Here is a 140,399-nt window from a genome sequence, read left to right as displayed (position 1 = left end):
CGATTGTAAAACTCGCTCAAGTTTCTCTTTCGCCTGCCGTGCTCAGATAGTGCCGTTCGATCAGACCACAGGAAACGAGATCGATGCCGAGCTCAACGACCGCGTGAGGTTCGTGGAGCTCGTCGGAAAGATGCTCAAAATAGATCCGGACAAGAGGATAACGGCCAGCCAAATTTTCCAAGATCCTTTTTTGACAATGAGCCACCTTCAATGGACGTTTGGTGACACCTCACAGTAGGTGTCTACTTTATTGACTATGATAATGTTGTGCAAAACAATAATCAGAGGTTGGGTTTCTTTCAGTTTTAAAAAATGCTTGAGCTTCATGGAGCCCCAAGACTCCAGCCCAGCTAATCCAGAACCCCCCTGTGCACCCACAGCGGTACCACCAAGCGGGGTCAACATTACAGACCCAGGCCTGTCAGACAGTGTGGATAAGGGTCTGAACCGGCCTGGTCCTGACAGCTGCGAACCTTGTCCTCGCAAGAAAAAACGAAAATGGCAACAGCAGGTAAATACTGTACTTAAATGTAGTTAGTATATATAGTTGGGAAAATTATTTTGGTAGTTATATTTCAATTTATGATAGAACATGTTTTTGATGACTTTTACTTAAAGTGATTGTTCACCCATGTATTTTCAGAGTAATCTGTTCCTTTTTAGAGTTATAGAAAAAAAAATGTATGTCTATTTTAATGTAAGGTAAGGTAAAACTTTGGTGCTCCTCTGTAACGTCCATCTTGTATTAAATCCTTGACATCAGGAATTGTTCAGGAAAAAATTAAATAAATCGTTATGTTTTAGGTTTGTTTGAGGCTACAAGTTTATCATTATTAAAACAAATTGCAAGTGTCAATGCGTATGTGCAAGATGTTCCCGGCTAGCCTAGCTGCTTCCATGAAAACAGGTTTAAAATATAAACTTATTTAAGTTTTAGGGGGAAAATTCCTCATGTCGAGGCTTTAATTCAAGATGGACATTACAGACGAGCACCACAGAGGTATGTTCTGAAGACTTTTTGAGTGAAGATGAAAACAATTGAGCATTACATTGAATCGACTTACATTTTTGCCTATAACTCTAAAACGGACGCTTTACTGTGAAAATAACCTCAACCGTTGGTCAACATGAGGGCTAGTAGAAAATGAGCGAAATCTAAATTTTGGGTGAACTACCAATTTAGTAATATACCCCTAAAAAAGAGTGACGATTGGTTAATGTTCCAAAATCAAACAAAATCATGTTGATTCGTCATGCTGTCTAAAACCTCTATACTTCGGCAAGAGGTCTCTCAGGAACTCCAAAGCAAAAATGCGAAATACCAAGAGCCTGGACCAGGTGAAATGTGGAACGATTCTGACGCTTGATTCAGAGCCTGCCTCCAAGCAACAACTGTGCTGCCAAGAATGACATGAAAGGTAGTCTGGCAGAAGATGTGTGTAAATGTGTTTACTGTACTAGGTTCACTGATCATCCTTCAATGAAAATACTTTCAGGATCATGGCTCAAGAAGAACTTTCATCCGGAGGCAACGTACCATTAAAAAGGGCAAAGATTGCAACAAATGTTCCGTTGATTGTTGAAGTAACGTTGAAAAAAGCATGTTGAGCAAGTGGTTTAGTCAACTTACTGGAATAACTAGTATAAAGCTGGAAGGGGTTATCAAAATATTCATTCTTCGCTGTAAATACTGTTTAATTGAATAATCGTTTTATGGTTAGTTACATTTTTTTTTTCATGGTGAAGATAAAGACTTTTTTGTTCAGCTGTTTTATCCATACCATTTGTATTGTCATGAAGTTGTAAGTCAAATGTCACATTTTCCTTCATGTCATATAATTTCATTGTACAAAAGATTTATTAGATTAGTGGGGAAGATATCTCTTCAATATGTCAGTCAGAAAACCAAGAAGCGCAAAGAGTCAAACTAACGAGAGTATATGCAAAAATCTTTAATACATAAAAACCACAACTGGGAAAATCCAAAAGGGGCTTCACAATATGACAATAACAATTCTTACTTGCTTTTACTTATTCTTACTAAATTGTTACTTTGCAAATATTAATATTGTTTTAATAATAATAATAATTATAAGTGATGAAAAATGCTTTAAGTTAGGTTAGGTAGAACTTTATTGATTGAAATTGTTTTTTTTCCAATTAGCCACAGCAATACAGCAATTATTCTTAAAAAATAAATAAAAATAAAATAAGAACAAGATCAAAAATAAATAAAGAGAAAGAAGATGATACAATCTGAGTCTAAAGATAAAGAACATAGATCAAAGAAAAATAACAAAGACAAAGGATACAAACATTAACATAGATCTTTAAAGTATCACGATGTGGAACGGAGAAACCCAGGCGCAGAGGTAAATTGCATAGAATTGGTTTTATTCCGTGGGGAAGGCAGAGGCGTAGTCCAACAGTCAAGTAATCGGCAACAAAAGGCAATAGCAAGGGTAAGGCAAACTCAGCGTCAAGGGGCAGAAACAGGTCGAATAACACGACAGGCAGGAATGAGTCTTGGTTGGGACAAAGGTAAGAGACAGGGTAGGAATACTTAGCGGCAGGATACAGGAACTAGAAAATGGTGAAGACAAGACAAGGACGTGACAGAGAGTGGAGGCTTAAGAACACAGGGGAGCAATCAGCAGCGGCTGGGAACAATCACTACTCGGACAAGGGGGGAGTAAGACTAGCACAGACACAGAAGGGAGCGGATTTCACAATAAAACCGGAAACACAAGGAGGAACATGTAGACTCATGACATAAAAATTGTGATTATAGTTCTAAAGCATTATGATTAATGATAAATGTTTATAACTTTGTATACAGTGCTAAATTGTCAAAACTAATTTACTCCCAAGTGTCCCCTTGTTTTGGTAAGTGAAATTTGATGAAAACGCTCCTGCAGACCTGCTCCAGCTTCAGCAGAATACACACTTCTGACAATTCTCACACACAATGTCTTCATTTTTTAATTATTTAAATAAATTCAACAGAAAACAACACTGACTTCGGTACAAAACTCTTACATTGATCATTTACTGTAAATATCCTATAATACTGCGTAATATTCACTGTAAAAGTGAATTTAAATAACTTTTACCAGTCATAATAAAGGGTGAATTTCAATGCAAATGTTTAACATCCATAAAGTGTCAAAAGCCATTTGTTCTCTGTTAATGTTCCTTTTTGTTTGTGTTTATTCAACAGCATTAGGAAAATAATTGTAATCATAATGAACTTCTTCACCTTCAGCTGCTCAGTGGCAGAGTTTGTGACACTTTACGAAATCCATCTGCTCAGTGCACGTCTTGTAACTTGAGGAGAATAGAGACATTTAAAATCAACATTAGAATGAACAGGATATACATTTATGGGATGTTTTACTATGAGGAGTGGTCGAAGCTGCACTCGAGGTGACTCATCGTTAGAAAGGGATCTTGAAGAATTTGGGCGGGGGTTATTCGATGCCCCGGGTCGATCTCAAGCATCTTCTCAATCAGCTCCACAAATCTCATCCTGTCCTTAAGTTCTGCCCACATTTCATCTCCTGATTGGTGACATCGGGGAACCTTCTTGTGCGGTAAAAATAAAGTGTTAAAAAGGGAGGGTGGATGGATAGTCTGATGGATGGATGATGGTCAAGTGACAGACGAGTGATGTTAAGTATAGTCTATGATTTTTCCTGAATAAATAGATGTAGATGTTTGTATGTATTACAAAATATCTCTCACCAGCAGAAGGTCGTAGAGATTGTTGATGACATGCTCTTCGATCCTGGCGATGGCAGGCAACTGCGCCGCAGAAAATGTTTGTTAGGGAAATTGTACCACAACGTATCTTACCGTCAAACAAAGTGTTAATTATAAAATCATTACACTTTGTTGGGTGTGTATGGACCTCATCCAGGAGCGCTGGTTTAGTATGTGTGATATCCGGTTCATCTAAGGACACAAGATATTGAATGAAAAGTTACAAATATTCATAAATTCAGAACAGTTGGAAAAAAATATATATATTGTCTCTATTTATAAAATCAGTCTTGCTAAGTTAAGCAAAAGCATATATTAATCAACAACAAGCATTTGTTAGTTTTCTTTGTTTCATTTTGTATTCCTCAACTGATTTCAATGTTTCTAATGGAGAACCATCACCAGCATCTTCTGCAACTTCCCCCGATGAATTGAATTATACAACAGCCTTGCACAATAAGACCAGGGAAGACTGAGTCTAGAGTCTAGTCTATTGCCAGACTAAGGCTGGGACTATAGAGAAAAAAAAGTGATAAAGATAGCAATAGCATCATATTGAAGTGGATTTCTGCTCTTTTGATTCATCTCTGTGGAACGTTAAGGTGAGTCAAAATTTGTGTTATTTGTATCATTAAAGGAACACCTACAAAATTAAGTTGCGTTATGTTTAAAAACCACTGTGATTCAAAGGCTGGGTGAGACAGAGAAGCCCACCCAAGACTGAGAAAATGGACCAACAAGACCATGACCATGAACAAGTGGTTTAGAGACCAGCCTTGAGTCCAAGACCTGCCTGGGAAACAGTATTATACATCATGGTCTATTCTACTCTTCTACTCACCATATCTTGTTCATCAGAAGCAGGAAACAGTTGCTGTCCTAAAAACATTTCCACTGCAATACATCCAAGGGACCAAATGTCGATGGTCTCATCGAATGCTGACCCCAGCAGGACCTCCGGAGCCCTGACCAGAAATAGTTGAATTAACATATGAGATCATATATTTGGCCGCTCATTGCTAAACCGATACCTGTACCACAGGGTCTGGATCTTTTTTCCCGCGTGCACCTCAGATACTGGAACAGCTGATCCAAAATCTATCACTTTGACTCTTGGTGGCTTATGGAGCTCATACACCATCATGACGTTCTCTGGTTTCAGGTCTGCATGGACAATCTTTTGACTCTGAAGAAACTGGAGCGCTGTGGCCAACTGTGGGAAAGTAAACGATCATTGGCATCCATCTCTCAGCTTTTTTTTTTCCATTTGTATGATTAGAAGTTAGACGTTTTTTTTTATAACCAAACCTGTTGCAGGATCGGCCGAATCTCCTGCAACTTCAGGGTTCCAGACCTACTCCGCTGAAGATATTCAAGAAGATTAATATCAAGCTTCTCAAACTCCAGACAATAACATCCCTCCCAGACAAAGGCCTCATTCCACTGAACAATGTTGTATTGGCCTGAGTTGCTCTGTTGCAAAGTCTTAAGGATCTTGACCTCTTTCTCTGCCCTTTCATTGTAGATGCTTTTCTTAGTTCGTTTTACCGCAACTCTTTTAAACGTGCCCAAGTTTAAACATTGAGTGACTTCTCCAAATGTTCCACTGCCGAGGACCTTCTCCACCAAGTAGGCTGTGGAGGCGGAGAAGATCATGCGCCCAAACTTTTTACGCGGGCTCATGCTACTTCAGGATGTCGAAATCCTTATAAGGATTAGGAAGTTTATAGAAAGATAAGGTGGGAACACAACCATTAAAAGCAACTGACAATCAGAAATTGACCCATGATGATTCAGGAATCATTCAGCCATTTTGCTTCAGTTCATTTTACAGATAATAGCAAAGGATATCTTTGTAAAAAAGTCTTAAATAAAAAAATATTGACTTTGATGCTTTTGATCTTGTCATATCAAACTAGAACCTTGACTTTAATTCATTTATTATTGTTTTCAATAACAATGTCACAAGGGGGCTGAACACCCTCTCAGAACCCTTCATAATTTGACTTCAATGGCTGTAATTCAGGGTGAACTCGTCTTAAAAGTATCCTCAAGGGGCAGAGAAGGTGCAGGTTTTGGATCCAACCAGCAAACACATGACATGTTGTTGAACCAATCAGGTGTCTGAAGACTGGAATCGGAGGTTTTAATCTTCAGTGTCCCCCACATGACAGGGCACTATTTAGGAAAGAATTTGGGAAGGTATTCACTTAATGAGCTAAATTTTATTATTATTTTTGAAAAACCTTACTTTTTAATTTTTGAAAAACCTTAGAATACAAGTTTAAATACAGAACAAATGTAACCTAAGAAAGCATTATCAATCAATCCACACAAAACTCCAACAACTTATAAAAAAATTAAAAAAAATTGAACTACTAGAAATAAATCTTGAAAATAACTATAAAAAGGAAAACACAGCTAAAGCGTCCACAATAAAGCAAAAAATGTTTTTCCTCATACATTTGCAGCTTTCAATGATCACTTTTAGCTCGAGTCTCCTTTAAAATGCTCCCTCGAAGTAAACTTTCTTCTCTACATTATATTAAATGAATGACATTTTAATCACATGACCTTGTTAATAATGTTCTGTTCTGTGGGTTGAACGTAGTGAAGATTGTAAACAAACACATCTGGGTTCAGTCTGACGGAATTCATCTTCATAATCATACGAACCATAAGAACACAGTTTTCCTGAGACTGTTAAAAATGTTTGTTTCAGTTAAAACCTCCGATGTCAGTTACATGAAAGCATAAATCATTCGATAAACATTGTTTTTTCCGTGTTTATTTGAGACAATAATCAACATATATATACGTTTGAACACTTACAATTAACTTCAAATACATTAAATAGAAAGTTAGCGCTGATGAATCGAAGGAAAGACATGCATTAAAAGAGTGATACAATGCTCCACATGCGGATGAAATGATGATGACTGTGGAGCATGGCGTGTATTACGAGTTCATAAAACTAGCTATAAACAGCAAATATCATACCAGTCTTCATTATTAAGTGCCATAATGTTGGAGATATTTTTACTGTTGAAATTTCTTCTTTTACTGTTTAATAAATGCAGCGTTTCTTTCAAGCAAGAATATTTAACACTTGAAATTTCAACATGTAAATATATAGTTCAACTTAGTTAGTTAGTGCAATGTGTGGCCATGAATGATGAGACGAGAACCAACACTTCTTAAAGCCTCATTTTATAGTTAACATAAATAATATCATACAAAAAAAGCTTTCATTCATAAGAAATTTCAAATTTACCATCAAGACGTCTTGTCAAGCCTAATGTCATTATGCTGCAGACAGGATTCACTCCTGAGTCTCAAGTTGTTTATTTGTTTATTTTCTCTTTTTTTCGTGTTTTTTTTTTACAATACTTGTTGTTTCATAGTTGTTGTTCTTCGACTACAGGGTGAAATTCCCTTTGATATGACTTTCTCGATGAAAGTGATGCTTGTTAAATAAACTCCTAAAGTCAAGTTGTAAACGTTGAAAATAGCAGGAAAGGACTTAAAGGAAAACAGAGACTGTAATTGCGTTTTTTAGTCTAACGCATGGTTTTCTTCATGCCCCGGCCCATCAGACAGGCGAACAGCGTCAGCACCATCTTCGGCTTCACCTCCACCAGATCGTCGGGCAGAGCATAAACACGAGCCCCGATCTTACGAGACAATGAGATGGCGTACCTGGAAACGAACATCAGGGTTAAAAGGATAGAAGTATATAACACACTTTTTGAAAGAGTCTGGTTTTTACTTTGCGTTGTTGAGCTTGTCTGCGTCCTTCAGTTTTCCTCTGTCCCCTCGGACCACCATGTCCCACCTCACAGTATTGGGAACGATGGCGTCAATCAGGTCGATCACCGGCAGGCTGGTGCTTATCAGTTTATCCTGCGGCAAACACATGGAACCATATGAGTTATTGGCTTTGTATCACACCTGCGAACGTTGTGCACACCTTAAAGGAGCTGATTTGTGTGTCTTTGTGCGCATGGCTGAGGGTTGTGTTCACCCATGCGAGGATGATTTGATCCCCAACCTTCTCACCATCACCGAGGTCTGACAGAACCATGATGGTGTACCTGAAGAACAAGTGAAAATGACCTGTTAAAGCGGCCAACAGGTGTGAGTTCTCCTCACGTACCTCCTCATTAGCTGCCAGAGGAGAGCCAGAGTGTGCAGGCGACTCCCCTCGTTCAGGTTCTCTCCTCCGACGCCCACCAGAGAGAAGTGAGCGACATCTCGACCCAGCTCCACGGCATAGTTGCAGTTCTCCAACTACAAAATGAACGATTATACTCCGTACCGTTTGAAGGTGTTGTGGGGTCCGTACCTTCTTCATGTTGCTGCCCAGGACAGGGTAAGGAGGGTTGTTCACTCTCTTCCAGTTGACAATGACCTTGACCTTCTCATAGAGCTGAAAAATCACCAAACCGTCACAAAGGTCCCTGTGAAAGGTCAACGAACACATTAATCCATCCAGCATTACTTCTCTCTACCAAGGAGGTTATGTCTTTATCCTTGACCTGCCTGTAAATCTGTCTGCTACCAATATAACTTTAAAAGTTCTGTATTAAATTAGAGCATTTTTAATAGGATCAAATAATTTAATCTTGTTGGTGTTCTATACCTTCATCTGGATTAAGGAAGGATGATGAAATGTATCGTTGTTGATACAACGTTGTTGTTAAAATACTGCCAATCTTACTTCACTCGTCTTTATGAGAGTTAAGTTCACAGTAAGGGAATGCGATGAATTTGTAGTACATTTATTTTCTTCTGGGAAATATTTTTTTGCTTTTTGTCTCTCAAAATGAACAGCGAAAATGTATTTGTAACTTCTAGTTTAGGGTATGGGATTACACAGTTATTTAAGCAGCAATACTTTACATTTGTGGACTATTTAGAGTTTTGTTCCATATTTTCTGTGATTGTTGGCCTAAATGTGAACATCCATGATTCTAGCGATTGGATTAACGATTATCTTCTATGGGACTTTGTCTGGAGTACTGAGACACTTTTTAAACCTACCAAAAGATTAACACTTAAACTGACACACAGAAAGCCTTTATTTTGTTTTGTAATCAAATGTACATTTTGTATTTTGAAATGACATTACAGTTTCTGACAACCAAGGTTTTCTAGAGCTCAGATATGGACAAGAGGCCCTCTAACTTCATTTATGCGATCCTTAAGAGGTCAGAGAAGAACGTGTAAAAAAAAAAGGTTTATGCCAGCTAACAATTTTATTTTGTAATTATTATTGTTTTAACTGAAGCTCTTTACTTCAGACTTTTGTAATTTTTGTGAATATTTCTTCCCCCTAAAAAAGTTGTAGTGAATATTTATCTATCTTTCTATTTAAAATAAATTGTTATGTTATGTTGTATTTGTCATCACTTGAATTTTGTTCCTTTGTTTGCACTCTATTCTTGTTTTTATGAAAGTAGCTGTACATTTTGTTGTCTGTTGTGAACAGGAAACTGAAGGAGATCTACAGAAGTATCCATCCATAAATCCATAAATCCATAAATCCATAAATCCATCCATCCATCAATCCATCCATCCATCCATCCATCCATCCATCCATCCATCCATCCATCCATCCATCCATCCATCCATCCATCCATCCATCCATCCATCCATCCATAAATCCATCCATCCATAAATCCATCCATCCATCCATCCATCCATCCATCCATCCATCCATCCATCCATCCATCCATCCATCCATCCATCCATCCATCCATCCATCCATCCATCCATCCATCCATCCATCCATCCATCCATCCATCCATCTGTCCGTCCATCCATCCATCCATCCATCCATCCATCCATCCATCCATACACTATCCATTATATTTTCATTCTTTCATTCTATAATGCCACCACAAAAACCTATGTTGTGGAAATAAAAGTTTCTGAATTCTGAATTAATTGGATCCATTTTTCTTATTTAATTGCTTTGTTTTTCACACATATTTTACCTCTTTGCTCCTCTCTTTTTTGGCTTGATGACCCCTCATAACAGTCACAATATATTATGTGGCCCCTCAGAATGTTGAATTGCTAAAGCTGATGACTTACCAGTAGAGGTGATTGACGTATGGATTGACACCCAGAGAGTTAATCCAGTTGCGAAATGTTTTCTCCTCCCTTGTTTCACCTGCAACAAGCACAGTTCTGAGTGTTGTCCGGGTGAGGTAAGTAAGTAAGTAAGTAATTGTTATTTATACAGCGCTTTTCCAGACCAGGTTCACAAAGCGCTTAAACAAACAAAACAATATTCAATTAAGTATATACTTTAAAGGGCAAGATAAAACTGATAACACAACAGGAGTCCCAGAAAATCAAGGAAAAGCCTGAACAAATAAAAACGTCTTAAGATGTTTCTTGAAGGAGTCAGTAGACTCCATCAAACACAGAGGGAGAGGAAGATCGTTCCAAAGCTTGGGAGCAACAGCCTGGAAGAATTTCTCTCCTCTAGTCCTGAACTGGTGCGAGGAACCATCAGTAGATTCTGATCCACAGACCTCAGAGCCCGAGCTGGGGTGTAAGGCTGGATCAGATCAGTGATGTAAGGAGGAGCCTGACCATGAATAGATCTGAGAGTAAGAACCAGAATTTTAAAGTTGATCCTGAAAGAAACTGGAAGCCAGTGAAGAGTTTTAAGGATCGGAGAAATGTGAGTTCTCCTACTAGAGCGGGTTAGAATTCTCAATGCAGAGTTTTGTATCAACTGTAGGCGAGACAGCTCCTTCTTGTTAAGACATGAAAACAAACTGTTGCAATAGTCCAGGCGAGAAGAAACAAACGCATGGATTACAAGCTCCAGATCATGTTGTGACAACATTTTCCTAAGTTTAAATTTATATTTTAAATTAGATTTTTATCAGTTTCTATGGGTCTGTTCTTCCCCACCTACCTTCGATGTGTGTTTCTACGTCGTATCCATTTTCGGATCTCTGCAGTCCCGGGTGCATGTTGAACAGGTTTGCAACGAACGCCATGTTGAGTTTGCTGTTTCCAGACGTCACATCCGTGGGCGACACAAACTGCCTGCAGTCCAGTCGGGCCGCTTGTCGCAGCATCATCTCGGCCCTCCGCTCCAGATTTGGATCCTTCATTTTTGCCAATTACAAGCGTGAGAATTCATCCCCAAAAAATTAAGTAATTATATAAAGAATTTACATTCAAGCCACTCATGTCGATTTTGACGGACATGCTGAAGTCATCGCCTTTGGGAGCGATCTGGTCCATCAGGTAGAAATACGCTTGCGAGTCCTGCGACAGACGGAGACAGTTAAGAGTCAATGTCCATGTCGATGAACCTTTTGGCTTCACTCTTCAGCTGACCTTGATGTCATCACTAAAGTTACGAATGGTGCTTGTCCCTGCATTTTGGAGGTGGAAGTTGACCCAGCGCAGCAGCAGCTCCTCTGGGCTGAGACTCATGAGATGGTCCAGACTTTCCCCTTCATTCAGAAGAGCTATCAGGACTGTACCAACAAACAAAAAAGTGAGTACATCTCAACACTACATCTCATTATTATTTGTTTGCGTGTGAGCTCACCTTCGTTCCTGCTGATCTCTATGTCAGCAAAGAGTCCGACTTTTATAATCTGCCAGAAGAGTCCCAAAACCAAATGCGGTTTTCCCGCCATCAAGTTGTGAACGTCAATGCTAACCACCGTGCAGCCGATGGCCGAGGCTGAATTAAGGGCAAGTACAAGATTTTCCTAAAACAAAATGAAAAGAAAATTAAAGAATTTGTGTGGAATCTTCAAAATATGTACGTTAAAAAAATGCATCTTTTAACAAAATCTGTTCTTAAAAGACGCCCACAACGAAAATTTCACTCATTTTCTACTTTCCTTTCTTTCTTTCTTAAAAACGTTAAAATACCTCCATACTGCCTTGTCTGTAATGTCCCTCTTGTAATCATATCCAGACAAGAGAAACTGTTTGGAAAAAGATTGAACAAATTATATTTTTAGCTTGTTTGTAGCAGAAGCTAAAAGGCTAACATGCTACACAGACAGGAAACACTTGGTTGTCATATGGACATGCATTTCTGCCTATAACTCTGAAAAGGAACGGGTTACTCTGAGTATAAAATGAGTGAAGTTTGAATTATGGGTGAACTACCACTTTAAGACACTTGATTAGATTAGACTTAGATAACATCCCATAATAAAAAGCAAACCTGTTGTCAGTCAATTCAGAAAAAGCAAGAGTTTTATTCGATTTTCCTCAGCTGACCAATAACAAGACATTACATTGCTGGAGTATCAACTTATTTATCTATAATAGTCTTGTCTGCTCGACATTTTTTAAAGATGCAGAAACTTTCTTAAGGTGACACCGAGCTACAGATCCTCGTCATAAATCTTTGACCTGTGTACTGACAAATGAATGAATGATGAACACAAGCGAAGCGTTAATAGATTAAACATTATAATAGTTAATGTTTCATCAAAGAAGACTTTGATGAGAGATAAACCCGTCCGTATCGTCCTAGGATCACGTTGTGTAATACACATTCATATTACATGTTACCATCTTAAATAAAAGGTGTTTTTTAAGATAACAATACAGGTTTGTGGTAGGTTTAAAAAGTTTAATAGGACTTGAGATATACAATGAGCTAATTCATTAATAGATATACACTTGCATTTTAATGGCAGACAGTATAACTTGAGGGATTCAAATATTAAAATAACTTTTCATTCCATCAAAACTTTTTTTTAGAATTTTACATTATGCATACAAAGTCCATTCGATGGCAGTTAAGATCACACGTGAAGACATGTCAAGATCATCTTTATTTTATTCAAGATACATTGTAACAAATCATCGATGCAACTACATTTGGCTCTTTAGTTTTAAAGGAAAAACATATTTAGAAAATATGTGTTCAACAGCAGTTGCAGCTGATACTGGCAACTAATACTGTAATGTAACCACACAAAACCGTCTCTAAATATAACTGTAAAACAACTCTTTTTTTCAAGGACTTAACTTAGAATTGACTTTGATTTATTTCCGTTAATGTGTGAGAAATTGTTTAATCATGAGGACTTGCAAATAGTTAGTGCCGTATCTTCAAGTTTATTTTTACGTACTTAAGATCACACGTATGCACATATGATTAGCATTTTTGACTCGCATTTAAATGCACTTAAAATATTTTATACAAGTTGAATACTTGGAATTTGATTTCTTACTTTAAATTTATGTTATAAATTGTTTTATGCGCTTGTCTCTGAGCCATGATTTTAAAGGTGTGTCTCAAACACTTGGTTACTCAAATGCAAACATAGTTATTGTTCAGGCTGAGCAGTAATGTTTGGATCCCTTTAAGCAAACTCTTCTACTCTTCAATTATTCTCTTAATTTTATCGAATATTGTGATCAAAGATTGTATATAAACAGTATGTGAGAAGAATAATAAATACGTTGTGTTCCAAAACCGTGGCATGTCATCCATAACGGAATGTCGCTACATTCCCACTGAATTTCACAATCTAAAATACACAAACTAACCGTCTTTTTGAAGGTGGTGAGATTCTTGGTGTTGATGACTCGCTCGTCGATCGTGTCAGGTTGGGACAAGTTGATCATTTTACTGGAAACAACAGAAGTGTTGACAGTTATTACATTTTTCTCCGTGGAATTTATTACCAAACAGGTTTTTATTTACTGATTTTCTATTCATTTTCCCAACATTTTTTATCTTTTTATTTGAATGAATACGTGTGAGTTGATTTGTATAACTCTTTTATTTTAATCTTTTTAATTTTTTAAAGTTTGGTGCCTTTGATTGTTTGTGTGAGTGTGTGGTTGAGCCTCGTGCTCCATTACATGTGTGAGTCTGTATGTTTGACTTCGTTCTCTAAGGTGTTTTTTAAGAGCTGAAATACGCCTGTATAAGTATCTATAAAATAAGATCAGGCAAGTGCTTGTAAAACTTTTACTACCAAGATAGATGCCTGTTCTGTCACCTGATTGTGTTTCGAAGGTTGTAAGAATGTCACGGTGAATACATGTAGGTGACAAACGAGCTTTTACAATAGAATACGTAAGTTAAAAAAGTGTGTGTTACCAGAGCAGGATGCCGTCTTTGACAGAAGTAAACAGGCTGTTATCTTCAGGGTTCATGGGCAGGAGATGATGACAGTCTGGATCTTTTGCCAGAGCCTTGTTAATCCAGTTGACAAATGCCACCTTTTCCTCATCTAAGGAAAGAGTAACTTTGTCTTAAACTTCCATGATTACATAAGATAACGGTGTAAAACCAGATCAAAGGATGATTGATGATCCTGAAGTGTCACACACCGGAGTAAGAGTGCTGGGTTCCCACACTGGAGATTTCAGAGAGTCCTCCAAAGGAACGAATTCCATCCCTCCGTGTTATGCTTTTTCGGAAAGTCTCGCTGTAGTTCTTGCTCTTCAGCTCTTGATAGATCTGAGCACAGTCAGGATCCGTCAGTTGACCTACAGTAAGGATTTTTTTAACTTCTAAGAACTCACCAAAACAAACTCCTCAAAGCTGATTTTCTCGTCTTTGTTGGTGTCTCCAGCGATGAAGGTCTCGATGATCTCTCGCACTTTATACCCCGGCAGGGAAAAACGTGCTTCTCTGAACAATTCCTGAAGCTCAAAGTCGCTCACAAAGCCGCTGTTGTCGATGTCTTGGACACAAAATACACAAAGCGAGTTCATTTTCAATAGGGGTTTGCATCATGGACCGTGGGAATGCAAACCAATATATACAACCACCACCTCTTCCATAAACTGTGTTTATGCTTTAATTAAGGACAATTCACAAACGTCGTAAAGTGTTGCAATCGCACAATTGAAAAACGGTTTGGTTATTTTTAAGGTTTGAAACATACATTTTTATAATTAGGAAAATGCTTAACAATATCTGTGTTTCATACCAAGTAAAGTCATTTCACCAGCAGTGACGTTCAACAGTAACTAAACAGAAAGAGTTAATAATAAATGTGGTGTATTTCTGTATATTTATACATAAAAATACATTAACTTTCTTTGATATTTTAACTTTGCTGTGGTAAAACTAGTCATGCCACTATTTGGGACAACCTTCTGAATCCTACTCTTATGATATAAAACATCAGTTAATGATTAATCGTCACTATAACATTTGTGATAAACACAATTGTCAGCACAAGTACTTGTTTAAGATAAGAAAAAGAAAAGGTATTATTTAGTTCCACAAATATATTAAGACTTCCAATAAAAGTTAAAGTGGATTTCGTCTGGAGAAATTAAATTCAAAGACAAAGATAATCAAAGTCAAACTTCCTACTACGAAAAGTTTGGTAAATATACATTTTGATCAGCGTGAGATTGTTCAAATATTTTGGCCACCATTGAGTTAACAACCCTGAAGTACACTAAAGCATATCACTGCTCCAAACTTTGAGAAAAAGGCTCCATTTAAGATGGTATAAGGGCCCTGAAAGATGGTCCCCTCTGTGCTAAAGTGTCTTTTGAGTAATTGTTCGTTGAATCTCGGTCTCTTCAATTATAGTTACTGTACAAAAAACAAATTATACAATTAAGCAACGGGAGTACAAAGTACACATACTCTCCACACAATCAATATAGTCTTACATAATATCATATTTTATGAGCGGCAGTAAAGAGTGGCGTAAAATTCCCATCAATGGCTCGGATATGGTCAGACACTAACCGATTTTGTCAAAAGCTTCTTTCAGGTCTTCCAGGTCGTCCCTGGAGATCTGCGTGATCCTGCTGTCCATGGTAGCTGTACGGTCCTGCGGTAGTTCAGGTGGAATAAGTCATGATAGCAAACATTGTCAAAGTGGTGTGGTGATGTCACAAAGCTTTGTTCGGATAAAGATTCTCAACACACTGAGCTTGAAGTGACAAAATCATTACCTTGTCTGGTGTCCTCACTGGGGTTACGCAGATCCTCTCTTGGCCGCTTCTTTTTCCAGCGCTGTCAGACAAGGATCAGGAGGAATACTGGAAAGGCTGGCTGCCCCTCCGAGGTGGAGTCACTTAATAGTTGGACTTTTGACCGTGTAAACCCTGAGACAGGCGTTGCAGGTTAACTTTTAACACCTCGGCTGTGTCAGCGCTTTGTTACATTATTGCCTGTAGTCGGCGAGTGTGATGTTTTAAGTCCATTAACACATCGTAAGACAAGAATAGACAACAACCCTTTCTGGGTTATCACAGATAAAAGTCAGGAAATAAATAAACACTATTTGTGGTAAAAAGGCACTATATAAATAGAGATTATTATTATTATTATTATTATTATTATTATTATTAATAAATTAAAGGCCCTAAAATGATATCTTTCAAACCAGGCCTTCCTAGTAGTGATGGTCTGATGAAGCTTCATGAAGCAGTGTCCTGTTGTTTCGAGGTCAGTAGGTGGCGCCATCAGTTTAAAAATGATGTTTTAGTAGAACAGTTGCACAAAACAAAGGAAAATAGTGCAGAGACCGCCATCTAGTGGACTCTGAAAATAATGACACTGCTTCATGAAGCTTCGTCAGACCATCACTACGAGTGCAAAAAATGTAGGTTGGTGTAGAATATAACAACACAAAAACATACAGTCATGATTTTAAGTGATCTTAGACTTTCAATTCAATTTAGACTTTGATGCAGATGTTATTAAGATATAAAATACAAAAAACGGATCTTCTGTAATCCTTTGAAACACATCGTGTGATCTACTTAGAAAAAACTATTTACAACTTAAAAAAGGTATTTTTTAGGGGGTAGTTTAAAATGAGTTGGATTAGGAAAACGGAAATATGTTTTTTGAATCCATTTCATATCTATTTTGCTCTTTTAAAAACTTGTTTCTTTATTTTAGTTAGTTATATTTAAAACATGAGGTAAATGTCAATGTTAACCAACAATAGATGCCTCAAAGACACACAATGGTCTGTAACCTGAGGCTTCACACTTAGTCTAAAACAATATATGTGAGGCACAGTATTATAAATATAAATAAATAAAACAGTTTCAGTTCTACTTAAATGCTAGAATCATTGAAAAGGGACAATTTCATTTACAACATCATCTGAAAAACTGATCCTGAAGCTGCTTTCAACATTTATTAAACCCGCAAAATTATAGTTTAAACAAAAACAGTTGTGGAAATGCCATCATACCTTGTCATCGTGCTTCCGTATCTGCAATTTTGACCAGAATCCACAGGTTTTACAGCGTCCATGCCTCAGTCTCTTGTTCAGGTGTTTTCCTGCAGCGACATCTGATCAGGGAACTGGTTTCAGCCAATGACTCACTTGAGCTTCTCTAGTTTCTCCCCCACGATCACTGATCTGAGTCAAGTGCTCCACCGGCTGCCATTGGTGTTGAGGCCCCGGCATTGACTGTGGAACCTGAGCCTGGATCAGTTGTCTATGAAGAAGTGGCTTTCTCATAAGCCTCGTGCATTATTTACTTCCATCTTAGAGAACGTGTGCAACAGTTTGAAACTGACGAATAGTTTAAAAATAGATTAAGACTAAACAGAAAACAAACGTCTTAATGGATTGAAATTTTCAATAAATGTTTTATGTTTTGGTTATGAATTACCATCTGGTTCCACTAATATTTTGAAGGTTGCATTGAACTTTAAGTGAGATTAAAATACATTCTGGAACACTACAATCTCTGGCTGTTCAAATGAGATCGTCGCTGTCAGTGATGTTAAAAAGATGTTGAAGTCAATAGTAGTATATGTTTTTGTGGTTCCAGCTGCATACAACCCCAACCACCTTTATAAAAAATCGCTTTTAACTACAGTCACTGACCTAGATCAGGTCATTCATTTAATTTTACTTTCATAAGGTGAGAGAGAGAATCAAGAACAGTAAATGAAAATTCCAGCATGTAAGTAATTTACTACATTTTCAGTTGTAATATTGTGGTTAACCACTGAGAGACGCTATTGCTTGACAACACAGCCATGAAAAGCTGATGTATCGTGATAAAACAATCTTAATTTAAAATATTAAAAGAGTATAATATGAATATTCAACCACATTAATAGATAGTATTATATTTAAAGTAAACAAAGTGAAATTTAGCTGTTTATTGGTATCAGAAAGACGACTGAAATAAGGCCCTAAAATGATGTCTTTCAAACCAGACCTTCTTAGTAGTAATGTGCTGATGAAGCTTCATGAAGCAGTGTCCTGTTGTTTAGAGGTCATTAGGTGGCGCTATCAGTTTAAAAATTACGTTTTATTAGAAAAGTTGTACAAAACAAAGGAAAATAGTGCAGAGACCGCCATCTACTGACCTCTGACAATAATGACACTGCTTCATGAAGCTTCATCAGACCATCACTACTTCTTAGAGTGCAAAAAATGTAGGTAGGTGTAGAATATAACAACAAAAAACATACAGTCATGATTTTAATTTATCTTCTTGGAAAAAACAATTCACCACCTAAAATGGGTATTTTTTTAGGGGGTAGTTAAAATTAGTTTGATTAGGAAAACATGATCCAGTGCCACAGAAATATGTTTTTTGAATCCATTTCATATCTATTTTGCTCCTTAAAAAACAATCTTAATTTAAAATATTATAATATTATTAGAGTATAATATCAATATTTAATCGTATTAATATAGATTATTATATTTAAAAGTAAACAAAGCAAATTAATAAAAGTGAAATTGAGTTGTTTAATTGGTATCAGAAAGACGAATAAAATAATATGGCAAGAGAAAAGCAACCAATTTTTCCCTATACTTTAATTCCTCAATAACCAAACCTCAGATACGATATGAGATTACCATAACTAGGTGAAAGGGGTTTTTCTTTTAGTTAATGCATTTGTAAAACTGGAGAAATAGCTGTAGAGAAGGTTTTCCAAATTATTCTGGGCCTCATTGACTTCACTGCTGCCCCCACGACCCGTCCCCAGGGACGAGCAGAAATGAAATCAACTGGTTTGGCTTCTTAGCTTGACATCTTGCTTTCTTATTACCTGACATTAGTTTTGCTGGTTATTTTGATAAACCCATCAACAAAAGTGTTTCTAAAAGTTTGACTGAATTGTTATATGACGATTTCCAAATGTGAAATAGACGAACATTACAAAATACATAAATACATCCCAATTTAGACTTTGATGCAGATGTTATTAAGATATAAAATACAAAAAACGGATCTTCTGTAATCCTTTGAAACACATCGTGTGATTGGAACATGTGTCCAGCTCGGGGTAGGCGTGTCATCTAGGCCTGGTCACGTGACGCGGAAAATGTGGGGCTTAATTCCTGCGCTCGACTGCTCTCAGCTGCTGGGACTCTGTCCTTCAAACTGGAAGATTTCCGTTTGCACCAGCACGACCCCCGATCCCTGGACGGACCCCCCTCAGCGGACCATGACGGGTAAGACGATGCGTCCTCGACCTCTGCGAGCCGACGTTATCCGCCGGACCTGCTGCGTGGATCCGTCCAAAACAAATCACGCTAAAATATTTTAGTCTCATTTGATGTTAGAATAAAAGCACGTTGTTAATATATATGTATATTTTTTAATTATGTATAAACGTTTTAAAAAATGTTTCTGCAGCAATTTGGGTTAAAAGAAGTTACCCGCCGTTAGCAATTGCACTTCCGGCCAAGTCTGTCAAAATGTTGTCACGCTAACTACTTACTGTTGCATAACGATCAGAAATGTCTTTCTTAAAAACGCTTATTTGTAGTCTATGGTTTGCTGCAATTAAACTATTATTTTTAGATGTTTATTTGGAGCTTGGTAACAAACCTTAAAGAGTTTTACACTTTACCACATTGTTAAAAAGTTCCCCACTACTAAATGTAAGGATATGTTTTCAATAAAAATGTGTTTTAACCATTTGATGAATTATATGCTTATTATTCCAACTACTTAATTGGTGTTGATTAAACATTCCTTAATGTAGTATTAAAAAAATGGTGCTTTTATTTTGTCAAAAGTAACAACTTCCTGTTAGTTGAAACCAAATGGCCTAACTTTGGAAATGTATACGTGATCTGCAGCTATCAAACTATGAAAGCAGAACGACGAGGCAGTTTATTGAAAGCCCTTCTAAAAAGTAATTATTTTACCCGTTATAAATAATGGTTGTAATCATATGGATTTTCATGATAAGATTTACGTATTAATTGTCTCCTCAAAAAGATGTATGACCTTTTACACTAATAATACAATAAACTAAGAATGTTGACTATTACTGAATATGTTTTGTGACCCTGGTCTGGAAAAGCGCTATACAAATAAAAATTACTTACTTACTTACTTACTATGGTTTTTAGAACTGGCTGTGACGAGTGTATTTGTCATTTTCTAGGGCCCACAAATGTTGGTCTGTCTTTACATCAGGCAATAACCTCCAGAGTGATCATGTTTCTCATATAGAACTCAACGTCAGCTTTTTTAATGGATCGACTCTGGGCTCAGAACAAATCCACCTGCTTCTATGGTGCACTCTTAAGAGGACAGTACATCTTGATGCCGGGGCATAAAATAGAACTGCAGTGTTTCATCTAACACGTTCAAATGGGACCCTAAACTTGTTGTTTCTCACATGTTCCTTTAACAGACCAAGCCTTCGTGACGTTAGCCACCAACGACGCTTATGCCAAAGGAGCAATGGTCCTGGGTCAGTCTCTACGAGACCACAATACCACCAAAAAACTTGTCGTGCTAATTGGACCTCATGTTGCAGAACCTTGCAGGTGAAGTCAACTTTACACACATTTTAACACTTGTGCTGACGGCACTCATTAAAAGTTAGAACCTCGAGTAGATGTTGAGGTGTTTCCCTGTGTTCACAGAGCTGCTCTGGGCACGATTTTCGACGAGGTTCTGGTGGTGGATGTCATGGATTCAGGGGACGAGGCTCACCTGTCTCTCATGAAGCGTCCAGACCTGGGGGTCACGTTCACTAAGCTGCACTGCTGGACTCTCACACAATACAGCAAGTGTGTGTTCATGGACGCAGACACACTGGTGAGAACTGACACTTGGTAGTTTCCTCCATATATCTTTGCTCAAATATGTTTTAATCATGGAAAACGCGTTGTTGTTTTCATTACACTTAAGCAAACCTTTCTTATAATTAGTATTGGCAGTTAAATCACCTTTGTAACATTATTGTTTTATTTGTCTATTTCATTACAATATGATCTTTAAAGTGGCACTACAAAAGTATAACTACTGTAGTATAACTCCGCGAGGCTCTGTAGTATAGCTCCGCAAGGCTCTGTAGTATAACTCCGCGAGGCTCTGTAGTATTACTCCGCGAGGCTCTGTAGTATTACTTTGCGAGGCTCTGTAGTATTACTCCGCGAGGCTCTGTAGTATTACTTTGCGAGGCTCTGTAGTATTTCTCCGCGAGGCTCTGTAGTATTACTCCGCGAGGCTCTGTAGTATTACTTTGCGAGGCTCTGTAGTATTACTCCGCGAGGCTCTGTAGTATAACTCCGCGAGGCTCTGTAGTATTACTCCGCGAGGCTCTGTAGTATAACTCCGCGAGGCTTTGTAGTATAGCTCCGCGAGCCTCTGTAGTATAACTCCGCGAGGCTCTGTAGTATTACTCTGCGAGGCTCTGTAGTATTACTCCGCGAGGCTCTGTAGTATAGCTCCGCGAGGCTCTGTAGTATAACTCCACGAGGCTCTGTAGTATAACTCCGCGAGGCTCTGTAGTATTACTCCGCGAGGCTCTGTAGTATTACTCCGCGAGGCTCTGTAGTATTACTCCGCGAGGCTCGGTAGTATTTCTCCGCGAGGCTCGGTAGTATTTCTCCGCGAGGCTCGGTAGTATTTCTCCGCGAGGCTCGGTAGTATTACTCCGCGAGGCTCTGTAGTATTTATCCGCGAGACTCTGTAGTATTACTCCGCGAGGCTCTGTATTATTACTCCGCGAGGGTCTGTAGTATTACTCCGCGAGGCTCTGTAGTATTACTCCGCGAGGCTCTGTAGTATTACTCCGCGAGGCTCTGTAGTATTACTCCGCGAGGCTCTGTAGTATAACTCCGCGAGGCTCTGTAGTATTACTTTGCGAGGCTCTGTAGTATTACTCCGCGAGGCTCTGTAGTATTACTCCGCGAGGCTCTGTAGTACATCTCCGCGAGGCTCTGTAGTACATCTCCGCGAGGCTCTGTAGTACATCTCCGCGAGGCTCTGTAGTATTACTCCGCGAGGCTCTGTAGTATAACTCCGCGAGGCATTAACCCCTGCTCCGACCCCCATGTTAGAACAGCATTGTTGCTTTTTCATAAATACTAGCAACAGGGCTTATGGAAATTATAGTAACTGTCGTCTCCAAAAAATAGTTTGTAGTCGGATCGGTTGGGTGCTTGGTCAAAAATGGGTTTTTAGCACTGTGTTACGTGCCTTTTTGAAAGCTGAAATAATGCATCAGAGAACTTGAATCATACTTCACAACTAATTAATCTGTCAATGGCTTCGATCCATAAACCAAATGAATGAATCAACTTTTTTGAAGTAAACCACTGTATTATGGAGTGTTAGCAAATCCAAAAAAGCGAGAAAAAAAAGGTTAGAAAATCCAACCACGTGTTTTAAGAGATGTTCATGGTGCGTTCAGGTGCTGTCAAACATTGACGAACTTTTCGAGAGGGAAGAACTGTCGGCGGCACCGGATCCTGGCTGGCCGGACTGTTTCAACTCTGGGGTTTTTGTTTTCACGCCATCCAAAGAGACGCACGAGAAGCTGATCACGTTCTGTGCTGAAAATGGAAGTTTCGATGGTGAGGTTTTATTTATATATATTTTAACGCCTATATAAGTCAAACCATGAGCTTGGAAATGAGCCAGTTGGAAATGAGTCACATGTGATTGCGAGTCTTTTCTGTCTGCAGGTGGAGATCAGGGCGTCCTCAACAGTTACTTTGACACTTGGGCAACGGCAGATATTTCCAAACATCTCCCCTTCATTTACAACCTCAGCAGTATCGCCATCTACTCCTATCTGCCAGCCTTCAAACAGTCAGTACACACACATGTTCATGATTAGCCCAGTTTATCGTCCGAACTGTGTGTGTTTTAAAGAATATTCTCGGTCAAAGGCTCTCTTCTGGAAATGATCTTCTTAATCCCACGATACATTTTACTCGGGGTGTTTTCTCCTTCCTTGTTGTGTCTACTGCACTTAAATAATGTTTATATTGAATTTCAGGTTTTTTAAAATATGTCAGTGGTTACAAAGATTATGCGTGTCGAAAATACACAACGACTTGAGGTTGAAAAGGAATTTGTTGTCTTTAACCCTTGTTTTATCTCAGGGTGAAGTTGACCCAAAACAAATGTGTTTATGTTATCCCTTGTGTTGTCTCTGGGTCAAGGTGATCGGACCTCCATGGCTTCCATAACTACATATGCAGTGGTGGAGATCGTTGAACTTGACCCAGAGATAACGCAAGGGATACCTCAAACACATTTGTTTCTGAGCCTTCGGGGCCACCTTGACCCTGAGATAACACAAGCGTTTAATTATCAATATACGTGAGGCACAAAATGGGGAAAGTGAAAATAAGTTTAATAGGTTATATATTATATTACAGCGGAAATAGAAAGTAATGATAAAATTGAGGAAACATGGCGTCTGTTTGTTGAACCGTGTGATTCTCCTCAGGTACGGTCGAGGTGCCAAGGTAGTCCACTTCCTGGGTAAAGTGAAGCCCTGGAGCTATTCTTATGACAGCCAGCGAGGAGAGGTCGTGGGTCACGCCACGTGTCCGGGGACGTCCGAGGTTCACCCCGACTTCCTCCGCATGTGGTGGCAGCTCTTCTCCAAGTCGGTCATGCCACTCCTGCAGACGGCGTACGGAGACGCTCCTTTCGACAGCGGCTTCGTCGAGACCAAAGAAGAGGTCGGTATCATTCTGACCTCATCTTTAACTTGAATCTGACTGTGACTCTTGATCAATTCTGGTTTTTCTCTCTTTTACTCGAAAGGCTTTCTGAGGGACAGGATGTTGCATTGTGGTTAAATTTTGTAATTTCTCAGGAACGTTTGTCAATTCCTTCAAAAGGACAGCTGCGATGCTTTTCACAATTGTATGCTGACGCTCACATTTAGTTCAGTCCCTTGCAGAATTTTTTTTTTGGTTGATTTTGATTTTAATTTTTCCATTTATATTAAAATCTTAAGATAAAACACAAGCCGCTCACACAATGCTCCTAATGCTGATTCCACTCATTTTCTACTCTACCCTCACGTCAACTTAGGGTTGGGATTATTTTCAGATGAATCTGTTCCTTTTTAAGAGTAAATTGCAAGAATGTATACTCATTTTGATGTAGTGACTGGAGCTGAGGTGTCTTCATCTTCGTCCATAAAAACGCATCTATACACCTCCATAGTGCTCTTCTGTAACGTCCATCTTGTATTGAAGCCTCAACATGAGAACAAATGTATACGTCTATTTCATAATCGTTTGTGGCAGAAATTAAAAGAATAACAATCGATATAAAGCGGGAGCACTCCGGGTGAGTATCGCGAGTGTCGTCAGTGTAGACTCTTTAGAGTACTCTCTGGGCTCTGGCAGATAAAGACGAAGACAACAGTTGGAATTTTGGTTAAACTGTCGCTTTAAAGCAATACTATGTATGATTTTCGTCTGGCTTCCTCTAGTGTTAAAATGGTCCATTGCAACGTTATAAAAAAAAATAAAAAAAATGGATGCGATTTACAACGTGAGATTAAAAGACTCAATTTGTTGTTTCTCGCCCTGAACACTCATCTGTAATTTAGGCATAATGGAAATAAATGCAACCGCCATCACCGACCTTGCGTAAACCAGATGGTGGTCATTTACCAAGTGGGTCATTCTGTCAATGTTTTGTAGTTAAAATGACATTTAGAGTCATGATTGTTCAAAAGAGAAGTTGTCAATAAATCCTGTGCTTTATTATTGATCCGGCTGATCAGGTATGTTTTATTAGTTGTACCAAACACAATGAGGCTTCTACCGTGGGTCTCAACGTGAACTAAGTTGTAGCCCATTAACTTCTGTTATCTTTTAGAAAAATGTTTTTGAGCTGTGCAAGGTGTGCTTCTGAACGTTGACCTCTTGCACCACTTACAGGAAATGGCAGCACTCGAACAGTTATATAAATAAAGTCCTGACTCCTCTTGTCGTGCAGGGTCACCCTCGCCCGGATGTTGGCGGACACCAGGCGTCGTCGTCCGCCGCTCCTCCTCCTCCTCCTCCTTGCCATCCCCAGGTGACGTCAGAGGAGAGGAAGCAGCGCTGGGAAGCGGGACAGATGGACTACCTGGGCGAAGACTCCTTTGACAACATCGAACGCAAGCTGGACTCTTTTCTGAAGTAGCAGAAGACGGCCGAGCGACTGACTGACGGAGATGCATCTGTTCACCTTCAAGCCACTTCCCCCGTATTGTCTGGTTGGATGTTGGTGCAAAACCGTCTAATAGTCACTCCTCCACAATTTGCAAAAAATGTTTAAACCAACCAGGTTGTAGATTAAAAGCTTTGACTATTTTTGTAGCATAAAAAGCATTAACAATATATATATTTAACATTGAATCCTGGTCATTCCATTTTCACCAGTTAACATTTCAGAAGCTGTGACCATGTTAAAGGTTAATTTGTTGTAACCCCAGTACTTAAAATGTTGAACGCAAGTCTTCCAAACAAACCACCTTTGTGCTATTGACCGTCACAAAACCATCGTCTGGTATAATCCCGTTGCATGGCAGCGTAAACCCCGGTGTCAATGTTGAAGCACTTTCAGTCGCATCATGAAATGATGTCGACTTTCTTCCCACGATGACGCTTTGTGTCCCGCATGAACTAGTCTGTGCTTTCCACATCCGTTTTCCCGCCTGTAGTCGAACCTGCTGCCTTATCGTCGTTCACTGTTTACAAACTGCTGCCTTGAGCACAAAGTTTCCCCGACGCCGCCACAGTTATTGTACGCCACTCCGACCGTGTTCAGCTCTAAACGTCACTCCACTGAACACTCTTGAGCCAACTTGGAGGACAAAGTGCTTTCTTCTCGTGAGAGTGTTACCACCTTGTTTCTCCGCCGCTGCTAATAAAGAATAACACGATTGTTTGCTTTCATTATTCACTTCAACATAAAAACCCTGTTATTAATTCTTAACTGTGGTTCTACGAATGCGTGCAACGCCCTCTACAGGCTGTCGCTATGGGTTACCTCAGCTCGTATGATGTCAAATCTTTTGAAAACAAATGATTGTTTTCTCTGGTCAGGTTTTCGAAAAAACTTAAAGATGTGGAAATAATTTTTAATAAGGATTGTCTAAATCTACAAATTGTGTGTGTGTGTGTGTATACACGTATATATTGATACATTAAAATATATTAACATGTATCGACCTTAATACTTGACAATTAAATTCGGTTTCTTTTTTTTATATATATACATTTCAGTTCATTAATACGTCATAAAATTAGTTTAAAAAATAATTTTAAAGTACAATCTAAACCGCAATTATTTACTTCTGTTTTGCCATTGGTAATTTTCGGTTTTTACAAAATATGATAAAGTCACTCAGTTTCTGGTTTTATCTTCCTGGGTTTCCTAGTTGAAAAAAAGTCTCCATCTTTATCTCTTCATGTTAAAACACTGTTTCGGTCCCATAAATATAAAAACCCTGTGAAAAGCAGTGATGATATAAAAGCAAGATAATTCTACTACACGAGACTGTTTCAAATGAAATCATCTTTACAGAAAATATGAAAACTTGTATTGTACAAAATGAACAAAGCCAGCATATAATGCTACAATTGGCTCAAACAAAGATTTACATTTTCGCTTCACAGACCAAATGAGCCGAGTCATAAATGATCAGATTCATCCTTCACTACCACTGTATAAAAGCAGCACGATCGAAAATGTAACGTGTTTCTGGCTCCCTCCAGTGTTAAAAGAGTGTAATTGCATCTCCAGTCATGCCATCTGAGTCGTGCATCTCTTTAGAAAACAAGAGAAATGCTCTTGTGTTCTTCACTACTGGTCCCTTAGTGTAAATATGCTCCCAGCAATAACCAATTTCACTAAAGTATTTAAAAACTAATGTATCAAGCACGATAAATGGGGTTTCATACGTCAGATTTTACGTTAATAAGGAGCTTGAACCAATGTGCTCCAAAAAGGTCAGGTGTGTCCGTCTACAGATCCATGAGAAGTTTAAACTCATCAAGTCGATATGTTGTCTTATCAGATCCAAACGCTATCTCCAACATGTCTTGCTTCTGTCTTTGGATCTTGAGTATGCTCTCCTCCACAGAGTCCTTCACGACGAACTGAAACGAGAACATTGATGAGCCAATGACTTGTGCTAGTGACTAAAGCTGGTCTCAGTCAAGCTGGAGCCAATGTTTCATTGATAAAATAAGGCCGAAAAGAAAGAAAAATCATCTGGAAACAAATGCAACCAAAAATAAATGAAACAAATGAAATATGTACATAAAATTAATTTTCACAAAGATAAGGCAACACAATATGTAAGAAAATAAAGCAACTTAATTATATATATTGATATATATTCAATATTAAAAAAAAGCATTTTAAGGAAAGTTTTCAGCACAATCTAAACAGGTCTGCTACTTTCATTTCTAACCTTCGTGACGACGACGTTTCTCTTCTGACCAATGCGATGGCAGCGGTCGATACACTGCTCCTCAGACGCCGGGTTCCACGCCTTAACTCACAAGGACATATATAATAATCAAGCCATTGAAGAACAATATACTATTTTAACATTGAATTTGTGGATTTAAAACATGGTAAATTGTGAATCAGAGTTATGCAAAATATTATTAATGGACCCATAGAGAGCCTTTTATAAGAACAAACTATGTAACATTCTTATTGTATTATTATTATGGACTTTTGGAAATTACCAGGAAGATCAATTTGTTCACTGACACAACAGGAGCCACATCTCAAGTTCTAAATTTGGAATTTATGACATTGCAGTAAGACTATTTCGTCAATAGGGGGAACCAGAAACACTGGTTTAAAGCCTTTAATATCAAAAGGGAACCTATGGCGGAATAAAACTGCATTTTTATTATTGAAATGTTGTTTTTAAAGCATTACATCGGGTTTTTTTATTGTATTAAATGATGTCCTTTTAAAAGAAATGTGGAATTTCTCTTTATTTTATAATTTAATTGAAAAATATGCTTATTTAAAGGCTCAATTTAAATAATCAAACCGTTAAAAAAAATGTACACATCGAGTTTGATATTGTAATTCAGATTATTCCAAAATAAAAATTTTAAATGTTTAAATTCGCATGATCTGACGTGGCTCACTGAGTTTTTTTTATTATTATACATCGGTATAAATGTGGTTATTTTATTTAATTGCTCGTAGTGTTTTACCAATAACGCATGAAAAACTCCTTCAGTTTACCTTTTATTGAACAAAAGCTGTTAATGTAAGACATAACTTCGCCGATATACGAACAATAAGAGTCTTTCCTGAGTAGTAAAGGTTGCTGACCCCTGAACTAGACAATACTAAAAGGGGGGACTTTTTGCTTCCATCTCGCATGATTGACTGAAAGTTTGATTAAGTGAAGTAAATGTATGAATACATTTTTAAAAACTAAAAAACATTTGAATAAAAAACTCAAAGTTTCTGCATTGGATATGTCAATGATTCACAGATATAAATCTTTAGAACTCAATAGATATTTCTCTGATATTTTATGATAAGCGACTGTCGATTCATTGATTTTCAAATGTGGTAAAATGATATCTTCAATCGTGTGTGTGTGTGTGTGTGTGTGAGGCAGAGTTATAAACTCACAGGATCCATGAGAAACACGTGGGAGGCGGCGGTCAAGTTAAACCCCACCCCTCCGGCTTTGAGTGACATAAGCATGACGGCGGGGCCGTGGCCGTCCGATCTCTGAAACTCCCGGATCACCTGAGCTCGCTTCTTCTGACTCAAGCTGCCGTCCAGCCGTGTGAAAGTGAAACCGTGCGACCGGAGTGGAGCCTCCAGGATGGTGAGGAAGTGAGTGAACTGAGACACGACCAAACTCTTGATGCTGTCGTCTTCTGCTCGCAGCCGGAGCAGGTGAGACACCAGAGCCTGGACCTGCGGAGACACACATTGGTAAATATGCAGCCGTCCAGGAACTGGGACATCATCCAACCTTGGAGCTGCTCCTCCACCTCTCCGGGTTCCCCAAGTTCTCCTCTTCCTGATCCTCCGCTGGAACCTCCACCAGGTCTTTGATCTTGATGTCTCCTCGACAGAGTGGACAACAGGAGGTCTCCTGAGGAGGATGGTTGGTCAGTGACGAGCGTGAGGCTTCTTGGAAGCGACTCCAAACCTGCTCGGAGCGGATGACCTGGACGATGCAGGGGCGACAGAAGACGTGGGCGCAGTGTGTGATCACGGGGAGACGGATGGACTCCAGACACACGGAGCACTCCTCGTCGGAACCGCTGCCGAGGACCAGACGCAGCTTCTGGATCAGGAGTTTGCGTAGATCAGCTGGTGTGGCGGCTCCTTCTGTAAGAAAATGTCATCTTTTAGCCAGAATACTTGATTCATACTAACCTACCTAATATTGTATATCAATAATTATCATATTTGGCATAGTAGTAAACCAGTGGCATCAGAATCAAAAAGAAAATCGACTTAAGTAATTCAACGTATTCTGTATATTGATCATTTGAATTTTTTTTTGTTTTATCCTTTTAAATAATTATATTATATTATATTTTTTAAATATATTTTCAAATAATTGAATCGTTTTTACACATAGAAATTCTAATTCCAATTACTTAATAAGTAAGTAAGTAAGTAATTATTATTTGTATAGTGCTTTTCCAGACCAGGGTCACAAAGCGCTTAAACAATCAAAACAATATTCAATAAAGTATATATTTTAAAGGTCAAGATAAAACTGATAACACAACAGGAGTTCCAGAAAATCAAGGAAAAGCCTGAACAAATAGAAACGTCTTAAGATGTTTCTTAAAGGCCATTTAAATTTAAATTTCAAATTTCAACATAAAATGTAGGTAAATTAGTATCAACACCTTTTATTGATTTTTTAGTTTAGTTCTAAGAAATACAAATATTTGAATTAAGGAAAATTAAATAATAGAATGAGAATATCACACTTGAAAAATATTTTAATATTTTAATTAAATGATTACAAGTAAGTCTTTACATAGAAAAGTTGGAATTCAATAAGCCAATAAACACAAACTACACCTTTCAATGAGGATATCATTGAATTAAATTAATTATTATTTAAAAGACAATTCAACATTTGAAGATCAATCGTTAATATTCTGATGCAACAGACATACTTCCATATTTCCGCATTTGTTGTCATTTACCCGTATCCACTGTCATCTTAGCCAGCAGGTCGGGGTGGCAGCATTGCTGTCGCAGCTTCGTGACAATCACCAGGACGTCTGCATAATTCCTCAACAGTGATCCGTCATTCACGTATCTGCAAGGACACAACGATAACGAAGAACGTCTCAGAATAAGTCATCTGCTGCGACAAATGTACACGAACACACCTCTGGATGATGTCCCTGCCTTCAGCATTAGCCAACTCGTACTCTTCCCGCTCCTGCCTGCTGAGCTCCACCCGCTCTACGTACACCGTCTTCTCGGGTAGAGCCACCAGGGGGCGCCCCTCTACCTCACTGGTCTTGGTCCTGCGCAGAGTGACGCACTTCACCAACTTTTGGAGGTTCCTGCAGCCAAAAAAAAAAAGATTAAAAGGAAGAAAGAGAGATATAATTGAAAAGATAATTAATTTAAATGTACTTATTAAAATCATATGTAATAAATAATACAAATGAATTGTGAGAAAATATTAAACAGTTAATAGGGATTCAAAGGAAAACAAATTTATGGGATGCGAAAAACCCAACAATGATTTTTAAATTTTACTTCATTATTTTTATTTTTTATTTTTTATGCCTTTAGCACTTTTTTTTAAAATGTATAAACAAAATTAATGTACAATATTACATGAAGGTTAAAAATAATACTAAAAAACAAAATTTGTGACACAATGGTTATAAAATTCAAATTTTTATCGCAGACTTTTAAGGGCTTCAGGAATATTGTAATTTTTTTTTTTTGGAAACCATTGCTGATTAAGACGGTATACATACTTTTTTCATTTTACCACCGACAATGTGGGAAAAAAGATAACTGCGGGAATTATAACATTCCATTTTTTGCATTTATTTTTGAGTAGTCAAATTGTACTTTATATTTTTTTTAAAAAGGATGTACGTTAAATTGTACTTTATATTTCCTTTCGCAAGGGTTATGTAAATAAATATAATTTTAAAATGTATAATTTAGGTTGCTTATATATATCATGTTTTATGAGCTGTAAATGAACTACATAATATTTTGTATCTATTTTTGTTATTCTTCGTTTGCTCTGTGAATCATGTCCTGAATCATAATGTGAAGTAAATCTAGGCCAACAAAGATTGGAGTAAATAAAAGTAAATAAAAACATTATCTATATTATATATATTATTATAGGTTCCTGCAGCCCAAAAAAAAAGATTAAAGGAAGAAAGAGAGATATAATTGAATAGATAATTAATTTAAATGTACTTGAAAAAAATACAGTTAATATGGATTCAAAGGAAAACACATTTATGGGCTTTCGAAAAACAAAACAGTCATTTGCAAATTTCACTTCATTATTTTATTTAGGATCCATGTCTTTTTTAATTCCATTAGATTTTTTTTTTATGTATAAACAAAATGATTGTACAATATTACATGAAGGTTAAAAATCATACTATAATAAAAAACACAAATTGTGACACAGTTATAAAATGTAACTTTGAGCAGACTTTGAAGGGTTTCAGGAATATTATCATTATATTTTTGGAGACCAATTGTTGTTCAAGATGATATACACATTTTTTTTTTATGCTTTGGGAAAAAAGATAACTGGGGGAATTATACAATTTATTTTTTTTTGCATTTATTTTGAGTACTTTGTCTGCCTTAAAATATCATATTTTATGAGCTGTAAATAAACTACATAATATCGATTTATTTTAATTAATTATTAATTATTTGTTTTCTCTGCAAATCATACCGAGAATCATAATGTGAAGTATATCCAGGCCAACAAAGATTGGATTAAATAAAAGTAAATAAAAACATTATCAGCGAAACAACTTCACCAACAAGGTCCTTATGTGATCGACTGCGATACTCACAGCACCCCGTCCCGCTCCCCCTGTACGAAGGGTCTCTGAATGACTCTGTTCCACCACTCTCTCACATTGAACGGCTTCAGTTGCAAGAATGCCATCAGCATCCACAGATCCTTCACACTGTTCTGCAGGGGAGTGCCTGTCAACGGACAATTTCAAGATTTAAAGAAAGAAAAAAAATTGGATTAACTGTCAATTCTGATCGACTTCCTTTTATCAACGTTGTGGAAACCTAACGTCTACAGATGTGTTTACGATCCAGCCTACTTGGGTGTTTCTCTTGCATCGACTGACTCACCAGATAGTATCCAGCGACGTTGGGATTTCAGTTCCAGTACCGCCTTGCTCATCTGCGTGTTGGGGTTTCTCACCACGTGTCCTTCGTCCAGAACAACTCTGAGCCAACCAATCTTATGGAGGGTACTCTTGTTCTGTCAGGACCAAACATGGGATGATACCAACTCTTGCTCCTAAAAATGTTTCTAAATTTCACCGACACTGACCGCAAAATCAGCAGCGAGCACATTGTAGGTGGTCAGCACGATATGATGCAACGACAGGAACGTGACGCTCCGGATTCTTTCCGGACCATAATAGACGTAGAGATTCAGCTTAACGTCTTCTCGCACATGCTGTGCAAACTGGTCCTGGAACACACACAAACAGGTTTTAAACACTCTTAACATAAGAATATTCCATTATCTATCGTCAGTCTTTCCAACTTCTCCATTGCTATATGAACTTTTTGGGGCAGATTTTATCCAAGATGTTAATTTAACAACATGTTGGCTGTAGAAACTATTGAAAACAATGCTAAGCTACTAGCTTGATCAGCTTGTCTGTCTGTTAGCAACAAAACTCAAAACATTGTGAACACATTTCAGTAAAACATTCAGGAAATGTTGATATTGGCACCGGGAACAGCTGATGTCCTTTGTGGTTGCCATCGTCATTCCATTTACAACTGTTGTTTTTGCCAGACAAAAGGAGCTGTTGACAAGATCTACAGTCGTCCCTGTAGGGCAGAAACTGGTCCATGTGACTTTATAAAACACAGCCAACAATCACATCCTTATAATACACGTGACAGTAGCTGCGATGCTACACATCAGAACCCTTGCTCACGAGTTTACTTTGCGCAAACTCCTTTTGAAGAAATTCTCTAATCATATTTGTTTTAAAGCGTCTTGTTTCCAAGATATGCAAGTAAGTAAGTAATTTTTATTTATGTAGCGCTTTTCCAGACCAGGGTCACAAAGCGCTTGAACAATCAAAACAATATTCAATAAAGTAATACTTTAAAGGTCAAGATAAAACTGATAACACTACAGGAGTTCCAGAAAATCAAGGAAAAGCCTGAACAAATAAAAACATCTTAAGATGTTTCTTAAAGGAGTCAGTAGAGGAAGATCGTTCCAAAGCTTAGGAGCAACAGCCTGGAAGGATGTCTCTCCTCTGGTCCTGAACCAAGTGCGTGGAACCATCAGTAGATTCTGATCCACAGACCTCAGAGCCCGAGCTGGGATGTAAGGCTGGATCAGATCAGTGATGTAAGGAGGAGCCTGACCATGAATAGATCTGAAAGTAAGAACCAGAATTTTAAAGTTGATCCTGAAAGAAACTGGAAGCCAGTGAAGAGTTATAAGGATCGGAGAAATGTGAGTTCTTCTACTAGAGCGGGTTAGAATTCTCGCTGCAGAGTTCTGAATCAACTGCAGGCGAGACAGATCCTTCTTGTTAAGACATGAAAACAAACTCTTACAATAGTCCAGACGAGAAGAAACAAATGCATGGATTACAAGCTCCAGATCATGTTCCGACAACATTTTCCTAAGTTTAGAGATTTTTCTCAGTTGAAGGAAACAGTTTCTGGTCAGTTTTCTGCAGTGTTGAACTAGAGACATGTCTTTATCATGTGAAGCGAGGACATGCATATCTTCACACATACATAAGTGTTGCAGTGTGTGACAGGTTACCAGCCAGTTGCTGATCACAGAAAGCGGACAGATGATCAGCGTGGTTTTGGCCGATGAATCCTCCTCCTGAAGACCTGCAGCAACACCAGTAGAAACATTTGCGGCAGTAGTGACATTTGATTTTCGATTTTTGATTGTCCTTCTGAAGACTTACGCCGTTTCACGGTGGGTTTTTTGACCGTTTTCTTTTTTTTCACGGCAGACTTGTCACACACTGAACCAGTCAGTGCTGAAGCAAAGTCCAGATCATCCAGTAGCACCGCTGTGTAAATGATGAGGGGTTTAGTGACACAATTCTCTTAAGAAACACAAGGTTTATTTAAGTAAATTCAGGAATTAAGGTAAATCAATACCACAAAATATCCAATTATGTATTTTTAATGCACTTTATATTAACCATTTCAATTTTGTTAAATCATTTTCTATTTAATAAATTGTCATATTCGAATAGGATGGACTTCCATCTATATTTACAAAAAGAGTGTTTTTGTTTTAACTAACAATTCCCTCAAATTACCGACTATACTGGTGTCATCTAAATAAAACATTAAAATGACAATATTAAAGAGAATGACAATTGGATGTTAAAATTACAAGAAAGTATGCGTTCAAGAATAATAATTCAATCATAATCCGAAAGATCAAAAGTTTCAATTGTAAATCATTAACTACATGTTATAAATGCCTTTTTATTTATGTCCCTATTTCAATTTCTCAATTCAATATTTTTTACTACCTTTCTTTGAATCTTTGCATTTTCCTTTACATGTGACATGTGAGGTTGCGGGGGAACGTTTCCTCCGTGAACTGACGAACGGAAGATAATGGAGACGTTAGCATTGTATTGATTTTCATATTCAGTCAAAGCAAGGAGATTGTGGTGTAGACTTAAAGATCATCAATCATCACTGAAATATGAAATCATTTCCATGACCTCAATACCAACAAAAATAAACATTCAGTCATCAGCAGATTCATTCATAATTATTGATACGTCATTCCAATAGGAATCCATGGGGAAATTCAACAATTCTGTGCTTTGTCTATGTAAACTGATAGAAAGACATTTTGTAGGTATTGTAGTAGGTAGACATGAGGAATTCGGGTATTGTGGTAGGTAGTTTTAAATACGGTAGGTATTGTGGTAGGTAGTTTTAAATACGGTAGGTATTGTGGTAGGTAGTTTTAAGTAAGGAAGTTATTGTGGTAGGTAGTTTTAAGTTAGGTAGGTATTTTGGCAGGTAGTTTTAAGTTAGGTAGGTATTTTGGCAGGTAGTTTTAAATACGGTAGGTATTGTGGTAGGTAGTTTTAAATACGGTAGGTATTGTGGGGTAGTTTTAAGTTAGGTAGGTATTGTGGTAGGTAGTTTTAAATACGGTAGGTATTGTGGTAGGTAGTTTTAAGTTAGGGAGTTATTGTGGTAGGTAGTTTTAAATACGGTAGGTATTGTGGTAGGTAGTTTTAAATACGGTAGGTATTGTGGTAGGTAGTTTTAAGTTAGGTAGGTATTGTGGTAGGTAGTTTTAAATACGGTAGGTATTGTGGTAGGTTGTTTTAAATACGGTAGGTATTGTGGTAGGTAGTTTTAAGTTAGGTAGGTATTGTGGTAGGTAGTTTTAAATACAGTAGTTATTGTGGTAGGTAGTTTTAAGTTAGGTAGGTATTGTGGTAGGTAGTTTTAAATACGGTAGGTATTGTGGTAGGTAGTTTTAAATACGGTAGGTATTGTGGTAGGTAGTTTTAAGTTAAGTAGGTATTGTGGTAGGTAGTTTTAAATACGGTAGGTATTGTGGTAGGTAGTTTTAAGTTAGGTAGGTATTTTGGCAGGTAGATAAGTTAGGTATTGTAGTAGGTAGATATAAGTTAGGTAGGTATTGTGGTAGGTAGGTATAAGTTAGGTAGGTATTGTGGTAGGTAGGTAGGTATACGTTAGGTAGGTATTGAAGTAGGTAAGTATACGTTAGGTAGATATAAGTTAGGTAGGTATTGTGGTAGCTAGGTATAAGTTAGGTTTGTATTGTGGTAGGGTTGTGTGTGTGGTAATTCTTGTCCTCATGCTAAGAGTTTTAGTCCAGCTCACTCACTTAACCGTCTTTGATTCATTAATCTGTTTGAAATAAAAAAAATTTACACATCACATTTAATATGTAACTAGTCAATATCTAGATTGAACTGTGAAGAATTGCAAAAGGTTCGTCTCATGATGACAATAACTCACCAGCGTTTAGAGGCAGATGCTGAACCACTTGGACCTGCTTCTGTTTCACTTCTTTGCTTCTCTAAAGGACAAGACAACATGACTTTGTATCTTATTAAGGTTCCTGAGACGTTGAGAATACCTGTTGGATTCGATTCTTCACTTTCGGTGAACATTTGTCCCTGAGAGAGAGAAAAACACACTAGGATTTAGAGAACAACATTAGGCTCTTAACTTTTTTCTCTTTTCTAAATGCGTGTTGTCTCACATCCTAAAACTTCAGAGCTTCAGGTAAGAAAGGAAAAAGGTGAAAACGCCGACACTCACATCTTTCCGAACCGGCAGAGGTTTCCCTTTGTGGAAGTTGGTGAGGATGAGAGCGATCGTTGTGAGAGTTTTCCCCTGAAGGACAGAGGTTAAAAAAAGAAACGATTGAAGGAGGATATGAAGATGAGGATGAAGAGATCATCCCTCACCAGGCCCATGTCGTCCGCCAAGATGCCTCCTCTCACGCTCTGGGGTGAGTTTCTGGTGGAGAAGCAGGTCAGCGAGTTATAGAAGAGCCCGTCCCGCTGCTCCCAGAACGGCGGCAGAGTGGAATTCTCCCGAGCACACATCCACGACAGCGCCACCTTCTGGTGACGCAGCAGAGGCGTCTGCACTGACTGCAGGCAGAGGATCAGAACAAACTATGAGAACAAGCAGTGATGGAGCGAACGCTGGCGTTTGATTTGAAAAAGCAGGAGATACCTGAGCTGCTTCCATCTCGCCTTTTCCGGTTTCAACCAGGTTTTCAAACAGGTTGTCAAATGCATTCTTCAGCTAGGAGACAAAAAAGGACTTGGAGTCAATAAGAATATATGAACTATTACATTAATAATAATCATAGGTCAGCATTTTTTTTCAATCAGAAACAGATCGGTAATGTTTTTTCTGTAGCTTTATAAAACAATTTAAAAAGCCTTTGTCAGTGTAACAGTTTTATCACATTGCTTAACCCTTGGGTTATCTCAGGGTCAAGTTGACCCAAAGGCCCGAAAACAAATGTGTTTTTAGAAGCGACAAAGGTCATATGTCAATGCCACAATGACATTTGTTTTGGGGGCCCCGGGTCACCTTGACCCAGGGACAACACAAGGCATAATAAAAACACATTTGCTTTCCAGCATATCAGGTCACATTGACCCAAAGGCAGCACAAGGCATAATAAAAACACATTTGCTTTCCAGCATATCAGGTCACATTGACCCAAAGGCAGCACAAGGCATAATGAAAACACATTTGCTTTCTGGCATATCGGGTCACATTGACCGAAAGGCAGCACAAGGCATAATAAAAACACATTTGCTTTCCGGCATTCGGATCACCTTGACCCATAGATAACACAAGGGTTAAACTGTTCTTCACCTCGATTAACTAATAAAATGATGGAACATAAAAATAAACCTTTTCATTAGTGAATGGCGATGTGTCAATCAAACTAAACAACAAAATCTGTTTAAAAATGTTTGCCTGAATTAATTTTGCCTTTTAAATTTGTATACAATTACACAGAATGTAGCAAAATTTTGAATGTATAGTTTAATTTGTCATCAATTTCATTTCAATTCACTCATTCTTCATTTATTTATAGCTAATTTTATGGTAATGTCTCTTATTTTTACAGTTATTGTATTTATGAATCCCTTTTTATTTCATTCATATTATTCCATTTTTATATTCAAGGAAAAGTCCAATAAAAGAAGTTCAGAATGAAAATAAAAATGACCTCATGCGGGGTGAGTTTAGTGGTCATAGATTCACGAGGGGCTCCCTCTCCAGGAGGAACGCGGTATTTCTTCAAAGGATCTGGAATCACACATGTACAGCGTTACAAATCATCGATGGATAATAATAATGATGGTTTTCATACGCACTGCTCAGACTTGTGTCCAGCTTGAATCCACAGCTGGCCATATATTCCACCACCGCACTCCTGCTCTCCTCCTTTCCCAAGAATGAGATCCATACTGGAGTGTGTTGGTTTTGGAAGTTGTTGGTTTTTCCATATATGACCAAGCTGGAGATAAGATGAGGATCAGTTTATTCAAAACACAAAGGTGTCAATGAGAGGCCAGACATGCTGGAGAGGTTGGAAACGCAGGATAGGACCCTTCCGCATTGCGTGAGGACGCTGGAGGTAAAATAACTTTCTTTTCGTGGTCTCACCCCTCCACTTTGGCCATGTTGTTGTCAATGATGTGGGCCATGACCGCGGCCAGGTTGCCCTCGATGTGCCCCACCTGCTGGCCGTTGACGTTAGTGACCCTCACGGCGTTGGGATCGTGCAGATTCTGCGGCTCTCGCTTCAAGTCGACCATTTCGCCTTTGTTAACCTGCAGGAAAAATAGATGGGAGAGTTGAACATCTAAAAATTCAAGATTAGATACCGCAAGGATTTCACAATGACCCTGAGAGATTGTCACACAACAGACATTATGACCACCGTTAAATTACTAAATAATAACGTCTCTATTCTGACATCAGAACTGTATCATTATTGCCACTGGAGTGAGCCAGTGTTAAATTAATAAGACATGAAATAAGCTTTGATGGATCTACTGACTCCTTCAAGAAACATCTTAAGACATTTTTATTTGTGCAGAATTTTCCTTGATTTTCTGAGACTCCTGTGTTGTTCTCAGTTTTATCTTGACATTTAAAGTATATATTTTAGTGAGTATTGTTTTGATTGTTTAAGCGCTTTGTGACCCTGGTCTGGAAAAGCGCTATATAGATATAAATTACTTACTTACTTACAATAATCTGTATTAAAACAATAAAGAAACAATACCAGATAAATCTTTTTATTTATTTTTGTAATGTTCACTCTTATTTATATTTTTTGTGATCCTTGTTTGACAATGTTTGTTGTTTATTGTATACGTATTTTATTTTTAATTGTTTTATGTTTGTAAGTTGTGTAGGTTCGAAGTGATATTGAAAAACTCCAATAAAAAGATGTTAAAAATAAATGATCACAATAGCTCTGATGGTTTAAAAACCCATAATATTCTGTAGAGAGCGTAACTGTTGCGTGACAAATACGACTCACCCCTCCTGTGTAATAGTTGAGACCGACAACCCTGCCCCTGATCCTGCCGAACAGCAGACTTTCATCAGTGTCCGGCTCCTCGGTCGCAGCCGACCTAATGGCCTGAGTCAGAGACTGCGCTGGAGCGTCTACAACAGGGTCCAGGTTCGGAGACCAGGAGCGCCAGGAGAGACTCCCGCCCAAAAACATGGCTCCTGCAAAAGAACATTCAAAAAGACTGAGACAGCAGACACCTCATTTCTTACATAAAAACATAAAATCTCATACATTAAACTACTTTTATGATTGATCAATAGAGGTGTTGTTTGATAATAACTACACATTTTTATCACCACAGTCACATGAAAAGTAATTTTGCTGTACAATATTTGTAAACATTCTATCAAACCCATTATCCCTAATTCTGAAACTACATTGGAATGTGATCATTTTTATTGTTATTCAAATAACAAACAAACCGAAACAACAATAACATAAAACTCCTTGGCAGGTTAAACAATTAAGAAGGCAAAAAAAAAAAAAGTATATTGAAATTACCTCTTTTTATAACAAATAAGAAAGTCAGTAAACTGAACAACAGCATTGATGAATAAAAATGATAATTCTCCTTGTTTATATTGATCAACCTTATTGTCAACGAGGTGCATTTATATACGAACATTTAGCGTTTCCTTTTCAACCGTTTTTTAATATACGTTTGGATACAATTATGCGTTATTTCTCAACTTAATAATGAAAAGCTCCGAAGCTATTTTAACCTAAAGGCTGGTTTGTCACGTCAAATAACGTCGTTTTCACTTTAAGTCACTAAGTCACTTATACTTACGTTAAGTTTCCGTTTCACCAACTGGAAATAAACTATATCTCTAAAGAAAGAAGCGAAATTCAATTCTAGGTCAACGATGACTGAATCGAATCAATACAACAAGGTTTGCAGACTTTGTGCTAATCCACTCGGCAACCAGCTAACGTGTGTTTTTAACATCACACTAAAGTGCAAGTAAATATAAAACATTTCAGTAATAATTGATAAAAAAAAAAAAAGTATCTTACGTTTAGGCTCCAAACAACAAAAGTGGCTTAGAAATGAAAAGCATTATATTTAAATTACCTCGCGAAATGCAACCTCCGGTTACAAACAGTCAAAATAAAAGAAGAAAAAAAAGAAAATCATTGTATTACGTTATACTGTATGTTTTGCCAAAATACACAATATAATCAGTAAATTGATGATTATATTTAGCTTATTTGTATCTAGCTATTCTTATAAATATATACTGTATATATATACAGTATATATATTTTTTAATCAAGTCGATACATCTAAAATAGACCAATGAAACCATAAGGAATACAATAAAAAGGTACATATATCTGTTATATAGTATAATTAGTTAAATATACATATATTGTATTTTTTAGTTTCTTTATTATGGATGAACTTAATAGTGCAATTCATACTATAAATCCCCGAAGGGACATCAAGAGCAGAATTAAGTTTATAGAAAATACGTTTGTTTATGTTTGAGTCCGAATTAGATTTTATTATAAATTATTGGGCTGAATTATTTTTTATTGTCCTAACCCGGTCGCTGGTTTTTTAAATGATTCTTACAATGTACCGATTCGGCTTTATTCTGAAATTGAATTGACTTCCTGCCTCACACTCTCGCTTGGCAACAGCGTTTTTTTCTTTTCAAAAGAGAGTTCAATCTTGCGGGACGAATTGAGGACTACGGAAGCCGAGCCGGTCACATTCCGCTGGTCCTCCTACGACGTTCCGCTTCCTCTCGGGGAGATTCTTCTCCTCTGGTCCGAAGCAAAAGGAGGCGAAAAAATCAAAAGTGAGTTTTGGATTTACTTTCTTTGGCAATCTTTGGTTAAAACTGAAAGTTAAGTAAGCTCTAAAAGGGAGCGAACTTCCGCGTTTTCTTATCAACCTCGACTAGTGAGTTTCTACTGCACAGTGTGTGGAAATGAACTTACAAGAAAAGCTATAAAAAACCTTTTAAAAACTCTCAGTTGACTCTTAGGGCATTTACTCTAAGACCTAAATGAAAACCGTGTTCATTTAAAAGGTTATTTTGACGATCTATCTATACATGTATACACGACTGGAATGACAGAAAATCGTTCATAAACTATATAATTTAGTTAAATGTTGGTTCTGTATTTTGATTTAAAGTCTCAATAGTCTATAGTTTGTAAATATGTTCGCAAAAAGTAGCAAATCATTAAACAAAAAACAGAGCTTTGTACTTCAGTCCAGCACAATGGACTTCACGTTGTCTTGACGGCGAGGTAACCATGTTACTGCAGACAAATCCAGAGATAGTTGATACTGTAAACACTCTTTTTGACGTTTAATATGTTTGGAGTCGTTCGTTTTTTAGATATTTATCTGATGTTTATACGTTTTTATTTTATTTTGTTCACGTTTCGACTGATATATTTGCAAAATAAAAGCCCAGATAGTGCCCAAAATATTTGGAGATACTGCACACCTGTTACATAGTTATTTGTCCGCCTATCCCAAGTGTCCCCTGCCTCTACCCCATGTAGCTGGGAAACAGTTGAGAAGAGAATGTTGAGTTTAATTTCAGATTATACAAGTTCTGTTGCTTGGACACCTTTTATTTGTTATCCTTTGGTTTGTCTTAATGTCTTCTGTTATTGTCATACACGTTGAATTACAGCGTACAGGGTTTAAATGGTGTGTGTTTGTGCGTGTGTGCAAAATGTATCATATCGAACAATACGTACTTCACCAGCCACCGTTAAACCACCAGATGAATGCTTCATTTCATGATTAGATCAGACTTTGGTTGCCGGGTTTGTGTATTAAAATTCCTCATGAATAGACTCAGTTAATGTCTCTTGATATTAAGTTACAGTACAAGGTGCCGACCGTGGGTGTGTGTTTACACTCTAAACCTGTAATCAGACAGCTTTTTTGTGTGTGTCTCTGTGTGTGTGTGGTTGAGTCTGTAGTGAATTAAATGTGTTGAAACGTGAAGTGTGTGGAAACGTCATCGGTTTCTTCCAGGAAGTCCTCGTCAGAATTTCCTTTTATAGACGCTGAATACAAAAGAATTGCTGTTCACTTCCTGTAAACAACTTCCAGCCGGTCTTTGTTGCGTCCTGATTGGTCGAACGGGTTCCACGGACCCTCTTCGACTCGAGGAAGTTCCCAGGATGAGGAAGCAGGTTTCCCCTGCTGACAGAGAGCCACGGTGAACGCAGGGTGCTCTGATAGAGAAATGTGAGTCTGATGGGATTATTAAAAATATCATATTTTAGTTTACCCCCAAAAGTATTGGAAAAAGGAACAATTTCTGTTTAAATATGGAAGTTTCTAGCATTAACTCAGCGACTTCCATAAGTACAAGTAAATACTTTGACACGGGAATGTACAACAACAAAAAACGTTATAATAATCATAAGTAATTAATCTTAGGACTTTTAGGATGTGACTGTTTTCATATTCTGTATTTTATTACAAAATGTATATGATTTGCATGTAAAGGACTATTATATAAATCAATGCTAATAACAAATGCATGATAATGTTCATTATACTGAAAGATAAACGGAACTCTGCAGCTCTCCTCCACTAAGAATCTGTTGTTTTTTTACAAACGTAATTAACAACTAAATTGCAAGTATGAATAAAAACTCAAAATCAAAATAAATAACTAAGAGTCGGATATTCGTCTCATCAGATTTTATTAGCATACAGCTGTCGTCCGTCGTGGCATTAGAAAGTAGTATAACAGGAAATGAACAGACAAAATAAACTTCTCCTGCTAAACACGCAAACAGACTTGGATCTACCGTTTATAAAAGCCTGACGTAAACCATGTACGGTGAGCAGAGAATGTTTAACTGAAGTAAAGGTTGACCTCGAAAAAGGGATTATAGTAATGGTGTCTCCGGCACTGTGCACAACATATAACTGTTGATGCAAAATGCGAACTTGCCGAACTCAGATCCTTGTGTTACCCAGTTAAAGAATAAATCTCGCTCTGTTTCTGGTGTGGACTGGAGCTTCTTACGGTCCTGAATAACTGTCCGCCTATCCCAAGTGTCCCCTGGTTACTGTATGTTCGACTCTGATGTGACAGTTTGAATGATCTTTATTAACAAATGACACATTTTTCTGACATCATTTGTATGGTTGAATATTGCATGGTCAACATGAGATTAAAAAGATGTCGGTGCCAGAAGAGTGCAGTGTTGAGAGTCTGCTGAACACCATCATTCTTTCCTGGTTGCTAGGACATCTAAACAGAGACGTTTCTGGTCTATTTATATTGAAACTGTCCGCGGCCATACACCAAAATAGTTTTTTTTTAATGTGGTTAAAGACTGTTTTTTTTTTTCTTTTTTGACAGGGTGTGTATATGACTTCTAGTCTTTCCGCAGCCATCCTCACGTGTACACTTGATAACTGCTTCATTTTTCACTTCTACATGGACTTTAAGATGTTGACCCTTGACTAGAACCCACCAAATGTATCCCAACTGACACTTGGGAACCACGAGCAAGTCGCTGTACACACCTCTTTGAAAACTAAATTAAATTTGATCATCCATGTTGGGCTATTGGTTGCATTGGTCCCTCACTATACTGTGGTTTACAGAATTATTTTCTTTTGTACAGTACTGCATATTTAATTATATTGTAGCAAACTGCCATCAGAAACTGCAAGACTCCTTGTGTTATCTCTGGAACAAATGGGTGGTTCATTTTATAATAAGACCACCAAGCTTGATGGGAGGCACCAATTATCACACCCACCTTACTAAGCAAACCAACATGATGCCTTTCTACACACTGCTCTATTTAGTGTTGGCGGATTGATTGTTAAAATCCTGTACTCAAATTCTATGTTTACGTTAAAAGTGAATAGCGGCTCTGATTGGTTGGGCGGCAAAGCAGCATTATAATCAGCTTTATTTGCCAGTGTTGTAAAAACAAAACAGGAATTTGTTGTGGTGAAGTGGAAACAGTTCACGCCATTTGATATTCAGTGCCAAACTTGTCTTGCACTTGGTCTCCAGTCGACATGAATTCCAAGGAGAATCTGATAACTTGCCTCCAAGGCCAGACTGGGGGAGTTCGGATTGAGATAAGACTTTTTTGGGGGAACAGGTTTTTCCCACTGCCTTGAGTCCTTTCAGGGGCCTCTCTGACGATTCCAATGGCCGAATTATGCTTCAGGCCGTGCGGACCCTCTCTCCATGATGGTACCTGATGAGCGGACAGGGAATTGAACAGCAGTCAGCCGACCATTTCGAATGAGAAATGCTTGCGGTTTACAGCCATGCTCCTTAAACCCCTATGTCAGAGTCTCTTCCGCATCACGCATCGCATCCAAGATTCCAATCGCTTGTCTAAATTTGCGATACCAGATATCCACCAGTTTCAAAAAGTAGAAATCCAGTTCTCATGAATACAAATGGGTGTATGTCTGTCACCTCCTCCACAGAAAGAACCGTTCCATCAGGACCTTTTCTGGTTGAAAAAATGGTACCAGACCAGCTGACCAGATCCATAGTTAGTAGTTGAAATGTCGGGTGAGTCTCTGACAGATAAGAAAGAAAGCGAACGCCTACGTCGAGAGCTGAAGAGAGGGGGAGCCGTTCAGGTCGCCTTTACTGAAAGGCACAGCACCCCATAGATCAGGGGTCGGCAAAATTAACAACTCAAAGAGCCATATGGACTTTTTTCCTACATGAAAGAAATCCCTGGGAGCCACAAAACCCCTTTGACTTTAAAAATAAATATCATTCCATAATGTTCACTTTCTCTGTTTGCCTTTATGCTATCAATATAAATACAACGTTAGTTGGTGATCGTTCACTCAAAATGTACTAATAAACAAATTTTTCTACTCTCAACTAAGGGTTGGGATTATTTAATCTGTTACTTTTTAGAGTTATGGACAAAAATGTATGTTTTTTAATGTAGCGATTGTAGCTCAGTAGTCTTCATCTTCATCATTAAAATACCTCTTTGGTGCTCGTCGGTAACGTCCCTCTTGTATTAAAGCAGAAGAATTGATCAAAAAAATAATAAACAAGTCTATATTTTAGGCTTGATTTGAATGGATGATACCAGACTGTCAGCCTAAATCTCTTATGTCAAGGATTCAATACAAAAGCGACGTTACAGACGAGCAGTATGGAAGTATTTGGATGTTATTAAGGGTCTTTTTGGACGAAGATGAAGACGAAAAAAAAAACTGAGCTTCAGTCGCTACATTAAAATGAACAAACATTTTTGTCTATAACTCTAAAAAGAACATATTACTCAGAAAATAATCCCAAACCTTAGTTGACATGAGGGTGGGTGAAGTAGAAAATATGTGAAATTTAATAATATTGGGTGAAATAATACTTTAAGCATTGATAATGATCATAATAGTGTTTTGTATATTTACTACAGAGTCATGGTTGTTTTTCCCTTTCTTATGTAAAGACTATGTGACTCTGAAGGGTTATTTATATATACATTAATATACATCATAATTGTATCATCATCATTATTATATTATTGTTATTATTACCATCATTTCAACAATGCAGAATACAAAATAAAAGGACATTAAAAAGGAAATGATTTGATAACCAACTTAACTTAATTTATAATAATGTACACGTTTGTAACTGACTGATTTTGCTGAAAAATATAAAATATTTCTATGTAAATTAGGTAAAATACTACAACTCTCATTGTTTTGCATTGTTACTGTTCCTTTAAGACCGAGACAGGTGAGGGAGGAGTCACAGTTCTGCCTGAGGATCTTGAAGAACTACCTTCTTATATCAGCAAATTACGTACAGTACCAGTAAAAGTTTTGGTTCAACAAAAGGTGCTCGTTTTTCAAGCATTATTGGAAAAACTATGAAACATTTAAATCAAATTCCCACATTTATACTTATTTATTCTCAAAAAACTCAGTTGTGGGTTGCCGACCCCTGCCATAGATGGATATATAGATATTAAAGGTATTATTTGACAAAAGGATAGGACTATTTATTTTTAAGCATACTCAACTAAGTGTCTATTTGGAGATAATGTCTCTCAGGTGTTGTATAGAACTCGCCCATTTGAAGCAGCCCTGCAGCTACAGAATTCCTCCAGTGAGAGGACTTGTCTCAGCCTGGCCAGCCAGCACCAGAATCTTTGGTCCAGCAGACACGCACACTGGCACACCCACTACTTTGAAAGTCTCATATTAAGGCTCGACGACGTCTAATTTTAACTTGCTCGGACAAGACCACACTTGTGCTATCCAAGGCTGAGGAGGAATGAGGCGGCGTGCTGTGACCTGCTGCAGAATGGGGAGAAAACTCTAAGCGAGGGAAGAAAGAGTTCAGTGGATTTAATAAGCCATAGAGAAGTTCAACGTTCAGCTGAATACATATGAAAACATACAATAGGATTCTTGCCTTCTGTGTGGCACAGAAGCAGCCGGATTCTGGTGAGTAACTGATGCTTGTTTGGGGTTTTAAAATGGCCTGTGACGTTCCTTATTCCAGTTAACAGTGTGCATAAATGCTACTATTTGACACGTCTTCAAACTGGTTAAGTTGTGCGAGTGTTGCTCGCCATTTTAGCCGAAGTACTGATGTGTCTGTAGCGTGTGGCTTCAGGGCAGTGGAACCAACAACTATGTGATGTGGCTTTCTAAACCTCAGTGTGGAAAGTAGTCAGGAACTTATTTTCCAGTAGATTTTTGTTATTGATATCGTAAACATCATCTGCTCCAAGGGGGTAAATGAAGGGATGAAGGTTTTCATGAGGATCTGCTTCGTTAGATCTTGAAATAATGTGATTTATTTGACTATTTTAAAAATATATACTTGTATAGCGTCTGTTCCAAATAGATGCTGTTAAGCATTTCAAGGTCTATTGCAAAATGTCGAGGGCTGGAACAAAAGTTCTTTTGTAGTACCAAGTATTGAAAGTTGCTTCGTGTATTGATTCCAAATTTCAAAAGATTAATTCGTGGCAAAAGCAGTGAACTTCGGATTACGCTTTGGGGCTTGGTTTTTTCTATTGGTGTCGTCCCATTTCATTCTTTTATTCTGTACTGCCACCACAAAGAATTCCTATGTTACATTGGCTATAACTGGCAATAAAAGGTTCTAATTCTTATTCATTTGTTAATTGTTGTTCTTTTGTACTAGAGATTATTGGTTATTTATTTTTCCTGTAACAAACAAAACAGCAACTCAAGATTTGTAGTATTTTTATGGTAATTTTCTTTTTGATATTTCTGTTTTGTCTTTAAAAATTGGTCTCTATTTCAGGCAAACGAAGCAAATATATTGGTAACAGTATCGAAAATGTTTGATCGACAACCAGTTCTATCAATGTCTGGGTTATGTACTACATCTGCTTCAGTACAAAACTTGTTACTACCTTTTAAATCATGGTTGAAGTAACTGCAAATTACTGAAAATCCCTGGGAAAAGTTGGATGGTGCTATTATAGTATAGTAATAAATTCTCATACCAGTCTAGTCTGCAGCATTGCAGCTGCTGTATTCTAGACCTTCATTCAACACTTGATGTTTTGTAGGAATTACTTATATCTATTAGGGGTACTGGTGCTGAGTTTAAGAAAAAATGTTTTCAATTCTTGTTTTGAATGCAGTTTTGTCTTGGTCTCCTACCAGACGGAGATTTTTCAGAAAATCCTCAAACAACTTCAATCAAAGTGTTTTGATGATTTTTGCTTCATTAAAAACCACGATTTTCTCCGGCCTAACATTTTTCTGTGCCTCTTTACAAGTCAAGACACTTGTCTCGGTCACGTGATACGTTATGGTATTCATTACCTGCGAACTACAAAAAAATAATTAAAAGGGAAAAGGCCAACTGAAGGCAGTTCCATAAAAAGAGTTACAATGGATAATAGATAATAATGGATATCAGTTTGTATGTAGTTGATTGTTTGTCCTAAAGCGGATTTTAAAAATGTCATATGTCCGAAAACTACTGCTGCTGACTAAGGGGTTTTAATGGCACGAATATAAACATTGTAGTTGCAATTGCTGACTCTCTACTTTAAGATCTTGTTTTATAACGGGTTGTTTATGATTTAAAATGAGGCTTTCTCACAAACGCATGGTGAGATTTCTCCTGCCTTCAATCGAAGCAAACATTTGATCGTGGGTGTAACAGCCGACTGATGCATAGACGGCGGCAACTTTTACGATGTTTGTAATGGAAAGGAGGGTTTTATTGACTCTGGGAAGAGAGGAACTATTTTCTAAGTTATGTGTCAAGTGTCACATGTGTGTGAATTTTTCCAGCGATCATGATATTTCAACAGGCAGTTTGGTCATTACAGATGATTTACGGATAACTAACCTTAAACAGTAGTTTTTGTACCTGAAGAAACCAGACGCATTATATTTAGAAAAAATATACTTCAACTTTTTGAAGAATATTTATCATTTATCTGTTGTCGAAAAACAACTAAGCAGGCTGATAAAGATAAATCTTAGGTTAATGCTGTTTGTATGCCTGAATTATTTGCCCTCAAGTATCATCCCACAGTCATATATGTATGTTTCGATTCTCAATGGGTTTTACTCTGTGGACCAACTGCGTTTAGGAACGTTGGAAAATATCGACATGGTGGTATATCGTGATGTTCTTTTCCACGATACACTAAATTTGACAGCACTGTATCAAATCATATGTGTTAACCTAGTTATTTAACATGTTATAGTTCGATAAATTGTTTTTAAAATTACATATATCCTTTTTTACAATTGCCTTATATTCACGATGTGTTCATTTTTGGCTTGTGATAACTTCCGGCCACTAGATAGCAGTGGTTATTACTTCCTTCGCAGCTAAAGAAACAAAAATGAATAGGAAATCATGGCGAAGACTGTGGATAAGAGGATACAGTTGACTTATAGCTGATCAGGGTTCTCACCAGGATTTTTTCACAGAGTAAAGGGGACCTGTGCACTTTAAAGAATTTACGACTACAGTATCACAAAAAATGTATTGTATGGCCAGATTCTTGCCAATACACACCCCTAGTTGTGTTGTCTGTAGTTGACTTTAAAGATGGTGGAAAGTGGTTTCCTTAGTCTACCATTAATTTCTATGTACCTTAATAGTTAGTTAAAAAACTCATACATTTAGGGATGTTTCACTATCACATTGTAAAGAACAAGAAAATAGTATAGTATTTAGGTAATTGAACTGGAATATTTAAACGACGCAACTACATTTATTTACTCTCACTTAGTTGTTGACATCAAACTGTAAGAACATTTTTATTAAATTGTGCTCTGGAATGAAATGCCCACTGTCCCAATTCTGCATTCCTGAATCACTTGTTTAAATTATAGTTAAATATACCTAAAGATTTGTCAACAATTTAACATCTGTTACCCAAACTTTAAGACATTTTTTCCATTTACCAGTTTTGTCCAAAACGATGCAAATATTTTATATAAATATATTTAAACGCTAAACATAATTTTATTTCGGAGTTTATTCAGCTTTTTTGTAGTTAAAAATCCGACACGTGGACTAGCATTTTAAAAAGACTCACCCCCACATATGTGGTGAGCTGAGATCATACCTCCATTTTCGACACGCATGACTTCTTATTTAACAATAGCATCATATGTCTGTGTTGAGGCATGTGAGGCATCTGGCCTTCTAACTGTTGTTTTTGTGGTTCAGTCGTTGAGGTTATTTTCAGATGGACTTAGGAACTCATGGAATCCGTCTTGTGCAGACACTTTTGTGGAGCATGTGTTCAGTAAAAAACAAAACGGTTACATTTGAATGTCTGTCAGTCGGTAAGTGTGTTGCATTAAAGTTCTGTGGTAAAAGTGTCGCACTTCCCCTTTCGTACTTCTGCCGACGATGCTGTTTTTCCAGCTCTCTTCCTATTTTCTTGATTCTTTTTTTTTTTTTTACTCTCTACATCGGCCTGTCTTCATGTTCCTTCCTCATTCTACTCAGCAAGACACGTCATCTCTCATTCACTGCTTCTGCTTGTTCCTGCTCTCACTGCTGAGCCCTTTCTATACATTTTTTTACCACTTGTCAGTTCAGGTTTTTCTTTGTTTATTTCCATAAAAGTTGTTGGGTTTGCATCACTGACTCAATGAACAGGGCCTACTAGGAAAATTCTTGATTTTTTTTTTCTGGATCAACCATTGATATTGAGTGTGTCACTTTTATTTTTGCAGGTGTACGTGTGTAGATGTGTGACAGCGGAGTGTGTGAGGACAAGCCCCCCGCCCCCCCTGTCAGGATGAGCAGCCAAGGAGGAGCCAAGGATCCCCAATCCGCCAATCACAATTCTCGACCTCTGCCGTCGGTACCGGAGGAGAGAAAGTCCAGAAACAAGATCATCTCCATGTTCGCCTCAGAGAAAGGTAGGGAACGCCCCTTAAAGGGTCACGTAAAAGTTTTGACCTTTTGACTCCTTGACACGCAGGAGGCAGGAAAAAGGACAAAGACAAGGACCGGCCGGAGATCTCGTCTCCTTCTGACTTTGAACACACCATCCATGTGGGTTTCGATGCCGTCACTGGAGAGTTCACTGTAAGTTGACAAAGAAAGATGTTTCTAAACATTTTGAAAGATTAACATTTACAAGTTTATCTTTTCTATTATGCTTTTAAACGCAAATAAAATGAATAAAAAAAATTTGAAGATTTAAAAAGTTTTGTTTAGCTCCCCCTGGAGTCTAAATGGTGTGATTACAATTTGTCAATTCTTTACTATTGCCAATTGTCTGCATTTGATCACAAAACAAGATATTGTACTGGTTACTTCAAAAAGTCTCTCAGTACTTCATATGTAAACACTGTCTCTTTCTTCTTCTGCAGGGAATGCCTGAGCAGTGGGCTCGGCTCCTTCAGACTTCAAACATCAGTAAATCTGAGCAGAAGCAAAACCCACAAGCAGTCCTGGACATCCTGAAGTTCTACGATTCAACCAGTGGAAAACAGAAATACCTCAGCTTCTCCGCCTCAGGTCAGTTTCTAAACTAAATGTCTTGGTTTTTTTTTAGTCATCTTGAATATCTAACGTGTAAACTATTCTTTTGTTTTGTCTCTTCCAGATAAAGACACACAGTCTGTAAGGATCGTTCCCTTGTATTCTTTCAATATCTCGGCATCTTTTCCTTGTCATCACACATGCATGTGTACTCGTTGCAGCCGGGCAAACAGGGTACAAAAACCTCCCCATCAGGGGGCCGGGATGGTGACGACGACGAGGACGACGATACACCGCCTCCAGTTGTCGCTCCACGTCCGGAGCATACCAAATCAGTAAGTTATCTTCAAGGATGATTCAAAAGGAGATCAAAAACGGTATAATATCAACTTTATTTCAGGTGTACACGAGATCAGTGATCGACCCGATTCCAGCTCCTGAGGTAGACTCGGCATCAAAGTCTAAGAAGAAGGAAGGAAAGATGACAGATGAGGAGATCATGGATAAACTAAGTAACTTGACTATATTCAAAATCGAAGTGAACGATGTCAATGTTACTGATGTACACGTTTTTGATCTCAGGAACAATAGTCAGCATTGGGGACCCGAAAAAGAAATATACCCGCTATGAGAAGATCGGTCAGGGGTAAGTTAAGAAGTCAGTTAAGAAAGGGTTGCTAGAGCCAGCCTCAGATCAACATTAAACCTTCCCAAAAGAGCCGGGAAAGCATCCAAAACACAACATTTATTGTACAAAAGAGATTAATTCACATGAATGCATTTTCTTCCCCAAAACATACTTGTTTAAAAGAAGCATGATTAGTTGGAAACATGGTTATCCTTGCAACATTGCTAGTGCAAGATATCAGGGTCTTTATTTAAACAATTTTACTTTCTATAGGTATAACAGAAAAAAAAACTGATCAAGTTATAATTTCACATTCCTTTAATTATTTTGTGCTTGCTTTTAAAAATGACTTGTTAATACATAATACTTGGTTCTGCCCCTGTTTCATTTGTCCCCGTTGTGTACTACTTGTCATGGGAAAAGGAATGGAGGAATATATATCTCCAGCAATCCAATAAATAATACAACAATAAACAAGGAGTACAATATCTCTCAAAATGTCCAAAAGCCAAATCCTACGACCGAACCAGCGAATAAAACGGGAAAGGAAAAACGGGGAACCTGGAAGCGACATAAAAGAAAACACAGAGGTCAAAACCCTCTCTGGGAAACAAACAATAACTAAAATACTAAGGCAATAGAAAGGCAAAGTACTAATCTTGAGAAACGCAGCCATTTACAAAATGTACATATACTGTAAATACATTTCTAAAATCACAAATAAAAGAAAGCATGACATTTACTGTCCTTCGAAATTAATTAAAAGATAAATAAAGTGCTTTTGTATTTGTTTTCCTTGATTTTCTCGAACTCCTGTTTTGTTCTCAGTTGTATCTTGACCTTTAAAGTATATATTTTATTGAGTATTGTTTTGATTGTTTAAGCACATTGTGACCCTGGTCTGGAAAAGCGCTATATAAATACAAATTACTTACTTACTTATTATTATTTATAAATAAAAACTATATATATGTTGTAAAGGTTTTATTATTTTAATACCATAGCATTAAAGCTATTTCAAATACAGTTGATCTTTTCTTCTTGTTACTACAGTATGTATCTTTAAGCTCCCACATAAAGTAAGCTTCATTTTAGCTCTGCCACGACAGAATTAAAATGTGCTGTAATTAAAATACTCTCCATTTCATCCCAGGGCGTCTGGCACAGTTTATACAGCGATCGACGTGGCAACAGGACAGGAGGTAAGAATCAAGTTGACTTGTTATACAATTAAAGTCCATTATGTCGACAACAAATGTACTAAACTGAAAGGAAACAGAGTCAGACTAGTAGATTTCAATGATATTGTCTCGCAGGTTGCCATCAAACAGATCAACCTGCAGAAGCAGCCGAAGAAGGAGCTGATTATCAATGAAATCTTGGTCATGAAAGAGATGAAAAACCCAAATATAGTCAACTTTGTGGACAGGTAACATTCACCCTCACATCAATGGGGAGTGATCAGAGTGTACTTATGATCCTCATTCTTGTCAATAGTTTTCTGGTGGGTGATGAGCTGTTTGTGGTGATGGAGTACCTGGCAGGTGGATCTCTCACTGATGTTGTCACGGAGACCTGCATGGACGAGGCTCAGATTGCTGCTGTGTGCAGAGAGGTAAAAAAAGACTAATGTTTTACCCTAACAGTGTCATGTTTTTGTCTTGCTGATTTACAACCTTTCTCTCTAAACACACATGTGACGTCCTACATATTACCTCCCCATCCAGGTCCTGCAGGCTCTAGAGTTCCTTCATGCAAACCAGGTCATCCATCGAGACATCAAGAGTGATAACGTCCTCCTAGGGATGGATGGATCCGTCAAACTCAGTGAGCACGACAAGAATAGATATGTTTGACTTGTACACGATCTTAACATCTCTCCTCTCTCCAAAGCCGACTTCGGCTTCTGCGCTCAGATCACTCCAGAACAGAGCAAGCGCAGCACGATGGTCGGCACCCCGTACTGGATGGCTCCAGAGGTGGTGACGAGGAAGGCCTATGGACCCAAAGTGGATATTTGGTCTCTGGGGATCATGGCTATTGAGATGGTGGAGGGAGAGCCGCCTTATCTTAATGAGAATCCTCTTAGGGTAAGAATCTCACACAAACCGTTATTTGGCTTCTTATGCTTCGAACATGATCAAAGGTTTTTATTTAAACTGTACATTTACATGTCAGTTCAGTACATGTATAAGTGTATCTTAATATAAGCCACGCTCACTACATGTGGGTATCTATAAGCCACAGCTTTTTAACTTTTTCACCTAAATAAATTATTTAATTAGTGCTTGTAACACAGCAGTAACGTGGCTAGAAAATGTTTTGTGTTTTTTTTTTATTGAGTCAGTTCTTTATTCTCCCATCTTTTCAACAGCCAGATCCATCACATTTAACTTTAAAAAACGTTTTTTGCATCTGTGGGCATTATGCTCAGATTGACTGTCGAAAATGATATCAAGCCATCGTCTTCCTCTGCGTGACTTATCTTATCTTCCGACATGGCTTTGAGCTTCCTGCCAGAGCGCTACCTGGTGGCCATTACCACTTACAGAGTTATAGATGAGCTCTCTCATTGATTAGGCAGGTATTTGCTATTCAAGCTAGTTGTTTTTTTTAGTTTATTCATCTTATGAAGGCTCTTTTTCGTTAACCCTTCTTTGATTTAGCTTCATTGTCCCAATAAATTGTATGTGACCCCTGAGGAAATTTAATGGGCCTACCATTTTTCTAAAACATAGTGCAAAGAAATGTTTTTTTAGAAAATAAATCGATGTCTTTCTATTACAAATCATGTTTTTTAATGTGTTGTGAATCTGGAGGTTTTTTTAGTTTTTTTTTAATTGTTCGACGACTGAAATCTATCATTTCTTTGTAGGCTTTGTATTTAATCGCCACCAACGGAACTCCAGAGCTGCAGAGTCCAGAGAAGCTGTCCCCCGTCTTTAGATCCTTTCTGTCCCGCTGTTTGGAGATGGATGTAGAGAAAAGAGGGTCGGGAAGAGAACTACTCCAGGTAGAGAACGCCTCTGTACACACCGATAAAGATGTTTAAAATGTGTCTGCCTTACTTGGATGTCTGGTGAATATTTTATTTTTGGGTTTAGAGGCAAATACTGTATTAGATTTTAACTATTGATCACTCTTTATGTAATACAAAATATATACATGAAGCTAATCTTTAATACCCAATCAAATTGAACCATTTTTCATTTTGTATTACCTCTATAAACTGTGTATGTATATAGTATATGTAGTTCTAGCACCATTTTATTTCCTTTTCTTTTATCACCCTCACTCAAACCAATTATTTTCTTTTTATTATTTATGTCATACTTTAGTTATCACCTTTTTTTACATAAAGTATCCATTTTTGTTGATCGCGATATAACCTTGACACTCACTGATGCTCAACCTGTGTTTCCAGCATCCTTTCCTGAAGCTGGCCAAGCCTCTTTCCAGCCTCACGCCGCTCATCCTGGCAGCCAAAGAGGCCATGAGGAGCAACCGCTGAAATTTGCATCACTAACTACACGAGGTGACCAAAGATGAGAGAATCTTCGCCAAACTGGCTGCCAGTGTCCGTACATTCTTTTTTACCTTTTACAACTTTCCGAAACCGAAGCTGCTGTGCCTTCTTCTACTGCAGCCACGTGCTGCCACCATGTGTCCGCCAGTCGCCACTACATCAAGGGTGACGCGCCTCCTGCCTAATGATCCAAGACTTTAAATTAAAATTCATTTTCAGATCATAACTTCGATCTAATGAGCATTTGTTAGTATTGCATCACTCTGCCAAAGTTTTGATATTGAACAAAAGTGTTTTTCAAATGGGTTTTCTATTTTCCTGATGGATTTAAAGTGTATGTAGCCATTAACTGGTGTTCTTTAAAAATGATGACCACCATGTTTCAGTATTTCTGTTGCACTCCTGGTTTACTCTGCTCTGCAATTTCAGTAAATAATAAGGGTTTGGCTCCTCCTTTGATTATTTTTGATTGGTAATGACTACTCCAGAAACCGAGGGCCACACTTCTAGATGGCGAAATGGGACCAAAACAAAGCTAAGCAGCTTTTTTGTTAAGTTGGAAAGTACTGTCTGCCTTTCGGGAAATGTGTTGCGATGATGACATGATTCTTATTTGAATATAGAAAACACTCCCAATTTCATGTCAATATTGACTAGAGAAAAGTTTGTTAGCAGAATTAGCTTATTGACTCATTTTGATGGACTGGACTCATACAGTTTAAAATGAGGTGCATGTATTCTCAAAGATATTTTTCATCGTACAAAAAGGGTTGATGCATTTCACTTTTTTTCTACTTTTTCTATATGTGGTTGGATTTAAGTTTCTTATTTTGTTGTTTTCGCTTTAGAATGAATAAACCTGGTGTCTAACAGTGAGTATTGACTCTATAGTATTCACAAGCGGTGCGTTCGGTTCTCCCCACAGTCCCAAATATGGTCGACTACAATAAGAATTGAATCATTCTGACCATCGCTATCCAAAAATGTTGATGCTGTTAAATGGGAAATTGAAGTATGAACGTATAGTGTTGTTTTTGTACGAGCTTAGGACAAAAAAAAAAATGTGTTCATAGAAAAGTCATAAAAGTGCATGTCAGCTTCTTTTTACACCAGGTAACTTTAGTCCCCAGCGACATTCCATGTTTTGAAAGGGGGATTAAGGACAATCTTCTTTTCTATCTCAAAACGTTCAATCAAGTCGGTTTGTAAATTATTAATAAAATTAGAATCAAACTTGCTTTTACTCTGTTTGTCTTTTTTTGTCAAGAATCTCGTTGACGGTCTAGACTCTAGAGTCTTTGAGTTCACCACACAAGAATTTAAATGTAAGAAAAAATGTGATGAAGCACTTAAATTTGTTAAAATAAATAATAAAAATAACTTAAATAAGGCAACTTGAGGGAAATAAAAACAATTGCATATGATTACATGGCAAAAATATATATATTTGCGAATTATTTATGAGGAGATAAATATGCGAAAAATGGTTGAAAATGTTGTTTTTCAGACGAGGAAAGTTACTCAATAAAAGAGCTTTATAACTGAATTAAAGAAGTGCTCATCAGATCAGTTACAAGCAGTGATGTCATAAGTTAGTAGTAACTAATGCTAGACAATGCTAGACCTCATGTTGCTGGAGTTTGTTACTACAGGATGAAGGCATTGATGCCACGGACTGGCGTGCCCGTTCCCCAGACCTGAATCCAGTTTAGCACATCTGTGACATCATGTTTCGCTCCATCCACCAACGCCACGTTGCACCACAGGCTGTCCAGGATCTGGAGGATCCATCACCTCATCAGATGCCCGGGCGTCGTAGGGAGGAACACACTACCAAGCCTCTTTTTGACTTGTTTTAAGGACATTGCATCGAAGTTGGATCAGCCTGTTGTGTTTTTTCCCACTTGACTCCAAATCCAGACCATCCCATGGTTGTCTATTGATAATGTGTGTGATATTGTGGTCAGAACCTTAAACTATCTAAGGAACAAAGTATTTAAGAATAATATTTAATTGAATCAGCATGTGAAAAAGTATTTCCTTTAGTTTTTAAGCATGTATTGATGGGGAAAATGTTGAAGTAAAGTTTTTTTTAATCAAATTTACTTAACCACATATAATTTTATAACTATAATAAATTATAATAACATATACAGTAAAACATTATTTAGTTGTTCTGTTTATACTATATTGCACTATTTTTAACTTATTAATATTTATATTTATCCTTTTTTTTAATATACATTCACTCTATGCTGTGTTTATTAACGGTCGCCAAGCAACAAAAATTAGTTTGTAGTTTCACTGCGGTGTTTTTCTGTACGATGACAATAAATGTAAGTCTAAGTCTATAATATTATTATAATGATATCACTGCTGGTGTTCATCTCACTGAATGTGAAAGAAAGTAATTTAAGAAGTAAAAATGCCTTTTTAATGCCTGTTTTTGCTATTTTTTATTAACCACTATCTGAGATAATAAAATGAGATAATTTAGTTTTTTATTTTTGTGGCGAAATCGGACAAATGTTATGTCCCTATGTTGCCTCCCTTTGCATGGTGAGTTTGAATAGTATTTTTTCATTTTTAGTATTATTAGAACCACATGTGTTTTAATGCACTAGTGCAATGCGTTGTGGGTGATATACAGCTCTGAAGGACTTCACGAAGTTCACTTCAGCTCTCCTGAGAAATGGAACGACCCTTAATAAGATGTCGACTTCCCCCCCAAGAGGAAGTGCGCGAGGGAACGATTGGAACGCAGTCTATACTTCAAAAAAACCAAAAAACACGCCCTACCTTTGGCTGCAGAGGCGTGTCCTGAGAAGTGGGTGTGAACACTATGCGCCTCACGCTCCAGCACTGTACACACACACACACACACACACACACACCGCGGCTGCTACACGTCGTGTAACCAATTTGGAGGGAAGGTGACTCGCACACCACGGAGCGCGCAGGAGAGGAGGGTAGAAAGAACCTTTCACTCCAACACGCTGGTAAGAATGTTCGGACATGTTGGAGAAACATTAGCTTCACGCTAACTTCGTTAGCCAGCGTTGGCTAGCTCGCTGCTAGCAGGCCTGCGCGTCTTCCAGCGCGTTTTATGCAAACACAGCGCACGATTCCGTCTGTGTTTTTCACGAAAAATTCAAAGAAACATTCTTTATTTTTGCTGTTATTAAAGTCTCTGCAATATCAGGACGTTACTGCTGTCGGCGCAGGAGCTGTTTGTCTTCCAGTGTACTTGATGCTAATGCTAATGGTTCGTAGTCGACACATTCGTGCATCTTTTATTAGATCAAAAGATGTATAAATGGATAAATAATGTCTGCGTTTTGGGGAAGAACATGCTGTTTGTGATGCTGACATGGTGGTGATGATATTCCAACAGAAATGAAGCGTATTTTACGTTTTCTCACCATGTCTACGTCAAATACTATATCGCCTGCAGCCCCGAGCAATTCGTGGTATTTTAAGTCGTTCTTTTAAGTTGGAATGAAGTCATTTGAAGTGTTACTGTGAGGTCTTTTGTGAGTTGTCTGGATCTATACCTTCCCCAAAGTTTGATGTGCTACGATATCAAAAACATGTTTTTGTGACATGTAGATTCAAAAAGCGTGTTGTCTACACGATGCCCTTCAAGTGTTTGGCTCCAAACAAAACGTGCACCAAAACTTATTTCAAAATGAACATCTAATCTGACTTTACAAGACAAGACAACTGAGATATTGTCCTCCACCTGGTGGTCGGTCAGTCCTTGTTTCTTCACAGCTGGATACAAGAGAACGTGTTCACAAATGGCACTTTTAACATCTGCACCTGTTATGTGCAGCGAGAATTCTGACCCGCTCAAGTAGAAGAACTCACATTTCTCCGACTCCGATCTACTGATGGTTCCACACACACGGTTCAGGACCAGAGGAGAGAAATCTTTTCAGGCTGTTGCTCCTAAGCTTTGGAACGATCTTCCTCTCTCTTTGCGCTTGATGGAGTCTACTGACTCCTTTAAGAAACATCTTAAGACGTTTTTATTTGTTCGTGCTTTTCCTTGATTTTCTGAAACTCCTGTTGTGTTATCAGTTTTATCTTGATCTTTAAAATATATACTTTACTGAATATTGTTTTGATTGTTTAAGCGCTTTGTGACCCTGGTCTGGAAAAGCGCTATACAAATAAAAATGACTTACTTACTTACTTACTCCTGCCTATGTTGCACACAACAGTACAGTTGAAATAATGCTTAAATGAGAGAATAAAGGAAGATGACACAACAGTTTGAAATAAAAGGTATAACCTATGTGAGTAACTAAACGAAAGCGACTTCTAGAGCACAGCTAAGTGCTTAATAACCTTCATATTAAGCTCTTGAAGATGTGTTATCTTAGTGTAGTTTTGTCGATCTCCAAATCATAATCTTCTATTTTTATATCTGTCCAGCCTCAGGAGCAGTGAAGTGCCTTCATGGCAGTTCGTCGAGGAAATTTTAAGTACATGAAAGTGAGTATAATGGTCTTTGTTATTTTGTCACAATGTTCGTTGTTCATATTTGCGGGATTTATTCAGAGAAAATATGAATAAATGTTTCTAGTGTGATGTACTCGGCGGCAACTAAAATGTTAATAAAAAATACACAGAGAATGGCAACGGAAAATCTCAACAATTTAAGCTCTTGTTTAAATAGTGATAAAGTACATTCCTAGTTACCCCCATGTAAGGCTGCACAGTGTATGTTCCAACCTGTATACAGTTTGCCCCATTGCGGTAATGCTGGTTTTGTGCGACGCCATCATAGCTGTCTTCGTGTTGGTAACACAAAGAATACAGAGCTAAAAATTTTAGAGTTTTAAAAAGGTAATATGTTGCTGTAATTTTCAAGATATTTTGATTCTTAGTGCCAGTAAACCAAGGTAGTAAAACAAGCAATTTATCTCTGCATCTTAAAACAAAGAGTGAAAAACACATGCACAAGGCTGTATTTAGTGTCTGCAACTGAAGTCGTTGTGGACTTGATTCTGCCATTTAAAATGTGAACCAGTTTGACAACAATGAGAAGGAAAAGGTTGCATTCTTTTATGAATAGTTAGTATCACTTAAGTTTCATTTCCACAAAAGTAAAAGGGAGAGGGATCACAGTTTTTTACAGCCTTTTTTCAATACAAGCTGAACATCAACACAATAGTGCTACTGTGGTCAAATGAGTTGTATACATTTCTGCTTAATGCAACAGTGATTCTGCAGTTAATCTTCACACGAATAAAATAATTTGCAACTCTCAATTACATTGACTGTTTGGGCAAAAGTTGTGCAGAACAATAATGATTTCATTATTCAACGTGATGCATCTCTTTAACAGTTCTCTGCTCAATTACACAGAGTTATATATAGAGTTCCAATAACAATCCAAAGTTAAGCTGCAAGAACTGTTACTGTGAGCAAACCCAATATTCCTTTTAGCTAAGACATTCATTCATCCGCTGTAGGTTTTCGCCCTCATCACAAGAATACACAATCCTGACCTCTCTTTTACATGAATAGACCTCTGTCCAGTCAATCGCTTGGCTGCATCCCTCTTTTTTGGCTCCCTTCCACATCAACCAGCAGCAGTTATCCCACAAACCCATTATGATCCAACCTCCAGTGCTGGTTATCGACGCCTGACTCAACTTGTGCCAACATCTATATTGACCGTTAAGCATGAAAAGCCATTTGAGGACAAGTTATTACTACAAATGTTTCTAGTTGTGACTTTATCTCACATGCTTTGCATGGAAAAAACAACAAACATAGCCTTGCTAGTGAATGGGAAAAACTGCAAATGTCAATTTCCATAAAACAATACACAGTTAAAACTATATACTATAAAAGGCCAAGACGCATAAGAAAAACTATAGGGGTCCCAGAAAATCAGGGAAAAGCCCTTTTAAAAACACTTTCAACGTTCCTTGAGCAGTAAGCTAAACGCAGCAAATGCAGGCTACAGAAGTATGACGGCTACAGCTTATCACCAACAAAAGTTTTATACACTAATTGAAATGAAGAACATGAGCTTTTTAAAAATAAAAAAAAAAACCTGTGCAGCCACAGACACAAACAAACCAGTGTCAATGCCACTACAGATAAGTATTTTATCCGGATATACTTTTGTTAAAAGGTGTAATTTTGACTCTAAAACTTGCGCCATATCTTACAACTTTGAGCAAGTTTATCTGGCCTGATGTCAGCTAGTTCAGGGTTCTCCAACCTTATTGATACTCCAGTCTACTCCATGGCCCTGCATCACTTCTATCTACTTTTCTTCTTTGCTTTGCTAAGGGTCCAGTTCAGGAACACTGTCGGCCTTAACAATGGTCTAACCAGGGCGGAAACGAATTAAAACATGATATGGTTGTTTAAGTGAAGGTCATATTTTATCTATTGTTATGTAGCTGCTCTTTACGAAATGAAAACGGATATTTTCACATTTCTGAAAATAATTTCACAAAGAAAATGCATCTTTTTTTCATAACTTCTATAATTGTTCACTTAAAAGATCAAATACACGCTTCAACACCATAATTGTATAAAAGTGCACTTGATGGCTACAAACCTAAGTACGTTTAATTCAATTCAATTCGATTTAACTCCACCAGAGGCTTCTCCTAATTCTAAGCTACGCCCTGGGATTTTGTTTAGAATATTATCAGTTCTCGTCTGCGCCTCATCGAACGTTTCTCATGTGCAACTCACCAGGGTGACCTTCAGGAGCTGTACGACATGTCGAACGGTTACGACGATCACATGGGCGGGGACGAGGCACGAGACGCCAAGACCAACCTGATAGTGAACTACCTGCCCCAGAGCATGTCTCAGGAGGAGCTGCGGAGCCTCTTCAGCAGCATCGGAGAAGTGGACTCTGCCAAGCTGATCCGGGACAAATTGGCAGGTAAGAACATGGCTCCGATGGTCCTCCACAAGCACACACCAGTGTGAACTAAATTGAACCTTATACCAGTTAATATTCCAAATATAAGTCATCTCTTATTGAACGTCCGCCCGGGGTCTATTGATGTTGCTTTTATCTTTAAATTTGGATTTTCTTTGTAACAATTTGAAAGAACCAAAGCAGTACAATTTGGTTGACTCTGCCTCTTTTCAGGTAACCATGCAATGTTGAGATTTTGTTTTGTTTTTAATGTTTATTTGTTTGCAGAATTTTTTTAACTATACATTTTTTTTGTTTTATTTTGTTGTTTTCCTTTTTTTTTCTCTAGGCCACAGTTTAGGGTACGGATTTGTTAACTATCTTAACCCTAGTGATGCAGAAAGAGCTATCAGTACTCTGAATGGACTAAGGCTACAGTCCAAAACTATCAAGGTAACGTGCTACCAGGTGTTCTACAATTCTCAAAGCAAAGATGTTCTAACTCTTGTGGCTCCTCTGTCGTCACCCGACTAGCTAGTACATTTCATCTCGAGGAAGTAATGCAGCGTCCACCACCCATGTTCTTTTTGGTTTTATGCAGTTCTACTCCACTTTCAATCTGGCCTCGAATTACTTCTGTGTTGTTGAGGTTTTTATTTTTAGACTATATGTATTTGTAGCGCAATGAAATTCAAATTTCAATTAATATCTTAAAGAATGAATCAAAATCGTAAATTATTTAATAAACATAATGTAAAGATGAGCCTTTATTGCCATTTTTCATGTTTTGTTTTTTTTTGTGTGTGATTGTAAAAGAGATTTTTGTGTCTTTTCGTCATTGAAATGGCTCTGGTGTTACCTTCTTCTTGCCAGGTTTCCTATGCTCGGCCCAGTTCTGACATGATTAAAGATGCCAACCTGTATATCAGTGGTCTGCCCAGGTCCATGACACAGAAGGACGTGGAGGACATGTTCTCGCGCTTTGGCCGCATCATTAATTCTCGGGTACTTGTTGATCAGACAACGGGTATGACAGGTGAATGACTTCCTTGCTTTTTTTAAAAAAAAAGTTCTCCCAACATGCAGATAAGCCTTTTCTTTCCCTACTGATCATTTACTAAATGGCCAGATGTCGTCTTTGTTGACCCAGGCTCTCACGCTTCAGGTATGTCCCGGGGCGTCGCCTTCATCCGCTTCGACAAGCGGGCCGAGGCAGAAGAGGCCGTCAAGCAGCTGAACGGTCAGAAACCACCTGGTGCCGCCGAGCCAATCACGGTCAAGTTTGCCGCTAACCCCAACCAAATGAAGAACACGCAGATAGTGCCGCCAATATACCACGCTCCGCCCAGACGCTTCGGTGGACCACTGCACCATCAGGCTCAGCGGTTCAGGTGAGAGAAGTGACACTGTTGAGTTAACTTTATCATCTCATTTAAACACAACTTTACCTGGGCAACCACCCTGGTCATGTGACCACCAAAAAGTAGCTTAGAAGGAACTTTTGCATCAATTCCAATGATAGCTTATTCGTTTTCCAGGAAGGTATAAAATCAAACAGAACCAGCAAGAACCTTTCACTTTTCCAAACACATGGTGCTGGAGTTTTCGTGACATTGCAATAGCACGGATATAAATGTGTTCTCTCTTACTTTGGGATTCTTCAAAGTAAAAAGAAAATGGTTCTGAATATTCGCACCTCAATATAAAAGTACTCTGTGGCTCTTTTCCACGAACGTGTATTGGGTTTTTTGGGTCGGTGCACTTAAATCTTTTTTCTTCTCAATACTTTATCAACATTAAACAGAACTGAATTGTTATTATTATGATAGTTATTTTTATCATTTATAAATTTCATTTTTTCATCAAGTTTCAGCAGCAGTCATTAACGTCCTCCACATCTAAAGGAACGTTGAAATACAAGTGAGAACCCAGCGATGACTGAGGATGAGAGGATACAGTTGACTCCAGCAGCTTTTAAATCGGATGTTTGGATATATTTCGGCTTTAAAACAAACTACAAATATATCCTTGTTCTTACAGTCTTGCAAAATATTGTACCTTTGTCCTTTATCTTGATGCATATTGAATTTCCAGATTTTTGCCACTTTTAATACTAATAATAATATCGAATTAAATAATGAGAAACCTTAACTAAACCGGTGTATAACACAAAACTGAAAAATCCCTGCACTCATCACTCATCACCTTCACTCTGACGTTAAAAAATATTCTCTGGTGTATCCAGGTTTTCCCCCATGGGCGTGGACCACATGAGTGGGATGGGAGGTGTCGGAGTCCCTGGAAACGCCAACTCCGGCTGGTGCATATTCATCTACAACCTGGCCCAAGACGCCGACGAAAACTTCCTCTGGCAGATGTTCGGCCCCTTCGGCGCCGTCACCAACGTCAAGGTGATCCGCGACTTCAACACCAACAAGTGCAAGGGCTTCGGCTTCGTCACCATGACGAATTACGAGGAGGCCGCCGTGGCCATCGCCAGCCTCAACGGCTACAGGGTCGGAGACAAGACTCTGCAGGTTTCGTTTAAAACCAACAAGGGCCACAAGTAGACGCCTGAGCGGTCTCCAGATTCTAGATCCTGTCGGAGCTGGAAGAGTTCAATCGGATATCAAAATTAGGCTAAGTGTCTAGAAAAGGTTCATCTTTGTTTTTTCCATTTGTTTTTTTTATCTTGTGTTGTCTGTATGCTTGATTGATGTTGGCTTCAGTTTTAAAAAAAGACTCTATGGTTGAAGCAAAAATGTTGAAGTTACAAGGTAACTAAGATGGCTGTCCTGACATGTTCCTGTCCGGAGGACTAACAAGAGGGTCACTATGCAGCGGTCTGCATATGGTCAGTCTGCTGAAGGGGGGACGAATCTGTGACGGGAGTCCGGGTTCTTGCATGGACATAGATGCCTTAAATTAAAACTCAGTGTCAACGCACTGATACCAATCATTGTCTTGAGAGCAAAGCACTTTCAAACTCGATTCACGTGCAAACTTTTTAATCCAAGCCGGTCAGAACGAGGACCCGAGGTTCTCCTTGTGTCTTCTAACAGTTACACTACATATTTGAGACCTTAAGTCCCAAATGTGCGACTAAAGTGGACCAAAGGCGGGCAGAGAGTTTATTTTTTATCAACCACCAGTTTTATTTGACCCCCCCCCCTTTTTTTTCTTTTGTGAGGTACTAGGTTCTGAAGTGCTGAGCTGCTCTGTCAGGTTTAATTTCATTTTAAAGGCTCAAGTTTTGAAGTTCTCACAAGTTTGTTTTATCCAGTTCACATCTTAAATATTGATGGCAAGCGAAAAACGGCCTTTGTATTGATTTCAGCTTAGATTTTCTTTTTCTTTTATGATTTCTTTTTTTTTGCTTGTTTTGTTTTCAAAATTTACTAATAAATTTCATTTCATTTCGATAAAAGTTTGAATTTCTTTTATTTTCACCATTTTATTTTTCCCCGATTGTTTTGATCTGAAACAAATGATTAAATCTTTTGTTTTCATCAAATGTTTTGAGTTTTTCTTTTGTTTTGTTTTTTTCCCCCCCGTTTTCATTTTCCAGGCACGACTCAAATAGGTCACTTAACTGGAAGTCTTGTACGACTGGGTCACAGTTAACTATGGATAGCTAGGATGCTTCGTCAGCGGAAAAATCCACATTGCAAGTGGAACGAAAACCGATTCATGGTGTTTATGACTCGCACAGAACGTTCTGTCTTTAATAACAGAGGACAGGATTAAGCAATAATACGCTTGATCCTGGGTTATATCGGCATCTTTTTGGTGACTTGGGGTGTTCCATATAAACACACAATGTTTGCTGCTGTATGGAGAATTGTTTATCCACTTTTACTTAGTCTTAAACATTAAGTAATATTACCCTGAGTCAGTCTATGCCCAGAATAGTGATACTGTTGACACCAAAGGTTGGAGAGAGGGATGTGATCACACTACAAGGACAAGTACTTTGGACAATACCTAATACATCATTTTTATCCGCCGTCTTTCGGGGTGTTTTTTCATTCGATTTATTAATCTTGTGCAATATTTTATCTGGAGCAGCTTAAGATGGGTTTATTTTTATTATTTAATGTTTTTCTACTGTTTTTGTTCATTTCACTAGAACAATTTGCATCATTCTAATAATAATCTGCCTTAATTTGTTAGTGGAACTTTTGAAAGGCAGCAGAGATATTTATTAATGTCACCAGACATGCTCGACTGAAGTGATTTTTTTTTTTTTTGTAATGGGTTGTTAGTTTGTACTCGTCTTGGAACAGACACTTTAGCTTGTTTAAGTGTGCTCTAACGTCGGATTGTTATAATAAAAAATGTCTTTGTCTATTAAAAAACGTGTTTCTTTTGACTGACTTTCACATGGTATCATTTCGCTTTCAGAAGAATTGCCGCTTTTGTATTAGGATTTTGACGACGAAGCTTGGCTCAGAATATGTTTGCACAAGAGCATTTCTATATAGTGCTTATAACCCATGATTCTTGCATCTTCAGCAGTTTTTCCTGAGAAAATATGGAGTCGCTATGAGTCATTTAATCACTTTCAGTGGTGTTTTATTAAGAAACATGAACACAACAGTAAAATGGGTTGTATAAAAACAGTCTTACTAGGATAAATAGCATCTTTTTTTGTAAAATGGTGCTTTTTCTCAAACTACCATTTAAGTACATTTTCAAGTTCTGAACCCAGTGATCTGAATAAGGCAAACAGAAGTTAAAACCTGGCGCGTCTCGGGCAGACTCCACCTCGCCCGTTTATGTTGGATTGGTTATTAAGTTTCTAACTAACTGTAACATCAAGTAATGCATGTTTTTGATGATGGCACAAGTGCGTCTGTTTTCGCAGTATCAAGAGAGGTTTGTGAGAGCGGCCTCCTGTGGTCACTCTGAAGATTGCAGCACTTTTTTTGTTGACCGTGAACCGAACAGAAACAACTTTCAGCATCCATGTCTGTTCAAGTCTTCTGGCCCGGTCCGGTCCGCCCCGTGTCCACCGTTCTTCAAAAGGGTCAGGGGTCACACTTGGCAGAGGTTGTAACAGGCTATGGGTCGCTCCAGAACGTTCTCTCCGTCCACCTCGAACACATAGTCGCAGCGGTGCGCCATGAGAGGCGCGTCTGACAGAGCGACACTCTGGTTGCCGAAGGAGATGAGGGTGTCTCTCTGGAAGACAAACAAATATAAATATATATATATATATAAAGTCATTTTAGTACAACATAATCAATTCAGATGTTTGTAATGTAGATGTTTTTTCCTCTGGGTTTCATATTGATTTGACACCATCTTCACGTTGAAGATCTTTAACTTTATTAGAATTGTTTATTTATGACCTTAATCTACCTTATCTTGTTTTAACCAATAAGATCCATTATTTCTAGTAATGTTGTTGTTTTTTGCCTTCAAATTTTAAAATTTGAAAAAAGTTGATTTTTCAAATAATTAAATTAAAAAATTAGATTATTTTCAATGTGAATACATTAGACATAAAGTTGGATATTCTTTATCCAATAATTAAAAACGAAAGTTTTTATTTCAATATTGTTAATTGGTGGCCTTTAAAACTCTGTATAAAATGTTGAAATAATACTGCAAAAATTAGCTCAATTACATTGAATTTAAACAGCTACTATTTTTTTTTTTTTTAACGTAATATTTTTATTTATACTTTTATTTATATATATTCACTCTGCTGTGTTTTTTAATGGTTGCCAAGCAACGGAATTTGGTTGCCAGTTTCACTGCTGTTTTCTTCTGTGCAATGACAATAAATAAAGTCTAATTACAAAATGTTGAATTAAGAACAACTATTCTTTAATTATTGGAATAAGAATATGAAACAATATAGGTAAAAAAAAAATAGGAATTCAATTAAAATGGTGTTATTGTTAAAACAAACAAATTCAACCTTCAATATACAATTTATTGAATTACATTATTTAAAAAAACGTCTCGATAATAAAGAAGAAAACATTTTGAGTTGTTTATTTTAAACTGTAGATGTTTAAAACAAGACATACCCGTTGACTGCCACGCCTGCTGTTGGGAGGAACTGGGGTATTGACGCCGCTTGCGATGGAGGCCCTTCTCTCGAAGTCTTTCTTACAGATGTGAGCCATGATCCCGGCAGCCAGGGCGTCGCCCAGAACGTTGATCATCGTCCTGAACCGATCCCTAAGAGGCAGCAAAGATCTTCTCAAACATTGCTCGAGAGACATTGCAGGGAAAAGATTCACTTACAGGACCCAGTCGATGGCGACGATCAGGGAGATGTCGGCGGGAGGCAAGCCCACGGAAGTAAGGACGATCACCATGGTAACCAGCCCCGCTTGGGGGATCCCTGCAGCCCCGATGCTCGCGGCCGTCGCAGTGATACTACAGCGTGAGAGAGGCGTGTTTAGGTTTCATCCCGTGAAGATTCACAGTTGATAAACCGAAGCCGTCCATTACCTGATCGTCACCAGCTGACCGAAGTCCAGGTCGTACTCGTTGACCTGCGCGATAAAGATGGCCGCCACGGCCTCGTACAGCGCCGTCCCGTCCATGTTGATGGTCGCCCCCACGGGCAGGACGAAGCGAGCGATCTGTCGGTCCACGCCACAGTTCTCCAGCAGACACTTCATGGTGATGGGCAGAGTGGCCGAGCTGGAGACAAACGTTGCGTTGACACAAGTGCATAAAGTTATAACTCAACAGTTGAGCTAATTGTTAGCTTAGCATGTTGCTCTAAGAAGATTTGTTTTTGCGATGTTGTGCAGTTAAGAATATATATACAGTTTATATAGGCAGTGACCATTCAGCAATGGGGATTATTTAGATGATTTTTACATTTTTTTAATGGACATATTTAGAGAGAAAAGTGTTTACTCCTGTTATCTAGTGAACCACTTTTGCTAATTCATCGATTAACGTCCGTGTGATAGCGGCATGTTAGCTAAACAACGGTGGACCAGAAGTGCAAAAAAAGAAGAATACAAACTGTACAACAAACCGAAATTAATGTATAAACTGAAATGAGAATTTCCTAAAAAGATCATTTGCACTGTTGCTGAAGGGGAAAGCGCCATCAGGCGCCTCAAAAAAGTTGGGGTTTGGGTTCTGGGCGGCAAAGCTTTTATTGTTTATTAATATTATTATTCTGTACTGCCACCACAAAAAAATATATGACTGGCAATAAAAAGTTTGTGTGTTTTCGTCGTACCTGGACGAGGTCGCCAAGGCGATGACGAGGGCCTGAAGAAGACCCCGGATGAAGGGGAACGGGTTCTTGCGGGTGAAGAAGAAGTAGAAGGACGGCAGCAGGATGAGGCCGTGGACGAAGAGTCCGGACAGCACCGTGATGAAGTACATGCCCAGCTTCTCCCCCAGGTGGGCCGGGTCGTGCATGTCCAGGATCTTTCCCGCCACCAGGAACACAATTCCGAAGGGAAAGTACCTGAACAGGTAACAAGTGGGGACGTCATTTCTTCCACGCGTGATGAAGCATGTGTTCGCTAGATTCCCTAACCCCATTAAAAAGAGCTTCCTCACTCATTCCCAGCAGTGTAATCCACTTGCTTGGTAATCCCTGAAAGATGACACTTCACGTGCGACTGAGCTGCTGTGTCAGGTTCACTTTTAGAAAATAATCCGCCCTTGCTGTTCTCCTGGAGTCTTTTCCGGGCTCAATTATCCCTTTTATTTATCTCAGTGTGTGCCAGGGAGGTGGAGTGCACCTACCACATGGCAGCGTTGATGATCTTCATGACGCACTCGTTGATGCACTGACACACGTTGACCAGCGGAGCTCCACGTTCTCCCATCTTGCCCAGCAGCAGACCTGGGAACACGGGGTCAAGAAGACTTTAATCTGGTGCTATTTTCAGAATCGGTTAAGATAAACTAGTCACGGAATAAAGGGTTAATGTTTGTAATACCAACGACACACAAGTGAAGATAAACTAGTTGAGTAGTAAACAAAGGGTTGTATCTCGCGGTTCAACAGTCATTGTGATGAATGTAATACAGTCATAATTTTTTTTTTTTTTAAATCTAACTTTACTGTTTCTCTATGAAAGTTGCTTGAGTTGTAACGGATAAAACGGTCACTTACACCCTGAAGTTGGTTTATTATGTGTTAACTTGCATTACTTGATATAGATCTATTGTTTTATATTTTTATCTAATGATTTACACAAAAAAAAGGATATTTTCACCCTTGCTGGTGGAAACTAAAGCTTGCAGGCAACATTTTTTCGAGTCTGTTCAAAACAACTAATTAAATCAAATTAAATAAATCGAGGACTTTTACCTGTATTTTTAGGTGAGACTAAAAATCAATCAATCAATTGTATTAATCTCTATACAACCACATCTATCCTTATATATAGACATTTTAATTGAAACTACCCTTTGTATGAAACACCTGCCGACATATTTACCCTCCAAAACAAATGGTCAAAACTTAACTTAAATCTGCCTCAGATTAAAAAGGCAGGAAATGGTTTAAGTTGACACAAAAAGCTGTTGTAAATATAAGGTTGAAGATGGGGACGCTAGAGCAGACGCAGCCTTTATAGAACATGGTTCTGTTTTCGAACACAAGAGATCAATATGACCCAGAGTGTGACTTTAATAAAGTCAATGGTTATTGATCTTCCAAAAAATAAAGTGCGTTCTATTGACCCACTAGCAATTAAAAAAAAGAAGAGTTTATGAAATAGGTTTTTGTGCTGCTAAGCTAAAGGTAGCAGATATTTACATGCTAACTATTAACTAGCTAACTTGCACATCTGTGTTGTAGCAGTAAGTGGTGAAAACTTTAGATTTAATACACATCCCACAAAGTTGATTATTCAGAGTTCAAACTATTTTAAACATTTTTAAGTAAAGGTAAATACATGCTAGGTTGAGTTTACTATCTGTATCAACATAGCATTTACAGGAGCTAGCAAGCGACTCTGTTTGCTTAGCATCTATTGTACTTTTAACTTACTCAACAATAAAAATGAACACACACATTTAAATGTTTAGTCTGGACAGTCCAGAAAATATCTTTTACACTGAAATATTATTTATTTTTCATAATTACTTATTAATATACAACAGATCCTTTTTTATTATTATTTATTTTTTGGCCTTTTATACACATTTTAATTGTATCATAGTTACTTGATGGTTAGTATTTCTGTTAAGTGTGTATTTGAAAAAACGAAAATTGTATAATTGGATTTTTCTATTTACAATTAACATCCAAATATTTACATCATTTGTTCATTTTTGTGTTCTGATTAAACTGTAGGGCAGTGTAACAGCAGCAGTCATTGTGCAGCTAAAGGAACAATAAAATCCTGCGCGATTTCGGCGATGTCTGAGAACGAGAGGATACTGCCAGCTCCAGCAGATTATATTTGGTTTAAAAACAAATTACATCAGTTCAGGAGAATCATGAAGTCTGTAAATTCTGCAACACCAGCGTCAAGTACTTGGACAATAATACAAATATATCCTTGTTTTTTTATACATTATAAGAATATATCGTCCTTGTATGTACACATACACTAGGAGGTAAAACGTGTCTCAAACAAGTAAATATAACCAATACCATCACTGGCAATGTTAATCATTATTATTGTGTGTTGTTCTCACCCATGGTCGCGGAGAAGATGACGATGCCCAGAACGTTCATGCCCTTGCTGGTGCTCGGGACGATCTTGTACTTGATGTCCGGAGCCGGTGTGATCTCCAGGAAGACCGGGTGTCCCAGGCGGGGGTTGTGGTAGTCCGGCATCACGTACACATAGTTGGCCTGAGACTCTTTGAAGTTGGAGGACTGCACGATGGGAACCAGGTCCGTTCGATACTGCGACACGGGGACGTGGAGGGATTAGTGAGGGAGAAGAAAGTGGCTTCAGCCCACAAATGTGAGTTCACCTACCTGCTGGAAAGTGGCTTCAATCAGGTTCGAGGGGATCATGTTCCTGTGGAGACATCATCTCGTGTCATATCATTGTTTACAAGGAGGAGAAACATCTGTTCATCAGCTCTTATGATTGTATCTACCAACTCGAAAGGATGACAATCACACATTTTGTCACCATAGTCCCATGAAACTTGATTGACTTTGGAGGTTAAATTGTATGATGTGTTTTGTACAGTCGGGTTTTTTACATATTTGCTAGGGTGGCAAATATGTTAGTGGTATCCCTTGTGTTGTCTCAGGGTCAAGGTGACCCAAAGGCCTGAAAACAAATATGTGTGTGGTATCCCTTTTGTTATCTCTGGGTCATGGTGACCCGAAAACAAACGTGTTTGTGGTATCTCTTGTGTTGTCTCTGGGTCATGATGACCCGGGGGCTAAAAACAAACATATTTGTGGTATCTCTTGTGTTGTCTCTGGGTCATGATGACCCGAGGGCCGAAAACAAACGTGTTTGTGGTATCGCTTGTGTTGTCTCTGGGTCATGATGACCCGAGGGCTGAAAACAAACGTGTTTGTGGTATCGCTTGTGTTGTCTATGGGTCATGATGACCCGAGGGTCGAAAACAAATGTGTTTGTGGTATCTCTTATGTTGTCTCTGGGTCAAGGTGACCTGAAGGCCTGAAAACAAATGTGTTTGTGGTATCCTTTATGTTGTCTCTGGGTCAAGGTGACCCAAAGGCTTGAAAACAAATGTATTTGTGGTATCAAAAACAAACAAACAAACCCTGAGATCACACAAGGGTTAAAAAGCTACATATATTAACATTTCATTGTTGGTGATTTTTGGGTCTAATTTAAAATGTGTCCTCAGATGAGTGTGTGTTGCTCTGATCACCTATAGCTACACACGCATGGTGACCACTTCCTGTCTCTCAGTACATTGAACACCTGGTGACACAAAGTGAGAGTGACAGAAGCGGTGAGAATGGTGGGTGTATTTAAACCCCATACGTCAGTGCCTGGTGTACCGGACAGTATAGACACGTAACACTGAGGATCTCCTGCACACAGCAGCCGACACACACTGATCTTGGTTTGTTGAGTAACCAGATTAAAGTCAAGGGCATGCTTGAAAGAACACACACACACACACTCACACACAAACAAACACACGCAGAACTCTTCTAGGAATTTACTAGACTATTTCCTCTGCAAGACCCTTAACATTTTTATTATTTTTAAGAAAAAACTTGGCAGAAACTTTGAGCAGAACCAGACTCAGACTTGCAGCACAAACCACCTGCAATGAACTGATTATTGTTTGTCGTTTTAGACAGAGCTGTGATCTCAGGTCAGTCCAGTGACTGTCTTGTCCAGTATGTGCATAGAGGGCGCTCTAACTCCAGCACTGGTGAACATCTATAGAGCATTAAAATGCTTTTTGTTGATACTGAAACTTTTTTTATTCTGTGTTTTCTTTTGAGTCCATAAAGCTAAACTGTGTATTTTTTTAGGGACTACGGTTGTGAGGAGTGTATTTCTTACACACACCCACACACACACACACACACACACACACACACATGGAGGCACACAAGCAAACATACACTCAAACATACACACATATATTCAAACACACATAGACACACACACATAGGGACACAAATACACTTATAAACACACACATATTGACGCACACAAGCACATGCACACAGACACACACCATAGACGCACACGCACAGACACATACCGACACACAGATACACACAGACACACACACCAATGCACACACATACAAAGACACAAACAGAGAGACACACACATACACGCACACACAGCAAACAGATACACACACATATACACATACACAAACATGCACAAACACACGCATACACACACGCGTAGATACACAAACACACACTTGTGCATATACACGCACACAAAGCCACAGACACACACATAGATACACAAACACAGACACTCAAACTCACCTATACATCCCCACCAAAATGCACACACACCCTAATGCACACACACACACACACCTACACACACACAGAAGTGATTGGTTTACATTTAGGATCAAACATGGTTTGGCTGTAGATAAATGATGGTCAAATAATGGAACCATCAGGAGAATGTCTGGTGTCATCACAGAGGTACATGTTCGCAGACCTACCTGATCAGGTCCAGGAGGGCGTCAGCAGACGTCATCACTGGTCCAGAACTGGCGTGGTGACCTTCCTTTTCGGAGCCGGTCCCGGGATGGATGATCAGAACCAGCACTATGCCAACGATGACAGCGATGAACGTCGTCCACAGGTAGTAGGTGATGGTCAGGACGCCGAGTCTGCCGCTCGCCCTCGTGTCCATGGCGGACAAGCCGGACATTAAACTGGAGAGGACACGTTTAGTTGGACTGATGTCACAGCACGAGGTGCTCAGTTCTTTGTTTGTTTAGGTCAAGATGTTCTGTGGACTTTACCTGGATGTGATGAGGGGCAGAATCAACATCTTTAACATTCTCATCAGCAGTTCTCCAGGAAAGGAGAAGTAAATCTTGGCCTGTGGGAGGAAAGAAAACACAGAATCAGAAGCAGTTCAAGCCAGTTTTAATGAGACGGAAGAGTGCCAAACATATTAAAAATATTGTATTTATCATAAGATGGTAAGAATAACACAACATAGCGAAGTAAAACGCTTGTCGTCAGCCTCTAAATTAACAGTACCTCAGAGTACAATTCTGACTTCTTAAATCTTGTCAAATCTTGTTATATTGCCTTTTTATTGTATTGCTGCAAGTTTAGCATTATTGTGACTACATTCAAAAGTTTCATAACTGAGGCTCAGGGTCACTTGATCAAGGGTTGCAAATGGCTCCTGGTCAGTAGACATTGCCTAATGTATATTTTGTTGTTTCTTGCCTTAGTCCTTGACACAGAACAATAATCTGCGAAACTATAATCAAATTGTTAATAACCTGTATTTTTTATTTTAATTTTGTCCCCTGGAAATAAAGGGGAAATAAGTAACCATATTTACTTTTTAATGCACCCTGCATTGGGTTATCATTGTAAGAGTGAGGGTCTTCTAGTTCACCTTGACCTGAGTTGAACCCTCCAGCAAGTAGTTTAAACTATTAACTAGTGATAAAAAAGGAACAATTCCACCGATTCATTCATTTTCTTTACCTTATTATGGACATTTTCCCCAAGTTCCCAATTAACCTGTTTATGTTTTTGGACTGTGTTACGTTTCCAACAAGAATGACACGACACCCCCCACTGTGATAGCAAAATATACTTAATAACTGAGATAAATAAATAATAAAACGTGTATTTGAAGTCGAAGCTTGATGCTTATACTAGGGATAGAAAAGTTGTTGGATGTTTTTTTTCAAGCAAGACATTGTACTGAACAGTAATGTTCAGGTAAGGATATACAGACGACAAGAATGTTGGATAGATAAATATAAATTATAATTATTCTTAATTCCAGTTAACGTGGAGCTTTCTAGTAAATAGAAAGACAATAAGAATAAAATCCTGGGTTTATATTATGTTTTCTTTCCATAAGTGGAGCTGATTGTTTCATCTAGTTCTCTACCACAGAACTTGTTTTTGTTGTTTCGTTTTGGATTTAAGTGTCTGGAAAAGCAGCTAAAGACGTCATGAAGTGAAGTTCACTCTTCCGCCCTCGCCGATCATCAGCTAAGCTGTTCTTCAATTACCTGGTATGTTTAAAGGATCTTACATCACACACTGACGCAGGTTCTTCAGAGTGGATTGCTACCATGACGAGGTCAAAAAGGTATTGAAGCTTCAGGATGATGTTTCGTGTACAATCGTAAGCATTTTAACTTTAGAGAAACCAATTTAGAGACAGAAAATCGAACTACAGATAGTTTAGGGATTGAAAAGTAGAAGATAAAAAAATCTTTTACTTATTTTTTTTTTAACCTTATTTATTCTTTTCTATTGACTGGGCACTGTAGCCAGAAAATATAGTAAGGAAAGGAAAGTAAAGGTTATTTGTAAAGCGCCTTTCTAGACCAGGGTCACAAAGTGCTTTAACAATCAAAAACAATACGCAGTTAAAATATATACTTTAAACGATCAAGACACATAATACAAACACAGGGGTCCCAGAAAATCAGGGAAAAACCTGCACAAATAAAAATGAAGGTGTTCTTGAAGGAGTCAGTAGATCCATCAAACACAGAGGGAGAAGAAGATCATTCCAACGCTTAGGAACCATCAGCAGATTCTGATCCACAGACCTCAGAGCCCGAGCTGGGGTGTAAGGCTGGATCAGATCACTGATGTAAAGTGGAGCCTGAGCATGGGTAGCTCTAAAAGTAAATATCAGAATTTAAAATAGATACTAAAAGAAACTGGCATCCAGTGAAGAGATTTAAGGATCGGAGAAATGTGAGTTCTTCTACTAGAGCGGGTCAGAATTCTCGCTGCAGATTTTTGTATCAACTGCAGGCGAGACAGCTCCTTCTTGTTTAGACATGAATATAAACTGTTACAATAGTCTGAACAAGAAGACACAAACACATGGATTATAAGATCCAGTTCGTGTTGTGACGTCATTTTCCTAAATTTAGAGATTTTTCTCAGTTGAAGGAAAACATTTCTGTATATTATTGTCATAATAAAGCACAACTGGTCAAGATGAGTAAAACAATATCACAGTTATTACCAACAGATACAACACATTTATTGCTTTGACTTCATCCATACATACCTGAGTAGACAGGTTGAAAGTTCTGAGCAAAAATCCAAGTACACATCCTGTCACCACAGCAAACACCGAGAGGGTCAACAGGCCGTTCCTTTTGCAATAGTCCTTCACGTACGCCCGGAGTTTGACTGGAAGAATACTCGAGATTGACTTTTTTAACAAATCCATGTTGGTCCTGTGCTGGATGAGGCCCGCCGTCCCCCTGAATGACCACTTTAAGATGGATCGAGATGCCTTCTTTCCTGGAGCTCTGTCAAGGATGTGGAGCCGGCGAGTCTGGTGGAGTCTTGGGCAGCTTTCACTCTGAGCTGCTCATCCAGTCTGAGATAGAAAGCATTGACTGAAGGCAAAGGTTTCCTTAAATGGATTATCCCGATCCCTCGCCAACAGATCTTCCTTCATCGCAGCCCAGGCTCATGGACGGCCCACTAGATCAGAGGTTAAACCGACTTATTGAAGTTGGGTCTTCCCTTCATTTTCTTGTCACAGTGTCCCTCACAGGGAATTATTTTGATTCGAACCTCTGAAAATGTGTATTTTTAAATAAATATTTCAATCTTAAACAGAGAATCAGCTGTTTAAGAGTTTTTAATGGCCCTGAGTTATCATGTCAGAGATTAAAATATGCTGTTAAATATTTGCTAATCCTTTGGTTTTTCTGACACCATCGAGTCTTCAATGTCCACGACCGTGATCCGACTTGGTCTCTTGTGCTCTTCAACAATGTCTGTCAACTTAACCTTGACAATCCAATCACCTGTAATCCCTTTTTCCTGAGCCTAGCACAAACAAATGTGCAAACATGTGTCTTTCTTCTCCCAATCCAAGGCGATCCTCCTGGAACAAATCCTGCACATGTTCACGACCTGCCGTTTCTCTGGATTAGGAATGTTAAATAAGCACTAATGGCATTACAAAATACAACAAATTAGAAATCAGAAACGTTTAGCCAGTGTTTGGGGAAATATATTTTCATCGTCAAAGTATTCTGAATAAAAGTCATAGAAAAGTAGTTTAGGATTTAATTTGTTTTCATTACTCAACAGTTTTTTTCTGAATCTGATCAGATCGGTCTTTACTTAAATAAAGCTATTTTGATACTTTAATACACCTGCATAGATATTTAATCAGACGTTGATCATATACGTTAGTCACAAATCTAGTTTAATTTTTTTATTAAAAAATATAGGCAATCCTTGAATAGCAACTGTTTAACGGCGATTCTAAATAGCATATCGTAGCGCCCTCTGTTGGCGTATATATGCAACACAGCTAATTACATTTTCCCTTTTTGAAACAGTGAATTTATATGAAAAAGCTGCTCTAATCGATGATAGTTATCGCCTTTGTTCCAGGATGCGAGGAAAGATGCATCATAAGGGAAGTACGCGTCGTGATGTAAATCTCATTGCTACACAAACCCTTTAAAAAAGAGAAAAAGACAGCCGAAAGTGGTATTAAGTAGCATTTCAATCAAATATATAACGATAGATAGAAAGTGATTTGTTACTCCCTTGGTAGGTGAAGGATTACATATACACTGAATACATTAAAGGTAATCACTAAAAAGGTAGCGACAGAGAAAATAATGAATTGAATGTATATCTTTCTCAAGGTATTTATGTGGTGATCATCATCCCTCTTTGTCCTCACTCTTCCTCTTTATCTCCATTCCTCTGAAAGCCCTTTTCTGTCAGGTCCATTCCTGAGCGCTTAAATTGTACAAATAAATGGAAAAAAATCACAATGTATTCAAGAGGATCAAACCGGTTTATTTAACCGTCGATAAATACACTATATTAGGTTTGTTTATTAAAATTCACACTTTACATTTTTTAAATTCATATCCCATTATTATATGATGATACCCCCGACAATAAAGTGCATTATTTCTGACAGTTTCTTGGCTATTATATTTCAAAGACACGGTTTCAAGTGGGTGACGTCACGCAACCTTACTAAAATTTGTTGAGTATTTTTTTTTTTTACCTAACCGTACACTCGACAGAATTGTAGATAAAATGTTTGGTCATTATTTTCAACAAATCAAAATTAACAAAAACACGTTAAATTCCGCACATAATCGACACATTTGTGTTCCGTCTTTTCTCACCTACAGACCGGACACACCACAGCAAGCCTCTCTGTGATTGGTCGCCAGCCTCACGCTCGTAGCTCCTCCCCCTCTGTTAACTCATTCCACTCGAGTCAGCAGCAGCAGCAACAGCCGGTAACTTTTTGTTCTCCACAAACACAAGGTAGCGAATGATCCTCTAAATAAAAAATGCATTGTCTTTAATATATTCATTACTTTTTCGAAACTTTAGTCGGCGTGAGACCGGGGACGGCAACAAAAATGAGTCAGTTCAAGGATCGTTTTGTGGCGCTGTGCCACGAAAAGAACTTTGTGACCGACCAGCTGGCGGTTCTGGAGGAGAAAACAGGAGTTCAAAGAGAATTCATCGCCCTGGGTATGTTCAATACACACCTTTTTTTTCATTAAATATATCGACATTTCAGGTGTTGCACGCATGTGTGATGCACCTGTTGGAAAGCAAAGTTCAGTCAAGTCATAGTGACGGATTCACAGCCACTTAATTCTGTTCTAGACATATTTTCTTACACTTAAGAAAAGAAGTCAACAAACGATCAGTAAATATTTAATAATAAACATGCACTAGTTTTTTTTTCATATGCTGTGCTACCATTAATATAATTATAATTAATTATAATTAATAACCATTTAATACTAGCTAGAATTAATGTTTATTTCACAACATATTATTATAAAGAATAGTTATTTAATAAGGGAAAACCAAATGATTCATTAACAAAGTGCTTTTGGTCACATGGATGTTATGATTTCATATTGTCTTCAAGAGAAGCCTTTGGGTTATTGGTAAATATTGAATGAGTTTCAGTTCCAAAAACATTTTGGAACTTCTTGTGTGTTTCTGTTGTGTATTGTTCCCCGTTAGCTTTGGGTGTTTACTTCCTCATGGTATTGATAATGTTTGATGAATCATACTTGAAATATTCTGTGCAAGCAATTGAAAAAAAAAGTATGAACATAAAGTAAATAACTGTAGCTAGAGGATACTCTTCATTGAACTACTTCTAATGTTCTGGAAATGCCAGCAGCTGGTCCCTAGAGTATTTATATCGCACCCTGAAATATCCCATCGCAGCTCAGCAATGGAAGGAGATACCAGGACGATCGGTTGTTCAACTTGCCATGACTTAACTTAATATTACTTAATTCTTAGGTGTTTTTTTCTGAATGCTTATGCCAACATACCAGAGTTGCAAACACTGGTACTGTGATGCCACTCAGACACAGGAAGTGTTCTAACCAACCTGACCTACATTCACTTTAAGCTAAGGTTGTTAAGGAAACATCCGCAAGCTTTGCATAAAAATAGTAAACGTTATTTTTCATGTGTATCAGTTTTGATTAAAGCATTTTTTGCTAGAGCACACTTCAGTACTTTGTAAAGAAAGGATCTTTTGACGTTTATATTACCGTTTCCATTCTAGAGCATAAATATTGTCGGGATTAAGCGCTTAAATTAAGCAATTAAAATGCATTTATTAATCATCAGTTTGTTTTGTGTGTCCTCGGAGACATCCTCTGCAGTCAGTCAACACAGCGACTCGCTGTAACTGGTTTTATATTTACTTACATGCAGCTGATGTTGCATAAACACATTTTTTTCTATATCAATTCCCAATCTTTCTCATCAGTATTCTGCTGCATGTGGACTTTTTGAATCCACGATTGGAGAATGTATTATTAAAACCTTTCTAAATGTGTAAATGTTTTATTCCAGTGCTTAGTATAAACGAGTACTCATCCTTTTAAAAATATCTTATCAATATCTCAATGAACGCATCCTAACGTTTCACTTGGCTGAGTTTTGTGTGACTCCATAACATGAAATTAAGGACAACAATATAACTTGTATCACAACATCTTAAGTTTTAGAATGAAAGTATTTAAAAACAAAACTGTGAACCGTCTTTCTGTGACTGTGGCTTACATACAGGTTTTCTTAATTTTTTTGGTGAGCTCTATAGTCTGGTCATTACGATACTTGACGTCTGCAACACATTAACGGAAGCAACGTGCTAAGTTCATTATGCATCATAAAGTAACAAGATAATAAAATCAGGGAGTGGTCCGATGACATCACTTATGTAAATGACCTTTGACATGATTTGTTTCTAGCACAAACAAGGTTGGTTTTCTGTCATTTAGTTACTAAATCAGACACACGTTGACCCTGCTTTAGAATTTTCCTGAAGAGAAATCCTCAGTTGCAGTTGTAGTAAAACCTCCAGTGCCTAATATAATACCCCCAAATATTTACCCCCCAGTTTTTCTATTTTTTATTTGTTTAGTGGCTTGTTTGCTTCTCCTTATCTTGCCCTGAAGTTGTTTGTAAAGAAAGTTCTGTCGTCTAATGTTCTCCTTTTTTAAACAAGAAAATGTTTATTGTTTCAACATAGATATGATTAAAAAGCCATCACATTTTAAAATGCTAATAATAGTACATTTTTCTTCTAAAAATGTCTTTCAACATGTATAGTTGTCCGTTTTGTTTGTTTCCTTTTGGGATTATTAAAACTTGAAGGGTTTAATAAGCTTTTTTCTGGCGACCTCCCAATGTCAGAGAAGTATTGGTGACTTTTTAGCTTTTTTACATAATGTACTCAGACCTGTAATCCCTCAACAAATAAGTCATTTTTTCTTGTTAACGTTAGCTAGGATTTTGTTAGCTATGAGGTTGTTAGCTTTGATTGGTTATTCCGTAATGCCACCACAACAAATTCCTGTGTTACCTTTACAACACTTAAGATGGTTACCATGATAATGTTAGCTATGATGTTATTTGCAATAATCTTATCTATAATATTGTTGCCATGATTATGTTAGCTATGATGTTATTAGCAATAATCTTATCTATAATATTGTTACCATAATAATGTTAGCTATGATCTTATTAGCAATAATCTTATCTATAATATTGTTACCAAAATAATGTTAGCTATGATGTTATTAGCAATAATCTTATCTATGATATTGTTACCATGATTTTGTTGGCTATGATGTTTTTAGCAATAATCTTATCTATAATATTGTTACCATGATTATGTTGGCTATGATGTTTTTAGCAATAATCTTATCTATAATATTGTTACCATGATTATGTTAGCTATGATGTTTTTAGCAATAATCTTATCTATAATATTGTTACCATGATTATGTTGGCTATGATGTTTTTAGCAATAATCTTATCTATAATATTGTTACCATGATTATGTTGGCTATGATGTTATTAGCAATAATCTTATCTATAATATTGTTACCATGATTATGTTGGCTATGATGTTTTTAGCAATAATCTTATCTATAATATTGTTACCATGTTAATGTTAGCTATGATGGTATTAGCAATAATCTTATCTATTATATCGTTACCATAATAATGTTGGCTATGATGTTATTAGCAATAATCTTATCTATAATATTGTTACCATAATAATGTTAGCCATGATGTTATTAGCAATAATCTTATCTATAATATTGTTACCATAATAATGTTAGCTATGATGTTATAAGCAATAATCTTATCTATAATATTGTTACCATAATAATGTTAGCTATGATGTTTTTAGCAATAATCTTGGCTATAATATTGTTACCATGATAATGTTAGCTATGATCATTTTAAGTAGGATAAATAAATCTGATAAATAATTCTGCGTTTACATCTTGGCACCTCACAGCCGCCACCAAAGCTCAATGATGGTGAAGGGTGTCAGTCGTCCATTGTGTAAAGCATTGATCAATGTGCAACTAGTGTTGTTTACTCTTTTATGTTTAAACTAACAACTTGGCTTTTATTTCCACTTCAAGCAGCTGTTTTAGACAGACATATATATAGATATATATACAGTATATATATCTATATATATAGATATATATACATTTATATATCCACTGGATGAAGTCTTTAATACATACAGTCCACTTTTAAAAACTTTTTACACATAAACACGTAGCTAAACGCGTGAAAATAAAAAGATTTGCTGTAACAATAATGGCAGAAATACCATGTCAGTATTGTTTCATATGTGTAATATTTACTTTCTAGATGGGTAGCATGTTATAATACAGAGGTAAACATTAAACAGGGACACTCTTTCATGTTATTTGTTTTATGAAGCTTTTGTTTGTTTGTCTGCTCTGTCCTGCTTAATGTACACAAGCACATGCACGGCACACCGCCATTTAAATGAATGTACATGAATGTCAATATATACGATTTATTTAAATAAATCTCAACATAAATCAGAGAACTGTGGACCAATCATTTTAGTATGATATAGTTTTAAAATGTTAGGTTCAGGGTCATTAAATACTTTATATTTTTAAGAGAATAAGTAATAAATACAATCGAATAATATAATCTGATCCCTCGGTGAGAGTCGTCCAGATGTGCATATATATATACATATAGATGGACAAATAAATACAAAACTTTTATTTTATTAATCTTTTATACAGATGACTCTAAAAGTTATTTATTTTTAAGGAAACATGTGCAAATGTTTGCTATCCTGTCAAATTGTTATTACTGTTTTTCCAGTTTGTGTCCCATTTTAGGGAAGTGGTTGGGATATTTTGTGTACACTCCAAATGAGACAAACCACATTCAAATACTTCCCGATTTGACTGACGAGCTGTCAGCGAGTCTAGTCCGCAGTTGAGGTGTGAATGCTGGACTACATCAGTTTAAACATTTTGATGTTTAGCCACCAGGTGTGGCCAAAGAGGCTGGCGACAGCAGAGCTCCTTCAACAACTGACCAAATAAAGACTTTTTTTTGGAGTCGTCGCTTAAATAATGCTTCAAATTCAGGTCATTCAAATGTGTTTATCTTTTGGAATTTGTAGTGATTCTTATGGACGTATATCAGTGCGATCAGAATATTGAATGGTTACATTTTTTCATTTTAATTCGTTATATATTTTTAATTTTTAAATGTATTTTGTTTTTTTAATAGGCTTACATTTTTTTTCCAATTCAATAGTTTGTATATTGAAATGTTAATCTTAATGTAAATAATTGAATAATACTATTCTAACATTTTTAAAATAACGGATTTATATAGTTCTTATGTAGGATTTATTATAGCGTCAACATGGTTGTCATGAGACCATAAGAGTACCAAGCAACTTGATTAGTATATCTTGAATTAACTTCATTATCATACCAACATTTTTAAAATTGAAAAAATTAAACGATAAATTCAACCATTCAATATTCTTAGGCATTGATCTACTACAGTTTTTGTTCGCATGTTTTGATTCTTGTGTGTTTTAAATGAGCAGCTGCTGTGATGATCACAGCCTTGGTTAATATCTCCGTACGATTCCCTTAATGGCCCTCCCTTTAATGAAGCGTGAAGCTCTCATTTTGTGTTTGTAGGCGCTCCTCCAGATCCTGGTCGTCGTCTGTGCCGACATCCTGCTGTCGGGCACACCCAAGTGACAACATGTTTGATGACTGTGACCTAACCCTTCCTCCTCTCCTCCCGCCGCTGCAGGTGCTCTCGGCGTGGTCGGGATCTACCTTCTGTTTGGATTCGGTGCGTCGCTGCTCTGCAACCTGATTGGCTTCCTGTACCCGGCTTACTTCTCGTATGTATCAAGTTGCACCGCATGTCACCTCATAAATAATAGTCTCTGTTTAAGTTGCCACCGGAAGTGCTGCACTATTATGATTATGGTATCTTTGTTATTAAATAATTCTTTATTTTAGGATCATATTTTAAAACTTTTTCCAGCTTGATATTTAAGTATTCTGTTAAAATAAATGAATAAACGATAGTCCTTGTAGCTATTTTGATTGATATTGACAATATTTATTGATTAATATTGCATGAATATTATTATTAAGACTTTCATTTCATTTCAAAGTTACAAATCATGTAACTTTGAAATGTCATTGTCCAGCCTAGACTTTTAGGAGATTATTTTTAAATTTTTACATTTTACATTTGTACCAAAACGGCAACAAAAAAAACATGGATAAAAGTGTAATCCAGAAATGCAAGTATACAAGCTGGTTTACAAACTTCTTAGAATACTCTTTGCTTGTTTAATTTTCGGTTTAAATCAGTTTAAGGTTCTCTGAAAATTTAGAAACAAGTTTTTTTCATATGGTGAGCTATCATCCCAGACTGTCTATAATCGTGCTGCCATAAAACCACAGACTAGCAAGTTCAGAAAACCATCAACAGTACTTCAAAATAAAAAACTTTTTTTTTTGGTATAGTTGAAATCAATTTGAATGAACTGAACAAACGCAAGAGTTAAAAAAAAGTTATTTGTCAGCGTATTGTTGCACTCACCCAGTGAGGTTGTGTCGTGTGTGTGTGTGTGTGTGGGTGTGTGTGCAGCATCAAGGCCATTGAGAGCAGCGTGAAGGACGACGACACCCAGTGGCTCACTTACTGGGTCGTCTACGGACTCTTCAGCCTCGGCGAAGCTTTCTCTGACGTCTTCCTCTTCTGGTTCCCCTTTTACTACGCCGGCAAGGTGCGTCGACGCTTTGTTCGAACAGTTGACGCCGAATCATCTGTGAACCTATTGATGTTCTGTCCAAATGAAACACAGTCTTTTCCTACCCGTGGACTCAACAGTTTAATTTCTTTGGTGGCTTTTTTTCTCATTTATAAATTTTCGCTTTTAACGTTATTAACCAAAACTGTGGTTTTCCAAACTGAGATTTCTGAAGGTTGTTGTCATACTGATATTATTAGAAATTAATATATATTAGAAATATAAAATTAGTGGTTCTATCTTTGGGCATTCTACCTGTGTTTTATACCGCTAAGGTAAACCAAATAATGAAAAACAAAACATTTGAACCATGATCTTTTTTTTTTGTTAAGGCAACATTACACTCTAGTGGACAATACATGTATTGCAGGCATGGGGGATTAAAAAAGAAAACTAAAGAATGTACAGTATATTACTACCATAAAGTGTTGAAACTTTGAATTTGCTTATTGATATGTTTTTTAAGCTTAAAAATATTTTGAATACTTTCTTTCAATCATGTCTATATTAAATAGTTGACTTTTTTATTTTGGAATAATTGAACCTTAATAAATCCAATAATCCATATATATATATATATATATATATATATATATATATATATATATATATATATATATATATATATATATATAGTAATTTCAATCATCTAAAAATACACTTTCCAAAAGCCTTTTAACCATTGTGTTATCATAGTAACACAACACTTTTTGGATGTTTTTTTTTTTTGGAATAAGACTATCAGACTGTTGTTTAAAACTTTTTTTTTTTTATGGAAATAGTCTTTTTTTTAACTTCATTATTAAAAAAAAAAAAGCAACCTTTCAATATACAAATTATTTATTTAAAAAACAACTATATTTTCATAAAATATTTTAAGTTTCCACTTTTAAAATGTCAAAATAACTTCATGACTGTCTGGTTTAATCCTCTTCAAAACGACTTTTCTTAACAGAAAAAAATACATTGTAGTATTTCCGAATTTTAAAGGCTGTTCCTCTTCAGATGAGGGCGATAGATGGCGCTCTCTTTGCACAGAGGTAGTCGGGCATCACAATCCGTCTCTTCTCTCAGTGTCTGTTCCTGATCTGGTGCATGGCTCCTGTGAAGTGGAACGGCTCTGAAATCCTGTACAGGCGAGTCATCCGGCCGTTCTTCCTCAAGCACCAGGCCGCCATGGACAACATGGTCAACGATCTGAGCGCCAAAGCCAAGAGCGTTACCGAGACGGTCACCAAGGAGGGTGAGTCCGTAAACACACAACCTGTGCCCTGAGCTCACGAGTCCCCCTGAGTGATGACCCCGTCTTTGTGTGTCCGCCAGCTCTCAATACTGCCCTGAACCACGACAAGACCAAGTAACGCCGACGACTCCGCCTTTCCTTTTTATTGACTCAACAAGAAGCGTTGTGAAACTGAAGTGATGGAAAGAAGAGGAAGCTTCACTGGAGGCTTCCACTTGTACGACAAGAACTGGAAACTGACCTTGAAGGACTCTTGGATTTTAACACTTTCACTGTGACTCATTGTTAAAAGTTTTTCCATCACTGTCTGAAACTTTGCTCGGCTGACAAGGGAAGATTCTCACTGTGTTTCCCGTCTGTCCTCGATCACGTCTTAACTCATCCCTGTGGTACCGTAATAAAACTGCTCCCAACTCTGTGTGTGGATCCACTGCTTCTGTGCGTCCGCGGCCTCGTCGCCGGCCGGGGAATTGGATTTTACTCGTAGCGAGTTACAATGCTGGCTCGCTCCACTGATCCCAGAAATGGTTTTCTATCGCGTCCGTGAGGCTCCTCTGCACCTCCTCTTGTGCGTTTGAAGCTAAATAAAAATGAATTCCCGGATTTCTCCTTCGTTTTAAACCTCTGTTTTCATTATTAAATCACATGCTACTTTAAATCAATAATTTGGTGACATTTGGATTATTTTAATATTTATATCAAATATATTGTCATCTTGATACTCACATCTTGTCAATATTTTATAATTTTCTTTTATGGTTTAATACACTGTTTTACATTATTTTTGGTTGACCAGCATCTCTTCACTGCTTTTTTTTTTTTTTCCCTGATTATGTGACCTTCAGTTGTCACTGGGTGACTTTGCTGGTAGAACTTCCTGGGATCTAGTGATGGATAGATGAAACATAGACATATGTTTAAGCAGTGATTGAAATTATGCCATAGACTTTGAAATGATTTTAATGCATACCTATTTTTAGTGTATGATTAATATAAAAACTGTCTTCATTTAGAAAATGACATGGATTTGTTTAATTGAAAAGCAGAAGAATTAATCTACATTTCTGAGCATGAAATAAACATCTTTAAATAGAATTATTAATAATATTATGTAAATAATTAGTTGGTTTTTTTTTAAACGTAGTGATCTGATCCAGCCTTAAACTCGAGCTCTGAGGTCTGTGGATCAGAATCTACTGATGGTTCATGAACACGGTTCAGGACCAGAGGAGAGAAATCCTTCCAGGCTGTTGCTCCTAAGCTTTGGAACGATCTTCCTCTGTGTTTGATGATCTACTGACTCCTTCAAGAAACATCTGAAGACATTTTTCTTTTCCTTGATTTCCAGGGACTCTTGTCTTTGACTTATATGTCTTGGCCTTTTAAAGTATTTTAACTGTGTATTGTTTTTGATTGTTAAAGCGCTTTGTGACCCTGGTTTGGAAAAAGGCGCTTTATAAATAATAACTACTTACATTTGACTCATTCCAAGCGTTCTAAATATATCTCCACCCCACTTTAAACGCTTTCTATTCACCATCCTCCGCCCACTTGAGTGTCTTTTCAGACGAGCTAACCATCCAGATGTGATGTGTTTGCTCAAGGGGATCTCAACAGGCAACCCTTTCAAGACGCCGCTCTGGATGGAGAGGGCGGGAAATGGTGGTCTGACCCAGGGGTCGTGCCGCCAAAGGGAGAAAAAAAAGGCTGTGATCACGTGACCGTCCTCCTCCCTGCAGGCCCCTTGATCATTTGGGAACTCTTATCCAGAATTAACCAGAATTGACTTTTATGGACATGTAGTTCCAAATCCTACCGATAGGAAGCGGCACATGCACGCGTCTGTGATACCGAGCCATTGTTCCGGACGATAAAAATGTCTCGACATGTTAATGGTCACGAGCTTTGAATATGAATGAATATCAACCAGTCTCACTGCCTCGTCCCCCCGGGTATCGACCCGGTCTGCGCTCCTCTGGCTCCAACAGAGCACCGTGTGATCTCGCTCCTGTGGTTCTGACCCAGACTCTCTCCATGGTGCTGAAACTATCACAGCAGCGATCCGGGGTGACGAACACGCGTGACGTAATCAATACGTTCTCGTGCCGGACGGCATTTAAAGGCGCAGTTTGAACTGGAATATGCCGCCATTTTTTTATTTCTTGGGGGATGTATTTTGTTAAGTTTTTGTCTCTTTTTAAAAAAAATGGTAGATTTATTTGTGACTTAAAAAATATAATTTAATAATAAATTGCCGACTTCCTGTCAGACCGGAAGTCATTAGGATACCAGGGAAATTGCTAGTTTTAAGGGGAATCGAACCAGAGATTGGATGTGGGTTCACACTCATTGTATCATCTAAAAGTAAAAAAAGATAAATAAACTCACACATTCACAGTTTGTAATCCTTGTCGCTGGCATGACATTGATCCATAATAAAGGAAAATTGTGGTTGTATTAAATGTACATTCATATGAAAGAGAAGACTGAAAACAAAATGCACAAACCTGAACATTTTCTTCCTTAAAATAAGCTTTTGTGTTCTGTAATAATGCACTTTTTTTACACAATGCGCACAAACTCTTATGCTGGAATATAACATATGAATATACAAAATATAAAATGTATATTAAAATAATTCAATTTTGTAAATAGGGGACATTTTTTAAATTTAAACCTTATTAAACATTCGAACATGAGTCACATTTGATTGACGTTTTGATTGATATACCTTTATTCTTCACGCATTGGGGAAATGTAGGTTGTCGCAGCCGTTCACAAAAAAAGATAAATCAGACACATTGTATTAAGACATTCAGTACACATAATTACACATTATACATATTTTAAAAACATTAGAACACATTAACATATTTTACATTACATACATGTCTGCCCCAACAAATCCCATTATCTTCAAGCATGATATTTAGGTATACCTATTAAAACATTACAATACGATCACCAATATGAACTTGTAAAGAAATGTATTTGTGAGAGAATTGTTGATGATGATGGTCCAATAAAGCGCAAAAAAAAAATCAGCAGGTGAGTCATGCCTCTCTGCAGTACTGTCTCTTACCCCTAGGGGCGCATGTGATTATAATTCAACAGGAAAAACAAAACAAAGAAGAGTTGTTGCTCTCAAACAGATTGGTACTGTCAGTACCGGTTTGGGGTATGTGCAGGATAATTGCCAAAGCAATCATATTCATTTTGAGTTGAACGATTTGTGACGCGTCGGGTCCATTTTATTTTAAAGAAAAACTTTATTGACAAACCATACTGGATTAAAGCATCACCAAAGATGATTTAAAACACATTGACCTGCTGTGATGCAGTAAACATGTGAAGAACAGAAGATCTTTGTAAACAAAATGTGTGTTTTATACACAACGCTATTATTAAATAATTGTATATATGTGTTCGGTGGGACCAAGTAAACTCCTAGTAGTGACTTGGACTAACTGTACAACATTAACAAGTAATTTGTTTAAATCAATGTATTGATTCATGAGATTTATTTGTATCGCACGAGTAGCACATTGATGATATAAGTAAGAAAGCTTTATTTGTACAGCGCTTGTACAAAATATTAGACTTTGTCAACATTAATATTACTTTTTGTTTCCACTTCCAAAAGTGACGCAACTATGAAACAAAAAATGTCGCTTCATATGAATAATTTTCTTAAAGCCAAAAGTCAGAATTATATATATTTTAAAATATACATATAATTTAATATAAATATATACAATACCTGACATATGCATTTAATTGTACTGTTAATAATATGTCATTGTGTTAATTACACAAATCACTCTATTTCATTGACACTCGCATATAAAAGTATTTTAACAGACAAATCATATTTTCAATTAAAATATAATGATAATATAATGATATTTGATATTTTCAGGTTGTAGATCTAAATATGTAGGTATTATTTTAGACTAAACATGAGCATCCACAATAGTAAGATAAGAGAAAACCAAGAGGTTTTAATAAACTTTTTGTCTTCTATGCCAAACAGGAGCAAGCACTTTGGTTTAACGATGAAAACAACAAACTATTTAGAACTGTCCTATGTTTTTAAAGAGCAAGTAAAGGAGGTTAGCTGGAATATTATAAACATTTTTTGGCTTGTCCTTCAGAATACAGAACGATTTAATTGAAGTAGTTGGTGAAATAATCAGAAACAAAATTCATAAGGAGATAAAGGACGCCTTATTTGTTGCAGTAGAAGTTGATAATACTACTGATGTAAAAAAAAAAGTGACAAAATTACTGTTTACATTTTTTACCGAATCATAAAACTAAATATGTGCTGCACACCTGTATATACTTAAATTTGTTCATACTTTATATGAATTAGACACAATACTTCTTTTTTTTAATAAAATTTATATAAGAAGAAGTTTATTTTGAGGAGAAATATTTTCTGTGGATATGCATCATTAAAAGAGGAATGATGATATGAAATTATATCAGTTTTTCTTGGAGGAATAGAGAAATAAAAAGCTGTTTTCCCTTCACACAATTGTCAATCCGACTCCACCTCACGTCACTGGCAAATAGCAAGCTTTTAATATGAAATCCTTTTTTTTTCCTTGGAAAATTATAATCGTTTTTTTTTTTTTATGAAACAGTCCTGCTCTGACTCAAAATCATCATTTACATTTTCACATCGAGCCACTAGGAAGTGTGTGAGAAGTGGGCAGGAAGAGAACCTCCCACGTCCTCGCAGCGAGAGAGAGAGAGAGAGTCAGAGAGAGAGAGAGAGAAGCCGCTCGCATCCGGACGACATGAGCTCTACATGAACCAAAAATGCTTTAAGACGCGTCTTGTCTTCTGGTCTGACTCAAAGGACACGCCTGACGCGGAGCATCTCTTCACCGTCCAGGTACGAGAGGATGCTGCGCCACTTCCTTTTTTTTGGCGCAGCTTCTGCACACGAGCCTCCGACACTATTGTCTTCACGTATCTCGATCTTTTCGATCGTTATCGGGTCACATTTTGGCGGGGGGGGTGTCAATATATAGGGTGGACGTGAATTAATATTCCTCTGGTGTGACGTGGGTGGGGAGGGGTTGGGGGAGTCGCGGGGGGAAAGGATGGAGGGATGGAGGTGCTGCAAAAAAAAAAAAAATGATGGCCCCGCTGCGAGATGGCGATCCACTGCTATTTATGAATGAAACCAGGAGGAGTGGGATGGTTTGGAGCTCTGTAATGGCGCTGCGCACAAACCTGCCCCCCCCACACCCTCCTTTAAAAAAAAAAAGAAAAATCTTACTTCCACAATGACGCCTGTGTGACGCATAGAAACTGATTTCTGTAGCAAATACTCCCTTTAATCCTCCATCTGGATCGTTCTATATCCGCCTGCTGGGATGTGTGTGTGTGTTGAGACATGAGCGCATCATGGTAACTTCCAGTGTGGATCATCCAGCATGTTTGTCTTTTTACTTAGGCCTTCTTTTTTCAACTATCTATTGTGGACAGAAAAAAAGAGAAGCGATCCATGATCCTGAGATTAAGCCGTAAGTCATCCGTGTAATGGCAGGAGGCTCAACTATAAGTGTGTGTGTGTGTGTGTGTGTGTGTGTAAAATATGTGCATTGATGTTGCATAAGAACGCTGACAATGGCCGTGCAAAAGAGTGAGTCACAGGCACCGATGATCAGAATCAGAACATTTGTGTCAACAAAAATGTTGTGTTAGAAGCACAGATGGGGAAACGTCGTCTCCGTTATCGATTACTGTGGCGAGTGTTTTTAGGACGTGTGAGTAGAAGGAGGATTTTTAAGGGAGGTTTTTTTTTTTGGAAGGATGTGGGAAAAGGTTACTGAAAGGAAAACTCTGGTTGACCACATATGAGTGCCAGACAGGGATGAAGGAAACGGGGAGGATTGTGTTACTAAACTTGGTTATTAAACTGCGATATTCAAATTATAATTATTCTCATTTATTTGAGTGAAATTAAAAGTTGATAATTATCAAAAACATGCCTATATAACCAGTAACTTTATCCTGGTGCATCATTACATTGTTTATAATAACAACAACAACACGTACGTAGCATGTTAGCTTTGTGTTAGTCAAACATGTTTGGAATGACAAAGTTCAGAGGTCATTCTTAGAAAACAGCTCACGCAGCTTAACACGACAAGAACGCATGTCGGCTACAGAACACACGTGTCAAACTCCCGCCCGTCAAGTCATTTTAAGTGGCCCTCGGGATGGTTGGCACAAATCAAAGTAGATCAATGTCTATTTTTATGTTGTGATCTATTGAGATTCCAGTTTTTACAATAAGAAATATAGATTATCAATGTCAACTATTAAACAAAGGCTTCCAATAAAAGATTTTGAAGGAAGTTAATTTGAGTAGTGAGTGTTTGATAGAAGACAAATGTAGTGATAATTGAGATCTATTGAGTATCCAAGAATACAAATAATATCACAAATAGACTCATACTAACTGTTACAGGCAACTTGATAAATATACACTTTACTTGTTGTTCCTTTGTTTGTTGTTCCAACATTTAAACAATTTTAGCCACTTGAGCGCTTATATTTACCTTAAAACATTGCACATGTCAGTAAACTGATGAACTCACAATATAGCAATACATGTAATATGAGTGAATACATAAAAAGACCACAATATAATTGCATTGGATGTTAGCTTAGCTTAGCATTAAGCTAACTCAAGCTATACATGTTATGTGTATTTAAGACGGACAAATCATTAAAAAAAAAGACAAAAAGTGTATTAAAAGAATTTCTTTCTAGGATGAAATATCATCCAACTCGACATAAAAATTCATGCTAAATTATAAAATATCTTCACCAATAATGTCGACAGCTGTACAGCCTTGTTGTGAAATGTCAATTAAAGTAAAAATTAACATCTAAATGCAACACAAGGTAAATAAGTGTATTGTCCAAATCTAAAAAAAATGATACTGTCATAGAGGTTTTTCGCATTTGTTTGTCCAGTTTCATTGCTAAAAGCTACCAGTGCTTTTCGGGGCGAACAAGTCAAGTGTTGAATGAATAAGAAGTTTTTATTTTTCTATGTTGCGATCATTCAAGTAAAACAGAAAAAATGTGTCTCTAATTTCAAGTGTAGAAAGAGTGAGAGTCACCACATGTAGAGCTTGAGATGACGTTTATCAAAGATTTTTTTCCTATTTAAACAGTGAATTATGCAACATGGAAAACGTTTAGTTGAAAACAAGTTCTTTATTCAATCAGTTTTGGTCGCATGTTTACTCAACACTGCTGGACGTCACTAACGTTTCCATCACAAAGACGTCACGCCGAGGGATTCCCATGCCGTGTCTCCTCTGGAGCACCTGCTTCCGTACCAGACTTTCGGATCAAGTGGAATTACGGAGCTGGAGAAAAAAAAAATGAGTGATGTCAGAGCAGAACCACCGTCACGTGTCCATCTGTCAGTTTCGGGGGCAGGTGCGTCAGTCAGCTCTCAGCCCACTCTGGCCTCCAAGAATAGACCCTCGATCTATAATTCACGCTCGAAAAAAAGGAATATGATAGAGTGGAAACTGGTGCTGATCCAGCAGGTGTCCTGAGATCGTGGCCAGGGCATTAGTGGCGTCTTATGGAGATAGCAGACGGAGCCTCCCCGGGTTCCCTGGTTCAGCCCGATGCTCCGTCTTAACACACACTCCAAGACTAATTACATGGACGTCTTACAAGCCATCCTGTGTACGACTGCAGCATTCACTGTGATTATGACTAGTGGGCTTGTTTACTACCGTCCTCCGTGGGACTGACTAATGACCAGCCTGAGGGGGGAATGTTTTTTTTCCCCTTAAATCCCTGTTAAATATGGAGTCGTGTCGGACGCTGTGCAGAGATTGTTTTCACCTGGAGCGCTGACGTGCGGGCGATGTTGTTGTCGAGCAGCCGTCCAGGAGTGACAACTTTATACACGAGCGGATATTTGTTATCTGAAAAAAGGAGGGTAAAGACAGAAAAAAAATGGATTATATTACAATTGAAGTCATTGCTTAAAGAAACATGTGGTTACTGAACATGTTGACTGATTCTCAGCGTTTGTATATGTGTCACCGAAATAGCAAAAACCGATTTCAATGAGATGGGAATGTTGCTAATGTGCTGAGGATCAAATCCTGCTTGTGTTGTGCAATTCCTTGTAGGGAACAGAGGTGACTTACTGGAGGCCCGCTGGCTATTTGCAGCTTTTAACATGATATTGTGCGTCGCTCCAGTTATTGTCTACGCTTTTATGAGTGCAGGTGGAGCGATGGACTCCATTTTTTCTGTAGGAATAAAGATCGTCACATCCAATGTTATCTTTTACACAGCTTTGACCATATGGTTAAGATGGTGACGATTTATATGTATAAAATACAATATCAAAAATGTACAGCTAAACCTCACAAATCTGTAAAACAGCCGGTGGCTCTGTCTCCACCTCCGGTCCCCGTTGAGTTTGAAATGGGTTTCTAACGGGTTGCAAGTCCAACCTAAACAACTCTTCTTCGCCTAGTTCGTGTCGTTGCTGATAGCTATCAATTATAGGCAGGTGTCATATTTAGGCAGGTATAATAAAAGTAAAGGTGTGATTTATGATCACAATATGGATGTATTAGCAATTTCCTTATATTTTATAAACGTGGTAGCATCATTATGACGAGAGATTCAGAAATAAAAGTACCAAAGTTGATCAGATGATCAATTTATCTTGACAATTAATATATCCTGGAAGGGAAACTAATGTGAAACCAAACTGGCTTACTCACATGTTTCAAATTTAGTAAGTCCCTCATCAGGATCATGTTTTGAAGTTATTACTTTATAAAGTTCTCCCCCGTCTGAAATCTCGGCGAACAAGAGGTTACAAGAGTGAAGTCCATTATGTCGTAGTAATGGCTTTACTCCTCCTCGAGTCAGCTGTAATTCTGTCCTGCTTTTTTTATACAACGAGTCCCTTCGAAGTGGAGACCTCCAGGATTGATGACAAACCTCAATGCTTGACCAACACAGCAGAGAGGGTTTGGTTATAGTAAACCATATTAAATCTCCAGAAAAACAAAGTGTTTTCAATGGGCGGGGCTTAAGCACATTTTTTCTCATTTATCTTTATTAAAATAGAGTTTTGTACAACCAGACACATACTGATGAGTACAATAGAAGTCCAAGATTGGTTTAAGACACACTTAAATCAACATTAGTTGCCTTTTAAATGTCTAATCTGGTGGTTGGTTCATCTCTCTAATAAAACAGTATTCATAATTTATAAGCTTGTGATCGTGGTCATCGGTGACGTTTCAGGTACAAGATGGTTGTGACCTATTTTTGAGAATAGTATCCAGTAAAATACATTTTCATGTACTTGTTTGTCTTAGTTCCCTATGAAACATCATCTTTGTCCTTGAAGGGTCTCAGGTGATGAGAAGCAGATCCTTGGTGAAGTCGATCATTTTCGATTTAAGTATGAATTCGTGTTGGATTTAGTCTCAAACGTCGCCCTCAAGAAGAATCCAAACTACTGGAGAAGAACATCTTCACCTGGCCGTGTTGTTGTGCATCAGAGGGGCTTCATTAATCCAGAGTGCATGTCGTCTTATCGAGAGACCGCTGGTAACTTAAGTCTGGGGAATTGGGTCAATGCGGAGCAGGCCGACAGCACAGAGGAGGTTAAGCTTGATGATTAGCGACTAAGCCAAGACCACAGAGTTACAATCTCGCGTATGGGCTCCAACACACCAGCACGCCGGGTTGAAGTGCACTCAATCACAGGACAGATTAACACTCGTGATCACACTCCGCTCCAGTCAGACAACTAGAAGTCCACCACGCGTTAAATATGGTCTCAAGTAACCTCAACCATCACCAGAAGATCTCCTCGGACGCCGCTTACCATTCAAGTAATGAAGATACATTTGGATAAATGAAAAAAACATTGGATTTTCCCTTATTATTTACGAAAGATAAAGTTTAATTGTGACTCGGAACTGAACTGCAGGGAGAGTTAACAAATAATCAGATTTACATTTACATCTGATTTTTGATCTTGAAGGCCGGATTTTCTTTTTGTAATTCCACAAAATGAATGATCTGGAACCATCTATGAAACTGGTGCTTTTAAACCCTTGTGTTATCTTAGGGTCAAAATGACCCAAAGGCCTGAAAACAAATGTGTTTGATAGATAGATAGATCCCCTGTGTTGTCTCTGGGTCAAGGTGAATGACCTCCCCCACTTCATATGTATTTATGGAAGCCAGGGAGGTGGTTCACCTTGACCCTGAGACAACACAAGGGATACCACAAACACATTGGTTTTCAGGCCTTTTGATCATTTAGACCCTGAGACAACACAAGGGATACCACAAACACATTTGTTTTCAGGCCTTTGAATCATCTTAACCCTGAGACAACACAGGGGTTAAAAATGTCAAAAGAATCAAAACAGTTAAATTAGTACCTGACATATTCATATAAAGTCAAATATTTTAACACAATTAATTAATTAATAATTGTAAAGCGTCTTTTCTCAGACCAGGGTCACAAAGCGCTTAAACAATCCAAGACAATACACAGTTAAAATACATGTTTTAAGCCAAGACAACCTAGAGATGGACATAAAAGCCCCAAGAAAATGCCTGCAGAAATAAAAAGGTCTTAAGATGGTTCTTGAAGGAAAATTAAACTATTGACATCAATATTAAATTTTGATAATTGTCTTTTAGTAGTATTTTTCATATGAAATCACGATTAAGGCCTGGCACTGTGGATATGATTTAAAAAAGGGATTGATTTCTGACTTTGGAAATGATCCAATTATTTACAGGATCATGTTAAAAGACAGTTTTTAAGGTGAAAATGTCACGTCATGCATTCGTCGAACACTGACGACTTCCACCGGAGTGAGATTCCACATGAATTGATCGTTGATCTGAAAAATCTGTTCTTTCATTTGCGCTCTAATCCTGATCGGGGATCAAGCAGATTATCATCAATACTCTAATCCAGTAAAAAACACATCCTCGTTGAAAGTTCAAGAACATGTGTGTGTGTGATAATAGTTTGGGCGAGCGGAGACAGAAATACACACCTCGCAGCAGGATATCTTGCCAGTGTTTGCACTCCTAAATTTACCCTGCTACCTGCTGCTCTGCTCAATATCATTTAGGCTTTTACTGCAGCCCACCGGCTCTGATGCCGGGCCAGGCGGAGGTGTTATTATCACAGAACATCACGGATCAGCGGGGAGAGTGCTAGCGCTGGTGATAAAGACGGTCATGAATAGCTTTTTCTGACGGTGTGCCTTTCAGCAAGGTGGAGACAAACAGACCTGAGCAGACGGTGCTTTAGTCTTAATTCCATTTGGTCAGATTCAAACATGTTCAGGTGTTATAACTATTTTTACTTGTTTACTAGTAATGGGAACTAATAAAAAATATTTCTTTAATGAGAAAACAACGTTTTTTTAATTATTATTTCATCAAATTCTGACACATTTCTATACAAAACAGCCATTTCTCACATGTTATATTTCTTTAAACAACATTTAAAGAACAATAATAGTTTATCAATATATTTGAATGGCAGGAAAAACTTGAGTGAAATTTCTATTAATGAAGCATTACATTTAAAAGTCAATGAACAATAATATTAGAAAGAATAATTCATGCTGCTTTTTATGTAAATTAATAGATATAGAAACACATTTGTTTTCGGGCCTTCGGGTCACCTTGACCCAGAGATAAAACAAGGGTTATCAAGAGTTAACATTTCTATATTATATATCGTGGATTACTTTTTTTGTTTTCGTCCATCTTAATATATATGATAAAAAAGTTTTTGATCTCATAGTTCTGATCATTTGAAATTAAAATCTATATAAAACTATGGGGGTTAAAGGTCAACTAATGTGTTGATTAAAGTGTGTCTTAAATTGATCTTGGACCTTTATTGTATTCATCAGTATGTGTTTGTACAAAACTCTCTTTTATTAACCCTTATGTTCTCTCAGGGTCAAGGTGAACGACCTACAATACTATTTATAGAAGCCAGGGAGGTCGTTGACCTTGACCTAAAAGCAAAAGGGATAAAACAATTACATTGGTTTTCGGGCCTTTGGGTCACCTTGACCCTGAGATAACACAAGGGATAAAAATATTTACACGAGAAAATGAAGCCTCCTCCTCAAAAGGACTCGTTGTATAAACAAAACGGGGCAGGATTACAGCTGGCTGGAGGAGGAGTGACGCCCATTATCACATCATAATGGGCTCTGCTCTGGTAACCTCTTGTTCGCTGAGATTTCAGACGGGGGAGATCTTACTTACTGCTTCTTGGAGAGGAAGACTTCACCTTTTGAAACATGTGAGTGAGTCATGAGAGTTATATTTTTGTGTTCTCTGTCTGGACGATACCTTTATACACTTATTGTCTGACTACTAATATTGAATAAAATAAACGTTTACCTCAGTAACTTAATTATCAGTCGAATTTTTTCTTTTTTTCAATCTAATGATTGTCAGGTTAGACTTAAATGACTGGTACAACGTCGACGGCTAAATTAGATTCCACATGTAGCCAGATGTGGCAGTTGACGGCTCGTGAACTTGACAACAGACTGCAGCAGCAGAAGTCAGTTGATCCTAAAGCTTCATCATCCTCAACATTTCAAGACGCTCCTCAAGTGTGTGTGTGCTTTAATGACGCTCTTGATCTGTATGGGGGGGGGGCAATGATGTCGCCTAATGTGCTTGCTTTTGTGCCTGTGCGTAAGTGGCTCTCTTGAGGGAAATTATGTGCATATTTTGGTAAAAGGTGACATTTCCCCGCAGCCGTAGAAGGAGCTGCATCTCATTTCTCCACCGGTGGCCAAAGCTATCGGCTAATGGAGTCTGGCTGCGTCTGTAGTAGACCATTAATTCATGGAAGGAGCTGCAGTCATCTCATTTGGAGTGAAACAAGAGATGCTGAGGGACGATATCGAGGAGGAGTGGCGTCCAACTCTCAAGGGCGAGCGGCGGTGAAAAAGGGGTTGAAGTTCCACCTGCAACTGCGGACAGTGGAGCTAATTTTAGTGCCAGCGAAGCGAGGAGGGGGCACAGCCCGGGGTTTTTGAGGGCGACATGGTTGTCATGGAGCTGAATTCCCCAGCGCAACACAGAAAAAAAGAAACAGTGATGGTGAAGGGACCGGTGGGGCCCAGACAGATGAGCGGCATTGATCAAAAACACAGCCACGCTATCACTTTATTGATCAGCCAGTGTGTATGCGTGCAAGAGGAATCATCAGCCCTAACGTCACCATGATGTGTGTTGTTCCATTTAATATAAGATCATTATGACGACTCTAATTGTCAACAATATCTAATTTTAAAAATAGATGAATTAATTGTTAATAACTTCAAGGTCAAACTCATGGCACAAATCTGGTCATTTACCAGGTGTTTAAGATAAGATAAGGAACTAAGGTGAGGGATGTCATCATACAATAGTTGATGCTGATGTTGACTGAATTTGATGGTGAAAGAGGATAAAACAGACAGATGATTAAGATAAATTGAACCTTTAAAAAAAAAAGAAAATGTCAAAATCTTAAATTGGATTTTGGCCCCTCTGATGTAAGTCCTTCTATATGGATAAAATAAAAAAGCTTGTAAACGTGTCAATCAGAAATCACCAACTGCTGAAACGATTTAGAATAGAATAGAAAATGTTTATTCATCCCTAGAGGGGAAACACACTTTTACAACAGCACAGTTGAAAAAAATAAAGTGCAAGGAAAAAAGAAATAATAAAATAGATAATACAAAAAATAAAAATAAAACGATCTTAAAAATATACAGATTATTTACAATATTAGACATTTAACACTATTAACAAAATAATATCACATAATTTCATATCACAACAGTCATATTAGTCCAAAATGACACGCTTAAAAACAAATCTAAATACGCCCCAGATTAAGCTTAATCTTTTTTTTTCTGACTGGACAAGAACATTCTTGTAGCTTAAAAGAAAAAAAATCGGATTTGCTGTTGCTAAGCACGACTGCAGTTCAGTGCCTAAAAAAACACATATATTTGTTTGTATAGATTCTCTTTGCTTCCGGTAACTAAATAGTGCATAACAAATAACAAAAAGTATGTAAAAATGTCTATAATATAATATAATATTTACATAGAAAGCAAAATATTTACATTTTTGGGGGAATATATACCACAAATATATACATAAATATCTTCATTGTTTCACATTTATTTCCCCTAAAACTGCTCCAGAGGGTGGATTGTTGTAAAGCACAGTCAGGATTTTCTTTCACTTACTGTTGATGAAAAGAGTCTCTCATCAAACAGACACAGAGCGAACGTCAGCAGAGGCTGCTCGTCCCTGACAGTTGGGAGTTGAACCCTCCACTGTGATTGATGCCATTATTAGACCTCACAGCCTGATGAGCAGAGCAAGATGCAGATTACTAATCCGTCTCACGTCCTCAGGGACCATGAGCAACTGCTGCTTTCGTAGGGAATTTGTTTGGGAATATCCACAGAAATAAGTTTAAAAAAAGTAATATAACTATAACTATAATGTAATAATATGGTAATTCGCACCAATAAAGTGCTATGAGGGATTACTTCAACATTAGCAAATAGGTAAGATGTAATGTTTTAGTTGAATAAAAAACATATTGAGAGAAAGAAAACTTTTTTCAAGCTGTTGCGTCCTTTATTTTATTTTATTTTATTTTATTTTATTTTATTTTATTTTATTTTATTTTGTTAATAGTGTTAATTTTCTAATATTGTAAATAATTTGTATATTTTTAAGATCGTTTTATTTTATTTTATTATCTCTTTTATTATTTCTTTTTTTTTCCTTGCACTTTATTTTCAATTGTGCTGCTGTTGTAAAAGTGTGTTTCCCCTCTGGGGATGAATAAACATTTTCTATTCTATTCTATTCTAACCACTAAAAGTAAACAGAATTAATCCAAAGCCATTTGAAATATATTATTATTAAAACAAATTATTACAAATCAGAACTTATTAAAAACAAAGTAGTTACAGTAGTTACCTAGTTTTTAAGACAATTTAAATTATTATTTTCTTGTAACTATTGAATTTAATTTAAAGCTTACTACAGGTATAAAAGCTCTCCTGTAGAACCTGCATGCACCAGAAACGCCTTGCTAAAGGAAACAACAGCAGCGGCAGATGCCTATAAATCCCTGGTGTCCATGGGCTCCACCGGGATATAAAACACTCTCCTGCACCGCGCAGAACCTCCAGTATAGATCGACCATAAAACTCAAGAGGCTCTCCGCCATCTCTGTTGAACTCCTTGACTGATATTATCTTGAACCTGACGGTGCAATTACCAGCAGAAGGGGCTGCCCGTCATCAATAGTGGGCTCCAGCGGCGCAGGCGTGACAGAAATCCACTTATACCATTCAGTATTGATGTCAATTTGCTGTTTCATTACAGCTGCAGCTGGAGCGCGCCGTACGAAGCGCCGTCTTATTATGGAGCCAAAAGTCAGTTGAGAAGAAATAAATAATGCAGCGGATACTTTGGGCTGATCACCGCTGTGATTCTGCGGCAGCTCCGAGATGCTGAAAACTGGACTATTTATGTTCCTGCTCGATGATGGAAAGACTTTCTGTTCCACTATTGAAGTGTCAGGGTCTAGTTTTTAAAATTCTGACTTTGACAATCAAGTTATGAACCACATTACCTTATTTTTGCTCGGGGTAATGTATCAATATTTCATGTGCAAACATGAAAATAAATCCTAAACATAAATAAAACTACCATTTACCTATTTACATAGTGCAGAAAGTGTGTGGAATAACTTTTGTTGTGGCAGGAGGTTCTGGTTCGGATTGACCATAGATTAAATGATGCTAGCTGAACTGAGACCGGGTTGTCTTGTGTGCTTTTTGGAGTAGCCTTAGCACGTCATTAATTCATAGCAGTAGTCTGGTTCTGCTTGAGGTTTCTGCCTGCTAAAAGAAAGACCCTGCCTCATTGTTATTCGCTGGTACCTATTTGTCTTTTCTCTCATATAGTGTTAAGTTTTGAGATGACTCTATTATGATTTATGATAGCAGTACTAACCGAGACCAGACTCTCAGGGACTTCCATGATTTGGGTAGTATTGTTCCTTGATGTCAATTCTGCTCCCAGATTTAGCAAACTATCCTATGATGGCTAACAGTAGCCTTGATAGCCATTAGCTGCGATCATTCTAGATAATAGTTCAAGTTGTCTCCCAGTACTGCTGTGACTTTTTTTTTGTTTCGTTTTTTTATCATGTTTGAAAATGTCCTTCATTTACAAAGCTAATAACTGAAGCCTCTGTATAGAAATGGAGGTGGCGCCGAAGAGCTTCGGGAAGAGTTTAATCACTTGATATTACTGCTTCTCGCTGTCTTGCCTGCAGTTAATGCAGCAAGAATTCTGATCTGCTCAAGTAGAAGAACTCACATTTCCCCGATCCTTAAAACTCTTCACTTGCTGCCAGTTTCTTTCAGGATCAACTTTAAAATTCTGGTTCTTACTCTCAGATCTATTCATGGTCAGACTCCTACTTATATCACTGATCTGATCCAGACTTACACCCCAGCTCGGGCTCTGAGGTCTGTGGATCAGAATCTACTGATGGTTCCTGAACACGGTTCAGGACCAGAGGAGAGAAATCCTTCCAGGCTGTTGCTCCTAAGCTTTTGAATGATCTTCCTCTCTCTCTTTGCGCTTGATGATCTACTGACTCCTTCAAGAAACATCTTAAAACATTTTTATTTGTTCAGGCTTTTCCCTGATTTTCTGGGACTCCTGTGTTTATCTTATGTGTCTTGGCCTTTTAAAGTATGTATTTGAACTGTGTATTGTTTTTGATTGTTTAAGCGCTTTGGTCTAGAAAGGTGCTTTACAAATAACCATTACCTACTTACTTACTGTGAAGCAGAACCAGTCAAACAAGGTGCCGAAATCTTTTAGCATTCCAAATCATGGGCCAAACAAAATGCATGTTTACCTAACAGGAAGTAGGTGTCTTATTTTGACACAGCTTTTTAAACCTTTCAGGCTCAATTGTATCTTAATTATCTCTATTATTAACAAATTCATTAATTTGTTTTGTTGTTATCGTTGACATCCATCATCTCTGTTCCTTATCTCTTACTCACAACATTCACATACGGTTTATTTATACTTTAAATATAAAATGAAATCATCTATTGTTGAAATCTGAGGAGCTCCGAACTGCGAAAATGATCAGCTTACATTACTTTCCTGTCGCTCCAGGAAATTGATGAGCAACAGAAAAAAAGTTTTGTGCGAGAAAACTGTGACTCTGCAAATGCTATCGATCTTGGAGCGAAATCAACCTCATTTCCTCTCGTTTAAATTCTGGCCCCGTGGCTGGACTTCTTCATCACCAGCCTGGTATACAGTCTTAAAGTAATTACTTTCATGCCAATAAAGCCTCTGTTCCGCTCCAGGTCTCACACTCTCTGACGCCTGAGGGGGCAGAATGCCGGAGCAGAGCAACGACTATCGCGTGGTGGTCTTCGGGGCCGGGGGAGTGGGGAAGAGCTCCTTGGTCCTCCGCTTCGTCAAGGGGACCTTCAGGGACACCTACATCCCGACGGTGGAGGACACCTACCGCCAGGTGATCAGCTGCGACAAGAGCGTGTGCACGCTCCAGATCACGGACACCACCGGCAGCCACCAGTTTCCAGCCATGCAGCGCCTCTCCATCTCCAAGGGCCACGCCTTCATCTTGGTCTACTCCATCACCAGCAAGCAGTCTCTGGAGGAGCTCAAGCCCATCTATCAGCAGGTGTGTGCATCTCCTAGGAGGACTTTGTGGTCTCCTGTTTAGAGGCAAACGGTTTGCAGCACAAAAGAGACACAATAAGAAAAACTTAACTTAATGAATTTTAAAACTTTATATTTAATGACTGCTATGATTAAATGAATATATAAAATATATATCTTTTTTAAACTCCTAAGAAAGAAATACCCAAAAATCCCAAAATCAAAACACTGTAGATCGATACTCATAGTAATACATAACATTAATATCTATATAGATATACTGTATATATCTAAATCGATAGTAGTAGTTTCCCGCAGGATGCTTTTAAAAAAAGGTCTCAAAAACTACCTTTTTAGAAAAGTGTTTAGCTCATTTTAGTGTCTAGCCTTTTACTGTCGTGTTTTTGAATGTATTAATCTTGCTCTACTGTGTAGCACTTTGTTTCCAAATTTAAAGTGCAATATAAATAAAATATATTATTATTTATATAATTATAGAAATGATAAATTATACTAAATACATATCCTTGTACAAAAAAAATGTATTAGTAATATTACACAATATAACATGGTATAAATGAAAAATATACATGCACATACTAAGCAAATACCCATAGGTACATATTATATACACATAAATACTAAATGTTTATTATAATTATATATAAGTTGCAAAATCACAACATAAAAGTAAAAGAGTAAAGAACTTTTCTCATTTCTTTCATTGAAAACAGGTTGATTCTTTCCATTTGTTATATTAAATTCTGTCGTTATTTTCTTACCATGCTTCAAAGTATACCTTAATTTAAAATGTATCTCAGTATGGCTCCTAAACATCCTTTTCTTTGTGGCTCCTGTAGATCTGGAGGAAAATAATAATTACAATTAATATTGAGCACTATATTTAAGCTTAATGATAAGTTTTTAATTACACATTTTCTATTTGAAAAAAACACTTATATTGGCCCCATTACTGAGCCTTGTGGTACTCCACACTCAATGTGTCTGTTCTGTATGGTATGTACTTTTTTAAACACAATTTAAACAAGGATGAAAAAGTGTTGCTTCTCTCACTGAAGTCTTTGGTTTTCAAAATATTCCTTCTCCATTACAGTGGCTGTTCTAAAGCTGTTGTCTACATGCATTCATCTAAATGTCAAAGAAGTATATACAGTATACAAGGACATCAACGTACAAACAATAAGTAATGCTGGAAAAGAAGTTTGACATACCTGATCTAAAGCTAAAATCTATTTCAGAGAATCAGCCTGTGAAGCTGTTGACATGGACGTTGAGTTCAATGATCTGCGGATAATTTTCCTACTTTTAAATGCTTTTCCACTTTCTTTAATTAATACTTTTACATCCTATTCTGTAGGATCTTTTTTTTTTGTAAATTATTTCTAACTTTTAGCAAATGGCTGCCTTAAAAAAATTGATGCAACCAAGACAACGTCACTGTTCCTCTCTGCCATTTAAATCTCCCCCTCTAATCACTTTGCTGAGATAACATTGGTCAAACTTCCGGAAAGCTGCACATTTCTCCAAACCAAAATACATTTAGCTTTGACTTGACCATGGATTCATGAAGTCCCGAACGGTTCTCAATAAAGACAGTCCATCCTGGTTGGTTAACATCCAGACGTTATCCAATCAGGATGGTCCGCCAGGATTAATGATGGTAGGCTTTAGTTAATAACGTAGCTAGGAACATAAAATAAATGACATTACAAGAGGTTCAAATTTATATTTTAGGCCTTCTCTGAAGGTTTACATGTTCTGCTGGTTTCCACCGTATGAAATATGTGGAGTAAGTTAAATGTTTCTAAAAACTTAACTACAATTTATGTACTTGTAACTTGCTAAATATAATTAATATTCTTAGAATTTAAATCTAAAGTATATCTTCTCTCTCTCAGGTTCTGGCGATAAAGGGCAACGTGGAGTCCATTCCCATCATGCTGGTGGGGAACAAGAGCGACGAGACTCTGCGGGAAGTGGAAACCAAGGACGGAGAGGCTCAGGCCAACCAGTGGAAGTGCGCCTTCATGGAGACGTCCGCCAAGACCAACCACAACGTGACCGAGCTCTTCCAGGAGCTCCTCAACCTGGACAAGAAGAGGAACATGAGTCTCAACATCGACGGTAAGCGCTCGGGGAAGCAGTCCCGCGCCGAAAGACTGAAGGGGAAATGCAGCGTCATGTAAAGTCTAGACAGGAGGAGGCGAAGCGAGAGGAGGAAGCGGAAAGACTCATGATCATGTTCGGAAAAGCACTGGGAACCTCATCATCTCCATCCTTCTCTGTTTGACTGCTGCTGTGTTTATGTGCACAGTATATTTTAGACAAACGTTTCAGTTCGCAGCAGCTCACGGCGGAGACAGGAATCGTGTCCTGGATGTCCTGACACCTTCCAGACTTATACAACTGACAGTGAAGGTTGAAAGATCTCTCCCACCTTCTTCTACATCCCAGCATCCTCCCAATCATCTCCATGTCTTGGTCTGGAGGAACATCGGTTTTGTGTCGTGCTCTGCTCAGGACAAGAAGGTTTGAGATACTGCTGTGACGCCTCACAGAGCACGAGGAGTGTACAGAGACATGGACTATACTCATCAGGAAAAGTCCCAGCGAGGAGACCATCGTCATCATCTTCATCATGACGAAGGGGTGGGGTGTGGGGGGGGGCCTCCAGCAGCAGCAGAGGCTGCACACTGTTACAACGCAACAATCCTTTTAAGATTCTGCTGACACTTCTGTGGAGGCTTTGCAGTGGTCAGTGAGCATCTTCTCTGGTGCATGAGAATGTTTGTTTCTTTTTTTTTTCCTCAAGTTCAAATCCTTTTCCAACAAAAAGCACAGTGTGAAAAGAGATGGATGTAAAATCTAAAACCTGCAGATTATTTCCTGTGACCTAGATTACTTTATTCTTCGCTTATTTTAGGTCACGCTGGTTTGAAAGCTGAAGCAGATGTTTGCTCAATTTACATGGACAGCAATGACAAAGAAGTAACCAGTTAGCTTGATTGTACAAGTATCATTTTGGATTACTTCATATGGCTTTTTTTTTGTATTTTTAAAACATTATTTTTCTATCATTAACTTATTTATATCCATTAACATTTCTCCTAATATGATAATATTTGTCAAGCACTAGTCTAACCAAAATTTCAAGACGATAAACACCTGAGTTGATGGATTTAACGGGTAGAATCTGGTCTTTCGAGACATTTCTGCATCTTCTGAAACCTCATAATAGTGGATTAGAATGTCATGGATCATTCCAGAGAACTGCTGTCCATGTAAATGTTGCCACACACACACACACACACACACACACACACAATGACATAATCACCATCACAGATCTCACAAGGTTCTTGCCTTCACATTGCACTTTAAATCATCACTTTTATTGTATCAAAGTCACTCCTGAAACACTGACTATCGTGGATGAAAACAGCGACGTCTTCGTCTCCTAGAGCTCTCTAACGCAGGACAGACAAAAAGCACAACTTTCTTTTTATTAAAATAAAACTCCTGTTTATTTTTTTGCACATGTTTATACAGACACAGATATATGACATGTTTTCCTGGATCGATCAAGCGCCTCATTGTGTATCGTTGTTGTGTGGTTCTGCTGAGCCGACAGGGTAACAGCGAGGGACTCGTGCTCACCTTCACCGTCTTGTGTATTCGACCTCCATCCACCGACGATTTCCACCGCGGGACAGCGACACACCCCCGTCCCATTAAAAGACACATATTTAACCCTTTAATTGTGTGTCTTCACTCTCGGTAAAAGCACAGTTCTTGTTAGTCTCTTTATGTGTGCGGCAGAATCCACAACTGGGCACTTTAGGGTGACATTTTACTTGAATACCTGCTTATTAATCAGCATGCAAGATCTTTCTTTCTCATGTCCGCCGAGGCTGTAGCTTGTACCTAATGTAAATATGGTAGTCGACAGACAGTTCAAGTAAGATGTTACCCATGTAAAGAAAAATTCTCTCGTGACAGTCGGAGGTTTGATGTTGCTATGTACTGTGATGAACAGCTACTGTATTGACTCATCCATTCCAAATCCACCAGATATTAGCAGACGTGTGAATAATGTACCTAAGGATAGGTTTGAAGTTATTTTTCAAGGCCAACTTTTTGTTTAGCTGTGTGTCGTGCTGTTTGACTCGACCCTTTACCTGTCGGATGGCAGGGACACACTCATGCGGGTTTTGTTTTTACCTTTCATGATCACTTTAGATACATTACAAACGTCACTCATTTTCCTCAGGAAACATGTGTTCAAGGGCAGGAGGCAGCAGCAAAAAAAAAAAAAGACAAACAGTTATGAAACGTTGAGTCGCACGAGACTGTTTATTAACAACTAAAGATTGGCTGGAAAGATGCTGGAGTTATTGTCACTTGAACAATCTACATCACCGGTCCCTAACCCTTAGTCTTACCGCGAACCCGTCGTTCAATGTCGGCTTTATATTCACCGACCTTCAGATAAAAACAAAATGAATGGAATAGAGTTTGTGTGTCACTCATTTCTACTAGTTTACAGGTTTTATTTTGGAGTAATTTTGAATGAAACAAGCGTCTTTGAGATGCTGGCAAGCGTAGAGCCGCATATAGGAAATGTTTTTAATCAATATTCACTATTGTATTTACTCTAATATAACTTTCTTACGTTGTTTTTGTGAATATTTTTGCCCTATAAAATAATTTAAGGGAATATTGAGATCATATTATGAAAATTTATAATTGTTTTATTTAATTGGTTATAAATGTGTAATTTTTCGTTTGCTTTTTTTGACGACCCCTTACAAAAGTCACAATATATGATGTTGCCTTTAAGGAAGTTTTGTTCCCACCCCTGGTCTAAAGTTAAGACAGAGAAAATATGTTTGTTTTTTTGTTGTTTTTTTTTTAGTTATAATCAATATAACAGAAACTACACCCGGTTACAACTGGTACCCAGACCATGGGTTAGGGACAAGAAAACAGAAAATAACTGAATAATTCAAATGTAAAGTCAAATTCAACGGTTGAAGAAGACTTGATTTCACCTGTTAAAGTTGTGCCGTGAAGTAATCCCATGTGGAAGCAGCTGCTTAGGAACAACAGATGGTGTGTAGACTTGGTTTTCATGTTTGCTCGGCGACTCCTGTGTGTGAAACCTGATCCAGTAAAGGCAGGAACACAAAAGGAGTTAAGGGTGGCCGAGTGGAGGTAGTGTGTGCTATAAATAGGAATAAAAACAGAGGAAACCGCAGCAAGGGCGGCCTGTGCGTTTGAGTGTGTTAAACAATGGCATGAATCAGGATTCTGCCAGCGTCCTATCGTGGTTGTCTTATCTTATATTCATCTGTTGTGCATATGTGTGTGTGTGTGTGTGCACTTGCAGCCACCTTGGTTATGTGGATCTGAGCTGCATGTTTTCGTGCACGTTTAACCATCTGATGGCTTCACCGACTCCTCTGTCATGATTTTTAGTTCAGGACTCATCCCGTCCATCCTGCTCCGGTCTGCTTGTAGATAGTTGTAAATAGTCTTGGCTGACTTCACGCTGCAGAGACGAGGAACCGATGCTGCACTCGAGCGAAAAAAAAACATCCGATCGGAATTGTTGACGAAAGACAATAAATGATTTATTATTAGTCACTTTTTACACGCTGCCATGTAACAACGTGATCATTTAACAAGATGAAGTACATAAAGACTTTGTTATGTAGTAGCTGTTAGCCCTAATATTGAGACATAAATATATATTTTTTCTGCTGATATATTTTAGCTTATTTCGAGCTTATTTCAAGCTTTTTATTTTTCATTCCAAAGTTTACTTTTCAGACATTTTTATAGATCTTAACGACATATTAACCAATCTTATCTTTTGCTTATAACAATGTTTTTACGATTGAAAGTGCAGGAAAAGTTTGTTGATATTATTTATACGACAGACGTAACAGAACACAGGAGGTCATTGATAGACTTATTATCATTAAAACGCTACATGTGATGATTCGCTGCTGATGTGGTTCAGGACCCGACGGAGTCCCTGTAGATGTTTGGCCTGACGGAAGGTTCTTCAAGACCTCTAGAAGTGACTCCTGGAGTAGTTTGTGTGTGTGTGTGTGTGAGCGTTTGAACGTATGAATGTAAAAAATTTAAAAAAAGATCCAATAACTGTCTCCTCTTTGCTCCCGTAAAACGATTCGAGTCAGGAGCGTCTGGACGTCGTGGGTAGTTTGAAACCGTAGCCCTCCATTCCTGCATGGTCCCTATCGGTGTTCCAGCCAGCATGAGAACAAGGACACAAACTGTGAATCATCTCTGTATTTTTTTCAGAATCGATTCCTTATAGCAGCATTAATGACTTTTCGGTTTGCAAAATGGCTGATTTCTTTTCGCACTTTTTTTTTTTCGTAAAAATGTTTTTGTTTTTTTTCTTCTGTCTGAATTTTTTTTTTAAAAAACAATGTATAGATATTTATTCTAGCAATAGTCTTCCTATTAAGATATACTGTGCTAATGCATCCTCTGAATAACTGAAAATAACATATATAGAGATAATGATGATGAGTATAATAATCTTATCTGCAAAATGATTTTCCTAATAAAAATGACGACTCTGCTTTTCTGTGTTTTGTTTGTTTTACGCTTTAAATTAGGTTGGATTTAAAGAACGCTGGGAAAGAAAAGCACAATTATTTATTGTGTACTTTTAAGAATTAGAATTTAGAATTTCCATTTCATATTGAACTTTTAACAACCTTTATATCTTAATCTTAATCTTAATAGCTAAATGACTTGTTTTTCTCTATTCTTAGTTTTATTAAAATTATCTTAATCTATGGAAGTAGATCGGAGCCGTTAGAATATTGAATGGTTGAATTTAACATTTCAAATGTTGAAACTCTGATTTACTTTATCGACTGGTTCTTGCTGTTGTTGTTGTTTGTTTTTTTTTTAGCATTTTAGCATGAATAAATTAAAGCAACATTTTAATATTAAATTTAAAAGGCTACCAATTTAAAAAAAAAAGATTTTGGAGAATATATTATTATATTTTTTGGAAATAGATTATCAAACTCCATATGTAAAAAAATATCTATTCACTTAAAAAATATTTTTTATTCACCAATAAAAAAAAAAAATACTTGAAATGTGTCCATTAATCACCAACTTTTAAAGTACCAGCTGTATTTGGACACATGTAGATATAAATATAACATATCAATTAAAAATTAAAAAAAAATATATATATATATAAATATATTTATAACTTTTTAGTTGCATTGGGTTTTTGACGGAAAAAACTTTAATGAAAGATCGCCTAAAGGTCAAAACTAATGGATTGTTTCTGTCTCAAAAAACTTTGTTTATTTATAATTATTTCGACACGAAATATGACAAAATGCATTAAACCTTCCAATATACAAATTCTTAAATTCAAATATTTAAAATAGATTCATTTAAGTGTCCATTATTTTTATTTTTTTTATAAGCAGAGCAATTATGTTAAAAGAAAAACCCACAAAAAGAATATTTTTAAACGACTGGCATTAATTTACTTCAACATCAAATACTTTGAACCAAACAAAGGTTGTTGGTTTAAATCTCTGTCCTGTCTTAAACTGAAGTGCATCAGCGTGAACCTCTCTCAGTATCAGCATCCATGCTTTCACACTCCTCCTCAACATCCTCCATTTACACGTCTGCTCGCTGATGCTGAGCACGGCACGGTTTCCATGGCGACCGCGTGACGTGGTCCGTGTGACCCTGGTGAGCAGGACGGGGACACGCCGCCACAAGCTGGACTCTCTCGCTGCTTCCTCGGGTGACGGAGCAGAACTATGGATCTTCCCGGAGACCCCCGGACCCCCTCGATGTCTCAATGATGGACTGATGAGTGCAAGTTCTCTGTGTGTAGCATCAGGTCAAAGCAGACGCACACAAACACACACAAACACACACACGTAGACGATTGTTGAACAAATATTTACATTTATTCCCTTTCACTGAACATTTAACGTATTAATATTGCCAATAACAAAGTATACGAATTAAATTAGTTTATTTTTTCATTCATTTTTTTCCATTTTTTATTTTATTTTTTATTATAAAAGGTTTTGTAAATGAAAGTCTGTGACTGGAAAAAAGAATATAATAATAATAATAATAATAATTATTACCTTCTGAATATTTTGAAGGATTCATCAGTATTTTTAACATGTTTTTCTAATACTTGATAAACTAATATTCGGCTGTTTTTTTCGACGTGAATGGGATTTCAACAATCCGCAGTGACTCCCTCCAACTACACACTAGGATTCTGTCAAATCTGTGAGTCATCCATCGTGATGTGGATGAAAAACATTTGACTAAATCTACTCAAAAGTTACTTAATTGGGTCGTGGTTAAGTCGGGAGGTGTAAGAAAATTCACAAAGAGTTCAAAATAATATTCACAATAAAACTTAAAGTTCACAATGAAACGCTGGTCTACACCTTACATGGGGTCATTGTTAGAGACCTCCTCGCTTGATAGAGGGCGCTAACGTTCGTTTCAGGGCGCTAACCCTCATGGGTTTCTAAGACCCACACATGGATCTCAACTGTTCTCCGTCTCTTCCCCTAGCCTGGTCGACTCCGTCCTTTTACTTTCTTAACATTTAATTTTGGTGTTCTGGCAGATTCGTCTCTAATGCAGCACTACCACATCTCACCTAGAGGTGGTGCTCTAGGGGGGCTGATTTGCTGAAGGTTCATGACTAAAAATAAAGAAAAACAGTTTCCTCTGGTTAATAAAATCACTTGAGACTGAACATATTTGTCTCAGGTTCCCTTAACTGGTGCGAAGGTGCAAAAACGTATTCTCAGTACTGATGGAATTGTGTTACCAAATGCAACTTCCGTCTCCGAACCACTGCTTTAAAGGAGTTTGATAAGAAGCACCAGTTAAATATTAGTCAGTGTCTTACTTTGCGTGACACAACGGGTCAAACTAAAACCAATCATCATAGAAAATATAGAAAAGAAATTACATAGTGCTTTAAGAGTAAACAATAAACAGAGGGAGTATTAATGTGAACATCTGTCTCACTTACTTATACTCAACCACATTTTTTAATTGTTTTTTGAAGAATTCTAGTGGAAGTCACGATACATCATTGATTGTATTTAACCCTTGCGTCGTCCCTGGGTCAAGATGCCGTGTCAGTACAAGGTCACGTTTGTGTTTTTTTGGCCTCTGGGTCACCTTGACCCTGAGATAAAATGATAGCTTATAAAGATTTATAACAAAATAATTTGGATGAACTGTCTGAATCTTGATCGCAACTTATTGTTAATAAAAAGAAATACGAAGCGGTAGGTCATGAATCACTCAAGAAGGTTTTATAAAGACACAGACAAAAACGTCCACAAGATGGCAGTAAAGTCCAACGAGTCATTTTCTGCAAAAAATTATTGACAATTCTAGAGTCCTTTCTCTAATAAACACTGAGGAAGAAACAAAGAATAAAAGTCAAATCGAACATGAGTCAAAAATGGGAGTAACCACCGGAAACAGGCTGATGTACTTAATGTATTGTTAACATAAATGATTTGTGTCCAGCTGTTCGTTCTCGCTCTTATTTTGTCACTATTATTGTCGCCTATAGATGTTTATACGTATGAACGCTCACTGTTGGACCACATCAACATTTCATGGAAGAATTCCATCAGACTGTCGGGTGGGTGTTTCTTGAGTCGTGACTCATGGGCTTCCACCGCTAATTTATTCCAAAAAAATGGAGCCTCCAGCTGCTGCCATCCATCCGAGTGGAGGGCGAGCGTGATGAGGGCCGGATGAAGAGGGGAAAAAAAAGGTGAAACATCAGCATCAGCTCCAGCATCTGTGGAAACGAGGCCAATGCGGTATATATACGGGCGGTTATAAATAGCTCTCCTGTGGTTGTGATGGGAGGCTGTGAGAAGCTTTTCCATTCAGAGCATCAACATTCCGAGTCAAACATCTTCGTCAGCGAATCACGGCGGGAGAGGAGAGGAGAGGAGAGGAGAGGAGAGAGCTGTCACACTCATCAGCTCTGAGGAGAGAGGACGAGAATGAGAGGAGAAAGATTCAGCATCAGCGCTGAAGAGGAAGAGACTGGTCAGAGGCCTGCATGAGGAGGAGAGCAGCATGGAGGCGATTACATCAGAAGAAGAAAAAAACATGTTTAGGAGAGAAATGGACAGAAGAAAGGAGGATAGAAAAAGGGAGGATGTGGGAGAAGAACAGCAGCGTTGAGGAGGAGACAACCAGGGTAGGATTGTGGATGTGAGGATGATGAAAAAGGAGAGGGATGAACAGCAGTGTTGGAAGAAGCTTGTATGAAGCGGGCCTGCCAGGAATAGAAGGAGCGGCCCACAGATCCCAGGAGGAGAGGCGAGCGGAGCAGGAGCGAGTGCGACTCCTGGCGGCCGAGTTGTGCTATTGTTTTAAGTATAATTGTAAGATTGAAAATTACTTATTACCAATGGATAATATACGAGAAAACATAATGGTTAGTGATATTTAACTAAAAACACAAAAATAAATTGTCAATACTTCTGTTTTAATCATGAATTATTGACATGTTTCAACAAAGTTCAATAACTATTCCAAGTAATTCTTTAAATTGTAATTTACAATATAAACTATTGGTTTTTATAAGGATCTTTTATGTCCTGTTTATGTATATTAATCGTGCAGTGCACGATTCAAAATTCTACAGTCATAGCTGGCATATCTGTAAGCATGTGCATTTAACACATGTATGTATGTTTGACCATTTTCTGTATTCCATGACAAGCATTAAAATGATGAATAATCACGGTAATATTTTAAACTGTTAAATCATTAAAGGTTTTGCCATTAAAATCACATGAATGTTGTTTAAAATATGCATTGAAATGAAGGTTGTCATCAGTAATTGTTTTCATAAAATTCAACTTAACTATACAAGTTATTTCTTGTTAAAAATGAATACAACATTAGTCAAAAAAAACTTAACTTGTACATATAGTTCTACTCTTATAATCCTCTAATCATAATTGGGATTAGGATTAGGTTTACACAACCAAAAAATTAACAAATGTTTTTTTAATCTTGAGATGTTCTTTCTGGGAAATGAACAAATGAAGGAACACAATCATTAAACAAGTTTTCTGGAAACCACTTCATCGCTCAAAGAGAGATTTAATAATAAAACAAAAACTGGTCAGTAGCCTCCAAGAACGGCAAGACAAAATGACACGACTTCCTGTTATACACAGGTTCAATAAATGACATACTTTTAGTCTTTACTCAAACTTTGAAAAGTTGAGAGTGAATTGAGTTGAAGTGTTTCATCGGCTCAAAGTAGAGGGTCTTCTTCCAGAAGCTCTGGTGGTCCCTGAGCTTGACCAGCAAGGTTAAGAAACAGATCATTTCTCAGCAACAGCTAATTAAATGTGGATCGGTTTGGTTAGGAAAGGGAGCAGCAGAGGATAAATGAAGTATAAATAAATAAATAAATAAATAAGAAACAGGATTCATTTGTTATTAAGTATCATTATTTTACTTTACTCTATTCGTCTTTTCTGCAAAAATGGAAGGTGAAAACATCCTCAGTTCCCAGTTAAAGATTCGTCTCACAGCAAAAAACGGTCTAGTTTTGCGTTCGGATTCAGGTGTCTTGTGGGAGCAGGGCTTGGATTGGCTGAAAAGAAGAAGACGAGGAGAGGAGTGAGGGAGGGAGGGATGGAGGGAGGGAGGGAGGGAGGAGTGGACAGACATTGTAACGGAGGGGGAGGCGTTTGGCTCGGCGAAGACGAGGGAGTGAACCAGCACCGAGGGAAGAGAACCTCAGCCGATTTTTGGCCCTTTAAATCACCATTACTGCGCGTCTGCGAGGTGAGTTTCTGGAGATTATTCGTGAGCGTTTTTTTTCTTCTTGTGAACGTGATCCTGAGTCGCTGCTGCTCTGGTGCCCGGAGCTCGGAGCTCGGGTGCACGGGGGGACGAGGCTTCACGGGTGTCACGAATCCTCGTTTTTTTCTCAGCGCCGGTTAGAGAGGCTCTGAAGGACCAGGGTTGGGGGTCAGTGGAGGACTTATCGAGGGGGGTTTTCCACGTGAGGATCAGAAGCTGCTTCTTATATATTTGCGCATCGGAGACTCTTATAGTGGACTCCGGACTTGGCGTGTACGTGGATGGTTTTCCCCTCCACAGCCTCCCTGAACATGTACCCATCCCTGCTCCCACGGATCTCGATCCTGGGGCCTGGATGTGGACCCAACACTCTGCGCTTCACAGTTGGTTAAAACATATATATATATTTTAAATTCGTGCGTGGAAATCGGTGTGTTTCGTGCGTGTCTCGCGTGCGTGTGCGTGTGAGTGGATTGCCATTGGAGAGAGAGGACACACTGTTCCATCCATCAAAATGCCCGCATTGTGTTTTCTCACGGTCGGGGCATCGAGCAGGCCTGGACATGGCTGCTGCAGGAGGCCCCAGAACGACCCGTCCATAACAGGGTTCGGGGGTCTCTCTTAGCCGAGTGGACCTCAGATGTGTGGATCTCCGTTGATTCACACGACCTGCAGGTTTGGAGCAAAAATTCGCCCCCTCCGCCCGCACCCCCCCAACCCCCCAAAAAAGTCAAATCTATTGAGGGGCGTGTTTCGGGGATGATGTTGGAGCTCCAGAGTAGCTTCTCACATCAGGAAGTTTCTTAGATCAACAGGCGGGAGGAATGAAAGCACATGTTTAATATTAACCAGAAGCACAAGCGACGGAAGCTTGACTTCCAACATGTGAGATGAAGTCAGTTCCAGGCTTTGAGTTAAAACATAGGAGAGGATCAAACACTATTAACAAGCTTTACTATAGCAATCCTATTTCTATTGTTATCTTTTGGGTTTTTTTTCCACTTTGAGGAATTTAGTTGTCTCTAACTCGATTAAAACACAAGTATACCACATGGATATAAAGTTAACGGCAAAAGTTTATATTGAAGTAAAGCTACCATCGTCAATCATACAAGGTTTTACTATATTTATTAAAATTCTCTTTACACTTGATGATTCCAACCAATGTATTATTATTATAAAGGCTGTGACTCAACGTTAAAACATTTTGATCATTTGAGGAATATATATATATATATATATACGGTACTGTAGAATATTAGATCCACTATTGATCCACATACAAGATAAAAGCCATTTCTGTCTACTTTGTAACCTTCAAAAAAATCTCTCAGTACTTCATATGATTACTATGTCTCTTACCCACTCCTGAAATGTTTGGTGGTCACATGACACTTACCGACTCTTAGGGTTTGGTCGTCCAGAAAGAAGTTAAAGTCATTGTTAAAATAATTATTGAGTTCTACTCCATGAGTCGTGACTGAAGAGCCAAGACATTGCAGTTGCACTTTCTTGACACTAGTGGGAGGCAGAAAACCCTTTTTCAATCTAACTTATTGCTGTTTTAAAGTGTCGAGGTGTGATTTTTTTGTCATTGATGTCAAAGACCTTTTTTTCTAGGATTGGATCCCAACAAACTTTATATATATGTATATTTCAAATAAGATTTTCTGATACATAAATAATGTCTTGTTAAATATTAGAATACAATTTAAGGTGAATAGCAACATCAAGTTTGACTCAAAATACCTTAGGGAGGTATTTTGTAAAAGGCTGAAAACCAATATATTATGGTTTGAAAATCATGTTGGTGACCTTTAATCCCTACATTTTAAACAGGATGCATGTTTTAAACTGCTTATGAAATGATAATTCAAAACATGAATTTCTTCAAACCTGTTCATGAATAAGGATGTACTTGAAACAGGAAGTGGAGCACCTATAATTAAAAAGCCATTTGTGTACTCACTTATGGCTGAGGAAAAGGTCGTTTTTGAACCTCTGTATGTTTTAAGACTGTTGTTGGAAACAGGAGTGCCTAGAGAAAACACATTTAAGAACACAAACTTGCATTGAAGTCAAGTTTGTGCCAAGAGTTTCCTTTAGGCTGTAATTGAACTTTGTAATATGAAGCCCATCTATTTCGTTACCATGAAATGATTTGAAAAATTGCAGCAAAGCAAAGAAATCAAATGTAAAAGAATCAGCAGTAATAGAAACAAGCAACAAGTGACATCAAGACACACATATGCACTCTTACAAAAACTCTAATTACAGACACGAGTCTCTCAGCTTCTCCACACTTGAAGTAATCAGAGCAGGACTCGCTTCTCTGGAGAGAAAGAGACGCTAACATAGTCGTGTCGACTGCCATGTCAGTGAAGAATATGTGAGCTCTGTCTTGATCTGTGACTATGGACAGAACTATGGAGTTCGCACTCTGCGACCAAGACAAATATATGTGACTCATGGGTGAGTCATTGATGAGATTAGGGTCAAAATTTGATCCAAAAACGTTTTTGAAGCAACATTAGTACAGTACAAGTGTCTTGGGCTCCTTTTCACGAGTGAGGGAAAGAATCAGTGTATTAGACTATCAACTTGGGTAGTGAATTAAAGAACAAGATGCAGGTCAAATATTTTCTGGTAAGGAATAAATAAAGTGAGGGAGAAACATAGGATAATGACATTACTTTATACCAAGTGTTAATGTATAAAATTAGATAAGCAAGATAAAGCTTTAAAGAAAATTGTGATTGTGATGAATCTATTATTTGACCTGTTTTCACAGAGACAAGCCAATGTGAGGTCAACGGATCGTCGTCTTCAACCTTCTGAACCTGCAAACACTCACTTTCCCCATCAGTCTCACCACTTCAGTGTCTAGAGAGAGTCGCTGCAAACCATCACCCAGGTAATAAAAAAAAAAAATCTTTGTCTGTTATAAAGAATGAGTTAGAAAAGTGTGGCTGGTGGGCCACAGATACTTGTTTATTATTGACCACTAGTTTAATATATCTTGTTAAAAATTATTGGTTTAAGGACTTATTTGCTTCAATTTCCTTATTAATAAGCATTTCTGTTGCCAAGAATAAACAATACAATATAAAGAGTCTGGAAGCCCAACTTGATCAGAAGATTATATCAAGACGAATAGCTAGTAGTTTGGAGGTTCTGCGGCAAGAAGGAGCTGTCTCGCCTGCAGTTAACACAAAATTCTGACCTGCTCTAGTAGAAGAACTCACATTTCCCTGATCCTTAAATCTCTTCACTGGCTGCCTGTTTCTTTTAGGATCAATTTTAAAATTCTGGTTCTTACTTTCAGAACTATTCATGGTCAGGCTCCTCCTTAAATCAGTGATCTGATCCAGCCTTACACCCCAGGTCGGGCTCTGAGGTTTGTGGATCAGAATCTACTGATGGTTCCACGCACACGGTTCAGGACCAGAGGAGAGAAATCCTTCCAGGCTGTTGCTCCTAAGCTTTGGAACGATCCTCAAACACAGAGGTCTCCTTCTGTGTTTGATGGATCTACTGACTCCTTTGAGAAACATCCTATTTGTACAGGCTTTTTCCTGTTTCTTTGGGACTCCTGTGTTTGTCTAATGTGTCTTGACCTTTTAAAGTATTTATTTTAACTGTGTATTGTTTTTTGCTTTATGACCCTGGTCTAGAAAGGCGCTTTACAAATAACCATTACTTACTTACTTACTTACCTACTTCAAGCGTTCAGATGTGGAATAAATAGTAATTTTTTGCTAATCCTGTCGAGTGAAAATAGAAGCTAGTGGCGGCAACATAAGTGATTTGCTTCAAGACCTTAGCCAAAAACACTTCCATATTCACAACTACGTCTTCAATCAGTTGTTAGAAATCCATTCAGGACGCCTTCGCTAAAGGAAATACATTTGAGAAAAAGAGCAAGCGTTTGAGATACCCACGGTCAAATTCCACCGGGTCAAGACAATAGTCCTTGTGAATACAGTGCAAGAACCACCATCAGAGAGAGTTTTTTTGTTCTAGTGGGAACATTGTTACATGCATGTACCGCTGCCATTTGGAAAAACAGGATTTTAAAACCGATTTAAAATTGGCTATTTTTAAAGAAAACCATCACAGTAATTCACATCTCATTTAAAAAAAAAGGTGTAGAAACACTATGCATGTAAAAAGAAAATGTTCCGCCGAGCACTTCTTCTCAAAAGCCGTCTGCCTACTTAGTCAGTAGATAAATATTGGTTTTAAGGTGTCAACTCACAATAAAGTTCAATATTTACTGATCTATTATGTACAATGACTATAGAAGAGCATGTTGTCAACATGACCTGGATCCAGAGAGCAGGGTGGTTTCTTGAAACTGTGTTCATTGTTTAAGGACTAGCACAATTGTTTAGCACACATTTAGGAAAACATATAAATGATAATATAATCATAGGTGTAATGTTTTTTTGTCTGGATGTGTACGGGACTTACGCTCTTTCTGCCCCAGCCTAAAGCGGACTCTTAACAAACTGTGACTTTTGGCACTTCCCCATTGGCTTACCATTAATTTCAGATGTTTCCCCTTCGCTATAGCCTAGCTTGCGGTATGGATTTTAACCCCCACCTCCTACGCCGATTGGCGTGGAGTCATTAGAATTACAGTAGACAACCTTATCGAACCCAGAAGTTTTAAAACATTGTTCGCTACGATACAAGATGTTTGCCATTTGCAACACATTCATCATACATAAATATCACTTGTCGCATTGTGCCTGGCGAACCAAAGCTTTGGTCCTGGAGAGTTGTTTTTTTTGTTGTAAAAACAATGTAATTTTTTGGTTAAAAAGGTGGTGCACCAAAACATTACGACCAATATATTAGGATGTTTCTTATTTGTAGCAGAGTTACGGTCGTGAAGACTGCGGAGTATGTTTAAAAATGTCAACTCTGCATCTTATTTTTGCATTTTCACAACCAACAGCAAATAAAAAATACATTTTACAATTTCTTATTTAAAGTGTTGTCTCTCTTTGCTTCAGTTTTCTCCTGTGTTGGCGTATTCTGATGGATCAGAATGTCCACCTCTAATAACATCGCCCAGGCCAGGAAACTGGTGGAGCAGCTGAGAATCGAGGCCGGAATTGAGCGTATTAAGGTTTGTCAGTGTTTCCCACTTTCATTTTCCACCAACCTTGAATATGGTTTGCTAATTTACAACCGTATTTTCATGCTTGTGATCAATATCACTGCTCTTTATTTATTCCATCTATGTGATTTTTATGTCATTGGTGGTTAATGAGTGCAATCGGGCAGCAGGTGGCAGCAACATTATGGAATTTGCTTTCACAACAGTAGACGAGGGCTATTCCATTTCTTTACAGGACACATTATACAGTATTCCCTGACAGTTATGAGAGCCCCCCAAGACTAAATACAGGCAGACAGAACCAAACATGAGTCACTTTAAGATGATGGGAAAGCATAGAAAAATGACTAAATTGAAAAAAAGAAAGTGGGATAAACAACATCAACATGTGTAGTTTTGTCTTTGTGTTTAAGCTTAAAATATATATATTTTCTCTTCAGCTTCACAACACAAGATTTTATAATAATTATTATAATATTAAATATAATAGGTGGTAAAACTAAGGACCAACATTAAAAGGGAAGTCAATGCGGAGGTGCCGCAGTTCATAAGGTGTCCACTTGAGGCTGGCTGAAGAAGACCAGAAGTCACATACACAGCCAGCCACAAACTGTGCAGGGGTGATTTAATAATTTATTTAATTTATGTAAGACAAATCCTAGTTTGTGTTTACAACACTGAAAATACAAGATTCGGATTCGGATTCTGAATATTAAATACCAACATATGAACATAAAAAGGCAGAAATGTTAACCCTTGTGTTATCTCACGGCCAAGGTGACCTGGTGGCCTGAAAACAAATGTGTTCATGGTATCCCTTGTGTTGTCTCTGGGTCAAAGGTGAACGACCCCCACCACTGCATATGTATTTCTAGAAGCCAGGGAGGTCGTTGTCCCAAGGGATACCACAAAGACATTTGTTTAGGGGAAACGGAGAAAGTAAATAAAAGTAAATAAAGGTTGTCGGGTTTTTTTCCAATTAAAAAGTATTTGTGGATATCATATTTAGACTTTAAATAATTATTAATATATAATTAATCATTTTTAATTGTTATATATTGAGTGGACACAAGAAATACATGAAAAAACGACAAATGAAACAAAGGAAAAGTAAATATAAGTTCATGAAGTTTAAATAAGAATTAAATATATATTATTAATAGAAAATATATCTTGTCATACAGATTTCTTTAGTTGAGTTTCCTCATATTCATAAATAAAATCATCAAATGTTCTATAACTTAAATCTTTTCATCCGTGTTTTAGTGTTTGTTTAAAAAAATATTTGCAGCCAAATGAAACACGGCCTCTCATGACCTCCTGGATAGAGGTCAAGATTCCACACTTCTTGAAACTGAGCTGTTTCCTTCCTCAGGTATCCAAAGCAGCTGCAGACTTGATGAGCTACTGTGATCAGCACGCCCGTAGTGACCCCCTTCTAGTCGGGGTTCCTACCTCCGAAAACCCCTTCAAGGACAAGAAGCCCTGCATCATTCTATAGCTTACCTCTGCTGCCGTTTCTTCTCCATCACACACACACACACACACACACACACACACACACACACACACACACACTTCTACAACACGATGAGTAAACTAGCTGCACACACACACGCTGGCTCTCTCACCAGGGGTCTTCATTTTACCGTATTATACTAATACACACACAAAAAACACTCTGGAAAAGCGCCATAGCCTGCAGTCAGAGCTCTGGGGGGAAGCTCACCAGGAGCACGAGCCAAGGTGCTCGGTAATACTTCTACACGCTGGTAGCAAAACCTTTACAGGGAAATTTCTAAATCTTAATCTCGAGAGAAACGATGAGCGTCACGATCTGCTGCAACCAACCGACTGGTCATCGCAGCGGCCGCCAGCGTGTACCTCCGCCCTCACCAACTGACCGTCTCTGCCTGTGGCCACAGCAGCGGCTCCTTTAGCCTTTGGCCGAAAAAGAAAAAAAAAAAAAAAAAAAACCTCCACCTGTGCCGACTTGTACAGAAACGTCTCTAGATGCTGATCTGCAGACCTCAGGTCAGCATCTACAGCGTGACACAAGCTCTCAGCTCCAGACGTTTACTGTATTTTTCTGAAGAGATTCTCAGTGGTGAAACTTCTACGTGTGGGTGTTTTTGTTGGAGCATTGATTAGCAGATGATACTGTATATTTGATTGTTTTGCAGCTCAGCAGTGTAGGAGTCCCTTCAGTGGTCAGATTAAGGATCACGTCCAGGGATTACTGTAGTCATTTTAATAACACAATTGCCTGCTGGGATTATGGGGAGCAGCGAGGTAGCAGCAGGGTGTAAAGGTGTAATAACAAAGCCATTACATGAAAACCAAACCCCTTTATTTTGACTTGATCAGATTAGAATAAGAACTTCCTCGGCTTGAGCGCCCCCCCCTTCCCGCCCTCTCCCTCCCCTGTTTGTCTCGATATCTTTTTCTTGTCTTGAAAACTTGATTGTAAAAACTGAAGAAAAAGAAGTGAAACTAAATGTACAAACTTTCGTTTTGACATGTGCAGAAGTTGATACAAGTAGTTGTTATTTTTGTTTGTTTGTTAGTTTTTATAAAAAATGATTTTCTTCTTGATATGGAGTTCCTGAAATCTGGTCAGTTAAGTATAAATACCCTGTACAGCGTATGTGAGATACAAGCTCACGATGAGTCTGGTTTTTGTCCGACCTCATCTCGATTTTAACTCGTGTGCCCATGTAACAGAAGGTCCGGAAGGTTGTTTGGATCGATGCTAATGTAGAGTCAGAGGATCAGACTAAAAGCCAGTGCGGCCAAACACACACACACACAGTTAACGGTTTTAAACCAATCACAGGTAGTTCAAAATTGACTTTCGTTTGATTGTGGGTTCATCCGGGCGATCAGCCTCCACCTTCTTGTTGTTGCTCTCAGCGAATATAAAGTGTCCACAGCAGTGTCTCCCTGAGAAAACGGGAGAGAAACATCCGTGCTGCGTTCAAAGACACCGCACAAAAAGGCCACAATGCTACTTTAAACTTCAAATAGAAGGTACAAGATAGCTTTTTTTTCAATCCAGCCATTTATTTTCAACTTGGACATTTCATAGTTAAGCAAAACTCTTTACACCCCCTCACACTTTAGGACAGTATGGAGTAATTTTGCCGCCTTTTATTTTTTAATCGGTATTTTAGATCATGGTGCTAGAATCTTCTTATGGCCTTGTATTCACCTGAAACTCATTGTGTCAAGCCGTGTGTTACCATCTAATGTTTCAGCTTTGGAAGGGTTGTCGTCACTTTAAATTGGTCCAGGGAAAGATAAGGAAAGGATGCTGACCAGTTTCGGAGGCATGGGTTTTTAATTTTTTAATTTTAAATAGATTTAAGTTAAATATTCAGCCAAATCTTAAAATGGTGTGTGAGTCTGGTTGTTTGAAGAGAAGAATAGGGTTAAAGAGACGCTGGTAAGAAAACCGAGGTTGTGTTTTTGTGTACGGACACACAGTGCCTGCACTGTAGCGTCACAGTCGCACAACTTCAGGTCAGGGTGAGTGTGACCGGAGGAAAGGTCATGCATGTGTGTGTGTGTGTGTGTGTACTCATGCTGCTAGGGAAATGTTTCATCTATTTTAAGAGAAATTAGTGCACAAAATATGAATTTAATCATGTTCTTTCTCCATCACCAGCAGAGTTATTTTTGAAATAATATTTTGGCAGGGAACAAGGTCAGTACTCTTTTAACCCCAGTAGGGGGCGATACAAATCGTAGCTAATCTGCAGACGTTTAAATGTTCATCAGCAGCCATGTGTTGACCAGCATTAGTTTACAATGTAAACACATTGGAGGGACAATTTATTCATTTATTCTCTTTAAAATTCACAGACATTCCACTTGAAACAGGCGATTCAATTTCAAACCACCCAACTCAACGAATAGAAAAAACATCTATATTTCTAATTACAATACAACTGTTGATAAGCATTTAGACGTAACTGGTCTCAACTGAAAGATGGCATTCGATGGTCACGTCTGGTCCCTGGTACACTTTCAAATGGACCATCCTCGCTCTCATCTTCTTACTTTCAGATCTCTCGTGCAGGCATTTAGTGTACGTGTCTCATTTGCCTTGATTTTACTGTAAAGAAAATATATCTATTTTTTGTAACTGTTTTTTCTGATGTGCCATCACTCATTCTTTGATTTCTCTTGCACACTGTTAATATTTTGTGAATATTGCTGTTCCAAAAGATGATATTGAAAAGTAGATAACATTAATAAAAAGATGATATAATACAAAAGACTTTGACTCTTTTATATGTTGGTTTTTGCTGTTGGAGCCGCATTATGTGTTACTCAATACAAGAATAATGTAACAAATTAGCTACATGAAAGATAAAAATATATTTGCCTTATTTTTTGAGTATTGAGGTTATTGAGATTATTTTTACTTCTGCATTGGTATTAAAACCTCAAAATAGTGTCATCTAAACATGGACACCCTGCATCAAACCTTTTTTTTATATCATGATAAAAGAGGATTATTTGGACAAATGTAAGACTAGCTTCCTGCCTAAAGCATGACACATCAGTTTGTTGGTCTCGGTCCACATGGCAGCACATGCTGAACGGACAGATTGAACGGAACATGAAGTGCAATGTTCAGAACTTGCTGCACAGCGTGAACAAGCAGGTATTAACCTCTCACGTTTCACAGGAATGTCATTGTCAAAAAGCTTGTTCACTCACACCCTTCGCCTCCCTCTCCTTCCTTTTCTTCTTTCGCTTTCAGTGGGGTTAAGGTCGAACACTGTCGACCAATCAGAGGCCAGCGTTCCTGCAGCTGATACACCCCTGCCCGACTGCTAGTAAACAAATGGGAGGTCCATGTGAGAGTGTTCTCTGGGAGTTTTAGGCTGACATGTGAGGCTGAAGGGTGGACCGAGGGGAAGGACCAGGGCAGGACAAGAGCTACATCCACATACCTGATCATGTGCAGAGAGCAGAGACGGGAACATTTGGAACTACATATCAACAGTTGTGTAATTCCACTGAAAGATTTTTGACTTTTGTTACCAGCTATTGTAAGCATTAATCCTTCCTTCTAAAGTGTAGTCCCCACCCAAGCCTGACACAACAGCTGACTAAAATGACCTTTTGGAAACCTCCACATGTTGTCACGATGACATCGTCACAACCTGCAACTCAATAATGGAATTAGCTTAATAAAATAAATGAGTAATCCCCGAGATAAATTTCACAGACGTGAACAATTCATAATTTTATTGTGATTACTATTAAATAGAAGTTCAAATTTATTTATGGAAAGTATGTTGAATATGTTTACATCAAACACTAATATTTAAAAAACAAAACTTTAAATTAAATTTTATTAATTGAATGTGTAATGGTTAATTTAAGGAAACAAACAAATAATATGATAATTAACAACAAGAAAAACTGTTTTTATTGACTATGTATTAAAAACAATATGTTGAAAAAGCAAAATTACAGCTAATGTGAAATATGAATATAATTTCAAAAGTTAGTTTTATTATTATGTAGCTTACCTTTTTAAAAGTATAAAGCAATATTAGCTTAGTAGCTAGTTAGCTAGAGATATGCTAAATTATAAGTGCTATTTAATATTAAGCTAGCTTGTGACAGAACTTGTAAGTGAAACTGACAGATAGCAAAACTTCTAGCTAGTTAGTCAGACACACACATCTCATAAATCATTTCTATAAATCATTTATTTTAGTCAACTCACAATTTTAAAGCATAAATTACTTTTAAAGAATCCACAGATAGCTTTTAAGGCATCACTTAGCATCTTCAGACAGGTTTAAGGCATAAATCAACATTTAACATATTTACAAAATTATGATTTATAGAAAATATGTTGACACCACTGTATACAACAAGGACCCTTTAAACAGATTCCTTTGAATTATAATTAAGAACCCCCCCCCCCCAAAAGGCCACAAAACTCCTATTGGATATAGGAATATATTTTTAGAAACGTATAAAAAGATGTATTAAAAACAAACTAAAAGACTTGAACTTTGAACTAAGTTAGTGATCTGGGAAGTCAGTTTTAAGCAACTTGTTAAAGGCGTACGTCAATAAAGAATTCTTATTATACTATTTCCTGTAATATCACTTTCCATTGAAAACAAAATATATTTTTACATCAGTTTCAATAGAAACAAATCCTCAGTTGACTCACCAAGACAGCAATCTCTTGCATACCAGACGTACGAAAGTCACACACGCTCCCATGTTGGTATCTTGAACCACATTCAAGGGCAGTTTTTCAAAGTGACCAGCGGTCCACTTGAGTCCGTTGTCAAGCATGTCCTGCGAGCTCCTTCATATCCAGAAAGTTACAGTGGTCCCGTGTGTCGGACATCATTGTTCAGGGTTCCTGAAGGACCAACTCTGGCACCCACTGGTTTTCTCGCCGTCTCTGCTGACAGTAGCTCAGGACTTCCTGCAGCCTGCAGTGGTCGCCCTGTTGATTCTGAAGGTAAAAAAATAATTCACATTAATCTTAATTTCCCAAGCTCAACTACAAAAGATCCAAGTGAATTGTTTGTTGCCTGTCTTTTAAATTGTAGATGTAATAAGGCCACCACCTTTCCAGGGTGTCCCATATTTCTTGCTCCATTTAGAGAAGCAGATGATGCTCATTGACTCTCTTTAAATATAGCATGTGCTTTTTGTCCTTTTTATTTGATTGTCTTTTAGTGTCAACGATAATCAAAAAAATATTATTAAATAATATAAGTGCCTAACTCTGTCTTTTTAAAAGTCTTTAAAAAGACAGAGTTTTCTATCAAAGTTGAGAAATGTGTTGAGATAAAAGGTGAAATTGACAAGGTTATGGTCATATTTCAAAAAACAACTTTTCATTAACAAAACATTCTAGTAATATATTCTGAAAGCTTAATAATAATATTAATTCATGTCACTTGGACTCGTCCATATCTTTTTTTGGAAGGAAGAGAAGAGTATTATTTGTTAAGATATGCACACAATGTGCTTTTGTAAAACATTTGATAACTTCACAAAGTGTGTTCATTCCTCTTTCTGAACTCCAGGAAGTACATATTAGAAGATCTTATTAAACATAGAGGAAGACAATTTGACAAGACACAAAAGACAACTTTCAAAGAAAGAAGCACAAATATAGAACAACAAGTGCTCTTGTTACATAACAAACAGGCCGGAAGAAGAAAACGTACCGTCACCAGCATGCAGTTGAAGTCACTGTGCTCTTCCTCGTTCCTGTTGAAGTCCACTGACCCCAGAAGCTGCTGGAGCCGCTGACCACGAGACACCCGTAGGATTGTAATGCCCATATCACAGCAGAAAGACTGGAGTAAAGTGAAGTGGATCTGCAGCGCCACGTCGTCCTCGTCCTCATCGTCCGCCACGAGCACACACATGACTACACTGTCCGGGTCTCTAAGAAAGTCAAAGCAGTGATGCTACTTAGTGCTGAACCTCTGGATTTGTCATTGACATGTACAAAATCATTGTTGTTAGCATTATTAAAATTAGTCTTTTATGTGTAATTGTGCACACGTGGCTGCTGTGATTGCGAAGAGAAGATGCGAGAGGTGCTTGAAGGTACAAAACTCTTTCTGAAATTAAATATTTTCCTCAATTAATCATTTGCTTGTGATGACTACTCACTTTTATATAGCAGCACTAGTGATGCAGTATAATGACAGTATTTAACGACACTACTCTAACTGAATTCTCTCAGTATTTCAAGTTCAAATGCTCAAGGTTTTCTGGTGTGACCTTCTATCCCAGGGGTAGGGAACCTGGTCCAGAAAGAGCCGCAGTGGGTGCAGGTTTTTGTTCCAACCGATCAAGCATGTACAGTTTAACCAATGAGGTTTCAGCTGAACAAGCAACACCAGACTGACAATCAACTGATTACACTCCTAAGACACCTGATTGGATAAAATGTGTCCTCTTGAATGGTTGGAACTTAAGGCTGCAAACTTTAAGAGTATATTACTTGCGTAAAGTTGAGAGTTGACATTTGTTTGTAATCATTTTTTGTTTTGTTGTTATGGTGTTTACATATCTATTTCTTATGTTTTTAGTCATTCTAACATTGTATTTCTTTTCTATTATGTGTGATTTATTTTGGAATATGGGCTCTTTATATACTCAGTATATAATTCTGATATTTAAATTAGTATTTCATTACTGTGGGACAAATACATTTTTATTTAATCTTATCTTGAAACTATTTCCTTAAACAGGTATGCACCTCCTTCACTTCAATTTTTACATCAGTGGTTTTGCATTTTTGTGTAACAGTGAGGACAGTGTGTGCAGATCCAAAGACTTAATAATAATGGTCATTGCATAACTTACTCAGAAAGAAGTTGAGCTGATTCATAGATGCCAACAGTGAGACAGTCTTGTGTCTGGGCTGTCATCAGTAACTCCTCAACAGCCATATCCATAGAAGCCAACCTGTAACCAGACAGACAAGGAAATTAAGTTCATTTAAAGTTGAATGCAGGTGACACAAGGATGGATTAAAGGTTAAGTCAATTTAAATCTAAATGACAGGTGTGCAGGTGTTAGAGGATGTAGACACATGAGCTGCAACAGTGACTGACTCATGGTCAACACATGCAGCATGTGCAGTAAGACTGCTGCACCACAACATATCTCGTCACGACATGCAATAAGCGTTAAAAAATTAATTAAAAAACTTGTTTAAATATGGGACGGATCGATTGCATTTGAGATTAACAGATTACTTTGGAGAAACGTTTCAATATAAATATAAAATGTTTACCTGTTCTCAACAGCGCTGGAGCAAAATACTTCACCGGGGATCATGTTTGCACGTGTAAAGCAATAAAATCCTCTTGGTTTCAAGTATTAAATCCTCGCTGACCATCATGTGCAGCAGTGTGTGTTGAATCCTGACCTGAACTGAAACTCACTCATACCTGCCTTTGATTGTGGGCGGAGCTACAACGTCAACGGTCCCGCTCTGAACTGAACGTAATGTACCTTTGTGACGTGTTTCCTTTGAAGTGTCTGGAGACACTGTAGTGTTTTTTTTTTTTTTTATTTTTTTAACAAGAATGAATGTCAAAGTGACTCTAAACTACGTTGATTCTGCAAGAAGGGAGCACATCTGAAAGTTACGTAATGTTGGGGGCGTGTCTAGCGTGTGCGTGTTTTGTTTTGGTGAGGAGGCGAGCAGAGCAGCTGGAGAAAATCCTTCAAATGAATAAGCGAATATAATAAAGTGCACCTGCATTTTTTTTGGGGGGGGGGGGGGGGGTTCCACCCTGGCCGGTGGACCACATGGAAGTCGTATTCAGCGATTTTTCCAACCAATGAGCTAGCTGACCTTCTGGCCTCACTTGACCTGGTCAACCATCTCAGAATATTATTTACTGAAGGGAAGGATCAACATTCACCGATCTTGCTGCTCCATGCTTGCCATAAACCAGTGATGGACTTTAAAATTCTGGTTCTTACTTTCAGAGCTATTCATGGTCAGGCTCAGGGCCGGGTCTAGACAGGCATGTATGAGGGGGCAGCCACAAATCTTGAGGGGGCATTGTGCTGTAACTTACTTACTTACATGTAAGTTTGAGGGGGCATAACATTTATTTGAGGGGGCCAGGCCCCCTCTTGCCCTTGCCTAGACCCAGCCCTGGTCAGGCTCCTCCTTACATCACTGATCTGATCCAGCCTTACACCCCAGCTCGGGCTCTGAGGTCTGTGGATCAGAATCTACTGATGGTTCCTCGCACACGGTTCAGGACCAGAGGAGAGAAATCTTTTCAGGCTGTTGCTCCTAAGCTTTGGAACGATCTTCATCTCTCTCTGTGCTTGATGGATCTACTGACTCCTTCAAGAAACATCTTAAGACGTTTCTATTTGTTCAGGCTTTTCCTAGATTTTCTGGAACTCCTGTTGTGTTATCAATTTGATCTTGATCTTTAAAATATATACTTTATTGAACATTGTTTTGATTGTTTAAGCGCTTTGTGTCCCTGGTCTGGAAAAGCGCTATATAAATAAACAATTCTTACTTACTTACTTAAACTACATATTATTGGTACAACATGAGTAACCTGCACCAGTTGCGCTGCCAAATCCCGGCCCAAGAAAACACTGCATGCCACTATGGGCACAGTACGAGTCAGTGCACCTATGGAGAGAATTGCAGTTGACTTGATGGTGCCCTTGAATGAGACAGAGAGACACAATAGATTCTTACTGGTGGTGCAGGACTATTTCAGTAAGTGGGCGGAAGCCAATCCCCAACGAGCGAGCGACAACGGTGGCAGAGAAGATTGCCTCTGAGTGGGTACGCAGATACGGCGCTCCATACTCCCTCCACAGTGACCAGGGCACCGACTTCAAATCAGCCGTCTTCCAAGGAATGTGCGAGCTGTTGGGGATTGAAAAGACATGAACTACCTCTTTCCATCCTCAGTCAGACGGTCAAGTGGTACGCTTCAATGCCACCCTACAGAAAATCCAAGCCACTACAGCAGAACTATGTCACTGGGATTGGGACCTTATGATTCCATAGGCACCTGATTATATGGACCAAAAGAGTAAAAAAGAAAGTCCTGAAGTTCCTACCCTTCTACGAGGGCCCTTACTTTGTCGTAGGTCAACAGGACGACCTAATCTATAGCATCAAGAAGAGCTCCAGGTCCAAGACCAAAGTGGTTCATCGTGGCTCAAGCTCAAGCACTCAGCATCAGGGAGAGAGACTAGTCGGCTGCCCACTGGTACCTCTTCCACGACGACCACCAAGAGTGCGCAGAGCTCCAGACATGTTTGGTGACTGGCTGAGTCACTAAACCTGGTGTGATGATCACCTGAGTGAGGGTGTAGGCGGATCGCTGCCTTACTCAGGTCAAAAAAAGCACTGTTACATTGTTTACAATCGTTGTTTGTTAAAATGTATATTAATGTTGTTATCTTTTTCACAGATATAGGATGATAAGAGTAAGGAGAATGTTCATTCTGATATTATTTTTAAAAAAAAAGGTTTACTCAATTACCTTTTGTGTGTTAATTGAGGATTTCGGCGCATGTATACGTTATATACGACTATTGTGATGCTCAAGCTTTAATACCTTGTGACTTATATTGACTGGAATGTTTAAAAGTAAAATTGAGCAACTGTTTACAGAGTAGTGTACATATTTGTTATGGACACTTTGTTGCATTTACATGTGAATGGTAAGGGTTTAGTCATTTCAGTTTACACACTCGATGGCGATCATTCCCATGTCAGGTTTTCTCCCGCTTAGAATAGCACTGAGGGACTCTAGGGGTTGAGATGAGTATTGTGGGAATGTTTGCAAGTGTGATGTCACATGTCCTGTTTATAATGTGTACTATGTCCTGGGGTGATGTTAAGGGTTTAATTATAATCCAATAGACATATACACGTATACATAGACGCCGCATTGACTGCTGCCGCCCACTAGAGCGGCGTGTATACAGGGCGGCCATCTTGGTACATTGCCACTCGCTCCTACAGTGGAATGGAAACTTTTTTTTATTATTATTATTATTATTATTATTATTATCAAAGCAGCCTGTATCATATACAGCAACATGAATGAATGAATGAATTATCAATTTTGGTGACTTAGAAAGTTGTGTCAATGAAATGAGGTTCAGAGCATGGCTTGTGAGTTATTATGAGTGACTGGTAACTTCTCTGAGGCCCTTTTTAGTTGGTCTCAGAGATCCTTGGATACAAACGCCCAAAAACACTAGAATGGGAATTTACAATCTTCATCCAAACTATACGGACAGTGAGTTACCAGCGCCAAACAATCAATCAATACAATGTGAAAATTGCTTGGAAAATTGTTCTGGATTCAATCATATGAAACTTTTTGGGTTGACTAAGAAACTCAGGAATTTGGAGTGGAGGTTTTGCTTCTAGATCAAGATATTAGTTGGAAGATGCGGTTGACACAAGTGGTAGGAAAAAAACATTTGAAAATTCAATTTAAATCAACAAAGTGGGCTTCATATAAAATACAGTAAACTGGAATGATTCAAGGATCTTTTTGGCTCACTTCAAAAATGTTGCCAGATGACGTTTAGTCTGCTAAAGCTATTCAAACAGTCTCAATTATAAGGGAACGTCTATATATATATTTTTTCTAGTGAATTGATTTTACACTGTGAATCATTAATTTAGTTTATCTAAGCAAATGAACCAGAATCCAAAGAAATCTAAGTGATACTATTTATAGCAAATCCTGAAAATGTAGTTTATGTGATGCTTTTAACCAACAAACCATTGCTTACAAAAAAGTAATATCAGATATTCTGTATATGCTCTTGTTGGTTGATTGTTTTGTTTGTTTCAGGAAGTTACCAATATTGTTTGAGACTGTGGTTAAAAACTAGATAGAATTTTCTTCTTTTTAATATTATTTATTTTGGTCTTTTATCAGGCTCACTTTCCACTTCGTTCTCAGTTGATCAAGACTCCTGGAACTATTCTGAGTAAAACAACCACAGCCACTTAATGACTCGCTTTTGTTTTATTAATAACACATTTCACTAATATATCCGTCGCTGTAATGGTGCTGATGTACTGAAACTATTGTGCATCATTTTTATATAGTTTTTGTGACAGATACTTGTAGTTAAATTGGAAAACAAAAAAAACATACACTTAAGCGATCATGCACGACATCTAGTGGTTAAAATGTAAACTTTGACTCCGGGGTGTGACAATTCCTAGAAGTTGGTCAGTCTTCGTGGAAGTGAGATTGCCAATATTCCAGATAACTTATCTGGAATATTGGCAATCTCACTTGTGTGTTGTAAAAAACTATAATAAACACAGTATACTTGAGGGAAACTATATAATGAAACGCATGTGGTTGTTTTATTCAACTACTTTCATATCATTGTACATTTAGTGTCAATTTAATTTAAGTAATGTGTCCTGTTTACTACACTATATATGTTAAATAAGTAATATATATGAATTATTTAAATGAAAGTAAATATATTGTGATAATAACATAATAATCATAACGTGTTATATAATTGTATTACATTTTACACTGCATTTTTAGTACCTACATTTTATTATTGCCATCGTGTTTTCAACTAGTTTTTTTTTTTTTTACCAACATCAAGGAGGTTTTGTTTTGTCTGATTTGTTTGTCTTACTAGTTATGATTTTAGAAAAGCTTAAAAAGTATCATAATGTACAAAAATAATAACCTAAGGGTTATACTTACTATTATACTATTACTGTTACCACTATACATTTCTAAATTACCTGTTTTTTTATTGGCCACTTGAGGGCGCTCGATAACCAGTGGTTGCTTTATTGTTTTTTATTTATTTATTTATTATTTTTGTTAACATCAGTCATATAATATTGTCTCTATTTCTTAATCAGACAAAAAGAGCCTTGTAACGGATTTTTTTTTCTATTTTCCATAATAGCAAAGCTCATGACCGTAGGTCGGGAAAAGCGAAAGCAATACCGCCCCTGCTGCACCAATTCGCCGACCAATCTCCAATTCCCAAACACCCTCACGCGAGAACAAGACCCCAAGATACTTAAACTTCTCCACTTGAGGCAAAGGCACAATCCCAACCCGGAGATAACAATCCATCTTTCTCCAGGTGAGAACCATGGTCTCAGATTTAGAGGTGCTGATCCTCATCCCAGCCGCTTCACATTCAAATGCAAAGTGATCCAGCAAGAGCTGAAGGTCGCAGTGTGATGAATCCATGAGAACCAAATCATCCGCAAAAAGCAGCGATCGGATCTTCAGGCCACCTTCCCCACCAGAGCTGTGCCTCGAAATCCTGTCCATGAAAACCAGAAACAGGATTCGACACATCCCTGAAGACCAACTCTCACCGGGAATACACCACCCACTGCGGGAATACAGTGATTGGACGGCCCTCAGTAGAGAGACTCTAGCTCCATATTCCCGATGCACCTCCCACAACTTCGCCAATGTCACTCGGTCATAGGCCTTCTCCAAATCCAAAAGCACATGTAGACTGGCAGGTCATACTCCCAGGCACCCTTGAGAACCCGGATACTCCAAACTACTGTTTGGTGCATATTCACAAAAAACAGTTAGAGTTATACCTCCATACAACCTAAACCATAAAATGTTTATTTTCAGATAAATAGGAATATATGGAATTATTGTACATCAATAAAAACATGATAAAACAAATCCTGTAATAACAAAGAAACAATACTAATGGTCGACTTCAATTTAAATTGGTTAGATAAAGCTCATTCCAGTTAAGGTCTCTCACAAAACAATTAAATCTAACACAAATGATAAAGAAACCAACAAGGATTATTAGCTCCTCAAAAACACTCTTAACTTAATTTTCACTGACAATTGTGATTGTGTTAGTAAAACTTACAACTTAATTACTGGGGTGTCAGACCACAATTCAACCCTGGTCTCAAGGCAACTCTCAAAAACTCGATACAGAAATCTAAATAGAAGAAAGGTCTATATTTCCTGTATTCCAAAGCGTGACATGGAGTCATTTGATACTGAAATAAATAATGCTGTCCAAAATGAGTTAGTTAGTGGCCAGGACACCAAGCAGACCTGTAGCACACTTAAAAGTGCCATCACTCAAATCCTTCATAAATTCACCAAAACACAGTTGCAAAACTTCAAAAGTAAAAAATCCTTGCCATGGCTCAATGAGTGGTTATGGCTTTTAATGAAGGAAAGAGATGCTGCTCTAAAAAAGGATCTGAAATCTAGCACCTTGATAACGGAAACATGTTTTATCCTATGCAATTCGGCTTCCGGTCAAAACATTCCACTGACACGGCATGCTGTTACTTTCTTGAGGTCATCAAATCCAAGCTGGACAAGGGAGGGGTGTTGGGGTCCGTGTTCCTCGATCTTTGTAAGGCATTCGACACTGTCAACCACTCAGTGCTGCTGAAAAATCATATTAATTTCAATCTTTCTGTAAACTCTATCAGCTGGTTTTAGTCGTACCTTGACAACCGTTCTCAGTGCGTTAGAATCAATGACAAAACGTCACCTTCTAAACCCTGCACAACGGGCGTCCCACAAGGTTCTATTCTAGGGCCATTACTATTCAGCTTGTACATCAACGATCTACCCTCCATCTGTGACGATGTGGAGGTCTTGATGTACGCTGATGATACTGTCTTCTTTACAAACAACCCCGACACAAATTCAGTAGCAACTAGGCTTGACAGGTCCTGCCTTACGTTGAACACGGAGAAGGCGGTCTCGATGTTCTTCTCGAACAGATAGATCCAAAGTGCTTTTCCAAATATCTATGTGGATTATTTCACAATCAAAAATGTAGAGGAAGAGAAATACTTGGGTGTCGTTTTGGACCCTACACCTAATTTTAAAAAAACATCTGAAAAAGGTCTGCAATGTGATGAAATTTAACATTGGCAACTTTAAACACACCAGGAGCTCCTTATCATTGCGAGCAGCAAAATGTTATTTTAATGCAATGATGATTTCAGATTTTTTGTACTGCTTGTCATGTTCCAAAGCGAAACCCACAGTTTTAAACTCGCTTAGATCTTTGCACAGCAAGGCCTTAAAAGTCTTTGATCAAAAACCTTGGCGTTACGACCATTGCTTCTTCCTTGAAAAACATAAAATCTTGAGCTTTGACAACTTGATAAGGTTCTCTAAAGGCTGGTACATAAAGTCCTGCATGATGCTGCCCCTCCTCCCCTAAAGACCTGTGTACAGCCACGCTCTCAACTAATAAGCAGAGCTTTAAGGTCAGTGTCCAGGGGCGACTGCAATGTTCCCAAAAGAAAGTCTGCGTTCACTGAATCAGCCTTTTCACACAAAGGCATCAAAGAATGGAACAGGCTCCCAGACAATCTAAGGAACAAAGCAGTTTTTTCATCGCTTCTCACAGGCTGTCATCAACTATTTTTTAGACCACCAGTCCTGCGCGCACTAATAGTACCAGATGGGTATTTGGCCATCAGATGAGATTATTAGATTGTACTTTGTTTTTGTATATTATTGTGTTTTTGCTTTATTTGTATGTGATGTATTATGTAAACTGTCTGCATCTTTGTTGAGGACTACGAATGGAAAGTGGCATTGTGATAAAACTGGTGCAGCTATCTTTTTAATTGAACTGCACTTTGTCCTTTTAAATAAACTTAACTGACACAATTGAGAGCATTTCCTTTTTTTTGTAGTAAGACCATTTGTTTAAAACAAACAAAAGAAAAGTTTATTTAACGGAAATAACTTCCACAATATGTATTAAAAACAATATATCGAAAAGCAAAATTACGACTAATGTGAAAGATGAATATCATTTCAAAAGTTAATTTTATTATGATTTAGTTTACCTTTTTAAAAGTATAAAACAATATTAGCTTAGTAGGTAGTTAGGTAGAGATATGCTAAATTATAAGGGTTATTTAATATTAAGCTAGCTTGTGACAGAACTTGTAAGTGAAACTGATAGAAACTTCTAGCTAGTTAGTCAGACACATCAGTCATTTCTATAAATAATTTATTTTCTTAAACACACAATTTTAAAGCATGAATAAAAATAATAACATTAACAATATTTACAAAATTATGACATGTGTGTCAGGGTTCCTGAAGGACCAACTCTGGCACCCACTGGTTTTCTCGCCGTCTCTGCTGACAGTAGCTCAGGACTTCCTGCAGCCTGCAGTGGTCGCCCTGTTGATTCTGAAGGGAAAACAATAATTCACATTAATCTTCTTTTCCCAAGCTCAACTACAAAAGACCCAAGTGAATTGTTTGTTGCCTGTCTTTTAAATTGTAGATGTAATTAGGCCACCTTTCCAGGGTGTCCCAAATGTCTTGCTCCATTTAAAGATGCAGATGATGCTCATTGAATCTCTTTAAATATTCTGGTGATATATTCTGAAAGCTTAATAATAATATCAATTCATGTCATTTTTATATGCTTGAAGTTTAAAAACATAAGGTTTATTATTGTAAATTATTACTTGGACTCGTCCATATCTTTTTTTGGAAGGAAGAGAAGAGTATTATTTGTTAAAATATTCACACAATGTGCTTTTGTAAAACATGTGATGACTTCACAAAGTGTGTGGAAGTACATAGTAGAAGATCTTAAACATAGAGTAAGACAATTTGACAAAATTTGACACAAAAGACAACTTTCAAAGAAAGAAGCACAAATATAGAACAACAAGTGCTCTTGTTATATAACAAACAGGCCGGAAGAAGAAAACGTACCGTCACCAGCATGCAGTTGAAGTCACTGTGCTCTTCCTCGTTCCTGTTGAAGTCCACTGACCACAGAAGCTGCTGGAGCCGCTGACCACGAGACACCCGTAGGATTGTAATGCCCATATCACAGCAGAAAGACTGGAGTAAAGTGAAGTGGATCTGCAGCGCCACGTCGTCCTCGTCCTCATCGTCCGTCACGAGCACACACATAACTACACTGTCCGGGTCTCTAAGAAAGTCAAAGCAGTGATGCTACTTAGTGCTGAACCTCTGGATTTGTCATTGACATGTACAAAATCATTGTTGTTAGCATTATTAAAATTAGTCTTTTATGTGTAATTGTGTAACAAAAACGATTTCCTTAAAACAGGTATGTTTTCATGCTTCATTTAAATTTGACCATCAGTGGTTTTGCATTTTTGTGTAACAGTGAGGACAATGTGTGCAGATCCAAAGACTTAATAATGATGTTCATTACATAACTTACTCATAAAGAAGTTGAGCTGATTCATGGATGCCAACAGTGAGACAGTCTTGTGTCTGGGCTGTCATCAGTAACTCCTCAACAGCCATATCCATAGAAGCCAACCTGTAACCAGACAGACAAGGAAATGAAGTTCATTTAAAGTTGAAGTTGAATGCAGGTGACAAAAGATGATGATAAAAATGAATCTAAATACTTGTTTAATTATGGGATGGATCGATTGCATTTGAGATCAACAGTTTACTTTGGAGAAACGTTTCAATATAAATATAAAATATTTACCTGTTCTCAACGGCGCTGGAGCAAAATGCTTCAACGGGGATCATGTTTGCACGTGTAAAGCAATAAAATCCTCTTGGTTTCAAGTATTAAATCCTCGCTGACCATCATGTGCAGCAGTGTGTGTTGAATCCTGACCTGAACTGAAACTCACTCATACCTGCCTTTGATTGTGGGCGGAGCTACAACGTCAACGGTCCCGCTCTGAACTGAACGTAACGTACCTTTGTGACGTGTTTCCTTTGAAGTGTCTGGAGACACTGACGGGCTTGCACCGTTGCTGCTTGTGGATTATATATAAAAAATATGGGAACGTTTTTACTTAATTAATTCTGTGTTTATGGGTGTGAACTTAATTTCTAATGGCAATAAAATAAAGGTACAGCAGGTGCAAAAATCACTTGAGAGTTTTAAGTCTACATAGCATAGATTACAGCGCACTTACCACTTAGTTTGGTAAATCATTGCTACTGTAATAAAGTTGTATCTTTCTATTCTCTCCACATAAACAATG

General features: G+C 37.9%; 13 protein-coding genes across 22 annotated transcripts in view; 7 read left to right on the top strand and 6 right to left on the bottom strand.

The window, feature by feature from the left end:
* Positions 1–2,884, top strand: part of LOC148060816 (homeodomain-interacting protein kinase 1-like) — a 5,877-nt gene extending 2,993 nt beyond the window's left edge. For 2 of the 3 annotated variants that reach the window (XM_087780278.1, XM_087780277.1), the window contains 4 exons: positions 47–234; positions 304–511; positions 1,285–1,418; positions 1,497–2,884. In XM_087780278.1, the coding sequence (XP_087636404.1) occupies positions 47–234; positions 304–511; positions 1,285–1,410 (522 nt within the window). In that variant the 3' untranslated portion in view covers positions 1,411–1,418; positions 1,497–2,884. The remainder of the gene's footprint in view (positions 1–46; positions 235–303; positions 512–1,284; positions 1,419–1,496) is intronic. The other variant, XM_087780279.1, reaches the window with a different exon arrangement.
* Positions 2,885–2,966: 82 nt separating this feature from the next.
* Positions 2,967–5,554, bottom strand: LOC148060815 (homeodomain-interacting protein kinase 3-like). 4 transcript variants are annotated; one of them, XM_087780283.1, is made up of 8 exons: positions 5,532–5,554; positions 5,071–5,124; positions 4,794–4,975; positions 4,604–4,727; positions 3,889–3,954; positions 3,745–3,804; positions 3,398–3,585; positions 2,967–3,327 (listed from the first exon to the last, which is right to left on the bottom strand). In XM_087780283.1, the coding sequence occupies exons 1-8, from the start codon at positions 5,547–5,549 to the stop codon at positions 3,270–3,272; spliced, it is 750 nt and encodes a 249-aa protein (XP_087636409.1). In that variant the 5' UTR covers positions 5,550–5,554; the 3' UTR covers positions 2,967–3,269. The 4 variants fall into 4 exon arrangements, with proteins under 4 accessions (XP_087636409.1, XP_087636408.1, XP_087636406.1 ...); XM_087780282.1 differs by having other exon boundaries at positions 5,263–5,553; XM_087780280.1 differs by having other exon boundaries at positions 5,071–5,553.
* A 1,543-nt stretch (positions 5,555–7,097) lies between these two features.
* On the bottom strand, positions 7,098–17,068 carry pls1 (plastin 1 (I isoform)). The gene is made up of 17 exons (XM_087780099.1): positions 16,962–17,068; positions 15,706–15,858; positions 15,497–15,581; positions 14,308–14,468; positions 14,113–14,242; positions 13,880–14,012; positions 13,321–13,402; positions 11,348–11,513; positions 11,131–11,273; positions 10,966–11,058; positions 10,700–10,895; positions 9,862–9,940; positions 8,108–8,222; positions 7,919–8,052; positions 7,733–7,856; positions 7,532–7,665; positions 7,098–7,461 (listed from the first exon to the last, which is right to left on the bottom strand). Exons 3-17 carry the CDS (start codon positions 15,564–15,566, stop codon positions 7,323–7,325), a joined length of 1,899 nt encoding a protein of 632 aa, XP_087636225.1. The 5' UTR covers positions 15,567–15,581; positions 15,706–15,858; positions 16,962–17,068; the 3' UTR covers positions 7,098–7,322.
* A 1,987-nt stretch (positions 17,069–19,055) lies between these two features.
* gyg1a (glycogenin 1a) lies at positions 19,056–25,895 on the top strand. The gene is made up of 7 exons (XM_087780223.1): positions 19,056–19,196; positions 20,393–20,528; positions 20,628–20,802; positions 22,403–22,565; positions 22,677–22,803; positions 23,450–23,687; positions 24,964–25,895. Exons 1-7 carry the CDS (start codon positions 19,067–19,069, stop codon positions 25,150–25,152), a joined length of 1,158 nt encoding a protein of 385 aa, XP_087636349.1. The 5' UTR covers positions 19,056–19,066; the 3' UTR covers positions 25,153–25,895.
* Positions 25,896–26,514: 619 nt separating this feature from the next.
* Positions 26,515–40,429, bottom strand: hltf (helicase-like transcription factor). 2 transcript variants are annotated; one of them, XM_087780207.1, is made up of 23 exons: positions 40,376–40,429; positions 39,323–39,516; positions 38,437–38,603; positions 38,145–38,287; positions 37,997–38,076; positions 36,979–37,050; positions 36,705–36,893; positions 36,556–36,630; positions 36,371–36,410; positions 36,250–36,310; positions 34,767–34,837; positions 34,185–34,292; positions 34,031–34,104; positions 32,558–32,701; positions 32,353–32,485; positions 32,058–32,193; positions 30,372–30,551; positions 30,183–30,298; positions 29,162–29,343; positions 28,982–29,104; positions 28,630–28,923; positions 27,431–27,511; positions 26,515–27,113 (listed from the first exon to the last, which is right to left on the bottom strand). In XM_087780207.1, exons 2-23 carry the CDS (start codon positions 39,509–39,511, stop codon positions 26,979–26,981), a joined length of 2,793 nt encoding a protein of 930 aa, XP_087636333.1. In that variant the 5' UTR covers positions 39,512–39,516; positions 40,376–40,429; the 3' UTR covers positions 26,515–26,978. The 2 variants fall into 2 exon arrangements, with proteins under 2 accessions (XP_087636333.1, XP_087636332.1); XM_087780206.1 differs by having other exon boundaries at positions 40,149–40,410.
* Positions 40,430–41,046: 617 nt separating this feature from the next.
* On the top strand, positions 41,047–56,712 carry LOC148060811 (serine/threonine-protein kinase PAK 2-like). Of its 2 annotated transcripts, none has more exons than XM_087779600.1 (15): positions 41,047–41,166; positions 50,565–50,753; positions 50,816–50,922; positions 51,210–51,357; positions 51,446–51,462; positions 51,543–51,656; positions 51,722–51,833; positions 51,904–51,967; positions 53,103–53,151; positions 53,266–53,378; positions 53,447–53,564; positions 53,677–53,776; positions 53,843–54,039; positions 54,825–54,962; positions 55,374–56,712. In XM_087779600.1, the coding sequence occupies exons 2-15, from the start codon at positions 50,579–50,581 to the stop codon at positions 55,458–55,460; spliced, it is 1,539 nt and encodes a 512-aa protein (XP_087635726.1). In that variant the 5' UTR covers positions 41,047–41,166; positions 50,565–50,578; the 3' UTR covers positions 55,461–56,712. The 2 variants fall into 2 exon arrangements, with proteins under 2 accessions (XP_087635726.1, XP_087635727.1); XM_087779601.1 differs by lacking the exon at positions 41,047–41,166 and adding an exon at positions 46,656–46,811.
* A 1,626-nt stretch (positions 56,713–58,338) lies between these two features.
* On the top strand, positions 58,339–66,751 carry elavl1a (ELAV like RNA binding protein 1a). 3 transcript variants are annotated; one of them, XM_087779653.1, is made up of 7 exons: positions 58,339–58,474; positions 59,916–59,975; positions 62,208–62,400; positions 62,729–62,832; positions 63,253–63,406; positions 63,545–63,770; positions 64,625–66,751. In XM_087779653.1, the coding sequence occupies exons 2-7, from the start codon at positions 59,940–59,942 to the stop codon at positions 64,947–64,949; spliced, it is 1,038 nt and encodes a 345-aa protein (XP_087635779.1). In that variant the 5' UTR covers positions 58,339–58,474; positions 59,916–59,939; the 3' UTR covers positions 64,950–66,751. The 3 variants fall into 3 exon arrangements, with proteins under 3 accessions (XP_087635779.1, XP_087635778.1, XP_087635777.1); XM_087779652.1 differs by having other exon boundaries at positions 63,253–63,415; XM_087779651.1 differs by having other exon boundaries at positions 63,253–63,415; positions 63,530–63,770.
* Positions 66,752–67,416: 665 nt separating this feature from the next.
* slc1a8b (solute carrier family 1 member 8b) lies at positions 67,417–74,880 on the bottom strand. The gene is made up of 10 exons (XM_087779401.1): positions 74,788–74,880; positions 74,482–74,697; positions 72,317–72,359; positions 72,028–72,241; positions 70,120–70,219; positions 69,602–69,835; positions 68,851–69,045; positions 68,641–68,775; positions 68,421–68,574; positions 67,417–67,533 (listed from the first exon to the last, which is right to left on the bottom strand). Exons 1-10 carry the CDS (start codon positions 74,829–74,831, stop codon positions 67,417–67,419), a joined length of 1,452 nt encoding a protein of 483 aa, XP_087635527.1. The 5' UTR covers positions 74,832–74,880.
* Positions 74,881–79,223: 4,343 nt separating this feature from the next.
* On the top strand, positions 79,224–87,343 carry LOC148060808 (receptor expression-enhancing protein 6). The gene is made up of 6 exons (XM_087779482.1): positions 79,224–79,309; positions 79,379–79,522; positions 84,665–84,758; positions 85,520–85,658; positions 86,757–86,925; positions 87,006–87,343. Exons 2-6 carry the CDS (start codon positions 79,408–79,410, stop codon positions 87,041–87,043), a joined length of 555 nt encoding a protein of 184 aa, XP_087635608.1. The 5' UTR covers positions 79,224–79,309; positions 79,379–79,407; the 3' UTR covers positions 87,044–87,343.
* Positions 87,344–91,685: 4,342 nt separating this feature from the next.
* diras1b (DIRAS family, GTP-binding RAS-like 1b) lies at positions 91,686–111,405 on the top strand. Its single transcript, XM_087779913.1, has 3 exons — positions 91,686–91,828; positions 104,448–104,788; positions 106,686–111,405. Exons 2-3 carry the CDS (start codon positions 104,480–104,482, stop codon positions 106,971–106,973), a joined length of 597 nt encoding a protein of 198 aa, XP_087636039.1. The 5' UTR covers positions 91,686–91,828; positions 104,448–104,479; the 3' UTR covers positions 106,974–111,405.
* A 5,177-nt stretch (positions 111,406–116,582) lies between these two features.
* Positions 116,583–126,114, top strand: LOC148060806 (guanine nucleotide-binding protein G(I)/G(S)/G(O) subunit gamma-7). Its single transcript, XM_087779933.1, has 4 exons — positions 116,583–116,688; positions 119,498–119,620; positions 121,728–121,843; positions 123,210–126,114. Exons 3-4 carry the CDS (start codon positions 121,763–121,765, stop codon positions 123,333–123,335), a joined length of 207 nt encoding a protein of 68 aa, XP_087636059.1. The 5' UTR covers positions 116,583–116,688; positions 119,498–119,620; positions 121,728–121,762; the 3' UTR covers positions 123,336–126,114.
* Positions 126,115–127,620: 1,506 nt separating this feature from the next.
* LOC148060805 (growth arrest and DNA damage-inducible protein GADD45 beta-like) lies at positions 127,621–130,791 on the bottom strand. The gene is made up of 4 exons (XM_087779542.1): positions 130,647–130,791; positions 130,214–130,315; positions 129,061–129,283; positions 127,621–128,336 (listed from the first exon to the last, which is right to left on the bottom strand). The coding sequence occupies exons 1-4, from the start codon at positions 130,688–130,690 to the stop codon at positions 128,232–128,234; spliced, it is 474 nt and encodes a 157-aa protein (XP_087635668.1). The 5' UTR covers positions 130,691–130,791; the 3' UTR covers positions 127,621–128,231.
* Positions 130,792–138,486: 7,695 nt separating this feature from the next.
* Positions 138,487–139,966, bottom strand: LOC148060804 (growth arrest and DNA damage-inducible protein GADD45 beta-like). Its single transcript, XM_087780363.1, has 4 exons — positions 139,889–139,966; positions 139,610–139,711; positions 139,129–139,351; positions 138,487–138,591 (listed from the first exon to the last, which is right to left on the bottom strand). Exons 1-4 carry the CDS (start codon positions 139,930–139,932, stop codon positions 138,487–138,489), a joined length of 474 nt encoding a protein of 157 aa, XP_087636489.1. The 5' UTR covers positions 139,933–139,966.
* Between the last annotated feature and the right edge of the window lie 433 nt (positions 139,967–140,399).

This window comes from Callionymus lyra, chromosome 18, assembly GCF_982586985.1.
Source record: "Callionymus lyra chromosome 18, fCalLyr1.hap1.1, whole genome shotgun sequence".
In the NCBI taxonomy this organism is placed as follows: domain Eukaryota; kingdom Metazoa; phylum Chordata; class Actinopteri; order Syngnathiformes; family Callionymidae; genus Callionymus; species Callionymus lyra.
Note: the sequence above shows the minus strand (reverse complement) of the source record. Positions and strands in the feature narration are given on the sequence as shown.

What these genes read in the sequence shown, in the direction of transcription:
- hltf (XM_087780207.1), bottom strand. Translation starts at nt 39,511, where the DNA reads ATGTTTTTGGGCGGGAGTCTCTCCTGGCGCTCCTGGTCTCCGAACCTG. An exon ending in CTGTGATCAGCAACTGGCTG is followed by an intron (nt 32,702 to 34,030) that starts GTAACCTGTCAC and finishes TGTGTGTTCCAG; the next exon opens with GACCAGTTTGCACAGCATGT. An exon ending in TGCTCGCTGCTGATTTTGCG is followed by an intron (nt 32,486 to 32,557) that starts GTCAGTGTCGGT and finishes TGGTCCTGACAG; the next exon opens with AACAAGAGTACCCTCCATAA.
- pls1 (XM_087780099.1), bottom strand. Translation starts at nt 15,566, where the DNA reads ATGGACAGCAGGATCACGCAGATCTCCAGGGACGACCTGGAAGACCTG. An exon ending in TCACCACCTTCAAAAAGACG is followed by an intron (nt 11,514 to 13,320) that starts GTTAGTTTGTGT and finishes ATTTTGTTTTAG; the next exon opens with GAAAATCTTGTACTTGCCCT. An exon ending in AGAGATCAGCAGGAACGAAG is followed by an intron (nt 11,274 to 11,347) that starts GTGAGCTCACAC and finishes TTGTTGGTACAG; the next exon opens with TCCTGATAGCTCTTCTGAAT.
- LOC148060804 (XM_087780363.1), bottom strand. Translation starts at nt 139,932, where the DNA reads ATGATCCCCGTTGAAGCATTTTGCTCCAGCGCCGTTGAGAACAG. An exon ending in TCCAGCGCCGTTGAGAACAG is followed by an intron (nt 139,712 to 139,888) that starts GTAAATATTTTA and finishes GTCTGGTTACAG; the next exon opens with GTTGGCTTCTATGGATATGG. An exon ending in TCAACTGCATGCTGGTGACG is followed by an intron (nt 138,592 to 139,128) that starts GTACGTTTTCTT and finishes TTTTCCCTTCAG; the next exon opens with AATCAACAGGGCGACCACTG.
- diras1b (XM_087779913.1), top strand. Translation starts at nt 104,480, where the DNA reads ATGCCGGAGCAGAGCAACGACTATCGCGTGGTGGTCTTCGGGGCCGGG. An exon ending in TCAAGCCCATCTATCAGCAG is followed by an intron (nt 104,789 to 106,685) that starts GTGTGTGCATCT and finishes TCTCTCTCTCAG; the next exon opens with GTTCTGGCGATAAAGGGCAA.
- LOC148060805 (XM_087779542.1), bottom strand. Translation starts at nt 130,690, where the DNA reads ATGATCCCCGGTGAAGTATTTTGCTCCAGCGCTGTTGAGAACAG. An exon ending in TCCAGCGCTGTTGAGAACAG is followed by an intron (nt 130,316 to 130,646) that starts GTAAACATTTTA and finishes GTCTGGTTACAG; the next exon opens with GTTGGCTTCTATGGATATGG. An exon ending in TCAACTGCATGCTGGTGACG is followed by an intron (nt 128,337 to 129,060) that starts GTACGTTTTCTT and finishes TTTTACCTTCAG; the next exon opens with AATCAACAGGGCGACCACTG.
- gyg1a (XM_087780223.1), top strand. Translation starts at nt 19,067, where the DNA reads ATGTGGGGCTTAATTCCTGCGCTCGACTGCTCTCAGCTGCTGGGACTC. An exon ending in TGAAAATGGAAGTTTCGATG is followed by an intron (nt 22,566 to 22,676) that starts GTGAGGTTTTAT and finishes TTCTGTCTGCAG; the next exon opens with GTGGAGATCAGGGCGTCCTC. An exon ending in TATCTGCCAGCCTTCAAACA is followed by an intron (nt 22,804 to 23,449) that starts GTCAGTACACAC and finishes GATTCTCCTCAG; the next exon opens with GTACGGTCGAGGTGCCAAGG.
- LOC148060806 (XM_087779933.1), top strand. Translation starts at nt 121,763, where the DNA reads ATGTCCACCTCTAATAACATCGCCCAGGCCAGGAAACTGGTGGAGCAG. An exon ending in CCGGAATTGAGCGTATTAAG is followed by an intron (nt 121,844 to 123,209) that starts GTTTGTCAGTGT and finishes TTCCTTCCTCAG; the next exon opens with GTATCCAAAGCAGCTGCAGA.
- LOC148060808 (XM_087779482.1), top strand. Translation starts at nt 79,408, where the DNA reads ATGAGTCAGTTCAAGGATCGTTTTGTGGCGCTGTGCCACGAAAAGAAC. An exon ending in AAGAGAATTCATCGCCCTGG is followed by an intron (nt 79,523 to 84,664) that starts GTATGTTCAATA and finishes CCGCCGCTGCAG; the next exon opens with GTGCTCTCGGCGTGGTCGGG. An exon ending in CGAGACGGTCACCAAGGAGG is followed by an intron (nt 86,926 to 87,005) that starts GTGAGTCCGTAA and finishes TGTGTCCGCCAG; the next exon opens with CTCTCAATACTGCCCTGAAC.
- LOC148060815 (XM_087780280.1), bottom strand. Translation starts at nt 5,445, where the DNA reads ATGAGCCCGCGTAAAAAGTTTGGGCGCATGATCTTCTCCGCCTCCACA. An exon ending in ATCTCTACGACCTTCTGCTG is followed by an intron (nt 3,586 to 3,744) that starts GTGAGAGATATT and finishes TTACCGCACAAG; the next exon opens with AAGGTTCCCCGATGTCACCA. An exon ending in AGCTTCGACCACTCCTCATA is followed by an intron (nt 3,328 to 3,397) that starts GTAAAACATCCC and finishes ATTCTCCTCAAG; the next exon opens with TTACAAGACGTGCACTGAGC.
- LOC148060811 (XM_087779600.1), top strand. Translation starts at nt 50,579, where the DNA reads ATGTGTGACAGCGGAGTGTGTGAGGACAAGCCCCCCGCCCCCCCTGTC. An exon ending in GTCCGGAGCATACCAAATCA is followed by an intron (nt 51,657 to 51,721) that starts GTAAGTTATCTT and finishes ACTTTATTTCAG; the next exon opens with GTGTACACGAGATCAGTGAT. An exon ending in TTGCTGCTGTGTGCAGAGAG is followed by an intron (nt 53,565 to 53,676) that starts GTAAAAAAAGAC and finishes CTCCCCATCCAG; the next exon opens with GTCCTGCAGGCTCTAGAGTT.
- slc1a8b (XM_087779401.1), bottom strand. Translation starts at nt 74,831, where the DNA reads ATGAGAATGTTAAAGATGTTGATTCTGCCCCTCATCACATCCAG. An exon ending in CTGCCCCTCATCACATCCAG is followed by an intron (nt 74,698 to 74,787) that starts GTAAAGTCCACA and finishes TGTCCTCTCCAG; the next exon opens with TTTAATGTCCGGCTTGTCCG. An exon ending in GTCGCCATCGACTGGGTCCT is followed by an intron (nt 68,575 to 68,640) that starts GTAAGTGAATCT and finishes GCTGCCTCTTAG; the next exon opens with GGATCGGTTCAGGACGATGA.
- elavl1a (XM_087779651.1), top strand. Translation starts at nt 59,940, where the DNA reads ATGGCAGTTCGTCGAGGAAATTTTAAGTACATGAAA. An exon ending in TCAGACAACGGGTATGACAG is followed by an intron (nt 63,416 to 63,529) that starts GTGAATGACTTC and finishes TTGTTGACCCAG; the next exon opens with GCTCTCACGCTTCAGGTATG. An exon ending in CATCAGGCTCAGCGGTTCAG is followed by an intron (nt 63,771 to 64,624) that starts GTGAGAGAAGTG and finishes TGGTGTATCCAG; the next exon opens with GTTTTCCCCCATGGGCGTGG.